Below are 108,174 nucleotides of genomic sequence, written 5' to 3'. Positions count from 1 at the left end.
AAGCAACTTTTTAAAGTTATTATTGGTTTCGTGGGCAGATGGGGGGTTGTTGTTTGCTTTTGATCACATCACAAGAGCTGCTGGTATTTGCTACAATGATCAGAAGCTAACAAGCCCAAGTTGAGACCAGGGTGTTGAACAATCAGCTAGGTGATTTTTCTCCACACATCAGCCACACAACTATTTATACCTTAGTAACTATTATAGCCACTTCAAATAACTATAGGTCACTTTAAATCACTAAAATCCACTTGCCAATAATCAAAACAACAAAATTTATACCCTCAAATTTCCAGGTCCATCTCAATGGCTTCTTCTGTCTTCACCCAAACTGGGACAGCTCATGAGAGGTTCCTGCTAGCATGCAATGAGTCTTACCATATTAACCTTAGCACTACCAAAATGAACTGAATTCACTTTTCTCATTTTTAAGGATTTTATTTCCAATTCTAGTCATCGCCATTTCTCTCTTGGTTAGTGAGATTAGTGGCTACACTGTTGCTTATACCAAATCAGAACATGATGGAAAGCAAAGAATAAACGGATCGAATCCAGCCCGTAATCGAGGAGAGAGGAATGCGATTTGAAAATACTCTTTAGCATTTTAAGCTCCATGCAAGCAGAAACCAAGTCAGTCTATCTTGGACCCGGGTATCTTAATTGAACCTGGGCCATGATTAATTTCAAACAAGGCAGAGTAATTACCCTACAGCCTTCCACCAAAAGTTGAGATTAAAAATCAAGGTAATGGTACCTGCAACCAGAACGAACGCTCCACCCTCTTCCTATCTGGGATTCATGGACTGCGGGGGAACACAAGGGACGGCCAACCCGACCTGATCCAACAAGCTGGGTAAAAACCAGGTCCACAGTGGGTTCCACCGAGAACCCTCTCGAGACCGTTCCAGGCAGGCCAAGGAGAAGGGACAGTTCCCAGCTAAGGCTCCAAACTCAGACCTGCGTCTGCAGGTTGCCTGGCAACAGGCGCCTCCACCAGGGCCTCCAACCCTTCTTTCACTTGCAGGGGAAATGCGGTCGCAGGCTCAGGTCTCCGGCTGCATCCACGCCCCCCCCCCCGCCCCCCCCCGCCCCCCCCCGCCCCCCCCCGCCCCCCCCCGCCCCCAGGCTGTGCGGGCCGTTCCTTCTCCGGCGGGGTCCGCGCGCCCGGCTGCCCCTCAGAAGTGCGCCCGGGAAAGGAACGTCCGGCCCCTCCCGCCCACAGGTCCCGCTCCGCGACGCTTCTAAACCCCGGGGAGGAGCTGGAGCGGACTCACTCATCTGCGCTTCTCCTGCGCAGGGAGAGGGCCAAAGCCCGGCCTGGATCCAAGGGAGCTGCATAATTCTTCCTTTAGGTGCATTCTAGTTAACCTATTTTATAGAGCATCTACCAGGTGTCAGCTCCTAGAATGATGTTTTGATGGGGGAAAAATGTGAAGCATAAGCTCTCAAGGAGCTTGCAATTATTTAAAAAGACAAGATTACAGTATAGTAGTATAGAGGTATATAGACATAGATATAAATATTTCTTTAAATAGGTGTGCACATATAATAGGAACAGGCCTAGGAACCAGGAAACATCCATTTCATTCTTTGCTCAGCACACAGTCTTTGGGCGTCAATTCCTCATCAATAAAAGAAAAGGTCTGGTTTGAGATATTTCTAAGCTTCCATTCCACTCTAAGATGCCTAACTTTCCTGAACTGCACGAGCATGTGTCAGGTACCCAAACTAGACCTAAGATCTTCTGAAGCCTAATCCAGTTCTCTTCTCATAAAATCAAGTTGTTTTCTGCTCTGCAGTTTCTTTTCAAAATCAGCTCCCCTCAAAATAAATGCATTTAAATTTCCAGTTGGAGCAAATTTTGGAGTAAAAAGACAAATATAGTTTTAAAGCATGAAAATAGTGAAGTCAATGGGTATAAGGCAATCATTCCTTCTGTTTCTTCCCTACACTCCATAAAATTCATCTACCCATTATCCCTACAAAGAAAAGCAAAAATAAACTGAAAAAAGTAATAATGAAACAAAAACTAAACTTTAACTTTAAAAAATGTATCAAAGACCTTAAAAATTCTAATGCCCAACTAGTGTTGCCCATTGCACAGATAGATATTTAGAAAAGAAAATATCCTTGTCTATTCCTGGCACTTAGGCTTAGTATGCCTAAATTGGTTCAATATTTCTGAATATAGTTCTTTAATCCGTTGAGAACATGGTCTAAATAAGACGAATCTCTCTAATCCAGATATTGTGTTAAAATATCTATATAAAAGCAATAATCTTGGATTATGTGTTGATTACATAAATTATACCTTTTTGCCAATCTTCAATACAATCATTACTTTATAAGAGTTCTGTTATTACAGCCAATTAAACACAAAATGAAACTAAATTAACCATATGTTAAACTATATTATTTCCAGTATCAAAAAAATTTGCCCTTGAAGCTCAACAAACACCAGGCAGGTGACAGCTGGCCTCAATATTCCTTCCTGTGCCTTTTGCTGAGTGGCCCCAGGCCCAGCACAGGTGGCAGCCAGCCTTGGGGCACAGCAAGGCCTCTCCCACATGCCTCCAGATGCAGCCCAGGCAGCTACTAACCTCAGATCACTTTGTAGTCCCTCCCAAGAGGCCTCAGAACCACTACTCCTGATGACTGGCCTCAGACCAAACTACCAGCTTAGCTCCATAAATGGTACACCCAAAGGGTGGGCTTGGCAGGCACCAGAGCCCCACGGGAGCAATCCTGCTTTATAAAGTCAGCCCACGCTGTAGTCATGGCCAGTTCTCACAGTCAGTCAGCCTTAGGGTCAACCTCAACCACTGACAAGTGAGCAGTAATCAAGACTCAACTACAACAGGAAGGCACACACAATCCACACAAGGGACATTCCCGGAGCACCCGGTTCAGGAAACTAGGGAAACCGCACCCCTAGACCCCACAGAACACCTACATAAAGCCATTCTGCCCAAACTGGGAGACATAGCAGATCTACCAAGTATATAGAAATAAACACAAGGAGGCAACCAAAATGACAAGACAAAGAAATATGTCCCAAATGAAAGAACAGAACAAAACTCCAGAAAAATAACTAAAATGGAGGCAAACAATCTACTAAATACAGAGGTCAAAACAATGGTTCTAAAGATGCTCATGGGAAAAATAACGCAGTGAGAACTTCAACAGATTGTAAACATAAAAAAATACACAGTTACCACAAAAAAGAACCAGCAATTTCACTTCTGAATACTTATCCAAAGAAATCCAAAACATTAACTCGAAAAGATATATGTATTCTTATGTTCATTGCAGCATTATTTATAATAGCCAAGATAAAAAAAAAAAACTTAAGTGTCTATCAATAGACATCTTCATAAAGAAAATGTGGTACATACATACGATGGAATATTACTCAGCCATAAAAAAAGAATGAAATCTTACCCTTTGCAACAGCATGGTTGGACCTAGAGGGTATTCTGTTAAGTGAAATAAGTCAGGCAAGGAAAGACAAATACCATATGATTTCACTTATATATGGAATCTAAAGAACATTATAAATAAACAAAACAGAAACAGACACATAAATACAAAGAAGAACCTAATGGTTGCCAGAAGGGGGGGAGGGTCACTTGGTGAAATAAGTTAAGAAAGTAAGAATTTCATTTAGTAATAACAAAATAGTCACGGGGATGTAAAGTACAGTACTGTATAGGAAATATAGTCAATAATATTGTAATAAGTATAATATTCTAATAACTATTCCAGGTGAGTACTAGATGTACAGGGGGATCATTCTTAAATTATATAAATGTCTAGCCACTATGCTGTATATGTGAAACTAATATAAAATAATAGTGAATGTCAACTGTAACTGAAAAAATAAAAATAAAAAATGGTTAAAGAAAAGAAAAAGTCCTAAGGGGAAATTGTGAACTATTTATAACTGAATAGCAATAAAAGCAGTAAACTCCCAAATGTTATGAGTTGCAGCTAACATTATAATTCAAGGGACATTAATGATCTTAAATGCGTATATGAAGAAAGAGAAAAAGAAATACCTCTTTCTGATTTCTCGACTCCTATTGGGTTGATTAAATATTCTTCAGCATTTTCCCTTTACTGGTTTGCTATTCCTCTTTCTTTTAATAGTTATTCTTAAGTTTTTAACATTTGTGCATCAGTTAACAAAATCAAAAGTACTCAATACCTTTTCTCTCAGCAATACAAGCACCTTAGAGTAATCGCTAAGCTCTCCCATCTTCCACACGTTTGCCTAGTATTACAGTCCCACCTTGTATTTAATCTCCTCCTTCCTGGAGCCCTCCTCCTCCAGCATCCATAGGCTTCCCTCTTGCATGCCCTTCAAGTATTTGTTTAAAAGTCACCTTCTCCAAGACTGATCACTCTGTTTGAAATCACAACCCTAATACATACTCAGTGTTCCCAAACTCCTTAGGCTGCATTTATTTTTCCCATAGATGTTTTCACCTTTTTAAAAATCATACTATAGAAGTTATTATGTTTATCATTTATTGTGTGTCTCTCTTCAATGGAATTCCAGAGAGGCAGATTGCTTTGTTTGGTTCTTTATGATTGTAATTCCAAGCACCCAGAAGAACGCCTGGTATATAGTAGATACTCCAAATACTTAAGTAATTCTAAAGACTATATACTTTTACTGGTGTCTTTAGAATAGACTACAGGAAGTTAAGAGTGGGAACAAAGATCCACTAAGAAGCCTTCACATTTATCCATAAAATCAAGGACATGCCATTTTGCATGATGAGCACTGGTCAAGGTCTGAAAATATAAAGACAAAGCTAACAAAATTTGCTAAAGGGCCAAAGCCTTCAGAGTTTGAGGCCTGAGCAACAGTTAAAAATAAAAATAGAGGCGCCATTAACTGAGATAGGGAAGATTCTGGAAAGATCAGAATTGGGAGGTAGGGTATCAGAAGCCCAGTTTGGATTATGTATGTAATGTTAAAGTCACATACATTGCAATTCTCCATTAGCAGATAGTAGAACAGAAATAGTTATTGCTCAGTAGAATTTCCATTGGGATCCTTGTATTTTCTCCCATTTTATAATTTAACTTTCTGCTTTTTATTAACAAATAATGACTAGTGACATCAAAGTTTTAGGTGTTTTTTTTGCTTGTTTTGGTGGCAAGCTTAATTGAGTAGACTATCAGTAGATGTAAATATGCCCTCACTTAAATTAAATAGCATTGTAAACAATCTCAAATTATCAAATCAAGATATTTATTTGAAACAGCAATAATGAAAAATGTCATTTAATGTCACAGAAAAAATGCTGATTTATTATTGAATAATAATATATAATGGGTTTAAAATGTTAAGCCAAATGAAGTTGATTTATATTGCAATGTAAGTAAAAATAAGCAATCAAATGTACTCTGCCCTAGTCTTCAGCATACCAACTAAATCAGTCCTTCATCTGAAATTCCCTAGTCACAAAAAATGTAAGTGTTCCAAATTTAAGTATCAAAAAGAAGAGATTTTGTCTAGAGAAAGTACTTGGCTATACTTTCTATGTGTCTGTTTTTTGGGTTTTTTTTAATGGTTTATCTTTATCGTTGAACATATTACAGATGTCCCCCTTCCTCCTACCGCTTTGACTCCCTCCCCACTCCACCCCCTCCTCTTCCAGGCCTTCATCACACTATTGTCTGTGTCCATGGGTTATGCATATATGCATATAAATTCTTAGGTTAATCTCTCCCCACTCACCCACCCACCCCTGCCTTCCCTCAAAGATTCCTCAGTCTGTTCCATGCTTCTGTCTCTGGATCTATTTTGTTCATCCGTTTATTTTGTTCATTAGATTCCACCTATGAGTGAGATCATGTGATTCTTTCTAGGCAGTCATTCTCTTTAGATTCGAAAACAAGCAAATTACTGAGGATTATAAATTTCTGACAAAATAATTTAGAACCACGTGATCCAGTATAAGCTTGCTTTATTCCCAATCTCTGAGGAAACCGGCAATATGATGTTGCAGTTTATTTCAAGCAATAAAAATGCAATACACAAAAGCTGAGTCTATGAAACTAACATACAGGGTTTTGCACAGGCCTGGTCCACTGTCAGCATCTGATACATATCGTTCTTTCACATTACACGGTGCTGCCTGCATGGTGCAATCCAGGCGCCCTTCGCGGTGATTCCAGATTGGGCCCACAGAAAGCACCTTCAGAATGCTTTAATAGCTGCAGCAGAGGGTAACTCAAGGCTTCCCCCTGTAGCCCAGGGCTTTCTGACCAGCTACTCCCGCCGCCGGGTCGGCCTCCCTTCTGGCCCCGCCCCCGGGCCGAGCTCCTGCGCGTCCCGCGCCGCCGCGTTGGACTCGAGCCTGGGCCGCGGGACCGAGCCCGCAGAGCGCGTGGTGCCAGGCGGCTCGGGCAGCGGCTGGCCGAGCCGTTACCAGTCCGCGGAGCCAGGCAATCGTCTGCGTCTTGCCATGGTTCTAAGGAATAAATTAAGTTGCTTTTGGATTTTAGGTTTCTGCTTGGTAGCCAGTAAATCGCCTCCCACTGTCCCTTCCATAAACGACCGGAGTTTCATAGACGACTGTCTCGCTGCTCACAATGAAATACGTGGCAACGTCGAGCCCCCCGCGGCCGACATGAAACACATGGTGAGAAAGAATCAGGCTGGAATTGTCCTAAGGTACCTTGGCGATTATTTTTATGGACGCATATGAATGAATTCTGTCTGGCCTTTCAGCATGCAGTTAAAAATCACACCTTTGAGCTGTCTCATGCAGGGTGGTGACTGACTGAAGGGAATGAGAAAGGAAATCTTGAAGTTGTTCTTTCCCTAGACTTAAATATGTGTGTGTGTATTTACATGGGGGGGGGGGGGCAAAACTAGGCTTAAGGTTGGGAGGACATGAAACAGAGTTTATTCTTGCATCTTATTTATTAATTTTATTATTAGTTTGTATTACAACTGTAAACCTACTTTTGTTCACCCCTTTATAAAGACACATTTTATATAAACACACCCATATGCTATATTTTCCAAAAGAAACAATGAAAGGATAAATGTAAATTAATTTAAATGTGCATACCTACCTGCAGAAGAGAGGGAAGAACAGAGTAAGTTTGAAGAAACATGAGCCTTCTATGATTTTGTTTTATAGTTTGACTTTGTAAATGTGCAATCATTTTTGTTTTTTAAGCCTTTACATTAATTATCTGGGTTTTTTTTTTAGATCCGTATTTCCACCTTGTATCATTTTCCTTCTGTCTAAAGGACATTAATATTTCTCATACTGTGCGTCTATTGGTAACTAATCCTATCAACTTTTTATGTCTGTGTTTATTTCTCCTTAATTTATGATATATATTATTATTAGACACAGAATTCTGGGTTGAACGTCAAAGATGTTGCTCTGCTATCTTCTGTTTTCCTACACATGGTTTGTGATGAGAAATCTACTGGATCATTTTCTTTGTTCCCATGTATATGATATATATTTTTCCTCAGGCTGTTTTTAAGAATTTTTTTTAATCCTTAGTTTTGAGCAATTTAGTTATGATGTGTCTTGGTGTAGTATTGTTTATATTTCCTGGGATTCATTGAGCTTCTTGGATCTGCAGGTTTAAACAAATTAGAAAAATGTTAGTCATTGTATATTTAATTATTAAAAACTCCAATTATGAGTATATTAATTATACAATTTAGAGTTATCTCACATTCCACTGATGCTTTTTTCATGTAAACAATCTTTTTCTCACTCTTGCTTTGTCTACTAATTTTAACAGATGTGTTAATTCTGGTTCAATTTCCATTCCTTGATTTTTCTCATTTTTAAAATATATGTTTTTATTGACTTTAGAGAGAAGACAGAAGAGGGGGAGAGAGAGATAGAAATATAAATGATGAGAGTCATTGATAGGCCGCCTCCTGCACGCCCCCTACTGAGGATCGAGCCCGCGACCCTGCCATGTGCCCTGACAGTGAATCAAACCGAGATCTCCTGGATTACAGGTTGATGCTCAACCACTGAGCCATGCCAGCAGGACTATTTTTTAATTTTTTTAATTTATTGATTTGATTGAGAGTGAGAAAGAGAAACACTGATTTGTTGTTCCACGTATTTATGCATTCATTGGTTGATTCCTGTATGTGCCCTGACCAGGAACCTGCAATCTTGGCGCATCAGGATGACACTCTAACCAACTGAGCTACCCGGCCAGGGCTTTTCTCCTGATTTTTTATTGTTTTATCATGGGTCTTTATATGAAGATAACTTTTTATCAGATACATGATACATGATTCTGTCCATTTTAGCTTGTTAGGTGATGGTTATTTTCGTATTTTTGTAAGTATTCTTGACATTTTTTTTGGTATGGATTTATATTACTTGGCATTTTGATCCATTTGAGTACTGTTTTTAAAATTTGTAAGGCAAGACAAAAGTAGTGGTTGGGGTTAGGGATAATTACCTCTCTCTATTAAGGAAAGATCCTTTTGAGTACTCTACACATTTCCCAAGATTATTAGGTTTTCCAATCCTGCTAGTGGGAAGAGGCAATATTCCCAGTACTGTGTAAGCATTAGGTAATATGCTCTCCTGTCCTTTAGAGTGATTCATTCCCTGGCCTTGGATATGTTCTTCATATGTGTGGGCTAGTCAATACTCTGCTAAACACTCATCTTTGGAGCTCTGCCTCTGGGCAGGTCTCTCCTTTCTGGTATTTCTTTATGGCCTGAACATTCTCTCAGGGCAGTAAACTAAAGCAATCATAGAACTCACCGTGTTGGTTTTCCTCCTCTCAGGGATCATGTGTCTTGCCTAATTTCGTGTGTCTTGCTTTTTCAAATATGTGTTTTATTTTTATTGTTACAAGTAGAAAAATTACTTCATCTTCGCCAAAAGCGGAAGTGCTGTTGGCTAAAACTTCAACAAGAGTTTCTCCTGTCATCCATTACTGAAATCATCCAAGAAAACTAGGCATCTCCTTTCTCATATCAATTTCTATAAATGCCAGAAAAGATAAACCATGATGTGTTAACAAATAAACCCTGAAGTCATGCAAGCTCTCCACATCACCTGTTCTCCATGCAGTGCCTTCGGGCTGTTTACACCTTGGTTTCATCATGGTCAACACATGTTCTTCAGAGTCACTATTCAGAGAGCTAAAGGGCTGCATAGAAATTTTATGACTAGACCTAGAACCATAAGCCATTCCCATCCATGTCTCTCTGGCCAGAATTAGTCTGATGACCATAGCATGCTTACCCTAAATGTCTCTATCACAGACTGCTTTTGTGGTCATCAACTGCTGTTTTATACCTTTTCTCTAATATACAGAACAAATCCAAGGCCTCCCTCAAAGGATAAAACCCAATATCCTGTTCAGTTATTGAATCAGAGCCTAATATCGCTGAGTGGCATGCAACAATCTCTCTAACAGCATTGGTTGTGGATACTTATGGCCATGTGACTGTGTGTGTCCTCCACAGAAACAATATTCAGTGCTAGCACAAGGACAAGACAACTACAACAAAAATTTCTATTCAGAAAGTAGAAGAATGGGAGCCACACAGCAATCACTGTTTCAGAGCAATTTTGAGTTTGTGGGAAATGGGGATACCTTCAACCTTTTACATTTGCTGAGGCACTTTTTAATCAATCAAGTGGATTTGGTGTCACATACTTCATCTCCTCTTTGCCCTGAGCTTTTTATTTATATGCAAGTTCTATGACATTTGTCTCTCAAAGCCTTTTCAAAGTCTTATCTTTTATATGCTATAGAGAAACAGTTTTTTCCCCATCTCTCAAAAGCCCCACGTCTTAGTTCTCTCTTTTATTTCTGTTTCCAAATGGCCAATTTTATACTCATAAAATTATGTTGAACCCACATTACAACCAACAAACACTATTAATGTTCTGTTTTCCAATTTCTGTTTTGACCTTCAAATTCAATAGACTCATGGTCTGCCTCCTAATTTATAGATCACATTCTTCCAAATGCTTTGGCCTGAACAATTTGGATTTCTATCATTCCTGTCTCACTGCCTTCCAGCTACCTGTTAAATACTTAGTTCAGTCAGGCTTGCCCCTATCATTTATGGGTCAGAAGAAGAAACATAGAAGGCCACATTGTGTCTCATTGTTTGCTCAGTAATTCAATCCTTATTGAGTAAAAAATATGTGGTCAATGAGGAAGAAAGGTGGACATCTGTAATACTTTCAACAATAAAGATAAATTAAAAAAAAGAATATGTGGTTTCAGGAATTTCACCTAATGAATTCAGTTTTGGATTTAATCAGAATAATTAAGCTCATTTTCATTGATGAAACCTGTAAATTTTTATTTTTTTCAAAAATAATCAAAACTGTATATTAAAATTAAAAGGCAAAATTATAATGGATGAATATCAATTTTAGGTATTTTAAATATTTTAAAAATTTTTTAGAGTCTAATGAAGTCTTCCTATCAATATAAAATTACTGGCCATTGTAGTGTCTGTGCCCAGCTTGTGGCCAATGTAAAGAACTGATGGACATGCTTCACTTAGGTAACATACAGATCTACATTTATCCCTTAACAGTAATGGAAATTGTTACCATTGCAAAATGTCCCCCTTAACTTCAAAATGGGAATATGGAGAAATGAGGAAGCAGATCACTAGTACTGATAACAATATTATATTAGGCAAGAACAGTGCTTTCCTGCTGAAAGAAAAGATTTGGCAAGTGTATCTTTTATCTAAGAACTTCCATAGTTCAAATATTTCTTAGACTCTATATCACTTCTGTCCCCAATGTCATCAGCAACAATGATCACATACTCATCTGCCATTTATAGATCTTTGTTGTTTTAAAACCATGAGACAAAAGATGTGCACAATCTTGTGGGTCACACTGAACCCATGCTAAGGTTAGAATGAAGAGAATCTTTTGTTTTATAATACACTGTGTAAGTGTGTGTGCATTTGTGTGTGTGTGTCTGTCATATGTAATAGCCTATAAAGTCAGTGTTCAGCATGGATCCCCCATACTAGGTCTCAGGGTAGTATGAGCTTAGATTTTTATCATGACTGCACCCTATTTTCAGCAATATGTTTTTTTAAGAGGCTAGCCTAGGCTTTGGTATGAAATAAAACTTGATAGCTCAGTGATTTAAGTAAATAAATTTTAATTTTCTTACTTGCAGAGTTTGTAAATAAGTTGAGTTAAAATTCCTCCTCTCTGGCTGGAGCAAGGAGGATTGCCCAACCCCAGCTTGTTCACTGACAGGCAGTATAATGACAGATCTCAAAGTCATTCAATGGCTAATTGATTTACCAACTGATTCTCTTGCTATTCTAAAGAGGATTAGCATCCTTTTACTTTCTTCTCATTTTCAATTTTTTGTTGAATTAATAAGACTTTTATACTCAGATTATTGTTCTTAATTGAAAATGTTTGTTATGCTGGGGGAAACTAATGAAAACACAAAATTTAAGGTAAGTTTCAAGTTTACAGAGAAACTGGAACCATTGTATACTGTTAGTGGGAATATAAAATTATGTCACAGCTATGGAAAACAGTATGGAGATTACACAAGACATTAAAATTATAACTACCATAATATCTAAAAGTCTCATTTCTGGATATATATCTAAAAAATTGAAAGCAGGATCTTGAAGAGATATCTGCACTCCCATGTGTATTGCAGCAGTGTTTACAATAGCCAAGATATAGAAATAACCCAAGGGTCCATCAACAGACAAATGCGTAAAGAAAATGTACTATATACATACTATATACATACAATGGAATATTATTCAGCCTTAAGAAATAAGAAAAAATAACCCATGGACGCAGACAACAGTATGGGGAAGGCCTGCAGTGGGGTGGTGGCTGGGTGGAGGGGGGCAGAAAGGGAGAAAATGGGAGACATCTGTAATACTGTCAACAATAAAATAAAAATATAATAATAAAAAATAAATAGTGCTATTACCAAATACTGAAAAGGATGTGGAGAAACCATACCTGCCATACTTGGCTGGTAGGAATGTAAAATGGTACAGCCACTCTGGAAAATAGTCTGGCACTTTCGTCCTAAAAAACCAAATGTACACTTACCATAAGACCGAGCAATCATACTCCTTCGCAACTTTCCTTTTCCTTCTTTTTTTCTAGAAAAAGGAAAACTTATTGCTTTACAAAAACCTGATCACACATGTTCAATGCAATTTATTTGTAATAGCCCAAACTTATAAATATCCAAAGTTCCATCAATAGGTGAAGATTAAACAGTGGTACATCCATTCCATGGCATACTACTCAGCAATAAAGAGGAATAAACTAATGAAACATGGAAGTGTGGATGGATTTCAAGGGAATTACGCTGTGAGAACAAAAAGCCAATATCAAAATAGATGCATACTATGGGATTCTATTTATATAAAATTCTTAAAATGGCAAAATTATAGAGATGGTGAACAAATTAGTGAATGCCATGGGTTAGGGACAGGGTGGTGGAGTGAATATGACTTAAAGGGTTAGCATGAGGGATCACTGTGGTAATAGAGTTATCTTGATTTTGGCTGTGGCCACTTCAATTTACACATAATAAAACTACATAAAAATACACACACACAAATATATGCATGTAAAACTGTTGAAATCTTATGGTCTGCTGATTGCACCAATGTCAATTTTTTTATTTTGATGCAGTATTATAGTTACATAAAACATAACCAATTGGGAAACTAGGTGATATTTACACAGGACTTCTGTCTACTACTTTTGTAACCTTTTGTGAATCTATAATTAATTTAAAATGAAAATATTTTTAAAACTATTTGCCAATAATAGCTACATTAAGACATTGTCTCTTTTGTCAAAAATCGTTTCAGGACTCTACGCTCTTCAACTGGGCTCTTTGTCTACCCTTGTGCTAATACCATAATTCCTAAAATAGCTTTATGATGTCTTAATATCTGATAGAGTAAGTCTTCTCACTTTTATTTATTTATTTTTTTACACATAAAATAAGACATTTATTTTGCTAGAGAACAGATTTTATTTTTCATTTTCCCAAAACGCTAAAATAGCACATGGCGTGGTAATCTAACACATGACAGAGACTGGTATATGCTGTTTTACTTTTTAAAGATTGTTTTAGCTATTGTTGATTCTTTGAATTTCCATATAAATTTCATAATCAATTTCCAAAAAAAGACTCGACTTGAATTTTCATTAAAAGTGAATTAAATATCAGGATGAATATTCTTTGCAATATCGAACCTTCCGGTCCATGAATATTATATATCTTTCCATTTATTTAAGTCTTTTCCATTTTCTCTGACTGATCTTTTGTACTTTTCAGTATAGAGATATTTTTACATCATTCATGTATTGTACTTATAAATATTTCATATTTTTGACACTGTTTCCAGAGTGTATGTGGAAATACAGTTTTGTCTATTTTCCTGGTATCCAGCAACTTTGATAATTTCACTTATTTCTTACAGTCTTGCTTGCACATTCATTTGAATTTTCCATGTATGCAGTCATGTCATCTGTAAATAATGGTAAATCCTAATCAATCAGACATTTTATATCTTTTGTCCTATATATTTACAGTGCACATATTTTATACAGCCTAACCTCCAGTACAATATTAAATAGAAATAATGAGCCCTAGCTGGTTTGGCTCAGTGGTTAGAGGGTTGGCCCACCAACTGATGGGTCCCAGGTTCAATTCTGGCCAAGGGCACATACCTCAGTTGCAGGCTCCAGCTCCCGGGCTGCATGAGTGAGGCAACCAATTGACGTGTCTCTCTCTCATCAATGTTCCTCTCTATTTCCTTCCCTTTCATTCTTTCTGAAAAGCAATGGAAAAAATATCCTCAGATGAAGATAAGTAAGTAAATAGAAATAATCTTGTTTCATTCCCAATCTTGAGTGGAAGCTTTCAATATTTCATCATTTTATACTGATGCTTGCTGTAAGGTTGGATTTTTTTTTTATATAGATACTCTTGATCAAATTAAGGAAATTATATTTCTTCTAGTGTCTTAGAAAGATTTTCCCTTTTTAATTATAAATAGGTCCTCATCCTTTACTTATGATATGCTTGCATAATTTTCAAATTACTAGACTGTGAACTCTGACTTATTTAATTATATTCAAACATTTGTTGACTGCCTCTACTTACCCAGGCCATCAGGTAAGCACAAGAAATACAAAAATGAACTGCCACAGAATGGGTCATAGAGTGTTTCTGAAGTACAACTTAAAAGAACAGTGAACATAATAAATGCCAAAGAAAAACTATATTTTATGAAAATTAAAAATTTAAACAAAATTTAATTAATTACAATAATTAGAATAACTTTAATGCAAACAAATATGCACAATAACAATTCAATTTAAATTATTTTTGTCTTTCAGACTTGGGATGAAGCTTTAGCAAAGACTGCAAAAGCATGGGCAAACCAGTGCACATTCGGTCATAACCCCTGTACATCAAAACCATATCAGTGTCACCCAACTTTTAAATATTCAGGAGAAAATATCTGGTTAGGTGGATCAATCAAATTTACACCAGCGTCTGCCATTGGTGCTTGGTACAATGAAATCCAATTTTATAATTATAGTAGTCTACTTTGTTCCAAAGTTTGTGGCCATTATACTCAGGTAAATAAACATTTTATTGATTAGTTCTTATTTATGTACATTTCAATCACAAGACATGTTTTTTAGCATTTTCTTTTGAGTTACTTTTTGGTATCCTGAAAACTCACCTTCATTTGAAAGACAGCTGTAATGCATTTACAATGCATTAATTCCAATAAGAAATCTACTGTCAACCTTTTATTTATTCCCATGTATGTAATGTGTCTTTTTTCTCTCACTGGCTTTAAATTTTTTTTCTTTACAACAAATCTTGAACAATTTCATAACATACTGAAGTTTTCTTCATGTTTTTATGCTGCAATTTACTGAGTTTCTTAGAACCATAAATCTAGAATTTAAATCAAATTTTGATAAATGTTGGATATTGCTTCTTGAAATATTTCTGTCACTCTCTCTCATTTCTCTCTTCCCAGATTCCAGTCACCAATGTTGATGGCCATTTGAATTTTCCCATGGTTAACTGATATTCTCTCTTCCTTACATTTTTTTCACTCAGTGATTAATTTCAGATAGTCGTATGGCTTTTATCTTTAAGTTCACTAATATTTTCTTTTCTAATGTTTAATCTACTGTTAATAACAGCTTATTTTTTCATCTTAGACAAAGTTTATATCTCTAAAAGTTTTTTTGTCTTTTTTACATCAGTAACTAAATTGAGAATATTTGATCTTTCATCTAGCTTTTCAATCATATGAGATAGCTACAATAATTAGTGTTTTCTTTGTTCATACTAGCATCTATGTTAGTTCTGGGATAGTTTCGAAGGACTGATTTTCCCTCTTCCTTATGGGTCAAGTTTTTCTGCTTATCACACTGGGTATGTTTTAATATATCCCCAAATTTGTAAATTTTGCCTTGTTGGATGCTTGACTTAATTATATACCTATAATATTCTTGAATTCTCCTGTGGGATAGTTAACTGGAATTTGTTTGATCCTTTGATCCTTTGGGTTCCTGCTTTTAAAATAGGTGGAGGCAAAATTCTTCTGCATACTCCACCCAATGCCCCAGAAATTATGAAACTTGCCAGTAAAACTAGTGGGAAAGACCCTACTCCTGGCCCAATGTTAGTCTTGTATTCTTTCATGTAGTTTTTTTTATAGATGGTTCTTTCCTAGGTCTAGGGTAGTTTCTTCAATGAATGCTCTTCTGAATTGATGATGAGGACCCCCTGCAGGCATCCAAAGTGATGTTACTGTTAGATTTTCACCACTGAGGTACTACACTACCTAAACTCCTGCCTCCTTGGTCTCTGCAGACTCACAGCTCTGTCTCTCAACTATGTGGATCCATCAAGCTTCTCCTGGGTTCCCCACCACCCCTACCCCACCAGTCATGGCCTGGAAACTGTTAAAGCAACAAGCTGAGATAATTGTACAATTCACAGTTTCCCCAACCTGAACTCTCAGGGGGCATTATCCTTTGTTATCATATGTCCAGTATCTTGAAGATCTTTATTTCCTATAATTTTTCCAATACTTTTGGTTGTTTCAGGTGAGAGTTTTTGGTGAGAAATGGAAGTCACACTTTAGGCATGGCACATGGCACTAGGTTGGCCTATTTAAGCAAGAAAAAGAGCTCTCTTCTCTAAATTTATCTGTATAAGTTGAATTAACATATAGTGTCTGAAAGCATGTTATTTTTATCAGAGGTACACTAAACAAGGAAATTGGTAGCTTTCATGCTCTTATTTAATCTTTGTCCAACAACAGGATGCTGTAAATTTAGAAATCTTTCTCAGGATAGATGTTGTATACAAAGATTATGGTTTGGCTTACTGCTAGAAAAATTGAGAGAATGGGATCAACTGTCAGGTGTTCTGGTAACAAACAGAATGCAATATTCCTAATATGGCATCAAGGTTGAGTCACAGCCTTTATATATAATCCTTTGTCTCTTTTTTTAATTATTATTAATATGTTTTGTTATTGATTTCAGAGTGAGGGAGAGAGAGAGAGAGAGATAGAAACATCAATGAGACAGGATCATCGATTGGCTGCCTCCTGCACGGCCCCCCTGCCCACTGGAGATCAAGCCTACAACCTGGACATGTGCCTTGACTGGGAATCGAACAATGATCTCCTGGTTCATGGGTTGATGCTCAACTACTGAGCCACACAGGCCAGGCCTTTGTCTCTCCTTTTACTGTAAGGGAAAAATAACCTGTTTTCAATACCCCCTGTCCCTCAGCATTACTACAGCAGAACTGGCAGCTCACTCCTCATTGGCTAATTTGCACACATGTTTAAAATATTAAAAATAGGTGCATTCTTCTTATTGGTTCAATAACTGTATCTTGCTAAATGTTCTAAAGAAAATAAGGTAAAAGTTTTCTTACTGTTACCACCTGAAGATATTCATATTGAAGTTACAACCAATATTCATATTAATATTACATTTAGTCCATTTAAAATGTTTTACTTTTGTTAAATAATCAATATTTATACATACATAATCAATATTTATCTTCACCATTCCAAAAGCCAAAACTATCACAGTTCAGACATATTAAGAAAATAAAATTTCATGGTGTAGTCAGTTATTCATGAACCAAATTTTTAAACATGAATTTCTTGAAAATATATATATTCATAGTCATATAGTTCTTTAACTTTCTAAAACACGCAAACGGAATGAAGTATTTTAAGGATCTAGCTCAATCTCACTTTATTAAGTGGTAAACTCGGTCAGAATAGACCTGTCACTCTCCAAAGCCACACATACCCTTATAGAGGCATAAAGAGTGGTTATTCAAAAGAAGAAAGTATTCACCATCCTTATGGCAGGCGTGCTTTTTGCAATAAACTTAATATGCTGCTAGTCTCTAACCCTACCTGTTTCTCATGATTTGACACAGGTGAGAATATGGGTAAGACCACAGAATTTAAAATGTAATCATAAACTAAGTAGAATTAATCAGAGAAAAAGAAATAAAAGTTCATATTGTTTTCATTTACAGTGTGATTTTAATATCGTTTGTACTATATACTCATGGAGAAAATAAAACTTTTTCATAAATCATCTAGAAAAAGTTATTATTTTGGCTACATATTCTTTTGATTTATGAGAATTATCAGTAAGGAAAAACTAGTTAGGTAGCATTCACAAAAGCAGCCTTTTAAAAAAATTGTTTTAAACTAAATATTAGAAATTATGAAAAATAGCCAAAAAGTATTTATGTATATTCACTTTTATAGCATGACTAAGGCCATAGCTATTCCAATAGTGCATCGTGGCATAGAATAGTTTTGCATATTTAATTTAAAAATTCCTTTTGTTATAGGTAGTTTGGGCCAATTCATATAAAGTTGGTTGTGCAATTACAGTTTGTCCTAAACTTGGGAGAGCTGAAACTGCAATATTTATATGTAACTATGGACCTGAGTAAGTTACTTTGCTATTAAAACTATTTTACATTGAAATAAATGTTAAGAATTGTTTCCAAAAATAGGGTCTAAGACTAAAAAGACAGGTATATATCTAAGAAATGAAGTCTCTATAAAGATAATCAAAAGAAAGACATGAAAATAGAAAGTGGTGAAAGAATATTACCTTGTGTAAAGAATTATACCTATCATGAAATACTTAAAGTTTAGAGTGAAATAATGGGCATTGTTTGTTAAGTAAAACAACCAATAATATAAAGTGCATTGCTACGCTAAATACTGGAACACAAAATAGGCTAGCAGATACTTTCCTAATATAACATAACATAACAGGAGTGAGCAAGTGATTCAGAATGATAGTGAAAAGCACATTTATCTAAGAAAAAAATACCATCATTTTTATTGCCTTTTTGATAACTGCACATCTAAATGGAAATATAATATAAGCCTAATGGGAGGCTACAAAAATAAAATTCTGGAACTCTAATCTCTGTGATCTGTACAACAAAGAAGATAAAATCCATTCACAACCCCATCCATTTAACAAACAAAAATATTAAAATAAAATGTACAAAATAAAAAACACAGGCATAGAATAAATATACAGAAATGATAAAAAGAACCTGACATGTGCCAAAATTGCTATGGAGAAGTACAAATGTGTATATTTATTTCTGATTTCTTCTACTCCTTCTCAGTTAGCAACAGAAATAAGTATGACAAATGCAAAACTTAAAGAGAAGAAAAACAAAGGAGAGATGAAGCAAACAGAATAAATAAGAAGATAGCCTCAATTTTAACTATGTCAATAATCACATCAAATGAAAAGGCTGAGATTGTGAGATTGGATAAAAAAATCAAGAACCAATTATATGCTGCCTACAAAAAGCATACTTTAAATATAAAGACACAAATGCATTAAAAGTAAAAGGATGGAAAAAGCTTTACTACACTAACATTAGGCAAAATAAAGCTGCAGAGTCTATATTAATATAAGATCATGTGAATTTCAGAGCAAAATATGCTGCCAGGATTAAAGAAGGTCATTAAAAATAATAATTGGGTAAATTAATCAAGAGGCAACTTGGATAAAATGAACAAATTTCTCAAAAGATACAAATTACAAAGGAGAAATAAAAGGAAAAGATAACTACAGAGCAGTCTCTCTTATGAACATAGGTACAAAAATTCTAAACAAAATTTAGCAGTTGAATCCAATAATATAGTAAAAGCCTAATGCACTTTATCCAAATGTAGTTTATTCCAGTAACGTAGGCCTGATTTACCATTCTAAAATCAATCCATGTAATTAGCCATATCAATCAGCCTAAAAATAAAGATCATGGGATCATCTCACTAGACTGAGTAAAAGACATTCATTCCTAATAAAAGTTCTCTGTCCATTAGAAACAGAAGGAAACATCTTAAACCTAATAAAGGCTTCTGTGAAAAATCTGCATGTAATGTTATACCTAACAGTACAAAAATTTTCTGTAAAGTTCCAGACAGTACTTTTTCTGTAAAGTATATAGTAAAAATGTTAGGCTTTGCAGAACACATGCATCCTGTTACATATTCACATTTGTGATTTTGTATTGTTTTAAATAAGCCCTTAAAAATATAAAAAAACAATTCTTAGCTCAAAAACTGCACAAAAACAGACCAAAGGCCAGATTTGGCCTATGGGCCACACTTTGCTGACTGCTGGCGTATGGATCTATACAGGAAATCTAATGAATTCTATGAAAACTTCTCTAGAACTAATAAGTAAGTTTAAAACTTTTTCAGGATACAAGATCAAGATACAAAACTCAATTGCATGCCAATATACTAGCAATGAACAATCATAAATTGAAATAAATTTGCAATATCATTTATAATAGTTTTAAAAATATAAATTAGGAATAAATATGACAGAAGATATGAAGGACTATACACTGAAAGTTACATAATATTCTCAAGATAAATTAACATACACAAACAAATAGGGAGATATACCTTGTTAATAGGATAAAAAACTCAATATTGTTTAAATGTAATTTTTCACTAAATTGGTCTATAGAGTCAATATAATTGCAATAAGTATCTTGGCAGGCCTTTATTGTAAAAACTGACAAACTTTGATTCTAAAATTCATATGGAAATGCAAAGGACTTAGAATAGCCAAAACAACTAAGAAAAAGAACAAATTTGAAAGACTATTTTTTCAATAATTATTATAGCTAAAAATAATCACAACATTGTGATATTGATATAATATTAGACAAATGGATCAGTGGAACATAATGAGTCCAAAAATAAATCTACACATGGTTGACCACATGTTCAACTGATTTTTCATAGATGCACAAAGGCAATGCAGTGGAAGAGATTTTTCAAGAAATGCTGCTGGAACAATATGTCATCTATACATAAAAAACAAAAAGTAATCTTGAATCTACACAAAATAAAACCTACAAAAATAACTCAAAACAGATTTTAAACCTAAATGTAAAATCTAAACTATAAAACTTGTAGAAGAAAACATAGATGAAAACTTTGTGACCTTAATATAGCCAAAATTTTTTAGCTACCACACCAAAAGCATGATCCATAAAAGAACAAACTGACAAGGTGGACTGCATTAAAATTAAAATTACAACTATTCAAAGACACTGGTAAGAGAATAAAAAGATAAGCTACAGACTGGAAGAAAATTTTTGCAAAACATATCAGATGAAAGACTTATACCAAGATTATAGAAAGAACTGTCACAATTCAATATCAGGAATACTTAAAACAATAAAAAATTAATAAAAGGTTAATGAAGAAAATTTGAAGATGGCAAATAAGCAATGATAACAACCTCAATATCATTAATCATTAGGGAAATACAAATTAAAACCACAATGAATACTGTTGCACAACAATCTGAATGGCTAAAGACTGATAATTCCAAATCCAGAGGAAGATGTAAAGGAACTAGAATTCCCAACCACAGCTAGTGGGAATATAAAGTGTCACAACTATAATATAAACACAGAGTGGTAGTTTCTTAAAAAGTTAAATATGCACTGATCATATAATCAATTTATTTCACTCCTAGATATGTATTATAGGAAATGTATGTCCATAAAAAGACAAATATGAATGTTCAAAATGTGTATAGTAACTTTACATGTAATAGTCAAAACCTGGAACAACCCAAATGTCCAAACGAATGAATGGATAAATGAACTGTGGCTTATTATTTAATGGTATACTGGTAATCTTATTAGTGTTTTCCTTTGTGTACTCTAAGTAACATTTTTAAAAGTCTTCCACAAATACAGAGATGGAAAAAAACAAACAAACAGATTTGTTATAATATATCAGGCATAACATCTGTTAAGTGGTTGACCAAATGGTACCATTTTTTTGGTACAGCATCAAACAGGACAAGATAAGGACTATGGTATTATACTTTTAAACTAAGTCATAAAGCATATGTTTCCATTTACAATTTAAATTTTGCTTATTCTATTTACAAAATAAAAAGAACTCATAGCATTCAGCAAAAGGAAGACAAACAACCCAATTATGAAATGGGCAAAGGACTTAAATAGATACTTTTCCAAAGAGGACATACGGATGGCCAAGAGACACATGAGAATCATCAGAGAGATGCAAATTAAAACCACAATGAGGTATCACTTCACACCTGTCAGAATGGCTGCCATCAACAAATCAACAAACTACATGTGCTGGCGGGGGTGTGGAGAAAGGGGGACCTAGTGCACTGCTGGTGGGAATGCAGACTGGGGCAGCCACTATGGAAAGCAGTATGGAGGTTCCTCAAAAACTTAAAAATGGAGCTGCCATTTGACCCAGTGATCCCACTCCTAGGAATGTATCCTAAGAATCCTGAAACATTCATCAGAAAGGATATATGCACCCCTATGTTCATAGCAGCACAGTTTACAATAGCTAAGATCTAGAAACAGCCCAGGTGCCCATCAGTAGATGAGTGGATTAAAAAGCTGTGGGACATTTACACCATGGAATACTACGCAGCTGTAAAGAAGAAGAATCTCATACCCTTTGGGGCAGTATGGATGGACCTGAAAAATATTATGCTAAGTGAAATAAGCCAGGCAGATAAAGAAAAATATCACATGATCTCGCTTATACGTGGAATCTAAAGAACTTAATAAACCGATGAGCAGAATAGATTCAATGACATGGAAGCATAGATGAGATTGATGAAGGTCAGAGGGATGGAGGAGGGCGGGTGGGTGGAGGGGGAGAAACCAAAGGACATATATGCACAACCCAAGGACACAGACAATGGTGGGGAGAGGGACTGGGGAGGGGGAAGGAACAAGGGGGGGAATGGGTCATTGGGGAGAAAAAGGGATATCTGTAATATTTTAAACAAAAATAAAATTAAAAAAAAAAAAAGAGATAATCTTAGTGTTCTACAAGAAACAAACGAAAAATCTGTGGCTGTCACATACATAATTACACTGGGTTCATATCTAATTTATGTCTTATAGAATATTCAAGAATATGACTCCCTGGCTGGGTAGCTCAGTTGGTTAGAGCATCGCCCTGACATGCCAAGGTTGTGGGTTCTATACCCAGTCAGGGCACATACAAGAATCAACCAATGAATGAATAAATAAGTGGAACAACAAATTGATCTCCCTCTCTTAAAAAAAATTAAAAAATAAAATTTTTTTTTTTTTTAAAAAAGAACTGTGACATATTAAGAACACACTGTAAAGAACAGTTTTAAAGTTTCTTTTTACAAAAGAAATTAGCATAAAATTGGGATAAGTTATTTTCCTTTCAACATTCATGACTTAATGAGCAACCAAAATAAAAAAATGAATGCACCAAATTAGAGGAGTGAATAGTCATTTGGCTACTCAATGTTTCTCTTTTTTATAGGGGAAATTACCTAAAGATGCGCCCTTACACTAAAGGAGAATCCTGCTCTATGTGCAAAAAAGAAGACACCTGCAGAAACAACCTCTGCGGTAAGCAAAAAGGGAAAAAAATTGTAACATTCTATTTGGAGAGCAAAGTTTCCATAAATTCATTATATTTTCAAATTTAGCTCTCATCAGGTTTATAGAGAATTTATGGACAAGATTTGATTGCTGCTATATGATGATATAAATCATTTGTCATAAATCATATTTCAACTCAAATGCCTCTCCCCCTTCACTCATTTTCTCTCAGGCTAAAGGACAGATAGGAGTGAGGTTTAACTGATCCACTGTGCCGCTACACAGTATATACTTGCTGCTATACAAAGAACTATTAGTTAAAATGCTTATTTGCATTTGCTTCCATTCTCCTCCTTTTATTAGTTATTATTAACATAGTGACTTATTCAGAAGTAATTCAGTAATCAATGTACAAATTAATTGTGATTTAAAACTAATGTTTCCCTTCCATTATCAGAATATTGGTTCTCAGAACAAAGATACTTTTTTTTAATTGATTTCAGAGAGAGGAAGGGGAGAGGGAGAGAGACAGAGAAACATCAATGATGAGAGAGTCATTGATAAGCTGCCTCCTGCATGCCCCCCACTCGGCACTGAGCCCGAAACCCGGGCATGTGCCCAGACCGGGAATCAAACCTCGACCTCCTGCTTCAATAGTTCAAAGTTCAACCACTGACCCATGCCAGCCAGGCCAAAGATACTTTTTAACATTAAAGGTACAAATTCTTTGACTGAAGATAAAGTAAGATGGGTGAAGGGGTAGATGATTCAGAAATTGTTTTTAAAAAAAAAAAAAAAAAAAAAGTTGTAATGCCAGGAAACAAGACAGACACAAAAAGAAAGCATATTAAATGATTTCATTTACATAAAGTTCAAAATCAGGCAAAACTAATCTACATTTGGAATCAGGTTAGCAGTTACCTTTGGAGAGGAAAGAGGAGTTAGTAATTACAAGAGGATACCAAAAGGTTATCTAGGTATGTCCACTTTGTAATAATTAACCAGACTTTCCATGATACATGTATGTTTGTATATCCATGTTATACTTCAACTAAAGAATGAATTAGAGTATTGTCCCTCTAATTTCAGATTTCATTCAAAGCAATTTAAAAAATAAACTTATTGTATTATGTCCCATTTGGAAACTAATGTTTTCTAGTCAAAGACATAAAAAGGTAATAATGAAACACTCTTTTTTTTCCACTTCTCCTTCCTGCCCAGTATCCAAGCCACTGTCATGTCATTTCTTTCCTGAACTAGTCCAGTCTACCACTTCCCTTTGTACTCTACTCCAAACTGTTTCACACAAAGAAAATCAGATCAAATACCTTCTTTCCTTAAAATTCCTCAATTGCTCCTTACTGCAACTGAAGAAAAATCTTACTCAATGCCATGTAGCTGCCAAGCCCATGTTTTTGTTACCCTCCCTAAGCTCCATTATCAACACCTTTCAGTATTCCAACCTCTTTCTAAAAACTCCAGCATCCAAATCACCTGTGGGTCTGTTTCTACTTTCAATGTTGTTTTGTTTTCTCTTAGTTTATTAATAATGCTGTTTCTTGGTGTGTACATTGACTTTAAAGATGGCCACCAACTATTCCTCCCCTCCTTTACATGCATTGCCTCTACTCCCATCAAGGAGCGGAGCTTATTTCGCCTCACCTTGAATAAGGGACTTGATATTGTGCGGGTTCTGGGCCTGGCCTTTAAGAGATCTGGCAGCTTTGGCTTTTACTGTCTTGGAAGCTCCCAGTGTATCGAGAAACCCATGTTCTCCTGCTCAAGAAGTCACATGGAGAAAGGCCCTGGAAGAGGAGTGGTCATCTTTCTGTTTCAACCCCTACTGAACTACAGTGGAATGCAGCCATGACACTGAATCCTTATGACATTACATATAACAGAAATTGCCTAGCAGAGCCAGACAACTGTGAGAAATAGTAATAAATTGTTATTGTTTTAAGCCATTACATACATTGCAGAAACACTTGGTGTGACTAGTAAGTTTTTATTAAACACCTATCCTATGTGGGGGGAAAACTATAGAAAGTTCTAGCTTTTCTTCTGCTAAACAGATAGACTTGGGGTTGTTCGGCTTAATCCAAATACAATTTAGTCAAAGCTGGGTTAGAATATAGGTAAAGCTGTCTGTCTCTGTTTACCTCTGTTCCAAGGGTGTAGATTTCCAGGGCTTTCCACGGAGAGGCTGAGGTGTTCACTTGTCTTTTCCTGGTGGGTTCTGAACTCCAATCTCTTATTGCTTTAGAACACTGGAATTACTAAAAAATCTGCTTTCATTTCCAGGGCTTTCAGCCTAGGGATTTAACTTTCTGCCCTTCACAGCTTCAAAATTAAAATAACTTGAGTACAAAATGGATACCCGTTGGGCTCACTTCCTCCATCTCTATCACTCACCTGAATCTTGACCTACTCAATTCTTCAATTTTATCTCTCTAGCGTTGCAAGACCAACAAAAGCTCAGCTGGTTTCTCTTTTTCCCCAAAATCGGCTTCTGCCAGAGCAAAGCCCATATACAGTATTCAGTCCTTGACCTGGACCCAGAATCAAAAAATGGCCCCAGAGAAACAGCAACATTCATAACATCAGCCCACCTTTCTATGGATCTCCTGCTCTGAAATCTTCACCCTCTAGTCTTTGTTGCTTTGAATCTTTGGTGCTCTTAAACATCACTTTGTTGTATTTTATTTGGATTTTCTAGCTGTGCTTGGTGAGAGCTTTTTCTGTCACAAATAACTCCATGGCTGAGACTTAAGCGGGTATTGACAGTGGTCTCTAATACAGCACTACACAAGCTGCAAAGTCCACAATAAATTTTGAGACCTGGTAGGAGTTCTCCAACTTGTTCTTTTTCCAGTTGTTCAGAAATTATTTGGTTATTCTTGGCCCTTTGCTCTTGAAAATTAATGTTGTGATAGGCTTATCATTTCCACAGATGATCTTGAAATTTTGGTTGGCATTACATTGAACTTACAGGTTAATTTAAGAAGAATTAACATCTTTATAGCACTGACTATATTAATAAAGGTTGTTTATTTGGGTCTTTAAAGGACTTTCAGTTAAGTTTTAAATTTTTCTCAGTAAAGGCTTTACACATAAAATTAGATTCCTTAGTAACATGTATTTGTTGTTTTAAAGTGACATTTTAAAATTATATTTCCTAATTGATTTTCGCTGATTTGAAAAAATCTAAGTTATTTTTATATTAGTCTACTATCCAGGACTCTTACATAATTCTCTTATCAATAGTTTGTTAATAACCTTGGATTTTCTCTCTTTTTTAAAAAATATATTTTTACTGATTTTTAGAGAGAGAAGGGAGAGTAATAGAGAGCTAGAAACATAGACAAGAAAGAAACATCAATCCGCTGCCTCCTGCATGCCCCCTAGTGGGGATCCACCCCGCAACCCAGGCATGTGCCCTGACCCTGACCTCCAGGTTCATGGGCCCACTGATGCTCAACCACTGAACCACACCGGCTGGATTTTCTTAATGTTCTATATAAAAATACGTTTGTCCTGTCATCTAACCTTTATATCAGTTTTTATTACTAATATTAATAGTCAGTCAATCTTCCAATGCAATGTTGGACATAAGTTGTAATAGTGGACAGCATTCTCCTATTCCTGACTATAAGGACAATGTTTCAACGTTACATATATTGGTTTTTTGGGTTTTTTTAATCCTCACCTGAGGATATTTTTTCTATTGCTTTTCAGAGAGAGTGGGAGAGAGAGGGAGAGAGAGAGAGAGAGAGAAAGAGAGAGAAAGAAAGAAACATACATGTGAGAGAGACACATCGATTGGCTGCCTCCAGCACACATCCCGGCTAGGGCCAGGGATCAAGCCTGCAACCAAGATAACTGCCCTTGGTGGGAATTGAACCAGGGATCTTTAGTCCATGGGCCGATGCTCTGACCACTGAACCAAACCGGCCAGGGCTAGATTGTTTTTAATTAATCCTCACTGCCAGATTATGGTAGTTTTCTCTTTCTCTATTTTGCTAAGAGCTTTTATCTTGAATAAATGTTTAATTTTACCATATTTTTTTCTGCATCTCTTGAAATGATCCCCAATTTTTTCCCTTTATGTTGTAAACTTCATCAAAGGATTTCTTTCTTTTTTCTTTTTGGAAACTGTTTTGGAAGTATTACTTTGTAAGTTTAATTTTTTAAAAGTTTATTTGTGCTCTCAATTCCTCTTTGAATAAATACATTTAAAAAAATACTTGTCCAGACCGGCCAGTGTTGCTCAGTGATTGAGCATCAACCCATGCACCAGGAGGTCCCCAGTTCGATTCCTAGTCAGGGCACATGCCCAGGGTTGATTCCCCAGTAGGGGGCATGCAGGAGGCAGCCGATGGATGTTGATGTTTCTCTTTCATTGATGTTTCTCTCTCTTCCTCACCCTTCTTCTCTCTCTAAAATCAACCATTTCAGTAATATTTTAAAATTATTGTAAAGAGAGACATGGTGGTTTTAAATTTATTATTATTATTTTTTTAAACATTAATATACTTTTATTGGGTATAAAGTCGATTTTCAGATTTTTCTATTTATCCCAAAGAATGCACTTTGTTCATAGTTCACCTGTTCCCATCAAGGATCTCACACATTGTAATTAGTTGTTATGTTTCTTTCTCTTTTTTTTTTAGTTTATCTTTATTGTTGGTATTATAATGTTCTCTTTTTCCCCCTTCCCCCTGCAACCCTCCCCCCCAGGCCTTCACAACATTATTGTCTGTATCCATGGGTTATGCATATATGCATATAAGTTCTTAAGTTAATCTCTCCCCACCCACCCACCCCTGCCTTCCCTCTGAGATCTTCAGTCTGTTCTATGCTTCTATGTCTCTGGACTATTTTGTTCATCAGTTTATTTTGTTCCTTAGATTCCACATATGAGTAAGATCATGTGATACTTGTCTTTCTCTGTCTGGCTTATTTCGCTTAGCATAATACTCTTCAGGTCCTACCATGCTGTGTCAAAGGGTAAAGGATCCTTCATTTTTACAGCTGCATAGTATTCCATGGAGTAAATGTCTGAGAAGCTCCTTGACATGATTTCAATCTTCTTGAGCTCCTTGACATGATTTCGGTCTTCTTGAGCTTATAGATACTTGTTTTGTGTTCTAACATGTGGTCTATCTTTGAAAATGTCCTACGTGCACTTGAAGAGAAAGCCTATTCTGCAGCTTTGCGGTGAAATGTTCTGTAAATGTTAATTAAATCCATCTGATCTAGTGTGTCCTTTAGAATCACTGTTTCCTTGTTGATTTTTTGTATGGAAGATCTATCCAGTAAAGTCAGTGGAGTGTTAAATTCCCCTACTGTGACTGTATTGCTGTCAATCTCTCCTTTAAAGTCCTCCAGAAGTTTTTGTTGTTATTGTTGTTTTCCAGTGTGTGTGAGTCTGAACCATCTGGGTCCAGAAGCAATTCAGGCAAAGACTTAAAGCACCCAGAGGCCATTATTCAGTCTCTTAATGAGCCTCAGGCTATAAAAATTCCACAGGGTAGGGCAAAAGGTTTTCCAGCAGGGTGGGGCAATTGCCCCCTCCCCCCCAGGCAAAAGCTGCTTGGAAGGTAAATGTCTGCCTGAGAAAAATGTCCTCTGTGGTATGGAGGAATGACTCAGCACAGGAATCCAGATGGTTGCCCTCTAAGCTCTATCTTTAGAGACTGCAACCCTGGATTCTCCTCTCTCAGCTCTAGTCCACTCTGCCCTCCCTCTGCCAGAGCCCTAGGTGAGTGGCTCCCTTGAATCCAATTTCAAATCCTACCGCCTAGAGCATATGAATCACACTTTTTTGATGGCCCAAAGCACTTCTTTCTGCACCAGATGGGTAATGTATAGTTATGTTCAAGATGCTGACACTGAGTTGTTTTACCATCATTTTTCCAATTGTTCCCTAATCATTATCAAGTGCTTATTTTTATGTTCCAGGTATTGGGCTCATTCATTGGTCTAGGAGTTGCCCTGATATTTTTCTCTTACCCCCACGACCAATCTATCAAGTGGCCTGAGAGATTCTTCCAAACTGTGTGTTGTTCCCAGCCACTTTTCCACTCCTCTGTCTCCTGTCTGGACTTCCAAAATAGTCTTCTCACCGGCCTCCCACTCCCATTCCTACCCCCATGCTTCCGTTCTCCATGAAATATCTGGTTTTTATTTTTTTAAATATTTTATCACATCCTGTTTCCTCTCTCATTTTTGTTTTATTGTTTCCTTTGTTCTTATTTTTTAAACCACTTTACTGAGGTATGATTGACATACAAAAAGCTGTACATATATCTAATGAATACAACTTAACCAATCAGATTTATACTTACATATATAGGTACTGGTAGTTAAGTTATGGCCTGGAGATCCAATTTTAAACTCTTCTTTGATTCCTATAATAAATCAAAATTAGTCATGAGGTTTCTTTTATAGGTGGCTTGATTCTTGTTAACATTTTCCTTACAGTTTTTCTGTTTAATTTTAGAATTATAATTGGCCTGAAATTTTCCTTCTTCATTTCTCATATGGTTTTGACTTCTAGGTTGAAGTAGCCTCATAAAAGAAATTTAAAGTTGGGAGCATTACCTCTTTTAATATTTTGGTTACAGTTTGTGTAAGATTCTGATTATTTTTTTTAATGTTTGAGAGTTTTTTGTAAAACAATTTTGTTCTGGGTTGTGTGAGTTTGTACATTTCAAATTATTGATTTAGTTCCTTTAAGTATTATGTGATATTAAGGTCTAAGAACAAAATTACCAAATGTATGTTTTATACAGGTTTTAATGAAATTCTCTTATATTTTTATCACTGCTCTATCTGTTATGTTCCAATTAAATAAGTCCTGTGAATTCTGATTTGTGTTTTTCTCTTTTTTGTTGATCAGTTTCTATGAAAGCCAACTTTTAGTTTGTTGTATTCCTTTTTGAAAGATAGGACATATAGCTTAATGGGTAAATGTATAGGCCTTGGAGTGAAATGTGCTCAACTGAGGAGGTGATTCAGAGAATTTAAGTATCATACAAAGTCATTTGAGCCCAAAATAAAGTGAGTTCTCAATAAATTTTAGTTATTATCTTAATTTAGTTCCTCATTATTTTCTATCTTTTGACCTAGTTAATTTCTTTCAGAGCACTAATCACTCTCTGAAATGATCATTTTTACTCATTTTTATTTATTTAGTCCATTTTAAAATTGATAGATTTTCTTTCCTTATTTTTCTGTAAGGAGAACTTTATTTTTGTTCCAATAACCATTATATCCAAAAGTTGGAATCATGCTCAATACACAACAGGTACTCAAAAAAGTGAATAAATGATAAAAATAAAATAAATGAATTCCTAACAAATAGCAGATTACTGATAGGATGGTCAACAGAGGAGAATAATTTGATGGGGGAAAGACAGAGAGCAAAATTTGGAGCAAGGGCCACTGCAGAAATGAGTGAGATATTTGATGGAAGGCTCTGGGTACCCAAAACTCAACATGAAGGACTACCTTTTTCAGATATTTATATTTGACAAAATGTCAAATATAAAGTTATATAGTTTTGTCTATTTTTGGCTTTTGTGCCTTCAATGCTAGAAATATTTGTGGAAATTACATTGTTGGCAGAGAACATCATACAGATTTTTAAGTACAATGGGATTTGGGGAGGAAGCTTTCATTTTTTTACGTTAGAAAGCCAAATTTTGTTTCCTAAATTGATTATCTTATTCTAAAAGCCAGAAAAGCAAGTGAATGCTTTTTAATTTTATATTATTTTTTCTATTTTAGAAAATAAAGAACTTGATGCAATTAAAAGTACGTATAAAACTATTTGAGTATTGATTTCATTACTTCGTTCCCTTGAAACTAAATTGAGCTCTTAACTGTTGTGTTTTATTCACAGAATATCCAAATTGGAATCCAAACGGGAAAGCACCACAGCAGACAGCATGTAATTTATTGTGCCTAGTTTATGCTCTTCTGAGAATGTTTTAATTTTTACTTACGTACAATAAATTTACTCTCACACATGAAAATAAAGTAACAATTTATGGCAAAATGTTAGTCTCATCAATTTAATTATTAAAATTTCTACACTCTTATCTAAATTTAATGTCTGTTTTTAATTCAAAAGATGTACAGTATTGCAGTATAGAAGAAGGGCAGTAGTAAAAAAAAATCTTTCCAGTTATCTTTTTTTTAATCCTCACCCAAGGATACGTTTATTGATTTTAGAGAGAGAAGAAGGGGGGGAGAGAGAGAAACATTTATGTGAGAGAGAAACACTGACTGGTTATCTCCTGTATGAGCCCCAACCCGAGATTGAATCCACAACCTAGGTATGTGCCCTGATCAGGAACTGAACCTACAACCTTTTGGTATATGGAACAGTGCTCCAACCAACTGAGCCACCTGGCCAGGGCTCAGATTATTTACTTATTTACTTACTTACTTACTTATTTATTTATTCATTCATTTATTCATTCATTCATTCATTCATTCATTCATTCATTCATTCACTCAAAAAAACTATGTCTTTATTGATTTCAGAGAGAGGAAGGCAGAGGGAGAGAGAGAGACAGAAACATCAGTGATGAGAGAGTCATTGATTGGTTGCCTCCTGCACGTTCCCTCCTGGGGATTAAGCCTGGAACCCAGGCATGTGCCCTCACCAGGAATCGAACTACGATCTCCTGAATCATAGGTGGATGCTCAATCACTGAGCTACACTGGCCAGGTAAGATTTTTTTTTTTTTAATTACAATTTTACATGTATCAAGAGTCCCATTCTCTAATTTAGAAATTGTCATTTTAGTTACAATAGACCTAAAGAACTAAACATATGCTTCACATATAATTTATATAATCCTCTCAATAATTGTATGAGGTAAATTATATTAATTTTTATTTCTTGAATTATCAGTAGACTTAAACATTTTCATAACTGCACACAGATTTGCAAATATATTTTTTGAGAGTTATTAAATTAGTCTGGGGGAATGCTGTCCTTTTAAGGAAGATTTCTAGGAGTTGTTGCATACATATTACCATACTAAATAAATATTAACCTCAAGAATATAAGAGTAATGTAAATTTAGGAGGCAAAATTTTATATAACTATTCCCAGGTTTATACTTGATTTTACCATTTTGACTTTGGGGTAGCAGCAAACTGTTGGTTAGTTCCTGAGAACCCTTCGACCACCTTATTTTGGCTTTTTTTTGGGGGGGGGGGGTCTCTTTTCACCTCCATCATTCATTTTTCTAATGGTGCTGTTCATTTTCTCAGAAATTTTAAATTATTCTTAAATGTGCATTAATGGAACATCAGTGATTTTAATCCCTTGACATTTATGTACCAAATATCTTTCTCAGTTATCCTCTATTTATATTTTAATGAAGTAAAGGTCATCTTTCCACTTTTTCTCACTTTATCTACCTGAAAAATGGACATAATAATATCTGTTTCTTAAGGATTTTTTTCTTTTTTAAATGAGCAGACAAGCATTTAAAACAGCACAGGATAGTGGTGATGGTTATACAGCACTGTGAATGTAACTGCCACTGAATTTTACACTAAATATGGTTAAAATGGTAAATTTTGTTATGTATATTTTACCACAGTAAAAAAAATAAAATAGCACCTGATACATAGTAAGGATTCTTGAAATAAATATGGCATTTACTACTCTGTACTATAATAGTTCGATGAATTATCTATAACACCTTTAACTAAAAGCTTCATGTGAATAGATACATCTAGTGTGTTCAGCATTTGTAGCTCTGACACAAAGGAGGTCCTAAAGAAATACTTGTCGAGTGAGGTGTCTAGCAATGGAATAGGCAGCCTGAGAGATGGTGACTTCCTTGTTAGTGTAATTATTTTAGCAGAGGGTAAAATAATCACCTATCAGTGATGTGTCAGAATATGTCTAATACGTGACAGGACTAGTAAAACTGTCTAAATTTCTTTGTAATCTATGGTTGCATTATTCTGTTTATCTCCTGCTTTACTATGGAAATTTTCATAATCTAACAACAGTACCAGCATAATAAAGGAATTTCACCTTTCAGCACTTGCCATCTTCACCCCTAAAATAGGCTCTGGTCATAGTAAAATACTCTTAGCCTTTTCCGGTCTTCTGGCATATGTATTACATGCCTTTTCCTTTATTTCAAATACACTCTTTCACCTACCTGTGTTCTTTACTTTCTTGGCATCACCACATTCTCTAGAAAGGCTTTGTCTTTTTCACATGGTATAAAAGTTACCGATTTGCTAGTTTTCTAAATTGTGAGCTTCTTGGAAGCAGGGTCTGTGTCCTGTCCACCAGTCATTGTCAACCTTCTAAAACATTGCCTGGTAATAAATATTTACTAAACAACCAAAGGAATTAATGAAACCATCTTATGAGATCTATTGCTTTCAAGTGTGTATACCATAGATAATTTTTAAAAGCTCATTTCTTTTCAGATATTTTGGCCAACCAGTTACAATGCTTTCTTTGCAGCAAAATTCAGTCCCGGTGTCAATGATATTGACTATCTCCTTAATGCTATCAAACACAGTATGTTATATGCGAATGGGACCCCCAAAGAAATACGTGCTTTTATTTTATGCCTAGGACTTTACATTCTTCAAAGTAAGTTTTCTAGAGCAAAATGTTTGGAGGGAAAAAGCACAGGCCAAAATCTGCTAGGGCGCTAGTCATTTCTGTCTGAAAGAAGAAATGAAAACAAATATAAGTTCTTACCTACTGTGAGCTGGATGACTTGTCAGAGGAGATGATTATTGATATTCCAGGTTGTCTATAAAGTTCTGGTGAGAGAAAATATGGAAATATTTTAAGCTCATGAGAATTTTATGATCCCTAATTTAACCCCTCCATGTGGAGCTTCCAATCTTCCATTTATTTTACGATCTCCCGCCAAGGATCATTAAAGCACTAAGAGAAAATCTCAACGAAGTCCCCCTTACGGAGGATATTTTTCAGTCCGTGATGAAAATGAAGAGCACGTTCTGCGTTAAATTCCCAACTCAAGCCCGGCCGGGCGTGGCTCAGCGGTTGAGCGTCCCCCTAGGATCCCGGCGATCGGGGTTCGATTCCCGGCCCGGGCACATGCCCGGGTTGCGGGCTCGATCAATGACTCTCTCGTCATTGATGTGTCTATCTCTCTCTCTCCCTCTCCTTTCCTCTCTCTGAAATCAATAAAGATATATTAAAAAAAAAAAAATTCCCAACTCAACAGGTAAGGGAGTGGAAAAAATAATACTTTTCATCAATACCACAGAAGAATGACCATTTACCCTTGCATAATTAGAAGGTTCCTCAGGCACGTTCATTATACATTCAGCAACCGGCATTTACCGTACGGAGGGCTTATTAACAAACGAGGACACATCATTTGGTATCAGACACCAGCCCCGGATAAGATCCGGCCACACGGATTCGTTCAGTGAACCGCCTGCATTCATTTGACTGAAGCCTCCCACGAGTTCCCACGGCCAACAGTCGAGGCCCACTTTCCCCACGGCGCTTCCGTGCCGGCCTAGCTCCGGCTCCGGCTCCGGCTTCCGGCGCCTCTCCGCACGGGGCGGGGCCGACCTCCGCGGCGTCGCCCAGGAGATTGGCAGGTCGCGGGAGGGCCGGCGCGTGCGCACTGGCCTGCCGGCGGCCGGTGGACCATGGAGGCCCCAAGGCGCTCGGCCCCGGGCTGGTCCCCCCGATCGCTCCCCCAGCCGCGAGGGCCCGATCTGAAGCTGTGGCTCTGTGAGTTGTGGCTGCTGCTGCTGACTTCTGGCCTGAGCTCGAGTTTTTTGCCCGACGAAGAGGACGTAGACTTTATCAATGAGTACGTGAACCTCCACAATGAACTGCGAGGCAAAGTCTTGCCCTCAGGGGCTAACTTGCGCTTCATGGTGAGGCCCTGAGGCGGTTGCCCGAACCTCTGACCACCCTCGTCCCGACTCGTCCCCGGCCTCGCTAAGTCTGGGCCACTGCGCAGAGACTTAAGGGTCGTGGGGAACCGCCCTTTTAGTTTAGGTTTAAAAATGTGTACACGTCAAGTTTATCCACTGAAGAAATTAAAACCACTGTCTTTTGAACAAATACTGATTCCCAAGATTTTGCACAGGGCTGGGACTAGGGTGAGTAGAGGCATTCGCCTGAGGTGTAAAATTTAAGGAGGCTTCACTTCGAGAAAATGATAGTTCGATGCATTATATATATTTCTAAATTTATAAATCAATGCAAAAATATTGATGAAGGCAGTGTCCATTTAAACAACAGGATCCTTGACTTCAATTAGGGAGAGGCAAGTGAGGCACTCTCAGGATGGTGCAAATGAAACGTCAGACCTTGTTTTTATTTAAAATAGTGATTTCTTTCCCATCATGGATGTCTTTACATTAATTTTGTCTTTTAAAAATATTACTTACCTTGATTATTGAGTTTTTTGGTATCCACCCTAAATTTTGCTCCCGAGGGAGTGTCTCAGTCGCCCTGATTTTGCGTTCCCTTAAACGTTTCTTCTTGCTTCTTTCCCATTCCCTCCCTTTCCCCATTTCTGTTTAACGTTTCAGCTGTTCCCTTGTTGCTCCTGATTGCCACTAAAAATGACTGTAAAATGGCCCTGGCCAGTGTGGCTCAGCTGGTTGGGCATAATCCTGTGCACGGGAAGGCTGCTGCTGGATCCCTGGTAGGGGGAACGGCCCAGATGGCAGATTGATGTTGGGCTCTCGCACCAATGTTTCTCTCTCTTATAATACAATTTTTATAGGTTAGGTATTTCTAATCTCTAAATATTATATTTCAAACATAAAGAAAAGTATAGAGAATAATATAGCAGACACTTGTGTACCCTCAATATATATCTTAATATATGAATATTTTAATAGGAATATTAAAACTATAGGGGAAACAGTTTAAAGCCCCAACCTAAATTTTTACCCTTCTCCTCTTTCTAAAAGTTGGTGTGTGTTTTCCCATGGATTTTTGCTAGGATGGAAATATTAACTGTAAATAGAATAGTTCATTGTAATAGTATGGTCTGCTTAGAACTTCTCCTTGAGAGGTTAGAAAATCATACATTTTATTCTCATTTTTTTATTGGTCCTTAACATTTTAATATATGTATAAGTTTACAAAGTCCAAAGTTAATCAACATCTATAACCTCCTTCCAAATATTAAAGAGATCTTACAACAACACAAATCCTAAATCTGTTGCCCGTGTCCTTGCTGTTGTCATCCAGTATTTTTCTTCTACCTTACCATTAAACTAAAAAAATTTTGGGTTTTTTTTTATTGTTGTAAAATATGCACAACATAAAATTTAACAATTTGACCATCTTTTATTGTACAGTTCTGTGGCATTAAGTACATTCATTGTTGTGCAACATCACCAGCATTCATCTCCAGGACATTTTCGTCTTCCCCAGCTGAAACTCTGTACCGATTAAACCCTAACTCCCCATTTCCTTCTTACCCCAGTTTCTGGCTACAGCCATTCTGCTTTCTGACTCTATGAATTTGACTACTCAAAGTACTTCATAAAAAATCATACAGTATTTCTCTTTGTGACTGGCTTATTTCACTTAGCATAATGTTTTCAAGGTTCATTCATGTTGTAGCATACATCAGAATTTCTGTCTTTTTAAGGCTGAATAATGTTTCACTTTGTATATATACCACAATTTGTTCATCCATTTATCTGTCAATGAACACTTGGGTTGCTTTCACCATTGGCTGTTGTGAATAATGCTATGAACATGGGTGTGTACAAATATTTGTTCAATTCCCTGCTTTCACATCTATTGGATATATACCCAGAAATGGAATTGCAGGAACATATGGAAATTTTGTTTAGTTTTTTAAGAATATGTTTTATTGGTCTTAGAGAGAGAGAAAGGGAGAGGGAGAGAGAGAAACATTGACCAGCTGCCTCCTGCATGTCCCCTACTGAGGATTGAGCCCAAAACCCGGGCACGTGTCCCAGTTAGTGCATGGGACAATGCTCAACCAACTGAGCCATACCAGCCAGGGTTCTATGTTTAATTTTTTGAAGAACTGCCATTCTGTTTCCCGTAGTGGCTGCACCATTTCACGTTCCCACCAGCAATCCATGAAGCTTGTAATTTCTCCACATCCTTAACAACACTTGTTAATTTCTAGGTATATATATATATATATATATATACACATATACACACACACACACACACGCACACATATATATATCCATTTTAATAGGTATGAAGTGGTATGCCATTATGGTTTTGATTTGCATTTCCCTAATGTATATTTCTGTTGAGCATCTTTTCAGGTGCATATTGGACATTTGTATATCTTCTTTGGAGAAATGTCCATTAAGTCCTTTGCTCAATTTCTGGTCAGGTTTGTTGTTGGTTTTGTTAGTTGAGTTGAAGAAATTCTTTATATATTCTGGATAGTAATCCTTTATCAAATATATAATTTGTAAATGTTTTTTCTCATTCATAGGTTTCCTTTTCATTGTGTTGGTGGTATCCTTTGATGCACAAAAGTTTTTAAATTTGATGAAGTCTATTTTTTATCTCGTTGCCTGTGCTTTTCGTGACCTATCCAAGAAATCATTGCCATATCTAATGAAGCTTTTCCCCCTTTGTTACCAGAGGGCTGGCTGAGTCAGAGAGGGTTCAGCTCTCCCGTCCTCAGCTCCTGTCAGCTTGAGAGAAAGAATTCAGATGAGTGACAGAAAGTAGTGTTGAAGCAAAGCAAGGGAATTTAAGAATACACTTGGCATAAAGCACAAATGGACAACTCAGCTAGTCCGAAGGCCCTCTCCTTTGGGGTTCCCCTCCCCTGGGATCAGAATTAGCATACAGAGCTTCAAGCTCCCCCTTGTCATTGTGGTTTGACTGTTGATAATCTTGTTTTGGCAGGTCTTAGGACTGCTTGGGTGTGATAATAACTCCCCTCTCTTGCTTTAGTGTCTGTCTATCCCGCCTGACACTTTGTTTACGTCTAAGAATTATAGTTTTAGCCAACAGGTACATGTGCTCAACATGACTAATCACCAGAAAAATGCAAATCAAAACCACAATGAGATGTCATCGTATACCTATTAGAACAGATATCTTCAAAAAAACAAACAATACCAAGTCTTGATGAGGATATGGAGAAAAAGGAACCCTTGTGAACTGTTGGTAGCAATGTAGCTTTGTGCAGCCACTATGGAAAATATGTTGTATATTGATTTGATATGATTTCAACTCTGCGTATATATGACAAAAATGAAGTTGTTTTAATAGTAAAGTTGTTTTTACTTAAGAGTCAGGTAAGATGTGTCAGATATCATCATTTCATCTGTTGTGCTTGCTAAGCATTTAGGAGATCAGCTGATGAAGGGTGCTGCTGGAGCTTATTGATAAAAACATCTGAAGAGCCCTGACCAGTGTTGCTCAGTGGTTAGAGCTTTGGCCTGTGCACCAAAAGGTCATGGATTCGATACCTGGTCAAGGGCACATATCTGGGTTGTGGGTTCCCTCCCAGGCCCAGTAGGGGCACATGCAGGAGGCAACCAATAGAAATGTCCCTCTCACATTGATCTCTCTCTCTCTCTCTCTTTCTTTCTCTTTCTCCACACCCCCCCCCCCAATGGAAAGAATATCCTTGGATGAAGATTAATAAAACAAAACAAAAAATCTGAAGAAACAACTATGAAGAGGACATTTAGATTATAAATACTGAGAGTTTATGAGAACTATTTGATAGTTTCAGTCTGGGCAAGGCCACTATTTGCTGACATAAATAGCTCTTTGAGGACCTTTGGGGCATTAGCTGTCACCGCAGTAAAGGCTACTCTCGTTCTGGCAGTGGCCTAAGGTGTGCAGTGGCCCTGTGAAGGATATCAGATTGCCCATCAATACAAGTACCATTTTACCCTAGCAACATGCACTACCAACAAATGACTTTTTCATTTTTGTGCTGGTAACTGGGCATCAGCTCTAGGTTGCCTAAGCTGTGTCTCCTGAGTACCAATTTGTAAAAAGTATACATCAACTAAATTTGGACTTTATCCCCTTCATCTCCCCTTGCATGGAATAATACTGTAAGTAAACTATCATTGCTTTGGAGTATGCTATTTTTTATTGGCTTATGAAGAGACATTATCCTATATGTTATTGGCTTATGAAATTATTATAATTCCCATAGTGGACCTGTGTTAAATAAAATACTGGCAAAACAAACTCAGTCTCTGAGCATAGTATTCCCACCCAAAACAAAACATAACAGTATGGCAGTTCCTCAAAAATTAAAAATAAAGCTGCCATATGATCCAGCAATTCCAGTTCTGAGTATACACCCAAGGGAAATGAAAACAGGATATCAAAGAGATTACTGCACTGCCATGTTCATTGAGTATTATTTACAATAGCTGAGATAGAGAAACACCCTAAGTGTTCATCATTGGATGAATGGATAAAGAAGATGTGGTGTATATATACAATGGGATATTTTTCAGCCATGAGAAAGAAGGAAATCCTGCCATTTACAGCAACTTGAATATACCTTGAGGTCATTATGCTAAGTGAAATAAGCCAGACAAAGACAAAAGCTGCATGGTATCATTTATATGTGGAATCTAAAAAATAAAAATTAAAAAAAAGTGACTCATAGAAACAGTGGAAAAGAAAGTAGTTTCCAGGGGAGGGGGGTGGGGAAATAGGAAGAGGTTGGTAAAAGGGTGGTGACTATAGTTGATAATACTGTATAATATAATTGAAAACATTTTTAGCCTGTTTTCAACTGTAATTTTATTCAAGATTGAACAAAGGAGTTTGTAAATATCATAACTTATTTTGCACACTGTCATGGGAAGGAATAAAGTAAAATACTTAAAAACTTGGAGTTAAGAGTTAGACTTTCTGGGTTAAATTCAGGCTCCACAATTTATTGGTTATAAGTGGCTATAGGTAAACTACTTGTTTGTGTTTTAGGTACTTCCTTTGTGAAACAAAAAATAATAATAATGCATACCTCATAGGGTAATCTGAACACTAAGTGAATAGTGCATAAAAAACAGAATAGTGACTGGTACATAGTAAGTATGTGGTGTATGAACAATATGCAAAATAAAGCAGTAAAAGGATGGCCCATGGAACATTGTTTGCAAATGAAATACAATCTAAAAGATTATTAATAGTGGAATGGTGACATTTATTATGTGCTATTCATACTATGGAATACTATGTAGAGATTGCAAAAGTTAAGTAGATCTAGTTGTGCTAATATGGAACAATCTCTCTACGTGAAAACTGCAAGTTATAAGCCAATAATATTATGTATGGTATTATTACAATAGTGCAGGGAAAAGAATCACAAAATACCCAGTTAAAAGATCCACTTGTATTTTTTTTAAAATATATATATTTTTATTGATTTCAGAGAGAGGTAGGGAGAGAGAGATAGAAACATCAATGATGAGTCATTGATCGGCTCCCTCCTGCACACCCCTACTGGAGATCAAACCCACAACCCGGGCATGTGCCCTGACCCGGAATCTAACCTCTATCTCCTGGATCATAGTTCGATGCTCAACCGCTGAGCCACACCTGGCCAGGCTGTATCTTATATATGAATGTGTATGTAAGTGCCTGTTATATAGAGATAGAGAAATACATACATAGCAATTTTGAAACAATAATTACCTTTGGGGAGGGAAGTAGTTGGGGGGATTTCTTAAAGCCTGATTTGTTTATTTTCTATAGTATATTTTTTATATTATATATATGTATAATCTATGAAATTAACTGAGAAAATCCTAAGAAAATTTTAGTATTTGTTTTCCGAAATGCTTACTTTCAGATATACTGTAACATTTATACTTAGCATTTTGGTTTTACAACTGTTTTGTTGATTTTTCTATGTGTGCTGTTTTTGTTCTTGTCCTTAACTAAACAATGAACTTAATGAAGCTCCAAATAATGACAAAAGTACACATTTGTGTGTATTTCCAGATAGCTGGCCAGGGAACAGCATCTTGTGAAATTTTCTCACGTTTATGGGAACATTATAAGATTTTATATGTTCCTCTTTTACAACATTTACCAACTACGAACCACTATGTGTTAAAATTTTATATATATATATGTACATATGTACATATGTATATGTACATATATATATACACACACACATACACACACACATACATAATATCCCACGTTGTTATCCTAACAGTAAGCAACTAGAGCACAAAATTTATGCTTGACTTCATATTTTATTCCTCACAACACAATATTTTACTTAAAATCAGTGCTCAATAAATAGCTCTTAAATGAATATCTTATATTATTGTATTACTATGAATAAAAGGCATGGGATTAAAAATATATATTCTGAAGAGAGCACATATGAGTATTATACATTTCTGAACAGACTATGTGTAAGAATATCATAATCATTTGCATTATCTAACAATCTGACTTTTTTAATCCTCACCAGAGGATATTTTTTCCATTGCTTTTCAGAGAGGCTGGGAGGGAGAGAGGGAGAGAGACAGAGATAGAGACAGACAGAGACAGAGAGAGACCGATTGGTTGCCTCTCGTACACTCCTCGAATGGGGCTGGGAAATCAAGCCTGCAACCAAGGTATATGTCCTTGGCTGGAATCAAACTCAGGGCCCTTCTGTCCACTGGCTGATGCTCTAACCATTGAGCAAAACTGGCTAGGACAACAATCTGACTTTTTAATTACAGATATATGCATAGTCCTTTGTTCCAGGAAATAGCTGTTTCATTTATGACTATATAAAAAAATTTCCCTATAGAAATTCCATAAATAAGACCCGTAAGCACAAAGTTAGGATTATTTTCCTTAAATATTACTATGAGAACTCACACACAAAAAAAACCTCATCATTATTTTATTTTCTTTGCTTTTTTGCATTTTTTTCAGACTTGGGATGTAGCTTTGTCACGGACTGCTAGAGCATGGGGAAGAAAATGTGCACTTGCGCCTAATACTCATTTAGAAGAAATAAAAATGGCCCATCCTATATATACTGGTATTGGTGAAAATATATGGGTTGGCCCTGAAAATGAATTTACTGCAAGTATTGCTATCAGAAGTTGGTATGCGGAGAGGAAAATATACCATTTTGCAAATGACAGTTGCTCTGGTGACTGTTCTCATTATTTACAGGTATCTAATTTTTATATTATTAATTTAATAGACTCCTTAATTGCTTTACTATGAAGTTTTTATTGATTGTTTCAATTTTATAAATAAATTCAAATGGTAAAATTATTACTTCTAATAGAATCAAAATTCTACTTAGTCTTAGATCTTCAAAATTTCTGTAATTCCCTCTGTTATGTGAACCATACAATTAAAACATTCTTTTAAATATAGGAAATCTAACCTTCATAACCAAAGATAAAAGGTACTTTTCTAAAAATAATCTATACTGGAAAAGGAAGTAAGAAACCAGAAAATAAAGATTATTTATCAATTATTAACTATAAACAGAAGTAAAAGGTTTGATATTTTTTGCACAGACCAGTACACATACTACTATATAACTAATTGGTTAAAATATTTTAAATGCAAATTAATAGTATTATTTCCCTACCTCATGTCTAATAATCTACCCTTATACTTTATACTCTACTCTTATACTTTATACCACCAAAATACTGAACCACTTATTTCCTACACATACATTTATTATTTCACATATCACATATAGATGTTTAATAATCATCTATATGTGATACTACACTAAGGGCAAGGATCTTGTCTTCTCATCTCTTTATTCTCAACACAACAACCCGATATTATTCAGGTCTTCAATAAATATTTGTATCAGGGATCAATAATTTATTAAATGAACTTCCAAACATATTTAAAATATGATTATTTTTCTATCAGTAAACTCTGATGTCATGTTTTATGTACAACTTAAAATCTTGGAATTTTTTCATGTTGAGTCTCATATCTTTCTCTTTCATCAAATGAATCATGTTTCAAAAAATGCTTATTTTTCTTCTAGAAAGTTATAGTGGTTCTTTATTGTCTTATTTGTATTAAAGCTAGTCTCCTTAATATAACTTCATACTCTCTGTAAACTAACAAATTCTACTCCCTGACCTACTCTTCTATATTTTGTATTCCTTAATTCTCGTATCTTAGACATTTCTGTTTCCTGCATTTACCCTAACTCTAATTAACTGTTGCAGACATTCTATTCTCTATTCTTTATATGCATCACTCTATTTCTTTAAGAATCACACTTTTAAAACTACTAAGGCTTGGGAAAAAACAGAAATGGTTCCCCTCTCTCCCACAGAAGTTAACAAAACAAGTACTTTTTTGTCACTTGAAAGTATTAGAAATATTGAAATCATACAGAGAATTTCTGGAATATCTTTAATTATTCTCATATTTTTACTCCAATTTAACACCTGCTTTTTCTTTTCTAAGAACAAGATCCTTTATTCATTTTTTAAATGAAAGGCCCAGATTCTATTTTATAATGCAATTTCTTCCACAAAAGAAAAGTCCAGTAGCACTCAATTACTCTCTACACTTGTATCACTTTTCCTTCCCTTCTGTAATCTTAGTGTCTCTCTTTTTCTTCCTTCTATTTACAAATTTTATTCTTTCAAAACTTTTCTCCTCTCTTTCTCTCTTCCTCTCTTTCAATAATGTAGAACTCTCAGATTCAACAAGAGGATGAACATTGAAAGGTGGGCATTTCTTTCGCTCAAGAGCATTATTTTGGATCAGTGGTTCTCAAACTATTTATTCTAAGAATACTTATTGGTAGAATCTATTAAAGTATTTCTCTAAATATAGTGTTGCAAATGCTTCCCTAAAACCATGATAATTCTCTACCTGCACCCAAATGAAGAATAATTCATATTTCTTCAATCATTTAGTTAAAGATTCTATGTGAGTTGAATATATTATTGTTTATAATATAGTAGAATAAATGTTTAGAATTAAATTTCATGTTTTCCTTGAAAATTTTATTTTAGCTTGTTTGGGACAAGTCTTTCAAAGTTGGTTGTGCTGTTACTCCATGTCCAAGAATTGGACGTATTAGATTTGCAGCAATTTTCATATGCAACTATGCACCAGGGTAAGTTACTTCAAATTTTAAAAAGAATATAAAAATAAATAAGTGGGGAATTTTTTCATTTAAGTTTTCCTAGCTTTCAATATATTCTCATAAATGTCTTTGTGAACTATAAAAAATTAAATATACGCTATTAAAGACTTTATATTGAAATATTTTAAATTCCATAATGAATCAATAAGTCATAATTTGGACATATTAATATTATATATAGACCAGCCAAGTATAGGTTCTTAAATGAATTTTAACTTTAGTATTATTTCACAGTATCTAGCCTAATTAGCATGGGATTTAAATGATTTTCCAAAATAGTTTATTGCAGTAATATAACAAAAGCCAAAAGAAAATAAAGTTATGTGTGTTGAAATGTATATTGTATGAATTATTTCAGGAGTACATTAGCTTGTAACGTGAAGGACACTTTTAATTGCCTATTATCTGAAAGTCGCATTGTTAATTGGGGCTGATCTCATACATATAAGGAATTGAAATATCTCAGAGATGGAAGAGTACTTCAGAAATCTCCTAGTCAAGCTACCCATATAAAATTCTAATTCTTTCTTTCTTACCATGTAATTATTTACTCTATACCAGAATACCTTCTTATGACGGGAAATAACAACCTTTCAAAATAGCCTCCATCTCTGGAGAGCTCTGTTGGAAAGTCTCAAGTTTTCTTACAGGTCAATATGATTCTATAAGTAATGTTATTAAAAAGACCAACTAAGTGAGAAAATATCTTAATCAACATGTCAAGTAAACAGTAGAAAATGATTACATTCAAGGGTTGAAAAGGAATTCTTGCCAAATAAAATGCTTCTGGGACTAAAACAAACAGAAAAATAAAACACATTAATTACTGATTACTGATTGTGTTCACCTAGATAGGGAAAACAACAGAACTGTGATGTAAGTCAAATTAGACTCAGAAAGCCCCAAACTTTTCTTACTTTAAACATAGTCATGCAGGAGTAGAGTCAGAGGAATGGAAGCATGAGAGAGCCCCTTGACCTCGACCCCTGAAATTTCAACAAGTTAACCAACTATAATTCAACAAAGAATTCCCTACTCAATACAGAGGCATGCCTGAGAGACCTGCAAATTGAAACATAGAGGAGAAGGGATGAGAGCTCAGAGAACCCTCAGATGTAGCCCTGCAGCCAGGAGCTCAGGGCACGGCTGGGAGAAGGGAGGAGCTGGCAGCTTCCTTTAGATGGCAGGAACAGAGAGCTGCAGGGGGGCAGTCCAGCAGGGCAAGCTGAGCAAACAGGAACTGAGCCATCAGACACCTGACAGAGCTCAGGATTCTGCTGCAGGCTGCTGTCCACTGTCTGGTGGGAGGTGTTTCTGACAAAGAAATGGAACCATGGAGTCCTGCCACCACGTGGACTCCCAAGACTCACTTCCCATTGCCCTTGGTGTCGGGTCGAGGAATATTGTAGCTGTAAACCAAGAGCTATTGCAGTGGAACCACTGTTTCCCTCTGTGACTGATCCCTAGGTTTGGTGCTTGGGGTTATACCCCATGGAGGTCCGGGGTTGCCATTATGGTGAGAGCAAAACAAACCCCACCCCAAGAAGCATGACTGTACTGCCTTACGGAAGCCCTGGAGGTCAAGTCTGGGAGATCACAGAGGTAAAAAAATCTTGCAATTCAGGACCATCTACTGGAAAATAGTAGAAAGACCTCTTCAGAAAATGCTGCTATGAAAGGCATATTCATGCCTAAACAAAGGAGAGAAGCAAATACCATGAATAGCCATGGTAGCAAGGATGATCAGAAAGAAAATGAAAAATTCCCAGAAAGTAAGCTGGAATATATGGAAATATGTGATAAAAGTGACAGAGATTTCAAGATTGCAGTTCTGAAAATAATGAGATGCAAGAAAATACAGACAAACAATTCAGTGCACTCAGAACTGTGCCAAATAACATAATTTAATCATGGAACTAAAGCCCATCATATTCACTGTTCTGGGATTTATGCGAGGCATGTATACCAGGGGTGGGAGATCTTGTAGTCAATCTTAGAATTCTGCCTATCATAGCATAGAAATTATGAGAATGGGTCAGTTTTTGGATATGTTATGAAGATGAAGCTAATAATACCAGTTGAAGAATTTGACTTTAGGGGGTAAGTAGAATAGAATAATCTAGAATGATACCTATTATTATGTCTTTAGTTTGAACAACTGGGTAAATGATGATACCATTAGCTTAGGGAAGATCAGGAGATGTGTTTTATGTTTGTAGACATTAGGTAGAAATATTAACATGGGAACTGTAAATGAATTATGAAAAGAAACTAGCTATATGGATGTCTGGGATAAGTTTCTATTCTGGAGTAAAGGCCCTGAGGTAGAAATGAGTCACAGTTCTAAAAGAATCACCTTACCAGTGAGTGAATATGAAGACTTAATTTAAGAACTAAGTCTTAGAGCACTACAATATTTCAACCGCAGGCAAAGGAACTAGCAAAGGAGAAAGAACAGAGGCTAACAAGATAAGAGGGAAACCAGGAGGCTGAGGCAGGGCTGTTGCTCTGGCTTTGGGCCCTAGGCCTCCCAACGGGCATCTGAGCCTTGCCCGCCTGGCTGCTGCCCATTCTCCCAGCACGGTGCCCCTGGGTATCTGGGCGATCCCTGGGCAGCAGCAACGGCCAAGATGACAGATTATTATGGGGGGGCAGTGCTAGGAGCTGGAGGCGCAGGAGTCTATCTACCCCTACTCCTTTATAGTATCAGAAAATCCTCCCAGCTTCACCATTACTGTGACCACTGAGGCTAAAGAAAATGATGAAACTCTCTGGACCACCCTCTAGTTTTGTGTAGTGAAAAATACCCAGATGAAGTCCCCCTTTATGAAATGTTCTCACAGGAAAATCTAGAAGGTAATGATATCTCAGGTATTTTAAAATTAGCATCACAGTCAGAGGAAAACCTTAGTATGGTGATAACCTTTAGTGGCAGCTGTGCAAGAAAAATTAAATGAAATAGTGGATCAAATAAAAACTAGAAGAGAAGAAGATAAAAACAAGAAAAAGAAGCAGAAAAAGCTGAAAAGCAATTTTTTCACGGCACTCCTGCTACAATTGAGAATTGCTTAAACTGGAAAGCTAAGTTTGATGTAGAACTCTTGGACATTAAAAAGAAATGAATGAAAGAATAACAAGCAGAAAAAAAAATAAACGTAGAGGGAAACAGCTATTTGAAACAGATCATAATGTTGACACATCTGATATCTAGGTTTGGAGTATGCTGGGGACAGTATGGAGGTAGACAATCTTTGTTCCAGGAAATGGATGACTTGGAGCCAGAAGAGGATGGGCATGATCCAGACTTGAAGCCTGCTGAGCCAGAGTGACTTGACTGATTAGTGAACCACCTCAGTCTGCAAGGAGTCTTGACTGCCACAGTATCTCTAGCTATGATGAGAGGGTGTTGCTTTTCCTTTCTTTTTTCCTAAGAAAAAATAATTTTCAGGAGAATAGTCTTCTGATAGCTTTCATCATTGAGTTTAATAAACTGATTTTAAAATTTTAACAACAACAAAAAGATCAGAGGGAAACCAAAACAATGCTGATAAGAATACTTAGAAGCCAAGTGAAGAACATAAGCCAGGATGCACAAACCAGTTAACTACATGAGATGCTCCTGAAAGAATGAAAAAATGAGGAAGAAGAGATGACAATTCCATCTGATATGGTGAAGGGGTAAAAGTACTTGCTGATCTTAATAACAGTAGTGAATGTAGCCATATCCCATAACTATAGTGATAAGATGAAGCTACTTGTTGTTAGGATTAATTACTCTTCTTTCTACCCACCTACCTTACAGGCTTCTTTATCTTGAAATTTCTATCCCTTATGTTTCCTTTTATACAAATATTGTCAAGTCTACCTGTGAGGGATCTAGGTTGGAAAACATATTATTCAACTTATTCAAGTTTTATTTGGTATCTACTCAAAACAGGGAGTCATGGCTATTTTTCTTAAGAGTAGTTCGTAGAAAATAAAACCATCACAATATTATGAAATACTGGATAGAGAGAGTGGAAGGGAGAGAGAGAGAGAGAGAAACATTGATGTGAGAGAGACACATCGATTGGTTGCCTCCTGCACGTGCTCCAACCTGGAGCTGAGCCTGCAACTGAGGTACATGACCTTAGCTGGAATAGAACCTGGGACCCTGCAGCCCATGGGCCAACACTCTAATCACTGAGCCAAACTGGCTAGGGCTAGAAATGAAAATAAGAGAGCTGAATTAAAAATTACAATGTGTAGTGGGCTGAATGATGGCCCCCAAAAAACATATCCAGGCCCTAAATCACAGAATCTGTGAATATTAACTTATATGGCAAGAGTATATATTGCTTTACATGGCAAAAAACAAACAAATAAACAAAAAAACACAAAAAACCTTGATTAAGATGAGGATCTTGAGAGGAGGATCTTATCCTGGTTTATTTGGCTGGGCTCAAAATGCGATTGCATGCATCCTTGTAAAAGATGCATCACTAGACACAGAAGAGGAGGAGGCAATGTGACCATGGAGGCAGACTTTGGAGTGAAATATCCACAAACCAAGGAACTCCTGAAGCCACCAGAAGCTGGAAGAATCAAAGAATTCTCTCTGTAAGCTTTTAGAGGAAGTACAGTCCTGCCAACACCTTGATTTTTTACTTCAGGCCTCCAGAACTGAGAGAATAAATGTTTTTTGTTTTAAATCACCCAGTTTGTGGTAATTTGTTAAAGTAGCTACAGCAAACTAATATAGAATGGAAGAATAAAACACATTTTTCCATAGAGAAAATACAAGTCAATGACAAATGACAATCTTGAAAAATTATCTCAGAACACAAAGATGGAGAATAGAAATCAAAATATATATGAAAAAAGAAATATTTAGGTGATATATCTATAAATTGATGTTCCTAAAGAACAGAGAATAATAAGTGGAAATAATAATCAAAGAAAATAAAATGTTTCTAATCTATAAAGATACCCATATAAAGATTAAGATAAGTCATAACTGTATCAGAAAAAGTGAACTGAAACAGTATTTTCATATATCATTTTCTAGTGGTTACTTTTAAATTTCAAAGATAAGAAGGGTGGCACATGTAGGGCAGCTTGATTGCTCTTCATGTGTAATCAACCTCAAAGATGAAGACTCATACATTTCTAAGCAAAATAAAACAAAGAAATACAAAACAGTATTGATTAGCTTAGCCTTGAACTTAGATGTTGGAGAAGATACAATGAAAGATGACCATGAGAATTTAAGCGTAAGTGAGAGATAATTTTATTAACTGATCTAGGAAAATATATAGGGTGGAGGGAAAATTGAACAAGAACTGTTTATTTTTAGACATGTTGCATCTGCAGGTGATAGCAGATGTAATTAAACATAACTTTGTAGTAGGTGCACCAAACACTGACCAGGCAATAGAATTCCACCTTTTTTGCATGGTGTCTATTATGAAAACAACTGTGGTCTGTTGGGAAAGAAATATGTTTTTTTAAAGCAGTATTAACCAAATACACATATATCTATATTTTAGATAGAAAGAAGCTGTTGTAAAAGCAGGTATGAAATCATCAGGCAATTAGCCTGAATACAGATTCAAAAACAGTCAGTTTAGATATATAGAAGATGTGTATTCCAGGAGAAAAGAGTGTAGGGAAGGAAAGAGATCTGGGATTTAGGAAAATGAATTGAACTTAAGACTGGACTCTTAAAAGAAATAAATCATAATGTCCAAAAATATCTAGCAAAGGAAATTTTCTTTATTTAATAGTTAAGGAAATACAGTCTGGCAGGTGGTACTATTTTCTTTACTTCATGAAAAGACAGCTAGAATATATTTTCCAGCCTCCCTGCTCGCTAGATCCAGGGGATCTATGTGGTGGAGGATTCAGATACCCTAGAGGGTGGCAGAGCCATAAGGTGAAATGAGCCAGTGCACCATAATGACTGCATGGAGGAAACTTCTCCTCCACCACTGCCAACACCCATGTACAATTAAATGAATTCTGCCTTCCATAGCATGGAAATGGCAAGAAAAGGTCAGATTCGGGATATAATTTGAAGACTGAGCTAATTATACCTGCTGATAGATTTAACTTTAGGGGTAAATGGAATAGAATAATCAAGGACGATGCCTGTGTGTTTAGTCTGAGCAACTGGATGAATGGTGATTCCATTAAATCACATAAGGAAGATTTACAGAGGAGCAGAGCTTGGGGAAAGATCAAGTGTTCTGTTTCAGACCCATTAGATGGAGAGAAAAAAAAATGGGGAAATGTAAATGATCCGTGAGAAAGAGGTAGTCAGATGAAGTTCTAGGATAGGTTTCTAAGCAGGAGTGGGAACTACAGGAATAAAGGCCCCGGTGCAGAAATGAGTCCTGAATGAGATTGCCTTGTGAGAGGGGAAGTATGGAAAACAGAACAGAGGAGACCTAAGAACTGAGCCTAACATCACTAAAATAGTTCAACTTCAGGCAAAGGAGCTGGCTAGTGAGGTAAGAGGGGAGCTAGAATTATGCTGGCAGATTTTTAAAATGACATTTAAACTTATTTTCTCATCAGTCTCTTTTTATTATATATGAGGTTGCTCTCTTTCCATGCTTTTCTGCAAACATAGTAATTTATGACTTGAAGATACATCAGATTGTAATCATTTAAACATTTTGAAAAGCAGTTTAAATACATAAAATGCAAACAATGCATGTAACTCATTTGAAGTAATGACAATATGAAGAGCTATGACAAATTCACAAATGCACAATGACAACAGTGTCACATTCACTACCTAGCCAATTGTGATTTTAAGACATCAATATTAAGATGTATCTTGATTTCAGAGATGTTGAAATATGAAAAGGCATGCACCTTAAAATTATGAAATGTAGTATATAAGTGAAAGAAAAGATTTACAAAACAACATGCATCCTTACTATGTACAATAAAATAAAAACATGTTATATAAAATAACATTCTATTCACAGTTAAGTGCAACATTCTAATCTACCTCATATTTTAAAATATTGGTTGAAAAGCCCTAAATCTGATTTCATGACCTATTAATATTCATGACTTGCATTTTGAGAAATAATGCCAATTTACAATACTCTATATAGGTGTTTGTCAATGAAAAGAAAGAATGGGGTAGGTATGTAGAGCTGAATGAAATCAATTTTTTATAACTTTGGTTGCTAATGCATTTTTATAGGCTAAAGAAAGCCATCAATAAATAGGGAATGATAGAATATATTAGAGCATATAAGGGATGGGGAAGAATATAGAGAGCAAGTTCTGCCTGGAAAAAGGCAGGAGGAGAGAACTATAAGAGAAAATGTAGAGAAATTCTTAATAGTGAAATTTTTCTTCCTTTCTTATTTAATGTGGCTCGTGGGGTTTAATGTATTTTATTGATCTTGCAAAGGATTTGTGGATTTATTTATCCTTTCTCATTCTTTTGTTTATTTTCTGTTTCATTATTTTGAGACATTCAATCTTCCAAGTGTTTTTAGGGGGAGGGGTTGTTATATGTTGCTGTGTCTGTTAAGATACACAACATTCCTTTATCTGTAATCCTACTTAAGATTGAGCATATTTACAGCTATATATTTTCTCAGATTACAATTTTTGCTGGACCTTAGAATCTCATATGATACAGCCTCTTTCTTGTTGCTTTCTATGGGTTATAATTTTAGTTCATTTTAATAAAATATATTTAATACTTGACACATATTCATGATAGAAAATTCAAAGGTATCAAGGAGAAAGTAATGTTTCCATCCCTGTCTTCTAGTTACCCTCCCCAATATTTTATACTAAAAGACATATTCTGTGCTTATCCAAGAGTATACCAGTCTGTGTGTGTGTGTGTGTGTGTGTGTGTGTGTGTGTGTGTTCATAATTCAAATAGGAGCATACCACACTTCTTGTGGTGTTCTTTAATTGTTTTTACTTAATAATATAACTGGAAGTTTCCAGATACTTTTTAATAGTTCCACAGTGGTGTTTTTTTAATGGATGTGCAAATGTTTATTTAAGTAATGTTCCTTTTTTGCTGGGCATTTAGGCTATTTTTATTACAACCATAATTATTCAGGTAGACATAATTCTTATATGAGTTAATAACTGTAATGTGATTTCATAGTCATGGAGTTACTAGGTCAAAGATTATGTGTACCTTTAATTTGGGTAGATATTACTAAATATCTATTCATGGTTGCACCATTTTTTATTACAAAATTATTTTTACATCCACTTATGAGAAAGACTACTTTTCAACTTCCTTGCTAACATATTTTCAAACATTTTGCTATTTGCTGCTGTGAATTTAGTATATCTTTAATTTTCATCTATTTTACATGAGTTTAGGTTTCTTTTTGTATGTTTCAGAATATTTTAATTTCATTTTCTGGGACCTGACTGCTCCTATTCATTTACTATTTTAAGTTGTTGGACTTTTTTTTTTTTTTCAGTTATAGGAGTACTTTATATAAGCAAGAATATTAGCTCTTTCATGTTGTGTCATTTACAGTTATTTTCCCATTTTGATGTTTAACTTTTGATTTATATATACTGTAATTTATTTTTGCCAAATAGAACATTTTATTATTTAAAAAAGTATCAATACTTTTTTCATGGGTTTTGAGATTTGTGTTACGCTTATACAAGCCTTCCCAAAATATTATTATCTTACATTTTCTTCTAGGAATTCTTTATTTTTTTAACTTTTAAATATTTGATACACTTTGCTTCTGGACATTATGTATAAGAATGGTATAAGAATTAGTCTTTTGCTTAAAATAACCATAAAGGCTGGACAAAGTATACAAGAGGTAAGCAAAAGTAGGTTTATACCTGTGAGTACGCAAAACACAGAGTTTATTCTTGCATTATTAATTTACTAATTATTGTTATATTTATTTTTATTATTGATGTCTTATTATTACTATTATTATTTTATATCCTTACTTATGATTTATCTTTTAGGTAATTATGGCTAATAATTTAACCTACTTTTGCTAACCCCTGTATATAAAATAACTGTTTTCAGGCATTATAAAACAATCAATGCAGGGCTATGATCTTTACAAATAAAAATAACTCAATGGGAACCTTATATTTGTCTTGGTTTTCTCTCTCAGAGTATTCTCCAAACCATATCCAGAGAAACAGAATCAAAGCAAAGAATGTGTATTTTCTGGGAAAAAGACATATCAGTGTTTATTGATATTAGGGTATCTGGTATTTAGGACCAGGATCCCAAAGAGAAGAAGCTGCAGAGAAGAACCCCCAAAAGTCTATGTAAAAGTTTTCTGTGGTTCCTTGGTCAACTCTTAAGCTGCACATGTCAGGGCAAGATTCTGGAAGGACCTTGGAGCTTCTTGAGGGCTGAAGACCCGCACAGAGATTTCAGAAACTGCACAGTGCTGAGAAGACAGAGTTGCAGTTTGGGCCCAACCAAAATAGAGAGATGTTGGGGAATAGCCGGGGGCCTTACAAAGCAGAACATAAAAATCCAGAGAATATGTATACACTTGATTATATAAAAATTTAAAACTAACTTATAGCTAAAGAAATATCATAGATATAGCCAAAGAAAAAATATTATACTGGGAAAATATACTTGTGGAATATACGGCAGAGTTAGTTGCCTTAATTTACAAAAAAATCATACAAATAAAAAAAAGAAACAACCCAAGAGAATAATGTGCAGAAGATATGAAGAGGTTATTTCCTGAAAAGAAAATGGTCATTAATCATATGAAAAGATATTTTCACTCATAATTGAAATAATTGAGGTAAAAACAAAAATAAATGACCATTTTCCACTCATCCATTTGAAAATATGGAGAAGTATAATTGATACTCTGCATATGTAATGGGACAATAAATTGGTACAATCTTTTTGGATTTGGCAGTATAGCAAAAATTTTAAATATACTTACGTTTGACCTTGCAATCTTTGTATTAGGATTTTATTTTATTATTATCCTTGTAAAAGTTGGTCAAGATATACAAACAAGGATACTTATTATAGCATGTTTTAATAGCATGAAACTGAAATTTAAAAAACCAGTGACTCCAGTAATAAGCGACTGAGCAATTAATTTACATTATTATGTAACCATTGTAAAGACTGGTGTCTCTCTATGTACCACTATGGAAAGGTCTCACTTGTTGGATGAAAAAGGAAAATGCAGAACAATAGAATGGGTCTTTTTGTTACAGCAGCTAACATGAGAAAATGTAGTGATTCAATAGGATAGAAGTGAGAAATTTCTGTTTGATGGGTAGCTCTGTTCCATTTGTCATTTAAACACCCATTTTGCTCCTATCTTGTTTCTTCACCATCCTTGAGTTGCAGATATGAACTAGCTCAAGCTTATATTAAGGGAAAAGAGACATGTTGGTAGCTTGACCATCTCTTAAAGCACCAGGTGGGATGTGGCACACATCACTGCTACTTCCATTTCATTGACTATAAAACTGATCATCTAAGGTGCAAGGGAAGTTGGGAAATATAACTTGCCATTAATATAAGCTAAAATACTTTTATTTCTGTATTTCAAGAGAGATTTAGATTCTCAGCAGTCTCTATCACAACTATATAAGTACTGAGATTTTTGTGAAAAACTTTTTTCTTGAAGGAATCATAGAAGCTATTAACAGAAGTTATCTTTGGGAAACAGATGAAAAGTGGAAAATGGAGACATTTTTCCTCTTTAAGATTGTCCTTTTCTGTTTCCTTCTTTCTGCCATATACTTAGAAATATTATACATGTATTACTTTTATTTATTTACTTTTATAGCAACAGAGGATATCTGGATTGATATTGGAGAAATATTTAAGGCATTTTTAGAAGGTATAAGAGGATTTGTACGTCATTGTATTAATTAATGAGAGACAGGAAATAGTCAAGGAACATCCTCAAATACTTGGAGTGCCGGTGGTAATTGAAATCATGGGAGTAGATGGGATCGTCTGTGAGAGAGTAGAGAGTGAGAAGAGAACAGAACTGTTTAATATCATGGCACATTTAAGGGCAGTTAGAGGAAGTTAAAATGGCAGGGGCCACCTCAGAAGAGTGGCCAGACAGAAGAAAAAAACAAGAGTATGGTATCATAGTAGGCATGAGGTGGGGAGAAATGTTTTCAGAAGGAAGATTTGTCCAAAATTTCAAATTCAAAGAGGTCAAGTAAAGATTTAAAAATCAGATTTGAAAAGAAGTTCATTGATAAACATAGGAAGAGCCGTTTATGTGGAGTAAAATGATGCCAGGTTGGAATGAATCGAGGATTGTTTGTTGTTTTTGTTTTGTTTTGTTTTTAAAATGGGAATGATGTTTGTATATTTAAATATTGACATGCAATATATAATACTATAAAATAAAAATATTTTTTATAAAGAATAAAGGCATAAAAGAGATTAACCTTAGAAAGGAGAAGGAGTTAGTTTTTCAGTTTTATTAGAAAAGAAGGAAAGATGGGTGGGTATATTTGTCATATTTAGTGACAAAAAATTTCTCAAGTTCCAATCTAAAGTCCATTACGTTTCTCTGTGAAGTAAGATCATGCCCTGAGAATAAAGGGGAAAGTTTGAAGATGGAGTTTAGAGGATTGGGAAGGTTTGAAATAGTTATTATGGAAAATGAGAGAGGACTCTGACTAGGGAACCGCAGAAAGATTCTTTACCTAGTTTAATGATTTTTCTCCAGCAGCACCCAGTCGCCCTGAAGCAGACATGGAACAATTCAGACTGTAAGATGCCTTCATTTTTTCCAACACTGGGGTTTAATCAGGTGGATGTAAAAGAAAATAGTGCATGAGAGTTTCAGGTTTTTAGCTGAATATGCAAATATGAGAATCTGCCAAGACCTAAGCTAGATAGAGAAGAGACAAGGGGTGGATAGGGAGAAGATAGACTTGCAGTACCAGTGACATTAATGAACAAGTAAATAAGTGAGTAACCTAGAAGGACAGGAGGTTGCAGTCAGTGAGTGTAATGTGTGATTTTGTGAATTCAGAGGTAGAGCAGTTTTAGGGGATGATAAGGTCCAGGTCATGGCTACAAAATGACAATTACAGAATATTAGGAGTTTTGTGATGGTGAAGACATCCAGCAGCAGAGACCAAGTTATTGGACAAATCGTCCATAAGCATATTGTAATTATCTAGGTCCCAAAATTCTAAGACAATGGCACAATTTTAACTGAAAGGAAGATTGTAAGCCAGATGCCAAAAGGAGGAAGGAGGCATGATCAGAATAAAAATAGTATGCTGGGGAGGATTAGAGGATGGTGCAGCAAAATAATATCAGCCTTGAAGGAGCTTTGTCAGTGTTTAACTGTGGTCCCTAGTCCTTTAGTTCCAAGATGTGGAAGTGGAGGAGATGTAACCAACTGAGTTTTACAGAAAGTGATACAAAGTAACATAGCTTTGCACATAAAGGGATAATTTGAGGCAGAAAACACAGAATTCATACTTTCCTTGACCTTGAGTAAGTCTAGGAAGTAGTCAGAGTTTTGGCAAAGACATATTAGATGTATCAGAAGGAGAGCCAGACAGGATCTCTAAAAGATAATCTTCTACCCTGGCCAGTTTTGCCCAGTGGTTAGGGCATCAGTCCTTGGACCCAAGGGTTGTGGGTTTGATTCCTGGTCAAGGGCACTTACCTCAGTTGCAGGCTGATCCCCGGCAACCAACTGATGTTTCTTTCTCTCTCACATTTATGTTCCTCTCTCTCTCCCTCCCTCCCCTCCACTCTCTCTAACAAAATCAGTGGAAAGAATATCCTTGGGTGAGGATTTTTTAAAAAAAGATAATCTTCCTTGCTGTTTATTGCATTGTATTTTTCTCCAGCTTTCTGGGATAGATTATTTACATCTTCTTGGGAAACCTGTAGATGTCCAGATGTAAACCAGAAGCCGGGGTTGTGGTATTTCTCAATGATATACAGAAGTAGCGAAGTGAACGTGGTTATTGAATGTGGTGTAACTATTCTGGCTGTATGAGATGGAAAGATTACCATCTGTTTGATCGTCTTTTTCCATTGTTCTATGGACAATGTACAGACTATGTGAGTCTGTACATGGAGAACTCTGAAGAGAAAAATCTGTTTACAAATTGTAATTGCTAGATTATCAATCCATGGAGCTGAAGTACCTCCTTCATGAACAAAGTGGTGGCAGAAATGGTCTAGTGTAAGCAATGAAAGTTCCCATCACCACCAGAATTGTGTTCTCCTTCTGGAACAGTATAGTTCTATTATAAAATTTGAATAATGGTCTTCTAATGGACTTTGGGTTGGAGATAGGTATAGTTACCCATTAGGCCAGCCAGGCAACATGTCCCTAGCTAGGGCGTGGATGCAGGTCCTATAAGTGGCAATATACTGAAGGTGTGGCCAGATATGAGTCTAAGAAAAGTTCAAAGACCTATATGCCTAATGTTTGTTTTTATAGTTTCCAATAAACACTTAGTAAATAAGCAATCCTGTTTAAATGACTAGTATTAATGACCCTCTCCTCACTCAAAAATAACTTTTTCCTACTTATCACCTCTATCTTTCTTATCCTAGGTCTTTTATGTAAGCGTCCCAATTCATATCTACTTTTGGGCCTCTTTTTCTTACTTACCTTAGGGCAATTGGTGTAATAATTTTTTTTATTTTTTTTTTAAGTTCTTACCTGAAAATATTTTTTCCATGGCTTTTCAGAGAGAGTGGAAGGGGGAGAGAGAGAGAGAGAGAGGGAGAGAGAAACATTGATGTGAGAGAAACACATTGATTGGTTGCCTCCTGCATGGCCCCAGAGCCTGCAACCAAGATACATGCCCTTGGCCGGAATCGAACCTGGGACCCTTCAGTCCACAGGCTGATGCTCTAACCACTGAGCAAAACCAGCTAGGGCTGATGTAATAATTTTTCACTTCTCCCCTCTGCTCTATACACTGGGTTAAAGCAACTTTGTAAAATTCCATTTAAATTTATTTGCTTGTTTATATATTTATGTATTTTTCGTGTAGACCTCAAAGTAATCCACACAGCTAGGTCTTTGGGACAGTAAACACTTCAGAACTGTTTATACATATGTGCCAACCAGAAAGCAATTAATTATAAAACATTTTATAATGTCCATTTTTAAAAGGGAAACTTCGCTACAAACTAAGATGAAAGAAGGTTTAAAACTCACTCATATTTACATTGCAATATTTTGTTTCGAGGACATGGAAATTAGTTTCAGAAGAAATTTCTGGGTAGGGGGTGGGAGAAAGGGAAGAATGCATTTCCAATTTAAGTACTTTTTTGAGTCCTTTTTCTTAATTAAATCACCTTTATAAACTAACAAAAAATTTGAGACTTTTTCTAACTAACTGTTTTCTGCTTTTTTGTAGAGGAAATCTGAGGAGAAGGCCTTATCAACAAGGAGTATTTTGTACTCAATGTAGCAGATATGACAGATGCACAGATTTTCTATGCAGTAAGACAAAGAAAATAACTTTAACATGAAAAAATCCATAGTGCATAGGACAACAAGAGAAATGAAGTGTTGAACTCTAGTTTTTTATTGTCATATTAATATTTTTCCTTTGGTCAGAAAGGTATTATATTATCAAAAGATGGCCGAAACAGTCTCATCTTTAGATTTTTCTAAATTGTACAGCCTTTTCTGCCCTCTCTTACCTCTATTCCTGCCCTGAGGACATACCAGAATGTCTGAAAAAAGAAATAAGAACTGATAGCTATATCCTGAAAAAGCTTCGCAATTAATTCCTAAAACAGCAGCCAATTTGAAAATGACTGCTCTAAAGGATAAGGTATTCCAAAATATTTATAAAGAGAAAAGAAGTAAAGTAGCAAATGTTTAATAGTTTTTCTTTTAGTTTTCACCCCAAAATATTTCAAAAGATAAAAGTAGAAAATATGTTGGATTGATTTTTGTTTTGTTTTGTTTTTCCAAACATAAGAGTATATAATCCAAAAAGTATAATTACCTGGAATATATGATACTTACAGGAATAAATTGGTAGGGGTAAATTCACACAGTAGGGACATATTATGCTTTTGTGTTAAAGAAACTAGTGGACAATTTCATCATAATGCCAGTGCTGGGGTGAATTCACTCTAACATTTCTGCCCTTGGTTCCCTTGAATCAAGGTGCAAAGTCTTGCCCTTCCTCTTCCCTTTTTCTTTCTTTTCCTGAAACATTCAGCCCTAAGGCCATTAGGTACGTCAGAATGAGGTAGGCATCTACCCAGAGGGCAGCCAGATGTGACATGTTGAAGCCTAAGCAGGATGACAAGGAATCTGTACACAGTGCAATTGACATGGGGAGACAGCCTGAGCAGGATGAAGATGGTATCCATTTGGGAATAGGGTCTTTTATGGGAAGTTAGAGCTCTCATGGAGTGACTCAGTGACACTGCATGAGGTCAGAGGTCAGGCTTGGAATATCAGAGACACATCATGATGAAGGAATGTCCATGCAGGGTGGCTCAGTATGTGATATCTGAGCCCAAGTAAAGTGACGACAGCAGCAACATGGGGTGGGAGGGAGAAGCCTGGCATGGAGTATCGGAGTCCGAACAGGTAAGGAAGGCATCCATGGAGGGATGGTCTGGCACTGGTTGTTGGAGCCCAAGGAGAATGAAGAGAACGTTCACATAGGGGTGGCCTGGCAAGAGGTGTTAAAACGGGTGAAAGGGCAGATGTTAAAGCAGGTGAGAGGGCATCCGTATTTAGGAGCAACTTTGCATGTGATGTCGGAGTCCAAACTAAGTAAGGAAGGCTTTAATATGGGGTAGGTGGCCTGGTACCAGCGGGGTCAGAGCCCTAGTGGGGTAAGGAGCAAATCCACACTTTGGAGAAGTTCAAAGCTGGGTTCCAGAGTCTGAGCAGTGTAGGAGAGGGGTCCAAGCGAAGGATCAGATTATAGATTGCCAGATTAAATGCAGGATGCCCAGTTAAATATGAATTTCAGATAAATGAAAAATACTTTTAGTATAAATATATCCCTAAAAAATTATTTGTTGTTTTCTGAAATTCAAATTTATCTAGGCATCTGCATTTTTTTTTGCCAAACCTGGCAACTCCTCTAACCTGGTGTGGAGTATCAAAAACCAAGCAGCATATGGAGGGCACCTAGGTAGGGGAAAAGGTGGAGGCAGTGATGGAAGATTAGAAGCATACTGGGGGAATGAACAGATAAGTAAATAGGTTAAAGATAATGGGAGCCAGTTCTCTCACTATCAGGTAATGGATTACAAATATGTAAAGGAAGAAAATTAGCATGAATCTTGTGATGAATTGGAATTAGAGGTATTGGAATTTAAGGATTTCAATAAGTATAAGTATAGCCTGGCCGGCGTGGCTCAGTGATTGAGTGTCAACCTATGAACCAGGAGGTCATGTTTCGATTCCCGGTCAGGGCACATGCTCTGGTTGTGGGCTTGATTCCCCAGTAGGGGACGTGCAGAGTGCAGCTGATCAGTGACTCTCATCATTGATATTTCTATCTCTCTCTCCCTCTCCCTTCCTTTCTCTGAAATCAATAAAACATATTTTAAAAATAAATGAATAAATAAACTAGATGTAAATATTTATATATGTATGTTCCCTTGCTCTGAGGTAGCCTTAAAGCAATGCCTCCACCCCCACCCTCAAAGCAATGAGCACAACTAGCACATAGATCTTGGTTTCTAAATTGCAGTCTTCACTCAAAGGGACCAGAGCTTATTGGAGGAAGGTTGAATTCCAGGCCTAGAATAGGAGAAATATAAGATAAACTCAGAATATCTTTTTATACCTGAAAGCAAGAAACTGCTCAAAGAGTAATGGGGACATGTAACAAAAAGGACACACGAGGACACAGAAGCCATCTTAAAGGGTTCTCACTGGTCAAATCTGAGACAATTTGAGCATGGAAATAATGATAATAATTAACTATAACTCATTGGATAAAACAGGAGAAACTATATTTCATAGTGATATAAATTAATAAATGAATAAATTAAAGTTTGGTGAGGAACAGTGTAATATAGTTCCAAAGTAACTCCTCGTAAAAATAATTACTAAGGGGATAAGAGTAACTTCACAATGGAGAAGCTTGACAGAAACCACCCTACTAAAGTGATCAGAGTGAACATCATCAGTAAGAAAACATTTCAAAACTACATGCCACCTGAGAGGAGGTGATGAGAAGAGCACAACATCACTTCTGTGGTATTCCTGCCAAAGATGCATAACCTAATCTAATCACAAGGAGGCATCTAATAAATCTAAATTGCAAATTTGTTTTAAAAATTGAGGATACCTCTACAGAACAACTGGCTTATTATCTCCAAAAATGTCAAGATTATGAATGTCAAATAAAGGATGAAGAATTGTCCCAGCCTGAAGGAAATAAAGAGACATGAATACAAAATGTAATGTGTAATCCTGAACATGATGCCTTTGCTACAAAGGATACTATTAGCACAATTGGGGGAAAACTGAAAAACAAACAAACCACAAAAACATTAGTTGGTAGTAATGTAACAATGTTAATTTCCTAATTTGGATGGCTGTGTATGGTTATTTAGAGGAATATCCTTGTTTGTAGAAAATACAAAATACTCTGGGATTTATGAGTATCGGATTGATACTTGCATTAAAATGTTTCAAATTATAAATTATTTGGCACTAGCTTTTTTGCCTCAGTGGTTAGAGAGTTGGACCTCGGACTGAATGATCCCTGGTTTGATTCTAGTGAAGGGCATATACCTTGGTTGCAGGGTCAATCCCTGGCCCCGGTCAGGGCCCATGCAGGAGGCAACCAATTGATGTGTCTCTCTCACATCAATGTCTCTCGCTCTCTCTCTCCCTTCCACTCTCTGAAAAGCAATGGAAAAAACTATCCTCAGATGAGGATTAAAAACAACAACAAACAAACAAATATATATGTGTGTGTGTGTGTGTGTGTGTGTGTAGCTATATAGATATATAGATATAATTTGTATTGAATAAAAAAGTTATTTGTACTGATTGAAACATTTGTAAGGTAAGGATTCTTTTAAGCTTTTAAAAATTTCTTAAAAATTGCAAAATCTAAGGAAAGCAAATCAGTGTGAAGATTATTTGATATACTCCAAAGGAGAGATGAGGCTCACATTGGAGTATTTGTAAGAGTAATAGAGATGAGACAAATTTGATTAATATTTACGAAGTAAAATTAGCAAGTCTTAGAGTTTAATCTGATAAGATGATGGAAAAAGATAGAGTCTAATATAAATGTCAGTTTGGGGGTTTGGGTGACTAACGGTGCAATTTATTGAGATATGAAATATATGAAGAGAGGATGTTATGCAAAATAGAAGATAATTAGCTTTAAATACCTGTTTAACATCTGTAGAGATAAGACTAGTAAGCTTAAGGTACAGATCAGGGCTGTATTTCAGAATCATTAGCATATCGATAAGACAAAAAATACAAAAAAGGAAGAATGCACCCAGGTACAGCACATAGACAAGAATAGTATACCAGGAATGGAATCAGGGGGAAAGGGGGGGAGGGGGAAGAAAACAACGAAAATATGGGAAAAGAATGAGGGAAACAGTAGGAGAGAAACAAGAACAAGAGGGTACCCTAGTGTACTCATTGAACTGGCAACATGGAGATCATTAGGGACCTGAGAGAGCTTTCAGAGGAATAGTAGGATAGCAACCAAATTTCCAGGGGTTGGAAGCAAAGAAGTAGAAATATCTACTGTAATATCACTCTTTCAAAAAGCTTGGTTAAGGAATTTCCAGTTTAAAGTAGCATCTTACTAGTAGATTCCAACAAAACTTCTCTTAATTTTCCATTAAAATGCCAGTAAAGACTCTTTTTATTTAGATAATAAAATATATTTATTTAGTAGTAACTGTGTGCCAGACATTGTACCATGCAGTGGGGGGTAAAATGGTAAGGAGAGAGACATACTTCCTCCCCACTTTGAATTTACAGTCCAGTAAGGAAGATAGGAATTTAAAATAAGAAATAATATTATAAAGGATAAAACTATTATTTTTAAATTTTATTTATTTATGTAAAGTTCTGTAAATTCTAATATAAGTATAGATTCAAGTTATCAGCATTACAGTCAAGATACAGAACAATTCCATCACACCAAAAGCAAATAAACATCTCCCTTCTGTTAACCCTTTATAGTCACACAGTTCTCCCACCACTAATTCTGGCAATCTGCAAGCTGTTCTGCAGCACCTTAGTTTTGTCTTTTCAAAAATGTCATATAAATGGAATCATACAGTTTGTAACCTTTGAAAACTGGCTTCCCTTGCTCAGCAAGATCCTTTGAGATTTATACAGGTTGTTGTATATACTAATAGTTTGTTTCTTTGCTGATTAATATTCCATTACATAGGTGTGTTATCAGAGAATTGCATGGGTGGAATTTTTTCATTGCTAGTGGAAGTGGGGTTCTTTACGATATCTTGAGAAAAAGAGTTTTCTAAGACTCACACAGGAGAATGAGTGATTAACATTTGTGTGTAATTATATACCTTGGTTTCCAAAGCCCCATTTCCCTTAAAACAGTCCTAGAAAATGTGCAGCTGGGAACTCAGCAGAGCTAAAAGCAAAGCCAGTGTCCAGAGTTTCCATTCCATGGTGGAATTGAGTCTGGCACAGCATCAGGCTAATTCCAGTCCATGAGTCCATCATGTGGGGTCCACATGGCCATCACCCATGTGGGCAAATGCGCGGGAGCGCACTCCCTGCAACAAGAGTCCCAAGAGAGCAAGAAGGCCAAGAGAGCAAACTCCTCTGTTTAAGAGTTTATGTTTCTCAAATTTCATGCCCTGGCAGTGGCCACGCCTATTCTGGCCAATAACTTGCTCCCAGGTGTAGTTGATAGATAAGCACTTTCCCACCTCATCCGGACCTTACTGGGCATGAATCTATCGTCCAGTCCTTTCCCCCATCGATCTTCAGGAACAGACCTGGAAAAAGTTAAACTGCAGCATCCTGGCACAAATGGCATTACCTATATTATCTGACCTTCCCTTTACTCTTTTCCTGTTAATTAATAACCAGGTTATTACAATGGTATCAGATGTATCACAGTTTGTTGATCCACTGATTTATTGAAGAACATTTAAGTTGTTTCCTGTTTGGGGCAATTGTGAACAGAGCTGCTAAAAGCATTTGTGTACAGGTTTTGATTTTCTCTCATCATTGATATTTCTATATCTCTCTCCCATTCCCTTCCTCTCTCTGAAATCAATAAAAACGTATTTAAAAAAAATACCTCAGGACAATGAGGTTCTGATTAGTAATAATCTTAGGAACAAAGCCTATCGTCTGTTGATCACAGAGACAGAGTGTTGGTCAAACTAGAGATGACATTTAGGCCTCAGTTGTGTTTCAGCTCCAGGCCCAGAAAAGCAGCAAAACCAGATGGAGCAACACCATGGCTGACATCAGGATCAGATGCAATGATTAATGATCCCTTACCTAGTGCTGACCAATCAATAGAGACCAATGACCCTGAAAGGACACATCTGGAATGCTGATGAATATTCTATTGAGAGTTTCCCCTGAGATCTTTCCTAAAATTTCTGCCTTTAGAAACAGATAAAAATTCTTAAGGCAAGGAACCCAGTGTGCACACACTCTCACTCTCTCTGGAGCACACCAGTCCTTATAATTTTTTTTCTTTTACAGATTGCCCTTTTGTAATAACTCCTATAATCTTTTTACCTAACCCCAGTATTCAAATATTTTTCTCCTATGTTTTCTTCTAAAAGTTTTATAGCTTTATATTTAGATCTATGATTTATTTTGAGTTAATTTTTGAATACAATGTAAGGTTTATGCTAAAGTTCTTTGATTGATTGATTGATTGATTGATTGCTGCTTACACATGGAAGACCAAGTATTCCATCACCATTTGTGGAAAAGACTGAACTTTCACCATTGAATTGCTTTTACACTTTTATCAAAAATTAGCTTATTCTATTTAACGTATGCTTAGTTTCCTGATCTGTAGATTTTCCAAACTTGAGAAGTTTTCAGGCATTATTTCTTCATATATATTTTTTCCACACTACACTCTTTCTCTTCTCCCTCTGGGATCCCGATGACTTTTTGTTGTTGTCCCACAATTTCCCTGAGGCACTCTTGATTTTATTTTCTTAAAATATTTGTTCTCTCTGTCTTTAAAACTAGATAACTTCCATAGATCTATTGTCTTTAAGTTCACAAACTCTTTCCTCTGTCATCTCTGTTTTGCTATTGAGTCTTTCAGTGAGTTGTTTTTTGTTTCATTTTTTTGGTGCAGTCCTAAAGCAGAAAACACAGCTAAGCCATGCCATGACTACTAACCACAGAAACTCTGAGATAATAAGTGTGTGTTGTCCTAAACTGTTAATTTTGTGGTAATTTGTTACATAGCATAGAAAACTAATACAAATAATACTAAAAATGATTGGTATAGGGCCTATACAAAAAACAACAACAACAAAAACACTAAGGAAAATAGAAAATAACAAATGGCAAAATAAAATATTATTATTATACTGCTGTGAAACACTTAGAAAATGAAAGCAGACATATCTTCAAAAATAGTTAATAAAGCAGCTTAAAACAAGATCAAAGGAAAGACAAAGGTCAAGGAAAATATGTGAAGACAACAGGATATGAAACTGCTGATAAAGCATGGGAAAAATGTGAGAGAGAAAAAATAAAACAATTACAGAAGTGAAGGGCACATTGAAAACACCACAAGGAACAAAAATATGCTAAAAACAAAAGGGATAAAGAGAAAATTATAAACATACACTTCAGATTCAATGTGCAAATAACTGGAGGCCCTGAAGAACAGAACCAAAATAATAGAACAGAAAATAAGCTAGAGATATTTAAAGAAATAATTTAAAAATTCATGAATAAAAATTTTGAATCTAGACATTGAAAATGGATGCTATGGAGTGTAAATTGGTGTAGCCACTATAGAAAACAGTAGGAGGGCCCTCAATAAATTAAAAATAGAACTACCATATGCTCCAGAAATTCCACTTGTAGGTATTTATCCAAAAAAATTAAAAAGTAACTCAAAAAGATATATACCTCCATGTTTATTGCAACATTATTTACAGTAGCCAAGATATAGAAACAACCCAAGTATCCAACAATGGATAAATGGGTAAAAGAATTGTAGTATATATAAACAATGGGATATTATCTTGCTGTAAAAAAGAATAAAATCTTGCCACTTGTAACAACATAGATGGACCTTGAGGGCATTATGGTAAGTGAAATAAGTCAGTCTTAACTTCTTTATCTTTTCCCAAACTTGAGAAGCTTTCAGCAATTTCTTTTTATATTTTTTTCAGCACCACATTCTTTCTCTTCTCCTTCTGGAACTCTGATGACATGAATGTTATAGTCCTTTATACAGGATTGTCAATTGCCAACACCATTACTACCAAACCAGTGTAAAGTCAGTTCTGTATTATAGAGCTAAAATCAGGAACTAAGTGTGCTTCAGTGAATAGAAGGGGAAAATTCAGGCTGGTGTTAAACTTCTTTACAATAACAGTCAATGCTAAGAGACAGTGGAGTGATGCCCATGTTGTCCTTAAATATAAAAAGTATCAACCAAAAATTTATATACAAACTGATTACTCAAGTATAAGCAAAGAGACACATAAATGGAAACATGCAGTGACTTGTGGTGTATCTTTTTCATGAACATTCCTTCAATAAACTTCTAGAGGATGGCTTTCACCAAAAAGAAGAGATGAATGGAAAAGCAAAAAGCAGCACTAAAAGAACTATCCAGAAACATTGAATCTTTATTGATAGACAAAAATGAAAATGAATCTGAAACTTATAATTAAAAAACAATATAAAAATATAACTTTTCCAATATACAAATGGTGTAAATAATAAAACTTGGGAGGAGAAAAGAAAGGTTAAAAAATATGTTTAATTTCCTCATCTTTTAGAGGCAGAGGCAAAAAGATATTATTTAAGCTGATAAATCAAACAAGAGAGATGTGGATGATCTGAAATGCTGGCGGGTTAGGTGGAAGCTACACTCACCTCCTTCCAGAACCAAACTGGAATTAAAACTAAAGTATGGAAAAATAATCCTGATTAAACAACTGAAGACTAGCTGGAGAGAAACCTTATAACCAAGGACTTACAGAGGAGGCCACATAGAGGCTGTTGGGAGAAACAGATGCATGAAATGACTGGCCAGGCAGATCTTGATGCTCAGCTTGGTCCTTTTCACATGCACCCAGGCTTAGCAGAGGGAGCCACAAGATGTGGATCACTGATAGCTCCAAACAGGTTGCCCAGGGTCTGACACAGCTGGTGCCTGACATTGGCCTGCACCAGGGTAAATCCAAAGAGGCCCTGATCCAATACACCCAGTGGCCAGCTTCAAACAACAGAGCAGGATCCAATAGGTTTCACAAGCGGCATATCATCAGGGAGATCTCGGCAGGACCAAACCTGGCTGAAACAAATTCTACTTTGTGTGATCAGCACCTGCACAATATTTTGCATGCTATGTTGAGGGTTGAGCCTCACTGCCAACCAGACTGAGGGTCAGCCCCACACACAAACTTCCTAATAGCAGTCAAGATTTAATTAGAAAAGGAAGGTCCACCTAACACAAGGGACATTCTTAGAGCATCCAGCTCAGGTAATCAGGGAGACTACACCACTGGGTCACACAGGTCACCTACTACATAAGGCCACGCTACAAAGACTGGAATTTATAGCAGATCTACCTACTATATAGAAACAAAAACAAAGAGGCAGCCAAGATGAGAAGACAAAGAAACAGACCCCAAATGAAAGAAAAAGAGAGTTCTCCAGAAGAGCTGCATGACATGGAGGTAAGTAGTTTATCAGATATAAACTTCAGAGTAATGATTATAAGGATGCTCAACAGCATGAAAAAGGACATAGAAACCATTAAAAAGTACCAATCAGAAATGAAGAATGCCATAAAGAATATACTGAAAGGAATAAATAGTAGGCTCAATGAAGTGGAGGAATGAATCTGCTATTTGGAAGAGAAAGTAGGGAAAAAAAACCCAACTGGAGCAGCAAAAAGAAAAAAAAAAATTTAATGAGGATAGTTTAAGGGATCTTTGGGACAAATGAAGCATAACAACATCCTCAATCACAGGGATTCCAGAAGGAAGAGAGAAAGAGCAAGGGATATGAAACTTAATTGAAGAAATGATTAAAAACTTCCCTAACCTAGTGAAGGAAAAAGACATACAAGTCCAGGAAGCACAGACAGTCCCAAACAAGATTGAACCAAAGACGACCACACCAAGACACATTATAGTTAAAATGGCAAAAATTAAAGACAAAATGAGAATCTAAAAAGCAGCAAGAGAAAGGCAGTTATTTACCTGCAAGGGAGGGCCCATAAAGCTGTCAGCTGCTTTCCCAAAAAAACAACAACATTTTGGGCCAGAAGGGACTGGCATGAAATATTCAAAGTGATGGAAACCAAAGACTTATAACCAAGGCTACTTTACCCAGCAAGGCTATCATTTTAAAATGAAGGAGAAATAAGGAGCTTCCCAGACAAGAAAAAGCTAAAGGAGTTTGTTACCACCAAAGCAGTATTGCAAGAAATGTTAAAGGGTTTGCTAGAAGAAGGGGAAGGGAAAGGGGAAGGGGAAGGGGAAGAGGAAGGGGAGGAAGAGGGAGGAGGAGGAGGAGGAGGAGGAGAAGAAGAAGAAGAAGAAGGTGGCAACTAGATCCAAGATGGTGGTGGACAGAGTGGAAGCTACACTGACACTCTCCTGGGACCAATCTGGATTTACAACTAAAACATAGAAAAACCATCCTGAAAAACAACTGAGGACTAGCTGGAGAGCACCCTCATAACCAAGGACGTGAAGTGGTCATAACCAGACCACACAGGGGCTGGTAGGAAGTGTGGATGTGAGAGGGCTGGCTGGGCTCCCACAGGCAGCAGCTGAGGGTCCAGAGGGATAGCTCAGCTGTGGGGGCTCCCACTGAGGACTCTGGGGCCTGAACCCTCGGCTGGGCTTCCCAGCCAAGAGCACCAGAACTGAGAAAGGTGCCCACATAACATCTGGCTACAAAAAGGAGCCAGGTTTCTGTCTGTCAGGGAGAGGTGGCTGGGACTGCAGGCACCCTCTTAAAGGGACAGTGCACAAAGTTTCCGTGTGCAGCCACTCACCACGGGCTCTGGTGGAGTGGAGATGAGTGGACTGGAGCTGTGTAGGGAGAGTCTGGGGTTGTGGGCTCTGGATAGTGAGATCAGAGGACATCCGTCTGGATTCCTGTGCTGAGTCATTCCCCAGACTGGAGGACGTTGCTCCAGTGGACAAATTTTGGCTTTTGCCTGGGGTGGAAGCAATTGCCCCACCTTGCTGGAAAACCTGTCGCCCTAACCAGAGGAGTTTCTATAGCCTGAGACTTGTTAAGAGACTGATAACAACCAGCCATCCCACCCTGTGGAGTTTCTACAGCTTGAGGCACATTAAAAGAATCAGATTAATCTGCCTGCTGCAGAGGCAGACCTCAGAGTGCTTTGAATCTTTGCCTGATCTGCTTCAGTATCCAGTCCTTGGAAAAGCAGACTTTGGTGGGCATCTTGATCCTGTCCAAATGCACCCAGCCACAACAGAGGGGACCTCAAGCCATGGGATGTTGATAGCGCCAAACAGGGTACTCAGGGCCAGTCACAAAGTGCATCTGACATTGGCCTGTACCAGAGACCCTCCAACAAGACTGAGAGTCCTAGCAGATCTACCTAGTACTTAGAAACAAATCCAAACAGGAAGCCAAAATGGGGAGACCAAAACACAAGCCCCAAATGAAAGAACAAGAGAAGTCTCCAGAAAAAGAACTAAATGAAATGGAGATAAGCAATCTCTCAGATATAGAGTTCAGAATACTGATTGTAAGGATGCCCAACAGCATGAAAAAAGATATGGAAACTATGAAGGCAATTGAGAATGACATAGCAGAAAAAAGAATACATTGGAAGGGATAAACAGCAGATTAGAGGAAGCTGAGAATTGGATCAGTGAATTAGAAGACAGGACAGAAAAAATAACTCAATCAGAGACTCAATTAAAAAACAGGAGGACAGTCTAAGGGAGCTGTGGGACAACATGAAACATATCAATATTCACATTATAGGACTGCCAGAAGAGGTTGAAAGTAAGCAAGGGTTAAAGGACCTGTTTGATGAAATAATGGCAGAAAACTTCCCTAACCTGGTAAAAGAAAAAGTCACACAAGTTCAGGAAGCACAAAGTCCCATGCAAGAAGAATCCAAAGAGACCCACACCCAGACACATCATAATTAAAATGCCAAAAATTCAAGACAAAGAGAGAATCTTAAAGGAAGCTAAAGAAAAGCAACCTGTTACCTACAAAGGAGCCCCCATAAGGCTGTCAGGTGACTTCTCACCAGAAACTCTACAGGCCTGAAGGGAATGGCATGAAATATTCAAGGTAATGCAAAACACGGATCTGAAACCAAAACTACTCTATTCAGCAAGATTATCATTCAAGATAAATGGTGAAATAAAGAGCTTCCCAGACTTAAAAAAAAAAAAAAAAAAAAAGGCTAAAGGAGTTTATCACCACAAAACCAGCATTGCAGGAAATGTTAAAGGCACTGCTGTAATTAGAAGTAGAAATAGAGAGAATGAGAAACATAGGCATAAAGAAATAAAATGGCAGTAGATAAGTATCTTTCAATGATAACCTTAAGTGTAAATGGATCAAATGCCCCAATAAAAATGGGTGGCTGAATGGATAATAAAACATGACTTAAATATATACTGTCTACAAGAGAGCCACCTCAGAACAAAAGGCTCACACAGGATGAGAGTGAAGGGATAGAAAAAAATTTTCCATGCAAATGGCAATGGAAAGAAGCAGGGGTAGCAGTGCTCATATCTGACAAAATAGACTTCAAAATGAAGACCATAATGAGAGACAAGAAAGGTCATTACATAATACTAAAGGGATCAATCCAACAAGAGGATATAACCCTGATAAACATATATGCACCCAATATAGGAGCACCTAAATTTATAAAAAAACTTCTAGAGGACTTTAAGGGAGAGATCAACAACAATACAATCATACTCGGGGACTTTAACACCCTACTGACTTCACTGGATAGCTCTTCCAGACAAAAAATTAATGAGAAAACAGTGAACCTAAATGACACACTAGATCAGGTGGATTTAATTGACATTTACAGAACATTCCACCCCAAACCTGCAGAATATACATTCTTCTTAAGTGCACACGGGACATTCTCAAAGATAGATCACATGTTAGGACACAAAAAAAGTATCTACAAGTACAAGAAGACTGAAATCGTATCAAGCATCTTCTTGGACCACAATGGCATGAAATTAGAAATCAACCACAAGAAAAACATTAAAAAACAATCAAACACATGGAAGCTAAATAGCATTCATTGTTTTTAAACAATGAATAGGTTACCAAAGAGGTCAAGAAAGAAATAAAAAACTTCCTGGAAACAAATGAAAATGAACACACAACAACTCCTAATCTATGGGACACAATGAAAGCAGTCCAGAGAGGGAAGTTCACAGTACTACAAGCTTACCTCAAAAAACAAGAAAAACTTCTAATAGACTCTCTAACCCTACAACTTAAAAACTTAGAAAGAGAACAAGAAAATCCCAGAGTTAGTAGAAGGAAGGAAATAATAAAGATTAGAGCAGAAATGAATGACATAGAGATTTAAAAAACAATACAAAAGATCAATGAAACCAAGAGCTGATTCTTTGAAAGATAAACAAGATTGATGAACCTTTACCCAGACTGATCAAGAAACAGAGAGGACTGAAATAAAATCAGAAACGAAAAAGGTGAAATAACAACTGACCCAACAGAAATACAAAGGATTGTAAGAGAATACTATGAACAACTCTATGCCACCAAGCTGGACAACCTGGATGAAATAGACAAATTCCTAGAAAAATACAACCTTCCAAAATCAGGAAGAGTTAGAAAGTCTAAATAGGCTGATAAGTGCTCTTGAAGTTGAAGAAGTAATCAAAAGGCTCCCAGCATACAAAAGCCCCAGCCCAGACTGCTTCACAGGGGAGTTTTAACAAGCATTCAAAGAAGAATTAACACTTATTCTCCTCAAACTATTTCAGTAAATCCAAGAGGAAGGAACACTTCTAAACTCTTTTTACGAGGCCAACATTAGCCTAATTCCAAAACCAGATAAAGACACTACAAAGGAAGAGAATTACAGGCCAACATCCCTGATGAACATAGATGCTAAAATCCTCAACAAAACATTGGCAAATTGGATCCAGCAATATATTTAAAAGATCATACACCATGACCAAGTGGGATTTATTCCAGGGATGCAAGGCTGGTACAATATTCACAAATCAATAAATGTGATACATCACATAAACAAACTGAAAGACAAAAATCACATGATCATATCAATAGATGCAGAAAAAAAAATTTCATATAATCCAACACACATTTTTTATAAAAACTCTCAGCAAAGTGGGAATAGAGGTATCATACCTCAACATAATAAAGGCCATATATGACAAACTTACAGCCAACATCATACTCAATGGACAAAAATTAAACCATTTCTCCTAAGAATAGGAACAAGACAAGGGTCCACTTTCACCACTCTTATTCAACATAGTACTGTAAGTCCTAGCCACAGCAATTAGGCAAGAAGAAAACATAAAAGGCATCCAAATTGGAAATGAGGAAACGAAACTGTCAGTGTTTGCAGATGACATGATATTGTACATAGAGAATCCTGAAGACTCCACCAAAAACTACTAGATTTAATAAATTAATTCAGCAAGGTAGTAGGATACAAAATTTACACCCAGAAATCAATGGCATTTTTATACATCAAGAATGAACTCTCAGTAAGAGAAACTAAAAATACAATCCCATTTACCATTGCAACTAAAAAGATACCTAGGAATAAACTTAACCAAAGATGTAAAAGACCTTTACTTGGAAAACTACAGGACACTGGAAAAAGAAATAGAGGAAGATAGAAACAAATGGAAAAATATATCATGTTCATGGTTTGGAAGAATTAACATCATTATAATGTCCATACTACCCAAAGCAATCTATAAATTCAATACAATACCTATTAAAATAGCAACAGCATATTTCACAGATCTAGAACACTTTGAAAATTTATATGGAACCAAAAAAGAACCCAAATAGCTATGGCAATCTTGAGAAAGAAGAAAAATTTGGAGGGATCACAAAACTAGATATCAAGTTATACTACAAAGCCACTGTCATCAAAACTGCCTGGTACTGGCACAAGAACACACATATAGATCAGTGGAACAGAACAAAGAATCTGGAAATTGACCCATGCCATTATGGTCAATTAATATTTGACAAAGATGGCAAGAACATAGAATGAAGTAAAGGCAGTCTCTTCGATAAATGGTGTTGGGAAAATTGGACAGGTACATGCAAAAAAAAAAAGGAATGAAAGTAGACCACCAACTTACACCATTCACAAAAGTAAACTCAAAATGGATAAAAGACTTAAATGTAAGACATGAAACCATAAAAATCCTAGAGGAAAACATAGGCAGCAAAATCTCAGCCATCTCCTGTAGCAATGTTTGCTGATACATCTCCTAGGGGAAGAGAAACAAAGGAGAAAATAAACAAATGGGACTGCATCAAAATAAAAAGCTTCTGCACAGCAAAAGAAACCATCAACAAAACAAAAAGGGAGCCCACTGTGTGGGTGAACATATTTGCCAATGACACATGTGATAAAGGGTTAATATCCAAAATATATAAGGAACTCACACAACAAAAGGAAGACAAACAATCCAATTAAAAAATGGGCAAAGGACCTAAATAGACACTTCTCCAAAGAGGACATACAAATGACTAAGAGACATATGAAAAAATGCTCAACATCGCTAATCATCAGAGAGATACAAATTAAAACCACAATGAGGTATCACTCCACACCTGTCAAAATCACTACCATCAACAAATCAATGAAAGACAAGTGCTGGCCAGGGTGTGGAGAAAAAGGCACCCTAGTACACTGCTGGTGGGAATGCAGACTGGTGCAGCCACTGTGGAAAGCAGTATGGAGTTTCCTCAAAAAATTGAAAATTGACCTGCCTTTTGACCCAGTGATCCCACTTCTCGGACAATATCCTAAGAATCCTGAAACACCAATCAGAAAGAATATATGCACCCCTATGTCCATAGCAGCACAATTTACAATAGATAAGATCTGGAAACAGCCCAAGTGCCCATCAGTAGATGAGTGGGTAAAAAAGCTGTGGCACATTTACACCATGGAATACTATGCAGCTGTAAAGAGGAAGGATCTTTTAGCCTTTGGCACAGCATGGAGGGAACTAGAAAGTATTATGCTAAGTGAAATAAACCAATCTGAGAAAGACAAGTACCACATGATCTCACTTATATGTGGAATATAATAAACAAAATAAACTGATGAACAAAATGGATCCAGAGACATAGAAGCATGAAACAGACTGAGGGATCTCATAGAAGCATGGAACAGACTGAGGATGGGGGATTGGGTGGGATGGGAGAGATTAATCAAAGAACTTATATGTTTATGAGCATAACCTATGGACACAGACATTGGTATGGGGAAGGCCTGGGGGTGGGGTGGATGTGGGGTGGAGGGGATCAATGGGGGTAAAAAGGGGGGACATCTGTAATATTTTCAACAATAAAGATAAAGAAACTTAAAAAATAAAATTCAAATGCCTCGCATTGACTGTAACTGCTAAAAATAAAAAATTCTTCCTATGAAAAGAAGAAGAAGAGGAAGAAAGTGGAGGAGGAGGAGAAAAACAGAGGAACATATTTAAAAAAATAAAATGCAATAAATACCTATCAATAATCACTTTAAATGTAAATGGCTTAATTTCTCCAATCAAAAGACATATAGTAGTTGAATGGATAAAAAAATAAGACCCATGTATATGCTGCCTCTGAGAGACCTACCTCAGAATGAAAGATAAACATAAATTTAAAAAGACAGAAAATGATATTTTATACAAATGGAATTGAAAAAAAGCTGGGGCAGCAATACTTATATCGGACAAACTACACTTTAAAACCAAGGCTATAGTAAGAGACAAAGAAGGACATTACATAATGATAAAGGGAGCAATCCAACAAGAGGATATAACCCTTGTAAATATTTATGTACCCAACATAGGAGCACCTAAAGATGTAAAGCAAATCTTGAACATAAATGCAGAGATTGACAGTAATACAGTTATAGCAGGAGATTTTAACACCCCATTGACATCAGGGGTTAGATTTTCTAGACAGAAAATCAACAAGGAGATGGCAGTCTTAAATAACACAGTAGATCAAATGGATTTAATTTATATCTTCAGAGCATTCCACCCCAAAGCAGCAGAATACATGTTCTTTTCAAGTTCCAGATTCATCAAGAAAAAAAGAGAGGACCCAAATAAATAAAATTGGAAATGAAAGAGGAGAGATAGCAACTGACACCAAAGAAATACAAAGTGTTATAAGAAAATATGAACAACTATATGCCAACAAATTGCACAATCTGGACAAAATGGATAAATGCCTAGAAACATATGATCTTCAAAACTAAACCAGAAAGAATCAGAGAATCTGGATAGACTGATTATAACTAGTGAAATTAAAGCAGTTAGCAAAAAACTCCAAACAAACAAAAGTTGCAGACCAGATGGCTTTACAGGTGAATTTTACCAAACATGCAAACAAGAACTAACACCTATCCTTCTCAAACTATTCCAAAAAATTCAAGAGGAGGGAAAACTCCCATACTCATTTACAAGGCCAGCGTTATTATAATTCTAAAACCAGATAAAGACATGACAAAGAAAGAAAATATCCCTGATGAATATAGATGCTAAAATCCTCAACAAAATATTAGCAAACTGAATCCAGCAATACATTTAAAAGGTCAAACACCATGATCAAGTTTGATTTATTCTGGGGATGCAAGGTTGGTACAATATCCACAAAATAATAAATGTGATACACTCCATAAACAAATGGGCAAAAGACCTGAACAGATACTTCTCCAAAGAGGACATACAGATAGCCAAGAGACATATGAAAAAATGCTCAACATCAGTCATCATTAGAGAGATGCAAATATAAACCACAATGAGATATCACCTCATGCCTGTCAGAATGGCTACCATCAATAAATCAGTAAGCAAATGTTGGTGAGGCTGTGGAGAAAGGGAAACCCTTGTGCACTGTTGAAAATGCAGATTGATGCAGCCACTGTGGAAAGTAGTATGGAATTACCTCAAAAAATAAAAAATGGAACTGCCTCATGATCCCGCAATTCCACCTCTGGGAATTTATCTGAAGAAACCCAAAACACTAATTTGAAAGAATTTTATGTACCCCTATGTTCGTTGCTGTGCGATTTACACTGGCCTAGATTTGGAAGCAGCCCAAGTGTCTGTCAGCAGATGAGTGGATAAAACAGCCATGGTACATTTACATAATGGAATACTCCTCGGCCATAATAAGGAAGACAATTTTATGCTCTGTGACAGCATGGATGGACCTGGAGAACATTATGCGATGTGAAATAAGCCAGTTAGAGAAAGACAAGTTCCATATGATTTCACTCAAATTTGGGATTTAATAAACAAACTGAACTAACAAGCAAAATAGAGACAGACTCATAGATAGAGAGCAGGCAGACAACTCTGGTGGGGGGATCGAGAAAAAAAAAAAAGAGAAAGAACTCATGGACACGGACAACATTATAGTGATTGCAGGGGGTGGAGGTGGGAGAGGGTATGAGGAGATAAATGGTGATGGGGAAAGAAACGAGAGATGTCAGCATAAATGTGTTTACATATTTAACCAAGTGCAAAAGAAGAATGTAATCAATAAAAATTAGTAATGAGAAATGAAGGAAGATGCAAAAAAGAAACATACGAAGTACATCTTTGCTTACTCTAAGCAATCAATAGATACACGATGTACACAGAATGAAGTTGAGAAAATACATAGACTATATGGTAAGATATTTTTTAAAGGAGCTCTAAAATAGAAATAATTACATAACATACATAGTAATAAATATGACCAAGCACAAAAAGCTGAAATAACCTCAATGATTCAGCAGAAGATCAGTTCATCTAGGTGCCGGAAGAGCGATTTCTAAATTTTCCTCTAAGAGTTTCCTCATTGCGAGACAAAGCCCCAGGTTGCCATTGGGCCCTCTATGTGTGAGAACTCATTTTTCCTCCCACTCTTTCTCCTAGTGGAATCCAGGAAAGGTTGTCTGACCTCTGCCCAGGTGAGCAGAGGAAATAAAATTTATTTCCTGAAAGGTATTGTGATAGCTTTGGCCTAGATAACAAAAACAATGAATACCAGGCTACAGAGTTAACTTTGCCACCTCGGAAATGAAGAGCAACTGAAAGTTTTGGGAAATAAAGATTAAATGAGCAAAGTGAGTGGATTCAGATTAATTTGCAGTTATCAGGTAGGGAAGAGAGGCGAAAATAAGAGATGTAGAATCCTAGAACGCTGAAACTGGAACAGTCTTTAGAAGGCAGGCGTGACTTATATGAAGTGACACAGTGATTTAGCGACAGAGTTAGCTCTAGAATTCACATCTCTTCCTGTACTTTCATGCTCTCGCTAGCAGACCAGGCTGACTTTTGCTAAAACAGGATGTATTGCGCTTTGTGGCTGGCTGCTGGCAGGAGAGGAGAAATCAAAGATAATAGCAAGATGCTCGTGAACTAGGAGGAGGATGTCATGATTGTTGGAAAAATTATTTTATACTCTAGAGATAAAGAAAACCTTTACGTAACTCTTTATGAACTTCCTTTTTTCTTTTCTAGGCAATGCAGACCGTGACCAAGCCGTATGTATGTATTGCTGTCCTTCGTTTCTTGAACGATGTAGCTGCTTTGTGTGAAAATCCAGCTTTCAATTGCTTTTCTATTGGCAGATTATCGATTCTGGTATCCAAGATGGGAAGTGCCCCGGCCGGTTGTGTGCGACCCGCTCTGCTTTCTGGTTTTCTTTCTGAGGGCGCTGTGTTTTTCACTATGTGCCATAACCGTTCTGATAGTACAGTCTCAGTTTCCAAATATATTATTGGAAGAAGAGATGATATTCACCCCCGAGGTAACAGAGGAAGAAAAGTTGGAGGAAAAGAAAACGGAGGAGGAGGAGGAAGAGGAGGGAGAAGAAACATCAGAGGAAGAGGAGGATGAGGACAAGGACGAAGAAGAAGAGGACGAGGACAAGGACGAGGATGAGGATGAGGACAAGGACGAGGACGAGGACGACGATTAGGGGACAAGGACGGGGACGAGGATTAGGCTACGAGGATAAAACATAAGACCATCGTGGCGCAAAAGTGTAACACGAAAGGGGCTACTTTTTTTTTTTTTTTTTTAAGAACTTGAGCTTTAACAAGCAAAAAATGTGTACAAACCACTATTGCAGTACCTTTTAGTCCCTTCTCTTTTCCATACTTATTCAACACATTTAAATTTGGAAAACAAAGAAACAAACAAAACACGTGTTTTTATGGTCCCTGTGCTAAGGCAAGCTGCTGGGCACGAAGAACAGATAAAGATGTGATGACAGAAACACTAAGAAGGATTTGAGAGTCTAATTGCTCTTAAGATTTCACTGTGTTATCCTGATAAAGGAGGAAAACCTCCATTTTCTAAATATGTTCCTATCCCTGTGTTTTAAATATTTTTAAAGTGGGTCAATAGATTTCTCGAGTGTTAAGATTTACCTGTGAGGCACCAGGGCCATTCCAAGTTCAGGACAACCATTAATAAATAACGCTTGGTTTTGCTGTTTCTATCATTACCATCACAGTCGTTATTAGTAATGGTGATCATGGTGGTGGTGATATTTTCCATGTGATATCAAGGCATTGAATATCATTATTTTTGTAGTATATACGTTTGGAATGGCTTAAGCAGTACTTATATATGCTGTTAGGAAACAAATTTATTATTTCTACTTTATGTTCAATATTTCATTAAAGCCTTGCTGTAATTCTTTACTGGGCTATATAGTTTGTCGCCACCAAAAAAAAAAGGGGGGGGGGGTGAGGTGCTAATAAATGTCAAAAGTTTACTTAGTTGCAATTGAGCAATCTGATTGCTTTTGAATTTAGGCGATAAAATAAACTTTAAAAAAATAATTATTTACTTGTACTTACTCAAAACTGTATAGGAAAAGTGCATAAATTAGTAATATAAATTAACCACTTACTTGTAATTCTAATAAATGAACTGAATAAAAATACCTAACATAGCAAAATGTATCAAATGGTATAAACTCTATGTTTATGAACTCTATTATATTAAAAGCCTGTGCTTCAATGGGCCAAGATGAGAATTATGCAAAAAAAACCTGAGCTATACTATCATATTTGATAGTTTCTGGGTTCTGTTTGTTTTCATTTGCTTTGTTTGTTTTCAAGAGCTGTGCTACATTATATAGATGTGTGTATATATTATATGAAATATATATATGTATGTATGTATATTTCTATGAAGTCAGCCCCTTTTCTCCCTAGACTCCTAAGAAGTATAATATCCTTAGGTAGAGAAAAGAGTTGGTCTACAGTGATTTTATTTTTTATTACTATTATTTTACATGTGTATACCTCTTCATAGCTTCCAAAATGCTTTCACATAATTATTTCATACTCAAAACCACTCTGTGGAGTTGGTATTGTTTCCACTTTTAAAGTGAAAAAACTGACTTCGGATTTGTGAAGTGGTTCAACTTAGGACAGAGGACAAATTAATTTCTGAACATTCTGATGCATAAGTAGAAATTCTTTATGATCCCATGTTCAATTCCCAATATGACTAACTTGTTATGTATCTGTAACTTCACTTCTCCATCCACTCTTCAGCATATTTTCCAGGCAGTTTCATGGATTATGCTTGCTATAGGCCAATGACTATTAACTGGGGGCAATTTTGCTACTCCCCACCCCACCCCAGGACATTTGGCAATATCTGGAAACATTTTTTATTGTTATGACCAGAAAGGTACTGCTGGTATTTAGTGGGCAGAGACCAGGAATGCTGCTAAGCATCCTACAATGCACAGGACAGCCCCCAGAGCAAAGACTGTGCAGTCCAAAATGTCAAAAGTGCTGAGGTTGAGAAATTCTGCTGCAGGCTAGTTCCACCCTGGATGTGTGTAAATTATGGATGCATTATATGTTATTATATTTCCTCAAACTCTTATTTTTCTAAAAATTGTTCTCTCATTCTCTTTCCTACTTCCCTTTCATCACCTTTCCACAGCTGCAGGTTACCATAAAAGCTGTTGTCTCCCTAGTTTGGGGATGGTCCACTGACCACAGTTCAGCCCAATCGTAGCCTTGGGTTTGGGGATACAGACTGATATTCAAGGAAGGTTCTACTTGGTAGCTAAAGTTTTAATATGTAAAGCTCTGAGGCTATTTATGAGACTGCACAGAAGGAAAGAAGGAAATACAGAGAGAAGCAGTAAAAGGCTATTGTCTCTGATGCCTTTTATTCCAACATTTCACATAAATTTTTTTCCAAATTATGTCCTATTTCCATGCAGTAACTTTTCCTTTTACTTAGGTTATTTTGAGTTGGATTTCTGTAACTGATTCAGTTGGCAGGACATTCTCACTATAGGGTTATTTTTATTAAAATTTTTATTCTGAAAAAGCATGAATAATAATGGCACTAAAACTCAATCTATGGATGTCCTTCATAACATCATGTGATCAAAGGAATAGAATGTCTGCTTAAGTTTTATTTCCCAATAAAACTTTTTCCCAATTTGTTCTTGGTATCATCTCCAGCTCTCTCACAGCCACACACCATATATGCTTAGAATTCTTTTTATTTTTTTTAAAGTCACAGGTTGAATCCTTCACCTAGCATAAGGGGTTATTAGCATGAATCTTGGAGATATCAGGGAATATTACTCTTATTCTGTTTTCATGGCACTGAATCCAGGAATGTAACTTGGCCAGATGTTCTGGCCTCGATAGTTTGGAGTGACAGATGAATTGGTTCATTCCTTGAAGTGCTGTGTATTCTGTTCTGCATTATAAAACTCTGAGACTGTTGAAATGCTTGATCCTGGGCCTGACAAGGTAATCTTCAGCAAGTGTCTATACTACATTATGCCAGGAATACTCCAGGATGTGACTGGTCCAGATGAAGACAGACATGCTTCTACTCCTTCACTCATTTACACTGTAACCTCTGCAACCATACATCTCCTAGTGAGCTTTAGTGCTAGGAAGTTTGCACCCTCCTGGTTCTGGAGAATGTTGCTGATCTCTCTGCCATTTATCCTGACATTCTTTTGTGTTCTTTATGTGAGTAAAACTTGTTTGATGTTTTCAAGTGTTTGGGCTTTGTCTACCCATAAATCCATTTACATCGCCAATATTGCAGTTGTGCAGAGTGGCAGCCAATGGAAATGATACAAAGACTCCATATCCAACATGGATTAATCTCTGTGGGGAAAACTCTGGGATAATAAAGGGGGCAGAGATGATATTGTGATGCCATGTTGGTTTTCTACTTGTCCTTGTTTTGGTTAAGAACTTCAGAAAGTGTGAAGGAACCAGTACACTTAGTCAATAAACACTGACAAAATGGCCCAGTGCTATTCTGAGTCCTCCATTTAAATAGTCAAGGATCAAGTGTGTTATTCCCTAAAACCAGATAAATGTGAAGATTGTTGAGTCTGCTGTAATTTCCTCAGTTCCCCATAGCAATGAGCTATAGTGCTGTGTGGTAATGGACACTACACTAAGGGAGGCTGGGGGAAAGCAGGAATGAGTACAGAATGTTAACAAGGAATAGCATAGCAGTGTGGGAGGAACTAGAGTCGTAAATGCTTGGTGACTCTAGAGGTGGTAGGACCTGCAATTATTTAGCATAGCCATGAACCTCTTCTACATTATTCAACATATTGTTGCTGGGAAACAAGGTTGGTCAGCAGGGGTGGGCTGGTGTGGAGTTGGGGGCATTGTTAGGGTACCTTTTCTCTCCCTTTCCTAGCAGAAATTCAACATTTCTGTCCTGAAAGCAGAAATTGCCAAAATCACATGCCCACTCAAATTCAAAGTACCACCTGAGTGAGGGAAATGTGATTGTAGGCAGTATTAGGCAAGATTCTTAAAAATATTTAAAATCTGAGGAGTATTAATGATATTCCTCTTATTAAACTGATTTCATAGACCTCATCATTAGAGAAAACCATAATCACTAACCTTCTGATTCATTCCAGTTGGGACAGTGCGGCATTGGTGACTAGTCTGTCCCACACAGCACTAACCAATGCAGAAAACAAAATTACACAGGTATAACTCATAGGTTAAAGGAACCTTTGCTGTGTGTCCTGGCAAGAGTGTGCCAGTTCTGGGAAACAGGACCACAAAGTTTGCAGAGCACAAGTTCACACAATGGGTCATTGGGAGTGATGATATTTAAGCCACTCCAGCTTCTAAACCTTGGTTCCTGGACTCATGTAATCTTCTTATTGGTGACATAGCCTTACAAAGTATTGCCTCTAACTTTCCATGTTAATTTCACCTCCAAAAGACCACCCCAAAGCTTTATCAGGTCAGAAGTTTCTATGCTGTGTAATGTGTATAATCCAACCAGTGGATTTCAGAGTCAGGCTTCCCTTCTGAAAATCCCTCATTGTGAAGTGAGACTTCTAATGGAATGCTAGCTTGTGTGGTAATTTATTCTTGTGCATCAGGCACTCAGGAAACCCACACATGGTGGTTTCAGCTAAGATTTTGAGGGCAGAAAAAGTCAAATCCATACCCAGAAAAGATGTTAGAATAGGTGTCTATTCCAAAGAAAACAAACCACTGGCTTTTCCAGGATGGAAGGAGCCCAGTGTGTCAATTTGCCATCAACTGCCAGTTTGTCTCTGCAAACAATAGTGCCGTCAGGGATTCGGCATTCATCTCCATTGTTGGTAGATTGTACATACAGAGGTACCTAGATCAGCACTGATAAGTGAAAGTCCTTGAAAATAGACCTATGTGTGGCATTCATGAATTCCACTTACCGTCATGCTAATTCCAGGTGGACAAAGGACAAAAGCTGGTTAATGTCAACTGATGAGTCATTTTGTCCACTTGATTTTTCAATGGCTCTGGTGCACATTAACCTGTGAAAATTCTCCATACACCATTCACATATCTCTATTCACCTACCTCTGCCCCAGACCCTCGTTTTTTCTAGCCTTTCAGTCTTTTCTTTCTAACCTCTTAACCTTTGGCAAGGCATTTGTTACTGTCCATGTGTCCATATTTATTCTCATCTCAGGCAACTTAGGCTTCCATACAAAGTAGATGATCATGTGTACCCCTCAAAGCTTCACCTTGAAGATTTTCACTCACCCTTATCTTTCAAGGCCACTTCTGAGTACATCTATAACACAGCCATTGTCCATTTTCAGCTTGTACTCACACGTCAAGCCAACCAATTTATAAACCATGATTTGGCTTTTTTCCATTACCTTTACATACAGTACAGGACCCCTCTCAATACAGTCATAGGTGTGAACTGAAGAGAGAGGCTTGTATAACTGTGGTAGAGGAAATGCAGGCCTAGGTTGTCTACTCATGTAGCTCACTCATGTCCTCTGGTCCTGCTTGGATTTGGTCCCATGATGATGTCAACTCAGATCCTTTGTCCAACAGTTCCCCAATTGTATGGATAGTCTTATTTTCAAGTACATATTTACTCAAGTAAGTGTCCATGGGTCCCATTTGCAAAGTACTAGGGAAATCTTTAAAGTGCATACTAGTGGCTTTCTCCTGGGAACTCAGCCACCTCTTTAGTCAATGCTTTCCAGGTGTGACAACTAGCTCAGCTCTAGTAACTAAGCTAAGTATCATGGTTTCTTACTGGTTGGCAATTGCTTTCCTGGACATCTACTAAAATCAACTGTGCCAGTTCAGAACCTCCTGGTGGCAATGGCAAGACAGAATGAGAAGTACAAGAGATTTATTAGTTAATGCCTGTAAAAAATAAATAGAGGTATCCAAGGATACAGTATGGGGAGAGAATAAAGAGTAGCTTTACAGTGGAAAAACCTGACCAAGAGTGCTCACTTGGTACCTGTGAGTCGCAGCGTGGCCGCCCACTGCTCTGGTCCGCTCAAGCAACAGAATAAACCTCATAAAGGAGGGGGGCACTGGGGTTGGGGTCAGGGACCCGTGCGGTGGGATGGAAAAGGCCCTCTAGCAATGAAAAGCCTGAGCAAGAAGGTGAGAAAGGAACTCAGCAGAGTAGGCCAGAGGCATCGCGCCGGCCAGCTCCAGAAGCAAAAGGAGTGTGGTTCGGGCAGAGAAGAGACAGCCGGGCAGCGAAGATGGCCCTCCTCATCAGGTACTGTGGTGCCACTGCACGACAGGATTTCCCTGCCAGAGGCCTGTCGGCTGCTCCAGGATAGGGACACTGGAACAGTACACTTGAATGAATGGGGAAGCACCCACAGCTTTATGCTGTTATGCCCCCCGCTTGAAACATCGATGGGGTTTCACATCTGCAAGGCCAGAGGATTCGCACACTGTCTCAGACTTGGCTAAAGTGCCTGATAGCCCCCCTTTCCTCCTTGACCCACTGGAAGGCTGGGACAGCACTGAGGATTACTGCCTTTCCTGCCTCTCTGCTCAGGGCCTTCCCACCCATACACTAGCTATCCAGGGGATTTCTGGCCTCCCACCAAAGAAACAAATAGATGTCGGAAAGAAGCTAAGTAAAGTTGTGGAGAAGCGCTTTCCTGATGACAAGCTCCTTCTGTGAGACACGCAACAGGGAGCAGGAATGCTACTCAGGCAGCTGGCTAAGCAGAAACAACGGCACCTTGCCTTTCAAGATCTGCGGGCCTACCTCTTTGCTCAGGATGCTGACTCTGAGCCTAATGAAGAGAATAACTTGGTGGGGACCTTGGAAATTTCATGTTATGTTCGTGGGCAGACTGTGAGTGTCAATAGCTTGCTGCATATCATTGGCCATGGTGACTTTCAGATGAAACAGATAGATGCCCCTAAGGACCCTTTCCCTTTAAACCTCAGAGTGATCAAATCCCAAAAGGACCCAGGCCTGGCAATGGAGGTTTGTGCTACGGATGCTGTAGCTGATTTGGAGGAAGAGCTTAAGGTCCTAATGAAGGCAGACCCTGATAGACAAGATTCTTTGCAAACAGAGGCTATACCAGATCCGATGGGGGGGGAGGGGGCAAACCTGGCCCACTGAGGAGGAACTCAATGAGGCAAATGAATTTTTGAAGGAAAGTTCAAGGTGGTAAAGAAGGTTCCTAAAGGAAAATCCAGTTACCAAGCTGAATGGATTTTGGATGAGAGTGACAAAAGTGGTGGGGAAAGAGATGGATATGATGATATAGAACATGAGGATTTTATGGAAGAGGAATCTCAGGATGAGCATAGTGACAAGGGAGCAGAGGAGGAATGTGAAACTATGGCCATAGGAGCGTCTGTGCATGATGACCTGTATGGTGAGAAAGTGGGTGAAGAGGGTGAGGAAAAACTGCTAGAGAAATATAAACAAGAAAGACTGGAAGAGATGTTTCCAGATGAAGTAGATACCCACCCAGCCCCACCCCCCCACCCCCCGTGATGTGGCTGCTAGAATTCGATTTCAGAAATACAGAGGCCTCAAGAGCTTCCGGACCTCTCCATGGGATCCTAAGGAAAACCTTCCTCAAGATTATGCTCAGATCTTTCTGTTTCAGAACTTTACAAACACTAGGAAACGCATCTTTAAAGAAATCGAGAATGAGAATGGAGGAGCTGAGGTTGGCTGGTATGTCACACCTCATGTTTCTGAAGCACCTGTCGCTGCGGCTGAGCTCTTCAGGGGCAGAGCACCCCCGTTGCGTTCTCTTTCCTGCCTGGTGAGCAGATGTCAGTCGTGAACGTGGTGGAAAGCCGGCATCCCAGAAACACTGAGCCCGTGAAAGCTAAAGAGGGGCTGGGCTGCCACTGCGGGTTCACGCGTTTCCGAGCCTCACCTTTATTTTCTCAGCACACTGCAGCGGATAAACATAAATTTCAGAGATTCTCAGCACACGGCTGCCATGGCCCTCGCGGTGAGAGCATATGCCCCAATCACTTTTCCTCCTGCATCTGTGCTGCTTTTCAAACAGAACAGCAGTGGAATGCACAGCCTCATTGCCACAGGCCATCTCTTGTCAGTGGCTCCAGACAGGATGGTCATCAAGAGAGCTGTTCTGAGTGGTCATCCTTTCAAAATTTTTACTAAGATGGCAGTAGTGCGTGACATGTTCTCCAGCAGAGAGGATGCGCTGTGGTTTAAACCAGCGGAACTGAGAACAAAGTAGGGCCGCAGGGGACACATCAAGGAGCCTTTAGGTGCTCATGGCCATATGAAGTGCAGTTTTGATGGGAAACTAAAATCTCAGGACACAGTACTGATGAACCTCTAGAAACGAGTTTTCCCCAAATGGACTTATGATCCATATGTACCAGAACCAGTACCTTGGGTGAAAAGTGAGATTTCAGCAGTGCCAGAAGTGGACATGAAGTAATAGATTCAATATCCTTGCTACTAGTTAGCACCTGAGGGATGGGAAGCTATAGGTTGTGATTGGGTAAAGTTTGTGTTGTCTACTTTAGCCTAGGAGTCTGCTGCCCCTTTTTGCAAAAGGTTTTTCTTGGCCTTGACAAGGTGTCTTAGTTAAGTATGGATGTTTTTTGATTGCTACTTCATCCAAAAACTATTAAGTCTTACGGAAATATCTACTGTCCATTAGGATTTTGAAAGCTATTTAAAGAAGGTACGATGGGACGTTAACAGTGACGGGAGACCAAACTTCCAAGTGTCTAGAGAAACTGAATCCCATTTCTTCCTTATGCATAAATTAAACAAAAACAGATTGATAAGGAGCTGGCCTTTCAGCTTGCTTCACCCGAGTTACAGAGGTTAAGCCTGCATTTCCACCACTGAGCACAATACATATGTTCTTTACTTCTGGGGAAATTGTTTGAAAATGCCGAGACAGAACAGCAGCCACTCCACCACCAGCTGTAGGCTCAATAAGCAGTTTCATCCGCTCCCATACCAGCTGGGCTACATACTGTTGGTAGAGAAGGTAGTAAGCAATAGTGAAATGGGAGGAGGAAAGCTTAGTTGTTGGGCCTTCACAATTAAAGGCTAAGTGATAAACATGCATATGCTTGCCAATGAAGAGCCGGTCTTTTTTCACTCTAACTCTGCTTCTACTGCTGAGGGTGTCCCAATATCTAGGGCCCTCCCACATATCATGAGTCACCAAGTCAAGAAGTATCTTTTGCTTAAAGAGTTGCTCTGTTCTTTTGTTATTTTCTTTCCTGTTGGAGCCTCGCCTTAATTTCATCCTCTGTGACAGTGAAGACATCATCCACAAGGTCCCTTGTAAGAGGCCAGGTGTTTAAGCCAATGCTGGATTTGGCACCATCTGCTATGGTTTCTGGAGGATAGGGGGTGGGGGTCAGTTCCCCTTTCAGCGTGGGCTGGGAGCAGTCATCTGCATTCAAGGGTTCAGCAACATACACCTTCACACTAGGTCTCAGGGCCTGGGAAGGGGAATATTAGACATCTCAGCACTAGCCACTGCCTACATGCCTCCAGTAAAATAGGCAGTACAGGTGACACACTTCTGACCACGTGAGAGCCTTCTCTGTGATAGATGTAACGAAAATATGACCTTAAAGCACTTTAAATTGTATACCTAATACTGGCCTTCAGTTGCCTAGATCACATCTGGTTCTACTGGTAACTTGGGAAAATATTAGCCCCTGGCTTGGATAGTAGGTTGGCGAGATGGAATTCAGGGAAAGGTCTGTGATAGGAGGACACTCATTGCTATTGCTTTTGTGCTGTAAAGTCACAGATTAAAAAAAGGGTACTGAGGCAGAGGAGGGCCTTTCATCTCAAGAGCTACGAAATGATGGGAAGGAACAGTAATTTAGGGGGAATGTTGAGCACATACCACAATGTACTGTGATGTGAAGTAAAATCCTCTATGCCTGAAAAGAACAAAAACAACCCAACCTGACAAACGCTACCTCAGCCAGGTGATCAAGGTCACCATCAACAGTGGAAAGTCATGGTTAATAGTATGCATCCTTGGTATGATATGATGAAAATGGCATGTTGCCTCTGTGATCTTCTTCCCAATAACATATATAATCCCAGTCTAATCATGAGAAAAACATAAGACAAATCCCAATTAAGGGACATTTTATAAGATACTGACCAATACTCTTAAAAACTGTCAAGCTCATCAAAAACAAGAAAAACCCGAGAAACCATCAAAACCAAGAGGAATCTAAGCTTAGACACATGACTACTAAATGTAATGTGATATCCTAAATAGGGTCCTGGAACATAAAAAGGACATTAAGTGAAAACTAAGAAAATCTAAATAAAATGTGGATTTTAGTTAATGACAAATTAACTAAAATTAACTAAATTAATAAACCAATCAATATTGGTTTATTAATTGTGACAAATAAGATGTTAATAATAGGGAAAATTGTCTTCACAATTTTTCTGTAAATCTAAAATTGTTCTAAAAATAAAAGTTTTCTGTGGAGCCCAGCCAGGCGTGGGTCAGCGGTTGGGCATCCACCTAGGATCCAGGCGATCGGGGTTCGCTTCCTGGTCAGGGCACATGCCTGGGTTGTGGGCTCAATCAATGACTCTCTCATCATTGATGTTTCTGTCTCTCTCTCTCCCTCTCCTTTCCTCTCTCTGAAATCAATAAAGATATATTAAAAAAAAAAAAGTTTTCTGTGGAAACAAAAACAGAATATTTTGTGGCACATGAAAATTATATAAAAATCAAATGTCAGTGCCTATGAATAAAATTTTACTGAAACACAAACACAAAGGGCTGGGAGAGCAGGAGTAGGTAGGAAAAGCCTTCAGACTACAACTCACCTGTGAAATCCAGTCTGAAGAGGCTCAGACTGCAATGCAACTCTGAGAAAATCAGCCCACACGGGGGGAGCTGTGGTGCAAAACTCCCCCACGGAGATCTTTCAGGTTGGACCTATGTATTGAGCAGAGATGGTTTGTATGGCTGTTGCTCTCAGTCATAGGCTGGGATTGCCCAGGGAAAGTGTAGCCTTGGCTAAGGTGCTGTAGAAGATTCTAAAGGCACTGCAGCTGGAGGTGCTGTCAGCTAACTGCACTCCTCGCAGCAGTTTCTATCTTGAATGAAGGTAAACGTGAGGAATGTGCCTCTAGGTTGCCACAGTGGGTAAAGAGGATCTGCCTGCAGCAACTGACACTTCACAAGGGTCAAAGCAAATATGCAGCATATATATATATATTTTAATATATCTTTATTGATTTCAGAGAGAGGAAAGGGGGGGCGGGAGAGAGCGACAGAAACATCAATGATGAGAGAGTCATTGATTGGCTGCCTAGTCCACAACTCAGGCATGTGCCCTGACCGGGAATCGAACCCCAATCACCTGGATCCTAGGTTGATGCTCAACTGCTGAGCCACACCCTGCCGGGCTATGCAGCATATATTACAGCTTCCAGGGAGGAGATGAGGGTGACAAAAAAGGGGGCCACATACCAAACCTGAAAAGCTCAGGGGAGGCCTTACAAAGCCAGAGACCAAAAGTAACCACACAGCATGGTCTGAACATAAAAATTCCTAACTAAAATAAGGTCATGGTGGATAGTCACACCCTAGGCCTTTAGTTTCCTTGACAAAGGTCAATCCTTACCTCAAGTGAGCCTGTCTATTGTCTTTTAGAATCTAAGATAGCCTTAGAAATGTCAGAGTAGTCTTCTTTTCTAGACCCCTCAAGGCACAGCCACCTACGCCTGAGCACTGCTATCTCGCCCAAATACCATCTCTATGCACTGTAAATGTTTACCGTCCTGTACCCCCACCAATGTAAAAGAAGCACGTGTTTCACCATTTCGCTTTATATCCAATCTCAGAGATTTCCCCACTCTGCTTTCTTCAGTCTCCTTTATCTACCACCGGCAGAGTTCATGTAAAGCTCCTTACGTATTCTCCTTTGGTTCTAATGTATAAAATAAACTACAAAACTGCCATTTTCCAGAGTTTTTCTCAATCCATTGAGATTTACTTCCTGGCAATTGTTCTCAGTTTGTCTCAAATAAATTCATACAAATTCTCTACAGGTTTGGATGTTTCTTATGTCAACAAGGGGGAAAAAGATCATTGTAAAGGGGGGGTGGGATTCTGATTAAAGAGTCTGAGATTAAACTCTCCTCCATGAGAAAAAAAAATTTCTGGAGGGTGAGATAAAAATTCCAGCTGACAGGCAGGCTGAAGCTGCATGTTGAGGTCATGGCATAGTGGCCTGAGGATCAGGAACAGGCATTTCTGGGTACTGAGCTCAATGCACAATATAACCCTGGTCCTAGAGCAAGGATCATATGTCAGCATTGAAGGGAGAGAAAGAAGCAGTGGTGAGAGAGTGAAAGGTGCTAGATCAGTAAATCAGTAACAAATCCTGTTAATAGAAATATCACAACCCATTGTTGGTATGGATGGTGTGAGTGAGTAGGAAATCCTGCTGCTGCCACTGAGAGTAAGGAAGGGTCCCCTTAATAGGAATCCGGAGTAATCAAAGCTGAAAAACACAGGAAACTGTAGCAATACCGATGTCCCCTCTCCCCTTGGGGCATAAAAAAAAAATTGTACTTCTTTATTTTATTTTTTCCATCACCATTTATCCCCTCTATGTCCTCTTCCACTTCCACGTATAACATGGATGGACCTGGAGAACATTATGCTGAGTGAAATAAGCCAGTGAGAGAAAGACAAGAACCATATGATTTCACTCATCTGTGGAATCTAATGAACAAACTAAACTACCAAACAAAATAGAGACAGACTCATAGGTAGAGAGCAGGCAGACAGCTCTGTTGGAGGGATGATGGAGAGGAGGGTGCAGGGATTGAGCAAAAAAGAGAGAAAGAGAGAGAGAACTCATGGACATGGACAACAGTGTGATAAAATTGTACTTCTGAAAGAAGAGAAATACTATAGGGAAGGACATTGGGCTTTTAGACCTAATGACCCTTAATCCAACTACTTACTATTTTTCCTTTAAATACAATCAGAGGCATTAAACTGGGTATTGAATGAAACTATGCTTTCTAATGAAGGTCTCCAATAATATTTAGATCAAAAGTCCAGTAAGAACCTGAGTATAGTCATAAAAACATTTAAATAAAATACAGGAAGTTTGTCAAAGTAACCTGATTAAATGGAAATGATACATTCAGAAACCCGCCTGTAAACAAGGGGAACAGCTCTCTGTGGCCAAGATTGCCCATATGAGATGGTTTACTTCTACCATTGAAGGTTTGTGTCCCACAATATGATTTCTATATTCAGAAAAATAGAAATAAAAATGATGGAGCTTGGTATATGAATAGCAATGCTTGGTTAATGGATTTGTATCTGAAAGAATGCCAGCTAACAGAAAATTTCTAGCAAAAACGAAAAAAAAAGATGGAGTATATTAGCAAAATGGACAGAGTTAGATACAGTGTGGCTAGTATTAGTCCCCAATTGGATAAACAGATGAGATAAATGATAGTTAGATAGATGATTGATAGATGATAGATTAGATAGATAGATAGATAGATAGATAGATGATAGATAGATAGATAGATAGATAGATAGATAGATAGATAGATAGATAGATAGATAGATAGATGATAGATAGATAATACATATGACTCAGTCAATAACCAGTGGTCCAACTATTTGTTTTGGCACGTGGGATACAGGGCACCAGACTTAAAATACCATAATTTGGATGCTCGACTTAGAGAAAAAGCCATGAGCTTTAAATCTAAAAATACAGATTCATCATGTCAAGACCCATCAGTCACATTCAGAAGAGGAAAGGGCTAGTTGACTGAGACAACCAAGTACATTTATTTGTGCACATTTTGCACTGTTAGTGAAACCAGACACAAGGGGTCAGGGGCCACCTGTCACTCCTTGAGCCAAATTAAGCAGAAACAGGGTTGAATCATATGTGAGCATTTATTCCATTATTGTGGGCAAAAATGGGAGAGCAGCCAGTCACCCTGGAAATTCTGCTCTGACTCCCCCTTGCCAGTTGGCTGATTATACACCAGTGAGGGAGAAGATAGCTACATGCAGCTTCGAGCTACAAGTGTAACAGAGAAAGGGGAGGGGAGGGTCTGCAGTCCCGCCTCAGGAGCTCAAAGTCCAATAACCAGGTGGCTAATCTTCTGTGATGTTACAAACAGGTCAGCCCATTCCTGGGACCAGAGAATGGTCAGCGTTCCTGAGGCAAACTCCCAGAAGGGGTCAGGTCTGGGCATAGCAACTAAGTCAGAGCATGTCCTGTCCTTGGCCTGTTCTCAAAACATATTTCTTTTCTGAGTAATGGACCCATGGAGGCATCTTATCTTTTTACAGCCTTGTCTCATCCTCCAGTTTCCCAGGTTCTGTAAGAAAACTTCTTATCTATGGTTAGTAAGGTGAATGATTATTAAACGTCTGTGGCTCTATGCTGATTATGTGCCCTTTCCCACTATCATTGGGTCCCTGAGATGAGTGCACATGGAGCTGTAAACTCAGCTTCAATAGGTACCTTGCGAGAAATTGCTTGTTTCTTGGGATTGTCCAGTTTGTAACTAGCCAAAGATATATTTACATTGTAGTCAGTAAACAGATCCCAAGGTTACATGGCTCACCACCCATGGGAACAATAGTTATAACTAGGTTTTCTCTGGTATTGACAACTTTTTTGGTTTTGACTTTGTGGTTGAGGCCTTAAAAAAGACAAAAAGATGTTTAAAAAAGCTAAAAGACAAAAACTATTCACAAATACAGACCCAAACTTCGATAGCAACAGATGAGGGAATAGCATTCTATAGCACAGATGGCACTCGATAGGAAGGACAAGGGAATATAATATGAAGTGATCCTTTTGTCAATGTAAGAATGTCCAAACCTGTAAATGCTTTTTATAAGAGTTTATTTGAGCCCAAACTGATGACGATTGCTGGCAAGCAAGATCTCAAATGCTTTGGAGAGCGACAGTTTCACAGTTTCTTTTACGCATTTGAAATTATGGAGAGAAAGTAAGGAAGATTACATAAGGGAGGAAGAAAGTAAGGCAGGGATTGAGTTACCGAATAAGTAACAAGATTACATGTTTTCTTGAGGGTGGCTGTGCCTATTTCAAGAAGTGTTTAACAAAAACAATGGACAGGGGTTGCTTAAGGCAAAGATAAACCTTTTACTAAAAAAAAGTCGTAAGACTGGGGTGTCACTACTCCCCATGACCTGGCTAGTTAGGAATTTATGATTTATGATCAGATCACCCTGTGAGGTTACTTTCTGTAGAAACCCTTTTCTGTCCACACTTTCAATAATTCCTATCAACCACAAAGCAGAGGAATAAGTGAAAATTAAAACGGGCACTTTAAGCAATTACTAGACAAAATAGGGGAGTGATAGAACAGTAAGGAGTAATGTTTCAGATGAAAAGAATGTGCTTCAACTCACATTGAAGGTTGATTAATGGTAGATCACCAGTTGAATTGTTTCTAAAAGACAGAGTTGGCAATGAGGAGGTAGAGATAAAAGATGCAATTCATATCATAATTACCTAAGTAATTTTTTAGACATTTTTTATTCTAGTCATTATTTTAAAAACAGAGATTCAGTTGTATGTCTCTAAGACAGGAACATTAAAATTCCAGTAATCTGTGACTTGTTATACAAATGTGACTGCTCGAATTTCATCAATAAGTGATGGGCTGGGTCAACCCTGCCTCTCATGAATAAGGCAGATCTGACGCTTATAGAGTCTCCATGGCCAGGGAAGGGAAATCACAGAATGTAGGTTGGACGTAACTTGGAATGAATAGAGGTAAGAGTTTAGTCATGCCACATGAGCTGCTCACTATTTGGAATATTTCTCAAGGGTGTCTCCTCTGGTAGTACAAAGGAAAGATGCAGAGGGAGACAAAGATAAGTGGTGTCAGAATCAGGAAACTCAATATGGCACTTTTTTTTTTTAAAATATGTTTTTATTGATTTCAGAGAGAGGAAGGGAGAAGGAGAGATAGAAATGATGAGAGTCATTGATCGGCTGCCTCCTGCACGCCCCCTACTGGAGATCAAGCCCGAAAACCCAGGCATGTGCCCTTAGCAGGAATCAAACCATGACCTCCTGGTTCATAAGTCGATGCTCAACCACTGAGCCACACTGGCTGGGCTATATAGCACTTTAAAGAAGAGTAGAGAACAAGAGAATGCGCCCTTAGCATTCTTACTACTTACATCTGCACCTTTTAAGGCAGGATCTTGAGAAAAGACTCCAGCGTGATCCAGTTATTTTGAGTCTTGCTATGGACATGGACAAGAGGCTATCCTGTATGAGCAATAATGAATGAACACTGTGGGTATGGCTAATGTCTAATGGAATAGTTGTAATTTGGAAATAGAAGTGGGACTAATAGTTTATTTATTAAGTGCTGAGTTTTTCCCCTAAGAACCCAGAGAAAATTTTACCTGACAAAACAGCCAGCCAGACCATTAACAGAAATGCAAAACAGAAATGCATGCTTTGGAATCTATCAATTGCAATTTATACCAAGTTCCTAAATACAATGGAAAGGATTTGAAAAGGATTTTCTTTACATAAATGACTATATTTTGTGCATAAGCAAAATGACATTGCTTTTGTAGATGGCACAATGATAATTAGTTTAGGAGCGATGAGCCAGAATAAAAAAGAAAACTGATTTTTATGAATCAGAGATATAATAATAATAATAATAATAATAATAATAATAATAGCAGTGAAATGGGAGCCATGGCGAAGAGTGAAAGATGCAGGAGCTTTGTGAACATGACAATCTAAACTTAGAATGTTTGAGACAATGGGCTTATACACAATTAACCTTTGTAGGTATCCAGAAGAATTATTGATAATACTAGGAATTATTGCATCAAATGTCCATAGTTAGATGATGCCTAAAGATTATGGGGTTACAATTTAAGGGAGACCAAATCCTGACTCACTTTGAGACAACAGTGACATGGGAGGCCATCCACGGACCTAATGTGTTGAGATATTTCCCCGTGAATGGTTCTCAGGCCCATCTTGTTTATCCACTGGTGGGACCAGGCTTACTGGCTGATAACGCCTCTGTTGGGAACCAAGTCTCATTATATCAGGTGTTCTTGTCTCATATTAATAAAATATAATCTAGGCCCTGGCCAGGGAGCTCCATTGTTTAGAGCATTGTCCCAATATGCCAAGGCCGCAGGTTCCAACTCCGGTCAGGGCACATGTAAGTATCAACCAGTGAGTGCGTGAGTGGGTAGAGCAGCAAATCGATGTTTCTCTCTCTCAAATCAATCAATAAAAATAAATTAATTAATTAATATAATATAATAATATAATATAGTATAGTATAATATAATATAAATCCTTTTAAATGGCTACAAAAATGTCTACTGTGTGAATGCTCTCTACATAATCTCCCTCCTTTTATTGGATGTTTGTGCTCTTTCTAACGCATTACATGAATGACGGCTATTGATCCTCCTGCTCAAAAGGAGATTCCCCGCTACTTGAATTTAGTTCTAACTTGGTGGGGATGTGGGAGACAGCTCTTCCTTTATGCCCCATGTCCACATTAAGTCCCTTAAAGAAGGGATAACAAAATCCTAGATTTTGTAAATTTTGTAAGTTTTTGGTGGTCACTTGATAGAAGAAAAGCACAAGGACAGCTGGTCCTGAGTCCCTTGCACTTTGCTCCTTGGTCTCCTCAGGACCTTCCTCCATCTCCCTTCTGTTCTGAGTTGTCACTCGGGCTGCTCTTTCCTCAGGGCCAGGGCTTTTATCCGGTGCCAACTCATCCAGCAGGCACAGTGGGCAAGTGCCTAGGGCTTATTACACTTTTAGGGAATATAGTTTGATTAATTTTAATTTCGTTTAAAATCAGAAGAAAAATTGATATGATGATAATAATAATGAACATGTAATAATGCATTCAGCTTGTATTATATTCATCATATCAAGAATTATAAAATATAATTTTTAATATTTTTATGGCAGAGAAGTCTATGAAGGTAAAGTGCTTAGGGAGTGCTTAGATCTAGCACCTAGGTTGGTAATTTCCTTGAGTCTTTGGTAGGAAGTTAGGGGCACTAATTTTAAATTAATAAAAATTGACTTTTTGATGCCATTTTCCAATTCAGGAAATTAGCTCCATATTTATTCAATTTATTCGTATAGTCATTTATTTCTCAGTTGTTTTCCTCTGTAGGACACTGCTTCTGCTCTGCCTCTCAGCTTCTTATTTTCTTCCACTATTTTTTCAATTTCTTCTTTGAATCTTTCTTCCCTACATTCCTTGCTCTTTCCTCTCCTCCCTCTGTCATAATACATTCCTGTATCACAACCAGGTAATGTGAGCATATGTATATATTTCACTTCAGCTTAACAGTTATATAATTTGTGCATAATTATTAGGTCTTAAATTTTAATGGTATCAATTAGTAGTTATTTAATGTCAAAGGAAATTTTGCATAAAAGCTACTCTGTACCAATTTTAATGCTAAACTTATTTATATTCTAATAAATGAAACTATGAACATCAATTTTATTAAATAATTACTGCTCCTTAAAGACGGGTTAAATGGCCTGGCTGGGTGTGGCTCAGCAGTTGAGCATCGACCTAGGATCCAGGAGATCGAGGTTCAATTCCCTTTCAGGGCACATGCCCAGGTTGTGGGCTCGATCCCCAGTCAGGGATGTGCAGGAGGCAGCCGATTGATGACTCTCTCATCATTGATGTTTCTGTCTCTCTCTCTCCCTCTCTCTTCTTCTTTCTGAAATTAATAAAGATATTTTTAAAAAAAGAAAAGAAAAAAGATTAAATGGAATACTATGCAGCTGTGAAAAAGAAAGATCTCTTACCCTTTGAGACAGCATGGATGGACCTGGAGATTATTATGCTAAGTGAAATAAGCCAGCCAGAGAAAGACAAGTATCACAAGATCTCACTTATATGGGGAATCTAATGAACAAAATAAACTGATGAACAAAATAGTCCAGAGACCTGGGAACGTGGAACGGAATGACAGATATCAGAGGGAAGGGGGGGAAGGGGAGCAGGAAGAGATCAACCAAAGAACTTATATGCGTACATCCATAGCCCATTGACACAGAGGTGAAGGCCTAGGGTGGGGTTGGACCCAGGTGCAGGGCCAAAGGGGGGAAATGGGGGACACCTGTAATTCAACAATAAAAATCAAATTTTAAAAACAATTCAGGTTTAGTATGATGTAGTCTACTGAACTGTTTATAAAACTTAAAAGGAAGAAAAATAGTATTTTTATAAACATAATGATTCAAAAGTGTTATCTTATACTAAAACACTCAATACTTGGGTTTAATTATTTCTTTATTGTTTTTTACTTCTGATTCCTTTATAGAGCTGTAGTAATGCTTATTTTGTTACCCTCCCAGGATGACCTTCCCAAGAAAACCTTCCTCTAAGCAACTCTATTTTATTGTTGTCCTCTCCAGCTCTAGCACTCAGGAATTAACATCCCCCAAATCTGAGTTAAATACTGCATTAGTTTTCTGGGCTATTATAACATAGTACAACAAACTGGGTGGCTTAAAGCAAACAAACAAAAATATTGTCTCACATATCTGGACACTAGAAGCCCAAATTCGAGGTGTTGGGCGGGCCATATCCCACTGAAGCCTCTAGGAGATGATGTCTCCTTGCTTCTTCCAGGTTCAATAGCTCAAGGCTTGTGGCAGCGTAACTCCAGTCTCTGCCTACCTCTTTACATGATTTTCTTTCTCTGTGTCTCTGTGTCTTCACATGGATTCAACCAATCCATCATAGGTGCCTCGGCTAAGGATACTGAGATCTCCCTGAATAACGTCTCCTAAGGTAACTTTTCATTTTCTGCTTCCTACACAAAAAAGAAGCTAACTATCTTCATTGTACCCCCAGTCTGAACATAGGCACTTTCCCTTCTCCCCTCCTTCTTCTTCATTCTTGAAGTATGGATGTGAAGCTATAGATGGAACACCTGTTTTGTGACCATAGAAGCAACATGCTCAAGATGATAGAGCAGGCAAGTTGGAAGGGCTGGAAATACTGACACCACGTTGCTATGCATAGGACCTGGACTTTCCACCTTTGGACTACCTATTATTTCAGAACAATTGCATCCCTTGTAGTTAACTCACTGTAGATGAGTTTGGTTTTTTTGCAACCAAAACAACTTCCCACTCTTGGCATAACTCTGCATGGTTCTGCTGCTTTTCTGGGCCTGGAACTGAAATACAGCTGAGGCCTACAGGTCTTTTCCAGTGGTTAATGCTACAGGTCTTCTCCAGTGGTCCTGCAAGGGCTTGTAGTTTTACCAGTTGCTAGGCACCGGGGCTCTTTGCCCAGTTGACCCTCTGCACCTGGCCCATCCTTCCTGCCCTGCTCATGCCTATCTAACTGCCTACTACAGAACCACAGGTAACAGAATGTGTTTTAGAAGATGCTTTAACAAAGAAATTGCAAAAAGAAAACAGGAAAAAAAGCTGAGAGCTAAAGTGTTTAAAGGAAACAGAAAAGTTTCTGTTGAAAACCACAATTTCCTTCGTGTTGAGCAAGTGGAAAGAATGTCCTTAGAAGTGAGACTTTAGCTATGCTAAAAATCTGTAGCCAACTGAACAGTGTTAACACTTATTGGGTCAGTCTCAATGTGGGGAGATTATATTGGCTACATTATCTCTTTTCCCATTTATGCCTTGTGCTTGTGTTTCTACCTATAAACACTTATGTTCAGATGCCTAACAAGTTTTACTTGTGAATGACTAGCTCTAGCAGCATTATTCAATATGATGTAAACACTTCATAAACATAAGTACTAACCTATTAATATCTATTCATTTTTGCATTTTTATTGATTTAGAAAGTACATGTGTCTTGTTTAAATTTATAGTAATTTTAAAAAGTTAGCCATCACAATTTTCTTAGGACAATTGGTATCAGAAAAGGACTGTTTAAAGCAAATACTTTAAATGAGGACCAAAAATTCAAAATAAAATGTGAAAAAAATAACTTAAATGGAATTTTCTTTTGAAAAACCAAAGTAAAAATTTGGAAATTGAGTTATTTCTTCCTCATATGTAACAAATGTTTAACTGAGATGTGCAACTATGGACTAATTCTTAGAAAGAGAAAAGAATAAAATGAGTGTTTATTGAAGGAATTGGCTTAATTTTTTAAAAAGTTATGTGGCAACATGAAACAGCCTATTTCACTTCACATTTGATTTTCAAAGTAAAGAGAGTTTTTTACTTTGAGAGTTCTTTATCAAATTTCCCAAGAATTCTTATAATACTTTTTGACATTTTTAAAAAATATGTTTTTATTGATTTTCAGGGAGAGAAGAAGGGAGAAAGAGAGAGAGAGAGAAAACCCGGGCATGTGCCCCAACCTGGAATCAAATCGGGGACCTCTTGGTTCCTGGGTCAATCAATGCTCAACCACTGAGCCACACCAGCTGAGCAATACTTCAACATTTAAATCATTCTTTTTGTAAGGACTAATGGAGTCATTATTTTGTTTATTTGTTCTCCTTCAAATATTAACCAATTTAATTCTAGTCAGCATCTTATTTGTCAACAGCTTTTTAATAAATTTCTAAAATCCTAAATCTTTTGCAAGAATTGCAGTCTTCCATGGCAATCGATTTATTCTATTGCATTGGACTTGTATTATAAGATGTTGACAGTATTGTGAAATTAGCCAGAGAGCTACAAAGATGTTGACGTTTCCTGCAAGGATTAACTGTCAGTGATAAGGGAATAGGAATGTCTGAATTGGAAATAATTTCATATACATTTATTAGAAAATGTTTTTGTTTTTGTGTTATGACTGCTTTAGCTGCCCCATGCCACCTTGTAATGTGGTGACTTGAATACGAATACTTGGATAATAAAGATACCTATATTTTAATTATTATGCAAGAATATGTTAGGACAGAATCTATAGAATCTTCTAATAATGAGGATAGCATTGTCAACAATTTCTTTCTAATTCTAATAGCCTATTAAGAAGCTTAAATTTACTATACTGTTTGGAGAATTATAAAAAACAAAATATTCTTTTCAGTACATGTTTATACACAAAGTTCCTAGTTGAAAATATTCCTAAACTCTATCAGCCCATACTTTTATTAGTCACTATATTCATACTATACATCATTAATTATTTATTTAAAAATTACTGTCTAATAGAAATATGTGAAAGCCACACATGTTATTTTAAATTTTGTTGTAGCTACATTATAAAAGTAAAAAGAAGCAGGTGATATTAAACTTTATAACAGATCTTATTTAATCCAACATATCCAAAATATTATCATTTCAACATGTAATCAATATTAAAAGTATTGAGGAGATATTTTACATCCTTCGTTTCATATGTTTCATATCAAGCCTAAAATCCAGAGTATATTTTACACTTAGAACACATTCCAGTTTGGACCAACCACATTTCAAGTGCTCAGGAGCCCCGTGTAGCTAGTGGGTATGACACTAGACAGCACAGGTTTAAAGACTGAGGTCGTACAAGTGCCTCAGCTCTACAGCACATCTTATCCAAGTAGCTTATGTTTACTTAATATGATTTGAGGTGGGATTTCTGATTTAGATGGTATATTGACTGGATGTTTGTGTCCCTTCCAAATTCTTGTGTTGAGGTTGTAACACCCAGTGTGATGGTATTAGGACATGGGGCCTTTGGGAAGTAATTAGCTTTACACGATGTCATGAAAGTGGAGTCCTCATGATAGGATTAGTCTCATAAGAAGAGGAAGAGACCAGAGTTGTCTCTTTACCAGGTGATGACAAGGCAAGAAGGTGGCCCCTCAGCAAGTAGGGAAGAGGGCATCACCACGAATCCAGGCACTAGCACCCAGAAGGAGGGACATCCTTGTCTCTAGAAACTGGGAAATGAAGCCCTGTTTAAATCACGTCTATGATATGTTGTTATAGCAGCCTGAGCTGACTAAGAAGAAGGAAAGACAGACGTAAAACAGTGAAAACAAACTGCTTCTGCCTCATAGTTTAGTACAAAAGAAAGATATGTAAAGGAAACATGAGAGCACAGAGTAAGGGAGATGCCAGGGAAGTCAGAAAATGCAACATAGAAAAGGCAATTTGAGCTGGACCTTACATGATAAGTAGGAGTTTGACAGAGAAAGAAGTGAGAAAATGGGTCAAAATGAAAAAAAACACTAAGTTGCAGAAAAACCTGCATTTGATGCCTGCTTTGAAACTCAGGGTGGGTAGGTGGCTTGAAAATTGCAAAAGATTTGGATAAACCACTGTTCAAAATTAAAAGTGGATTTGATTTAAAATATTGCTGAGCAACAACAGATTGTGATGCCTATCAACATAGTTTTTCTATTTTCTGCAGTTCTAGTTAACAAAAACTAGAAAAACAAACCATTTTTTTAAATAAAATGTAGATAATTTATTGTGTTTCTTTTTTTCTAAATTTTTTTTTTTTTTTTATTTTTAGAGAAAGAGAGGGAGAGGGATAGAAAGATAAAAGCATCGATGAGAGAGAAACATTGATCAACTTTCTCCTGCACGTCACCTATTGGGGATTAAGCCCACAACCTGGGCATGGGCCCTGATCAAGAATCGAACCAGTTACCTCTTGGTCCATGGGTCGATGCACAATCACTGGGCCACACCAGATGGGCACAACAAATCTTTTTTGATTAAGGATTGGCTGAACTAGCTCACAGGGAAATCTCAAGAGTGAGAGTATTGAATAGACTGGTATGAATGTGCTTGTGATTTTTTATTATTGGTGCCTAGGCAAGATAATGAAGGAAATGAAAACAGGTTGGAGTGGGGGATGATGGACTGAGAGAATAAGCAGATGAGAGGCCGGTAGGTCACCAAGAATAAGGAGAGGCGATTGAGTAGCAGTGATAGTGTCAGTGCATGAGAGGTGGGAGAGAGAAAACTATGGCCAAAGAGTAGGAATTTGGAGGTAGAGAACTTCCTGGTGGAGTTTGGAAGTAGACAGACCCCACCTGGTAAGGCCCAGGATATGTCTATGTGAATGATTTGTTCAAATCAATGCTTTGTTAGAATTGGTTAAAGGAGTTTGTGGGAAAACTGTTAGAAAATTCAAACGGAGACAAAACTAGTCCTTAAGGGTTGTAGGGGAGGTCTAAGGATGATAATGGTAAGAGTAGAATTTGGTATAAATTAATATCATACACCTCCAAGAACCACACTGTAGTGATGCTCTGGAAGCAGCAGCACAAAGCTGGGAGGATTCTGGTCCCAACATCCTAAGATACAGTGAATGACAGTGAATGAGTGCCTTCAGCCTAAGCACTTAGCCATGGGTCAGATACCATCAGGGCAAAGAGAATCATCATGGTTCAAAACGGTGGTCCTCAAAACTTTGGCCCCATCCAAGAAACACTGTGCAGGGCTGCTTAAAAGCACTGATGGGGGCCAACAAGATGATGGCGTAGGTAACAGCACTGCCCACTGCCTCCCACAACCACATCAAAATTAAAACTAAAATACAGAACCACCACCATTCAGAACGTCCTGAAATCTAGCTGAACAGAAGTCCTACAACTAGGGAACTGAAGAAGAATAGAGGTCAGTAGGAGAGGCAGAGATGTGGAGCGGATTCTGGGCTGAATGGCAGAGACACGGCCAGGGTCCCACACCCGGAGAGATATTTTGGGGGTGGAGGTTTCTTAGAGGAGGAAGGGTTAGTTCCTCCCAGTGACACCAATAGCAACCAACCCAGCCACACATCAGGTCCCCCAGCCCAGGGTTCCCGTCCTGGGAAGAGAAGTCCCCACAACTTCAGGCTGTAAAAACCAGCGGGGACTGTGACTGAGTCACATGGAGGCTGTGGGAGTCCCAGGCAGCATCTCTTAAAGGGCCAGTGCCTGGACTTACTTAGACATGCTCCCTTTGAGCTCCAGCCCTGGACAGAAGCTTGAAAGGAACCTGGGACATTCAGGGAGGAACTAACTTGCTTGGAATAGGGGCGAGAGCTGGAGAGGCAGCATTCTCCCAGACAGAAGAGCTGGCAGAGGCCATTGCTCCTTTGATAAGCCCTCCTCTCACAGAGCCCACAGGCAGACACCTTTTCTGAATCTCCATCAACCTGACTCATACCTTTTGCCCTGCTCTGGTGATTCCTGGAGACCTTGCCCTTCCCTACAAGCTAATCTAAGCCATTTCCAGTGTGTTTTCTATGCAAGTGGCCTCTCTAGCCTCATGCTTAGGACTTTTCTAAAATCTTTCAAACAAGCAACAGATGGCCTCAGCATGCCCCATACCTCTCAATAAGTGGCCCCAGGCCTGGCACTAGCAGCAGCCTGCATTTGTTCATAGCTTGGCCTCTCCTGGACACTGCAAAGCCCAGCAGAAGTAGCAGACATCTACGTATTGCTGTGTAGCTCATGCTGGGTGGCCCTGTGCAATGCACAGACAGAGGCTGACTTTGCACTTCCTAAGAGGCCCCAGAGACAGTGCACTGTGTGGTCGGCTTCAACCACATTGGATTACAACCCTACCACATCCATGAGTGACACTCAAGGGGTGCACTTGGTGAACACCAAAGCTCCACTGAAGTAAATCCTGCTCCATAAGGGTGTCTCCAGCACAGCAGCTCTTTGGCTGTAGCTGCAGCTGGTCCTCACAGCTGAGTGGACTGGGGGTCAATTCTTCCCAGTGATGCCAATAGCAACCAAGGCTCAACCACAACGAGACTGTGCACACAACCCACACAGGGGAGCACCTAGAGGGCCCAGCTCAGGTGGCTGGCGAGGTTGAGCCACTGGACCCTGTAGGGCATCTACTACACAAAGCCACTCTACAAATTCTAGGAAACATAGCACCTCTTCCTAATACATAGAAGCAAACAGCAGAAAGCAGCCAGAATGTGGAGGCAAAGAAACATGTCACAAAGGAAAGAACAGAAGAAACCTCCAGAAAAAGAACTAAATGAAATGGAGCCAAGCAAGCTAATAGATAGAGTTTAGAATAATGGTTATAAGGATGCTCAAGGATCTTAATAAGACTATTAAGGAAACTAGTGAGATCATCAATGGCATAATAAAGTAACAATCAGAGATGAAGTCTTCACGAACTGAAATGAAGAATAATTTACAGAGAATTAACAGTAGAGTATAGGACACTGAGAATCAAATCAGCAATTTGGAACATGAGGAAACAAAAAACACCCAACCAGAAGAGCAAAAAGAAAAAAGAATCCAGAAATGTGAAGATAGTATAAGGAGCTTCTGGGACAACTTCACGAAGCCCAACATTTGTATTATGGGGGTGCCAGAAGGAGAGGAAAGAGAGCAAGAAATTAAAAACGTATTTGAAAAAGTAATGACAGAAAACTTCCTCTACCTGGTGAAAGAAATAGACTTACAAGTCCAGGAAGCACAGCGGGTCCCAAACAAGAGGAACCCAAAGAGGCCCACAGCAAGACACATCATAATTAAAATGCCAAAGGTTAAAGACAAAGAGAGAACCTTAAAAGCAGCAAGAGAAAAGCAATTAGTTACCTACAAGGGAGCACCCATACGACTGTCAGCTGATTTCTCAACAGAAACCTTGCAGGCCAGAAGGGAGTGGCAAGAAATATTCAAAGTGATGAAAAGCAAGAACCTACAACCAAGATTACTCTACCCAGCAAAGCTATCATTTAGAACTGAAGGTCAGATAAAGAGCTTCACAGATAAGAAAAAGCTAAAGGAGTTCATCACCACCAAACCAGTATTACATGAAATGTTGAAGGGTTTTCTTTAAGAAGCTAATGAACAAAAGAATCTGACAAACAAAATAGACCCAGAGACACTGAAGCATGCAACAGATGGTCGTATCTCAAAGGGAACAGGGAAGGGGGGTGGGAGGAGTGGGAAGGTATTAACCAAAGAAAGATAAATTAAAAAAAAAAAAAGCACTGATGGTTTGTTATAGGATGGATATTCTAATGCACAACAAGATGTGTGAGTCATTAGTATAAAGAAGAGAAATAACTGAGTTTAATTCACTTCTTCCCTTTACTAATCATGTGATCTTGAAAAAAATTACTTAATGCTGGCCCTCAGTTTCCTCATCAAAAATGCAACCATATTTCAGTGGCTGAGCATTGATCCATGAACTGAGCGGTCACTGGTCCGATTCCTGGTCAGGGCACAAGCCTGGGTTTCAAGCTCAATACCCAGTATGGAGTGTGCCGGAAGCAGCAATCGATGTTGATGTTTATCTCTCATCAATGTTTCTATCTCTCCCTCTCCCCTTCTCTCTAAAATTCAATAAAAACATATTTTTAAAATAATGCAGCCATATAATACATACTCTCTAGGATCATAGTGAAGTAAACATTAACTGAGAATATGGGCCATGCTATATCATGAAGTTAAATGAATCGTCATTGTGGGAACTGGCAGAAGATAACTGCCCTCTGACTAAATTGGAATAGTCCAACATACAACTATTCGACTTCCCCAGTCTTGGGCAAGGTAGAAGCTAAAGGGCAGAAGGTGAAGGCATGTTGCTATTGGCAACTGCACACCAGCTCTCTCTGTCTCTCCACACAAGAGCTGATTTTCCTGCACACAATTTGCAGTTTGTACAAAGATCTTTTCTTAGCTGTGGAGTGGCTGGTAGTATAACTGCTGAAGCCTGTGAGTCATTCTCTGAATCACTCCAGCAGAGAGGCCCTGAAAGGAACTTGATAGGGAGCATAGTAAGAACTTTTCTTTTGCCTTACTCAAATTAGAACAGCATTACTCCATAGAGAAACAGAAAAGGCAGATTTTATGCTGAAACTGAGCTAACTCATATTTGAACTGTTATAAAATTAAGAAATGCAACTAAGAGCATGTGAACCTTCAATAAATATTTTTCTCTGAAATATATCTATGCAAAAGAAAGTTGTAGAAGAAGTATAGCAATGTTTAAGAGTTTAGGAATGTATGTTACTCAGTTCTCATTGCAACATTATCTTTGAATTCATATTTTAATAAGTAACTACTTTGTTTAAGTATAAGCAGAATTGATCCCAGTATTTATAACTTTTGTTTGGGTGCTGTTTCTCTTGTGAAACCATAAAGCAAATCAAAGGCAACATTTAGGAGTTCCACTGTGGCTTCTTCTTTGGAAAAACTATGCCTTGAGGTCAGCTAAAGTTAAGAAATTATAAACTAAATCTAGAATGCAAGGGGAGAGAAAAGAGGAAGTACTTAAATGTGTATATGGACAACACACTCTCTTTTACCAAACTTTAGTGCGATTTCTCTAAACCCTGTACTGGACTAGGCTTCAATCTTGCCCCTTCCTGATCCTTGCCAGACCTGCATAGACCAGTGTTAGCAAGAATCCTGCCAAGTCAGTTTAGAAAGAATCTCTCCCACCCTTGAGAGCTGATCACTCTCAATAAGTAACCAAATTCCTCAGTCCCCACCCTTGACAGCTGATCTCTCTGGCCTGCTCTTAGTAATTTTCCATCCACTCATGCCCCTCAAGGATTTATTCCTTGGCTATAAATCCCCAGCTGTCTTTATTGTATTTGGAATTGACCACAATTTATGCTGAGGTCTCTTTTTCCCTCCTGCAGTAGTTTCTGAATAAAATCCATCTTTACTGCCTTAACTAATGTTTGCCTTTGGTTCTCTGATAATATGCACAACATGATACATACATAGTTCTGATGTTTGAAATAATATATGGTCTCAATGCTCATATGATGATGGCAGAAGTAGAAATTAGTTCAAGTTATAAGATGGTAATTGGACACTATATTTGAAATCTTTAAAACACTCATTCTTTATTACCCAGTAATTATCTTTCTAGGAATCAATCCTATTAAATATGGACTATGCTTTATGTATAGAGGTATCCACAGTACATTATTTATAATAAAGACAAAGAGAGAATCTTAAAAGCAGCAAGAGAAAAGCAATTAGCTACCTACTAGGGAGCACCCATATGACTGTCAGCTGATTTCTCAACAGAAACCTTGCAGGCCAGAAGGGAGTGGCAAGAAATATTCAAAGTGATGAAAAACATGGAACTACAACCAAGATTGCTCTACCCAGCAAAGCTATCATTTAGAATTGAAGGTCAGATAAAGAGCTTCACAGAGAAGAAAAAGCTAAAGGAGTTCATCACCACCAGACCAGCACTACAGGAAAAGTTGAAGGGTCTTCTTTAAGAAGAAGCTAATGAACAAAAGAATCTGACGAACTAAATAGATCCAGAGACATTGACGCATGCAACAGATGATCATATTTCAGAGGGAAGAGGGAAGGGGGGTAGAGGGTGGGAAGAGATTAACCAAAGAAGTTATATGCATAACCCATGGACACAGTCAATAACGGGGTGAAGGCCTGGGAAGGGGGTGGGAGCGAAGTGGAGTGGATCAGTTGGGGGGAAAAATGGGATACCTGTAATACTCTCAACAATAAAGATAAATTTAAAAACAAACAAACTGACATTATCTCATTAATCCTCACAAAAAAAAAAAAAGGGACATATCTAGGTCAATTTATGATGTTAACTAAACATTCCAACCACTGTGTGCTGATGTGAGCCCCAAAAAAGCTGTTTTTTAAAAATTTAATTTAATTTTTTCCATCACCATACCCTCCCCCCACAATTACCACATTGTTGTCTGTGTCCATGAGTTTTTTCTCTTTTTTTTCTTTTCCTTTTTGCTCAGTCCCTACACAACCCCAGTTTACCCCCACCCCCACCA

General features: G+C 37.4%; 2 protein-coding genes and 2 pseudogenes across 2 annotated transcripts; all 4 read left to right on the top strand.

Annotated features, from left to right (window-relative positions):
• The first annotated feature begins 6,482 nt into the window (after window positions 1-6,482).
• On the top strand, window positions 6,483-31,026 carry GLIPR1L1 (GLIPR1 like 1). The gene is made up of 6 exons (XM_016199064.2): window positions 6,483-6,659; window positions 14,424-14,669; window positions 17,953-18,053; window positions 22,967-23,055; window positions 30,820-30,846; window positions 30,935-31,026. The coding sequence occupies exons 1-6, from the start codon at window positions 6,483-6,485 to the stop codon at window positions 31,024-31,026; spliced, it is 732 nt and encodes a 243-aa protein (XP_016054550.2).
• Window positions 31,027-34,716: 3,690 nt separating this feature from the next.
• Window positions 34,717-78,586, top strand: GLIPR1L2 (GLIPR1 like 2). The gene is made up of 6 exons (XM_016199311.2): window positions 34,717-34,950; window positions 41,972-42,217; window positions 44,056-44,159; window positions 58,572-58,657; window positions 78,127-78,153; window positions 78,237-78,586. Exons 1-6 carry the CDS (start codon window positions 34,717-34,719, stop codon window positions 78,584-78,586), a joined length of 1,047 nt encoding a protein of 348 aa, XP_016054797.2.
• LOC107526609 (RWD domain-containing protein 1 pseudogene) lies at window positions 45,523-47,518 on the top strand (annotated as a pseudogene).
• A 3,626-nt stretch (window positions 78,587-82,212) lies between the features above and the next one.
• LOC107526697 (pre-rRNA-processing protein TSR1 homolog pseudogene) lies at window positions 82,213-86,863 on the top strand (annotated as a pseudogene).
• The last annotated feature ends 21,311 nt before the right edge of the window (window positions 86,864-108,174 follow it).

Source organism: Miniopterus natalensis, chromosome 2 (genome assembly GCF_054644295.1).
Source record: "Miniopterus natalensis isolate mMinNat1 chromosome 2, mMinNat1.hap1, whole genome shotgun sequence".
Taxonomy (NCBI): domain Eukaryota; kingdom Metazoa; phylum Chordata; class Mammalia; order Chiroptera; family Miniopteridae; genus Miniopterus; species Miniopterus natalensis.
This window is presented reverse-complemented; position numbering and strand designations above follow the sequence as displayed.

Excerpts from the sequence above, each read along its gene's own strand:
- GLIPR1L1 (XM_016199064.2), top strand. The coding sequence starts at position 6,483 with ATGGTTCTAAGGAATAAATTAAGTTGCTTTTGGATTTTAGGTTTCTGC. Across the intron at positions 23,056-30,819 it reads CTGCAGAAACAACCTCTGCG|AAAATAAAGAACTTGATGCA; the intron begins GTAAGCAAAAAG and ends TTTCTATTTTAG. Across the intron at positions 30,847-30,934 it reads AGAACTTGATGCAATTAAAA|AATATCCAAATTGGAATCCA; the intron begins GTACGTATAAAA and ends TTTTATTCACAG.
- GLIPR1L2 (XM_016199311.2), top strand. The coding sequence starts at position 34,717 with ATGGAGGCCCCAAGGCGCTCGGCCCCGGGCTGGTCCCCCCGATCGCTC. Across the intron at positions 42,218-44,055 it reads ACTGTTCTCATTATTTACAG|CTTGTTTGGGACAAGTCTTT; the intron begins GTATCTAATTTT and ends ATTTTATTTTAG. Across the intron at positions 44,160-58,571 it reads ATATGCAACTATGCACCAGG|AGGAAATCTGAGGAGAAGGC; the intron begins GTAAGTTACTTC and ends GCTTTTTTGTAG.